The sequence below is a fragment of the Mustela lutreola genome, chromosome 11 (assembly GCF_030435805.1).
Source record: "Mustela lutreola isolate mMusLut2 chromosome 11, mMusLut2.pri, whole genome shotgun sequence".
NCBI lineage: Eukaryota > Metazoa > Chordata > Mammalia > Carnivora > Mustelidae > Mustela > Mustela lutreola.
This window is the reverse complement of record NC_081300.1, coordinates 68,716,675-68,842,520: the sequence shown is the minus strand read 5'-3', so window position 1 is coordinate 68,842,520 and position 125,846 is coordinate 68,716,675. Positions and strand designations below refer to the sequence as shown.

At 45.3% G+C, this 125,846-nt stretch overlaps 3 protein-coding genes across 6 annotated transcripts; 2 read left to right on the top strand and 1 right to left on the bottom strand.

Moving 5' to 3' along the window:
• The first annotated feature begins 5,042 nt into the window (after window positions 1–5,042).
• Window positions 5,043–44,792, top strand: RNF185 (ring finger protein 185). Of its 2 annotated transcripts, XM_059139329.1 has the most exons (8): window positions 5,043–5,192; window positions 29,234–29,284; window positions 31,762–31,982; window positions 34,621–34,639; window positions 35,820–35,932; window positions 37,345–37,399; window positions 40,696–40,813; window positions 42,323–44,792. In XM_059139329.1, exons 3-8 carry the CDS (start codon window positions 31,807–31,809, stop codon window positions 42,418–42,420), a joined length of 579 nt encoding a protein of 192 aa, XP_058995312.1. In that variant the 5' UTR covers window positions 5,043–5,192; window positions 29,234–29,284; window positions 31,762–31,806; the 3' UTR covers window positions 42,421–44,792. The 2 variants fall into 2 exon arrangements, with proteins under 2 accessions (XP_058995312.1, XP_058995313.1); XM_059139330.1 differs by lacking the exon at window positions 29,234–29,284 and having other exon boundaries at window positions 5,054–5,192.
• Window positions 44,793–48,874: 4,082 nt separating this feature from the next.
• On the top strand, window positions 48,875–110,846 carry LIMK2 (LIM domain kinase 2). Of its 3 annotated transcripts, none has more exons than XM_059140663.1 (16): window positions 48,875–49,052; window positions 62,129–62,228; window positions 93,631–93,766; window positions 94,423–94,532; window positions 95,106–95,294; window positions 96,498–96,603; window positions 96,965–97,161; window positions 99,023–99,209; window positions 100,041–100,127; window positions 101,029–101,160; window positions 101,318–101,374; window positions 103,567–103,632; window positions 104,555–104,729; window positions 105,460–105,515; window positions 106,531–106,688; window positions 109,013–110,846. In XM_059140663.1, exons 1-16 carry the CDS (start codon window positions 49,037–49,039, stop codon window positions 109,155–109,157), a joined length of 1,917 nt encoding a protein of 638 aa, XP_058996646.1. In that variant the 5' UTR covers window positions 48,875–49,036; the 3' UTR covers window positions 109,158–110,846. The 3 variants fall into 3 exon arrangements, with proteins under 3 accessions (XP_058996646.1, XP_058996645.1, XP_058996647.1); XM_059140662.1 differs by lacking the exon at window positions 48,875–49,052 and adding an exon at window positions 61,933–62,032; XM_059140664.1 differs by lacking the exons at window positions 48,875–49,052; window positions 62,129–62,228 and adding an exon at window positions 83,399–83,838.
• A 1,106-nt stretch (window positions 110,847–111,952) lies between these two features.
• PIK3IP1 (phosphoinositide-3-kinase interacting protein 1) lies at window positions 111,953–123,666 on the bottom strand. Its single transcript, XM_059140665.1, has 6 exons — window positions 123,426–123,666; window positions 122,356–122,472; window positions 122,140–122,259; window positions 120,989–121,189; window positions 120,814–120,892; window positions 111,953–113,608 (listed from the first exon to the last, which is right to left on the bottom strand). Exons 1-6 carry the CDS (start codon window positions 123,508–123,510, stop codon window positions 113,404–113,406), a joined length of 807 nt encoding a protein of 268 aa, XP_058996648.1. The 5' UTR covers window positions 123,511–123,666; the 3' UTR covers window positions 111,953–113,403.
• Window positions 123,667–125,846: the final 2,180 nt, after the last annotated feature.

Below are 125,846 nucleotides of genomic sequence, written 5' to 3'. Positions count from 1 at the left end.
ACTCCACAGTCCTAGGATCTTCCCATTCTCATGTAGGGGCTAAGGGCATCTCCTCTACCTAGGATTGCTAGATTAGGAAAAAAATAAAAGTCACCAATTTAAATCTGAATTTATGATAAACAACAAAAAAATTTTAGTGTAAGTGTGACCCATGTGTTGTTGATGTGAAATTCAGACTTACCTGGATATCATGTATTTTATTTGAGCTAACTTCTAGCTCATCTTCCAGGACTCTGAAACATGCAATCTGGCTCTACTTCCTGGTGGGATGTTGACCACATTTTTTTTTATCTCTCTTAGCTTTAGTTTTCTCTTCTGTAAAATGGTCAATAATTCTTTCCCTAATGACCTATTAAGAGGATTCACTGAGAAAAAATATTTTAAAAGGACTCCCCATAAAGCCTGGCACATAGTGGGCCCTAAGTGAACATTCTACCTTTTCTTCCTAGGCTTCTGGAGGTGGAAGGCAGAGATGGGCTGCCCAGTGAGGGCCCCTCCTCCCTACACTGCCCAGGGCTTGGACCCCAGGATTTCTTAGTGCCTTCAGATTTTCCTCTCCTTCACTAGTTTTCCCCTTCGTTGGTTTTCTAGACTTGGTTTCCACACCTCATGTTTTGGGAACATTCCAGAATACTCTGGAAAGAGCCTATCTCCCTGGAATAAGGTGTTCCTGATCTGGATCCCAGAAGATTCTAGAATACAACTCTGACACCACCTCATGGCCATGTCCCTAAACAAATAATGCTATCCAGACCCAAACCTAGGAAGCCAACAGGTCACCATCAGGGCAGAGTCCTAGGTCAGGCTCCAACAGGAAGCAGAAGAAACAGACCCTAAGCTGTCCTGGGGCACAAGGCTTAATGGCAGGGGTGCAATGAGCTTTATCTTAACCTTAGGACCCAGGCACAGAACAAAAGAAACCTAAGGCCCAGGCGCTTAGTAACATGCCCGAGGACATACAGCAAGGATTTGCACATTTGCCGTGGGTTGGGTAACTAGGTCATGTTCCTAACCTGCCAGCCTCCTTGGTTTAAGGGTTGGGGTTGAGGAGGATTAGGGGATGATTTCTCTGGCCTTTTCTCCCTTCTGTCTGCACACATGGTCTTCCTCTCTGAGCTTCCTGTACCCATGAGGGGAGGCCGACTCCAGCCTAGGGTGAAGGGTGAGGGTGGGGGTGGGCCAGGCCCAGGGAATATTCTCCCCCATGTCAGGTGAGGAGATTAGAGTAAAAAGTGATGCCATCCACCAGAGTTGGGCTGGTTCCTAGGATCCTGGAATATTTTCCACCTGCATTGAACAGAAGAGAAAACGGAGGCTCAGAGAAGGGCAAGGGCCTGTGAGCCTCAACTGATCCAAGAAGCCAGAAGGTCTACCAGACTTCTTGCCTCTCCTCAACTGGAAGATACACATCTGAGGCCTCAAGTCCTTAATCATAGCTTTCTCATCCCCAATTACTTCAATTACTTGCGTTTTCCCACTATTCAACCTTCCCGGCCCTTCAAACTCCTTGACTGATATTCCTGCTCCCTCTGAGGCTCTGCAGGGGCCTCTTACTTGTTTTGGGCTCCTCATCTCCACCCTCTCCTCTGTACCCTGGAGAAGATCTGAATGCCTCTGCATAGATTCCAACCACGCATGCCCCAGCCCTTTCCTTCCTCTCCAGCCCCATCCCTCCTTCCATCCCTTCATAGACCCTACTCTCAGGCCCAGGGTAGTGAAGCAACATTTCAACAAGTGCTAGTTTTGTAGGCGGATTCCAATCTTGAGTGTGAGTTTTACCAGCTGTGTGGCACTGGGCATGTTGCTTAACTTCTCTGGGTCTCTAGATCCTCGTATGTAGTAATACTTGCTTCATGATTCAGGGGTGAGGATTAAATTGCATAAAACCCTTAGCACAGTGTGTAGCACCTTAATAAACATTCAAACTATTAGCTGCCAGCATTAGTATTAATTTTAGTACTAATATCAGAAGAGGAAGGGGAGGGGAAGGAAGGGGGCAGGAGAAAGGTTAGAGCTGTTAAAATGAGAGTCCTTGGGATGCTCAGAGCAAGCAGAAGAAGAAATCGGAGCATTTCTATTTATTTTAATCTTTCCCACTGGAATGAATATTTTTTATTCATTATAATTTGTTGTAAGCATTAAATCATATTAAATCCAGGCTGGGTTATAGGAGAATACATGCAAACATCACCAACAGTGTGTTTTTGTGGTCTATAAGTGCCTTAGTGTGGTAAAACAGAGAAGATATTACTTGATATATTTTTTAAACTGAAGTGCTTCCAAGTTTGGTAGTTTCAATTCTGCTATTTCTTGAGAATGTCTTTAATAACAAGAACATGAAGAAATAAACAGTGCTGGTTCCCTAATATTAAAGTTTCAGGAATGTGGTTATTGCTTTCCAGAAGAGACCATGAGAATGACCTTATTTCTGACAAAGGAAAAGTTGAACTCCTGCCTTTGGTCTGCCTGATGAAACCAGCAAAAACATCAAAGGAGAATGTAATTGACAACTTTGTCTTAATTGAAGCTGATGCTCCCATGTTGTTTTATAATGATGGTACTCTGGCTTTTTCAAAGGAATTAGCTCAAGCAGGAATTTTTTTTTAAGTATACAGAGCTCATTCAGTGCTAAGCCTGTTCTACATACTCAAAATAATCTTCTGAAGAAATAAATTTCCCCATTAAATGAATGAGGAGATAGAGGTTTCTGTAAGTGAAACGGCTCATCTAAATTCATATAGTTGGTGAGCATGGGAATTTTCAATGCCCTCCAGTCAAAGACCACCAGGAACATACCTGTGGTTGGATAGGTTGGTTTTATTACTTGTTATCACAAAGTGGACGATGCAAAACACAAGGTATGATGGGATATCTCAGTAACAGAAGGTTGGAAAGGACATTTAGGATTTGGGCTTGGATTAAGTAATTTGGGGGAGGGTGTATGTTCAACAGGAGAACACCAAGGCCTACCAGTATGTGCCAGGCCAGCTCCTGGATACTAGGGACTGCTTTTATTTTTCTCAGAGCCTGAACCCAGATCCAGGTTTGTGTGGTTGAAAACATTTCCTGTGTTACTCTCTGTTCATAGAAACCTGAAAAGAAGACAAGCAGACAAAGAATTTCATCTATGAGTTTATTTCATCTACTACCTTCACCACCTACTCTGACTCAACCTCTCCTATAGTCCTTGGGATAATTGCAGACAGTTAATAAATATTTGTTGAATTAATGAAATAATGAAAATGTCAAAAACTCCAGAGAACAACTATCTGGGTGCAAATTGCATCTTCACCACCTATCAGTATGTAATTTGGAAATTCTTTAAAAAGATTTTATCTATTATTTGTCAGAGAGAGAGCACAAGCAGGGGGAGCAGCAGGCAGAGGGAGAAGCAGGCTTCCCACTGAGCAAGGAGCCTGATGCAAGACTCGATCCCAGGACTCTGGGATCACCACCCAAGCTGAAAGCAGAGACTTAAGCAACTGAGCCACCCAGGCATCCCTGGAAATTTTTAATTAAATGATAACATTGTGTAAACTTTAAAAAGTTTTCCTTTACCCATTTGTAAAATGGAGAAAACCACCAAAGCCATTCAAAGGACTGCTGTGAGGGTCAAATAAACTATTGTGTGGAGTGTGCTTAGTTAGAGCTCAGCAAATGTTAACTATTGTTATTTTCAGGATAAGTAGTCTGTTAGTTTTGTGATCATGTGTTCAATATTTTTCCCACAAGGCATGAAAACAAAGATCTTGTCTTGTCTCTTATCGCCAGTCCCTAATACAAACAAATGTTTGATAGATAAATAAGTAAATTGGCTAAAACCCAGGAACTCCCGCATTTAGGCGATAATTTTAGTAACTTAAATAAAAGTTGCAAAAAGTATATAAGGAACTCCCATGTACCCTTTACCTAGATTCACTACTCTTTAATATTTCACCTCATTTGCTTAATCATGCCTCCCCACATACATGCAATTTTCTCTGAGTAATCCAAAATTAAGTTGTGCCCTTTTAGCTCCAAAATACTTCGGTGAGTATTTCCCAAGAACAAGGGCATTCTCTTAACAAAGCCACAATAGAGTGATCAAATTTAGAAAATTTAACATTGATACAATAGACATTAGGAACTAGTCCACAATCCATATTCAAATTTGTCACTTATCCCAATATTGTACATCACACCTATTCTGCTTCCCATTCCCCCTCTAGAATGCAATTTAGAATCACACACCACATTTTGTTGTCATGCCTCTTTAATCTCTTTTAAATCAGGATAGCTCCTCAGCCTATCTCTGACTTTCATAATACTGACAGTTATTTTGTGGAGTGCCCTCGATTTGGGATTATTTCATGTTTCCATGTGAGAGATGGGTTATACATTTTTGATAGAAATATCACAGAAAAGATGTTGTGTCCTTATCAGTGCGTCTTATTGGAAGGACCATGATCTTTACTTGACCTATAATTCGGATCACTTTGATTCACTTGCTCGAGGTTATACCTCTGTAAAATTACCATTTTCATTTCGTAATCAATAAATAATTTATGGGAGACACTTTTAATGTGTAATTACCCTATTCCTCTAGTTCTACCATTCATTATTGTTTTTCTAACTCCATCAGTTTTGTTAGTTGGGATTCTACTAAAAGGAGGGGTTTTCCCTTCTCCTTATCTATTTACTTCTTTATTTATATCAGCACAGACTCGTGGGTTACCATTTTATTTCATTAGTTACACTCTGTCACTATCATCATGTATTTTGATGCTCAGATTGCCCCTAATTGGTCAGTGGTATCTCTCCTTCAAGTTAGTTCCTGTGTCTTTTAACACGTTCTCATCATTCTGATTCCCATCATCCTTACATTTCGGTTCAACACGATGTTCCAAGCTTAGCTGGTACTTTCCCTGCCCTGACTCAGGCTCTTTGAAAAAGCTGCCTACCAGCCCCTGTTTCTCCGCTTTCTGCCCTCAGGCGGAACCTTAGGGCCCCTGACCTGGGCGGGAGACCCGCGCAGCGGACCAACCTTTTCCGGTTATGGCCGGAAGTCCTCGGAGAGGGGCGGCTTTGTGTCAGGTGACCGGAGTCTGCGTCGGAGTCATCGCAGTTCTTACCCGACAGCCTGAAGGGACAGAGTGGCAGGGACGGACGGATAAGCTGGGTTGGCTTCAGCGGTGTTCGCTGAACAGAGGCAGGTACGTGATGGGCTCGGGTGGTAGTTTAGCGGCTGTCGAAGTTGAGGGACGCGGGCAGGGTTTCTGCCTTACTTCTGCCTTAACCGGGCCCACAGGCTGAGACACCTGGCCCGGCGGCGCAGAGACAACAACCCCCGCTCTGCTTGGGACCCTCGCCCCAGAAAAGAGGTGCAGTCGGGGTTGTGGTCTTTTATCCTGTGGTTATAGTTTTGGGAAACTGAGGCCCCGAGAAGGAAAAAGACAGCCACGAGCTCTCCTTTCCGGGCAGGAACTCACTCTAACTCACTTTCTGTCCCCGGCTCGAGACAGCCTTCTCAGGTGGATGTGCTTTAAATGATTTTGCACAGTTGGGCTTGGGAGTGAGAGAGCCGAGAGACTTCGCGGCATACAGCCAGTTGTGCGTTATGGGCCCAATCCATTCCCTTTGTTGCGCCTCCGTTTCCTCGTTTGTAAAACAGGGCAGTGTGCCTAAAATATGGTTCTTATACTGGTCTGTTTTGAAATGTCTCGAGGTGCATGCTTTCAGCGCCGTTCTCAAATAAGACTTCTGATTTAGAATCTGGGTCGGAACCTGGGAACGTTTTGAACATAACACCTCGGGGGTCCTGTACACACTGATGTTTGAAGGGCACTGATTTGAAGTGCTTTCCTGCTGTGAGTACTAGATATCCGTATTCTTTGCTTTGAGGAAGCTGGAGCCGTCTCTGGATCTTTGAAAGAATTGGGATGTTTAGCCCAGAAAAGAAGAGTGGAAGGAAACTGTCTTTAAAAACGGAGAACAGTTGTTATGGTGAAGAGGGCTTCACTTTTTATCTTTGGGGTTGAAAGTGGCAGAGCTCAGACCAGTAGGCGGATTCTCTTGGTTTAATTGAAGAACTTAATGCTGGTCAGAGGTGACCAGCAATGGAATGGATTGGCTCCAAAAGTAATGAGCTTGCGGTTAAAGGAGGTATATAGATATTAGATGGAGGTCCTTTCCAACCTGAAATGTCTGATTCTAAGTAACTCTTTCAACCTTTCTGGTGCTGACTGATATTTTCTGCCCTCTTTTCTTGACACCTTCATCCCCCCCCCCCCCCCCCGAGCCAGCCTACATTTTCTAGAAGTAAGGCCAGTGGTCTGATTTAATGTAATCTATCCCCATCTTTTTTTTTTTTTTTAATTTAATTTTTTTAAAGATTTTATTTATTTATTTGACAGACAGAGATCACAAGTAGGCAGAGAGGCAGGCAGAGAGAGAGAGGGGGAAGCAGGCTCTCCGCTGAGCAGAGAGCCCAATGTGGGGCTCGATCCCAGGACCCTGGTATCATGACCTGAGCTGAAGGCAGAGGCTTTAACCCACTGAGCCACCCAGGTGCCCCTTAATTTTATTTTTTAAAAGATTTTATTTATTTATTTGACAGACAGAGATCACAAGTAGGCAGAGAGGCAGGCAGGCAGAGAGAGGAGGAAGCAGGCTCTCTGCTGAGCAGAGAGCCCGATGTGGGGCTCTATCCCGGGAGTCTGGGATCATGACCCAAGCTGAAGGCAGAGGTTTTAACCCACTGAGCCACCCAGGTGCCCCTGCACCATTTTTTTTTTTTTTCAGGGACTTTGGAATGGCCCATCTGATAAGGGCTCCTTAAGTGTTGTTGAATAACTAAGGAGGTACCCCACCCCATTGGTTTGTAGCTTATGTTCTTAGAGTAACTTGGAAATGCTGTTAAAGACTTTGTGTTTGAGGGCGCCTGAGTGGCTGAGTCAGTCAAGCATCTGCCTTGGGCTCAGGTCTTGATCCTAGGCTCCTGGGATCAAGTCCCGCATTGGGCTCCTTGCTCAGCGGGGAGTCTACTTCTTCTGCCCTCTGCTCATGATCTCTCTTTCTCTTTCAAATAAATAAAATCTTTAAAAAGAGAGAGAGAGAGACTGTGTTTGATTGGGAGAAGCCAGTGAACTCTTTGGATCACAGAATTGAGGAACCTTTGTCGAGAAGGGCCCCTCAGGGTTGTTCAGGCCAGCCTTTCCTGCCCGGATCATAAATCCCTCTTTAATCCTCTCTCCACCAATGTATTATATAGCTCTTATATCTAATGAGAGAATTTTTGCAATCTGTCGGCTAACTTTTCATCCAGCATTTAAAACCAGTCATCCTAGGGATTTGCCTTGCCTGCCAGTTCATCCTCCCTAATGTATAATCTACAGGTAATGCTTCTAGCATATCTTTAGTTTTCTTTTCTTTTTTAGATCTTACTTCTTTATTTGAGAGAGGGAGAGCAGGACCTGTGGGGGTGAGGAACAGTGCAGAGGGACACTCTGTGCACTGAGTGCAGAGCCCCAGGGCTCATGCTTGGACCCTGAGATCATGACCTGAGCTGACCAAGCCCCCCATGCACCACTAGATCATCTTTAGTTTTCTTTTTCTTTTCTTTTACTTTTTTAAAAATTTTATTTATTTACTTGGAGAGAGTGTGTGCGAGCGAGCTTGGGCACACAAGCAGGCAGAATGGCAGCCAGAGGCAGAGAGAGAAGCAGGCCCCCTGCCGAGCAAGGAGCCCGATGTGGGACTCGGGATCATGATCTGAGCCGAAGGCAGTGGCTTAACCAACTGAGCCACCCAGGCATCCCTGTCTTTAGTTTTCTAATTGAATGTTGAAGTTCCTAAAAGCAGGTCACGTTTTCAAAACCTGAAGAATATATAGAGTGCCCTATGGAGCAAAGATTCCATATTATGACCCAGTTCTGCTTACATTCTATCCCCCTCCCAAAAAATAGATTGTGTTTGCGCTAAGGCTTCCTGCTTGTGTTTACCTTCCTGCTTTGTTTGTGTTTCCTAGGATTAAAAACAAAATTGTGAAATGCTTATTCAGATAATATCCAGGTGCTGGTTTAAAATGGTCATAATTCGGGGCGCCTGGGTGGCTCAGTGGGTTAGGCTGCTGCCTTCGGCTCAGGTCATGATCTCAGGGTCCTGGGATCGAGTCCCGCATCGGGCTCTCTGCTCAGCGGGGAGCCTGCTTCCTCCTCTCTCTCTGCCTGCCTCTCTGCCTACTTGTGATCTCTCTCTGTCAAATAAATAAATAAAATCTTTAAAAAAAAATAAAAAAAAAATAAAATGATCATAATTTGGTGATATCTTTAATACTTACTAATCTGAAATTTTTCTTTTAAAAAAGTACCTGAATCAGCATTTCCAAAGTGTGTTCTTCAGGCCGCTACTCGGAAGTGATGCTTCTGAAAAAAAGTGTTCCATAGTAAAAAGAAGTTTGGAAAATGCTGTATATCATTATCTTTTCTTGGAACTTCTCGGCATATAATACCACATTAAATATAGTGAGATGTCCTATAATAAAGAAGCATACCTAATTTTGTTTAACCTAGCGTTGCCAGACTTAATTGTTGTGCATGCAACACTTCTTTTTTAATTGAAGCACACATTGGCAAATTCTTTTTTTTTTTTTTTTTTAAATTTATTTAAGTAGTCTCTACACCTAACATGGGGCTTGAACACATGACCCTGAGATCAAGAGTCTCATGCTTTTCTGGACTGGACCCACCCTGGTGCTTCTTAGAAGGCAAATTCTCATTTGGAGAGTCTGCAGTTTATGGTATGCAGGCCAAATCTGGCTTTATTGCCTGTTTTTGCATGGCATGTGAGCTAGGGATGGATTTTATATTTTTAAATGGTGGGGAATAGATCCAAAAAAGAATAATGTTTTGTGATATGTGAAAATTACAGGAAAATTAAAACTATAAATAAGATTTTATTGGAATACAGCCACACCCATTAATTTACATATCATCTTTGGCGGAAGAGTTGAGTGGTTGCCCCGAAGACCATATGGTTTACAGTCTAAAGTATTTATGGTATGGCATTTTACAGAAAGAATTTAACAGCCCCGACTTGCATTGTGTACATTTTCTAAATTTTTTACCATGTACATTTTTTAACTCTTTGACTTTTTTACATTTTTAACTTTTTTACATTTTTAAACTTTTGTATAATTTATTTTATTTTGAAATAATTTTAGACTTACAAAAATAATATACAAACTTCCTGTATATTTTTCACCCAGCTTTCCCTCATGTTAACATTTTACATAGCCATGTTAAAATTATCTAAATAAGTAATTTAACATTAATACAGTACTACTAACTAATCTGTAGACTTTATTCAGATTTAGCCATTGTATTTTTTCTTTTCCAGGGTCCAGCCCACTTTCCCACATTGCATTTAGTTGTCAAGTCTCCTGAGTCTCTAGTGATCTGAGACAGTTCCTCAAGTCTTTTTCGTTCTTTTTTTTTTTTTTTTTTTAATGTATAAAGATTTTACTTACTTATTGTAAGAGAAGTCACAAGTAGGCAGAGAGGCAGACAGAGGGGGAGGGGGTAGCAGGCTCCCCGCTGACCAGAGAGCCTGATGCAGGACTCAATCCGAGGACCCTGAGATCATGACCTGAGCTGAAGGCGGAGGCTTAATCCATTGAGCCACCCAGGCACTCCTCCTCAAGTCTTTTTTGTCTTTCATAACTGTAAACTTTATTTTTTTAAGCTTTTATTTATTTGTTTGAGAGAGAGAGAAAGTGTAAATGTGGGGGAGGGGCAGAGGGAGAAGCAGGCTCCCCACTGGGCAGGGAGCCCCATGGGTTGGGGGTGGGGAACTCAATCCCAGAATCCTGAGATCATGACCTGCATGACCTGAGCTGACGGCAGAGGTTTTTGTTTCTGTTTTTTTTTTTTTTAAAGATTTTATTTATTTATTTATTTGACAGAGATTACAAGTAGACAGAGGCAGGCAGAGAGAGAGGAAGGGAAGCAGGCTCCCTGCTGAGCCGAGAGCCTGATGCAGGGTTCTATCTCAGCTGAGCTGAAGGCAGAGGCTTTAGCCCACTGGGCCACCCAGGCGCCCCTTTTGATTTTTTTAAAAAACAGAATTCACATATTGTAAAATTTACCATTTAAAGAGTACAATTCAGTAGTTTTTAGTATGTTCACAAGGTTGTATAATCATCACCACTATTTTAATCCCAGACCATTTTCGTGTCCCCCCAAAGAAAACCTGCACATGTTTGCAGTCACTCCTTGATCCCCCGTCTTCCATCCCCTGGCAGTCACTAATATGGATTCATATAGTATGTGCCCTTTTTACAATGTGGGTCTTTTTGTGTCTGGCTTCTTTCATTAAGCATATGTTTTCACTAGGTTCATCCATGTTGTGGCCTGTATTGGTACTTCATTATATTTGATGAATAATATTTCATTGTATGGTTACAGCACATTTTGTTTATCCATTCATCAATTGATTGACATTTAGATTGTTTCTGCCCTTTGGTTATTATGACTAATGCTTTGGTGAACATTCATGTGCACATTTTTGTTTGAACATATTTTCAGTCCTCCTAGATGTGTCTCCTTAGGAGTGGAATTTGCTGGGTCATATGGCAACTCAATGTTTAACTTTTTGAAGAACTGCCAAACTGTTTTCCACAGCAGCTGCACCATTTTACATTCCTATTAGCAATATGTGAGGGTTCCATTTTCTCCACATCCTCTTCAACACTTGTTATTGTCTCTTTTTGTGGTTATTATTATAGCCACCCTGGTGGTTGCAAAGTGGCATCTAATTGTAGTTTTTATTTTCATTTCCCTAATGACTGATGATGTTGAACATCTTTTCATGTGCATATTGGCCATCTGTGTGTCTTTGGAGAAATGTCTATTCAGATCCTTTGTCTGTTTTGTAATTGAGTTATTTGTTACCACGCACAGTTTTGCATGTAAATATTAAAAGAGTTTGCAGATTGCCTGAAGCCCTTGAAGTAACTGAGAGTGAGCTGAACTGCAGAATCTGGGGCAATGCCAGTAACTCCCTGATCTGAATGAGGTTGGATTTGGACATGCTGAAGTGCATGTAATTGTCCCTTTGAAACTGCTGACCATTCAGAGCTTCTCTCAGCTCCAACCACTACTGATCATGCACAGGTGGCATGGCCATTGTCAGGTAAAAGGGGTACTACAGTATTATTTGAAATGTGATAAGACCACTAGGAGGTCCTGACATCTGAGAGCTACTCTGGTGGTTGTCTGGTCACAGTCAAGGAGTAGAGGAGTCAGTGGTGGTTTGGAATACTCCAGACTTGTGATATTGGGCACCTGCGTGGGGTGGCAGAGCTACCAGTGCACTATGCCTCTTTTGACTCCAGAGCATTTGGCTATACCCAGACCATCTTACACATATAATTAAAAAATAAAACAGGGGCACCTGGATGGCTCAGTTGGGTAAGCATCCAACTCTTGATTTTGCCTTAGGTCATGATCTCAGGGTTGTGAGATCAAGCCCTGCATCTGACTCTGCATTGTGTGTGGAACCTCTCCCTTGAGGTTAAGCATCTACCTTTAGCTCAGATCATGATCTCTGGGTCCTGGGATCAAGTGTCACGTCGCTCCCTGTTTGGTGGGGAATCTGCTGCTTCCATTCCCTCTGCCCCTCTCCACCTCTTCCCAATTTGTGCTCTCTGCTCTTTCTCATGCTCTCTAAAATAAATAAATAAAAAGAAATTTAAAAAAAAAAGAAATTTTATCTGTCCCTCTCCTTCTGCCCCTCCCCCTCTCTTTAAAAGAAAGTTTTTACAAAGAAAAGAGACACTTTAATTTTCAATGTTTCTAATGTTTTAAGTTACAGTAAACTAAATGAGTATTGATTATTACTTTTTCACTTCACTAAGCATGTGTACCAATAGTAAGAGTGTTTTTAATGTGATAAAATTTTAAAAATCCACAGATAATTTTGATTTTCCCATTGATTATTATGACCATTTTTCATAGTATCAGCTTGCATTTTTATTGTTCTGCTTTACTGTACCAAACAAGGGTTGTCTGCATTTTCCTCCAGCATTTTATTTGTTGGTAGAATTCGTGTCCTTAATAAAAAAATGTCCAAAATGCAGAATCTTTACATTTAACTAAGAGGAATTATTCAGTTTGACTAATGTACACCATTCCCCTTTTACTTCAGACTTATAACAGATAAAGAGCATTTCTAGCATTAGGGGCCTTGAAACTCTCTGACAGTTAAATAAAATCTTAAAAAAAAGAAAGAAAGAAAGAAAAAGGATAGGTTTCCTTTTCCAAAGATTAGAAGGACTGGGGGATGAGGAATGAGATATGATAATCCTCACAATTAGAAACCAAATAGAGGCATATTCCTGAGAACGATTAATTGAGTAATTCACTCATTTAATAAGTATTTTAATAAAGTATGTAGAAATTAAGATGGGAGACATTACAGTATAGAAAACACAGATTTTTCTTATTGATTTAGAAATAAGAAAAGATTTAGCCAAATACCAAACTTTAAAGATGTAAGGAAAAAGGTATATTTTGGGGAGCAAATACCTTGAACAGGTGAGAGGAAATGTAATCCATGGTATGAGTGGGTAGTTTAGCCTTAGTTAAGAGCAGAGATAGTTCATGCATGGTAGTAAAGAGAGAAAAAAGAATATAAGACTACAGATAGAGCCAAGTCGTCCTGTTTGGAAGTAGAAAGATAAGGCAGCTCTCTTGTTTTTAGTTTTTTTCAGGGAAATAATAAGGATGGTCATTAGTGAAGGTGAAGAGAAAGTAAGGGTTGTTTATAACTGAAGGAGTAAAAAGTTACGAAACAGCCATCACAGACTTATAAATTACATTGACTCAAAATATGGTGAAAGGATTGCTAAAAATTGCAAGGGGTTTGGGGTGCCTGGGTGGCTCAGTTAGTTGTTGGGTGTCTACCTTCTGCTCAGGTTCCTTGCTCAGCGGGAAGCCTGTTTCTTCCTCTCCCACTCCCCTTGTATTCCCCCTCTCGCTGTCTCTCTATTAAATAAATAAATAAAATCTTAAAAAAAAAATTGCAGGGGGTCTTGAGGTCATAAATTCAAGGTAAGTTGATCAGAAAATCTCCTTCTTGTAGGCCTATTCAATTCTTTTAATATATCAGTAAATAGGAAGGCATTATTTTACTGGTTTACATTTTTTAAAGTAAGTCCTTTATGGAAACTAAGGGGGGAAAGGAAATTATGGAGGTATGCATATGGGGAAAAGGATGGACCATGAGATCTAAATAAGATTAAAAGGAAGAAAGCACTTGAAGAGCCTTAATGTGCAGTAGAAAGAGGGTAAAGTTAGTGAACCAGCCATCCCAGGTATTTGAAGTCTTATCTAACTGAACAGTTAAGAAGGAATTTGCTAGAATTTGGGAAGTGGTGGTCAGATGATGAGACTACTGAAATACATGTTTTAGTAGTCCAGTAATAGTTAATGACGAATTTTAGAGCCTGGCCACAGACAGGGGTTGGTGAAGTTGAGCAGAAAACAAGATATTAATGAAAAGCTTAAAGAAGCAAGTGGCTGGATCAGGTACCAGGCAGGTTATCTCTGGAGATATTGAACATACTCTTAAAAATAATGGGAAATGTGGTGGAGAGAAGTGCAGTTAGGCAGATGCTAAAATAGAGAAATTAAAGGACATGACCAGCTCAGTCAAAGGAAATATGCGCACTGATTAGATTAGACTTGGTAATCAGTTACACTGATAATCTATTCACAATAAGTTCTATTTAATACTTTCTTCTTTGAAATGAGTGTGTGTGTGTGTGTGTCTGTACTATAAATTACACTGTTCTGTGAGGAGTTTGTAGAGAGGTACCTTTGCACGTGTAAGGGGGGTCCACTGACCATCATTAAATTTTTCTTTGTTCACTGATCAACCTAGGGTTGGAACTATGTTGTAAAGAAGTCAGAGCTGTTTAATGAGAAATTAGGGCTAAATGAAGTACAGAGGTTTCTTTCAACCTAAATAAATTCTCCACAGTTAACTCTGGTTTTTACTAAGCCCTTTCCCCCTATTAATTGGTATCACAGTACCTTTAAAAGGACACATAACTTTGGAACTTGTTTTTTGAAATAGTTAGGAAGTTCTAAGTGGAAACTATTTTGGGTGAGAGGCACAAAACAGTAATTTTAATTGTGAAGGTAATACATGTTCATACTGGGAAATACAGAAAAGCTTACCTCTCTTCCTACCCACATTGTTTCTGAAAAGAGCCTTTATTAAGTTGCTTAAATTTCCTTGTTTCTCCCCCAGTGTGTACATTTTTAATGGTTAGAACCATTCAGTGCACATAGTTCTATAGCTTGCTTTTTCTTGTTAGCATTTTTTAAAGATTTTTTATTTTTAAGCAATCTCCACACCCAAGGTGGGGCTGGAGCCCACACCCTGAGATCAAGAGTCATACACTCTAAGGAAGGACTGAGCCACACAGAGGCCCCTCGTGTTAGCATTTTAATGCTGATGTCTCTGTGCTTTTGCCAGTCTTTTTTGTAAGCATTACTTCTGATATATACACTTAGCCATTCGGTTATTCAGTAAATTAATAAGTATTGCTTGGGTATATAGAACAATGACTCAGCATGTTCTTAGTGAGGAGAATTCTGGTTTCTTTCTAATAAGGAGCACAGATTCTTTTAAAAACTTTTATTGTGATAAAATATACATAACAGAATTTACCATTTAACCATTTTTAGGTGTACTATTTGGTAGCATTAAGTATATTCACAGTGTGTGCAACCATCACCACTATGTGTTTTCAAAGCTTTATCATTACACCAAACAGAAACTCTATACCCATTAAACAGTAACTTCCCATTCCCCCTTCATCCTAGCTCCTGGTAACCTCTGATCCACTTTTTATCTCTATGAATTTGTCTATTGTAGATCTTCTCTTTTTTTAAAATTAAGACAGCATTCACCCATTTTTATTGTTGTTGTTGTTTTTTTAGTTTTTAAGTAGGCTCCACACCTATCATGAGTTCAAGAGTCACACACACTGGGGCACCTGGGTGGCTCAGTCGTTAAGCTTCTGCCTTCGGCTCAGGTCATGATCCCACCGTCCTGGGATCAAGCCCTACATTGGGGGTCCCTGCTTAGCGGGAAGCCTGCTTCCCCTCTCCCACTCCCCCTGCTTGTGTTCCCTCTCTTGCTGTGTCTCTCTCTGTCAAATAAATAAATAAAATCCTAAAAAAAAAAAAAAAAAGACATACACACAACCAGCTGAGCCAGCCAGGAACTCCTGTTGTAGATGTTTTCTGTTAATGGAATCATAAAATAAATGACACTTTGTGGAAACATAGGATCTTTTTTCCAATTTTTTTATTGTAGTAAAATACACATAATAAAATTTATCATCTTAACCATTTTTAAGTGTATAGGTTAGTGGTATTAGGTACATTCATACTGTCGTGCAGCCATTACCACCATCCATCTCCAGAACTCTTCATTTTGCAAAACTGAAACTCTTGTACCCATTAAACAGTTAACTCAAGGGTTCCTGGGTCACTTAGTGGGTTAAAGCCTCTACCTTTGGCTCAGGTCATGATCCCAGGGTCCTGGGATCGAGTCCCCGCATCAGGCTCTCTGCTCAGCAGGGAGCCTGCTTGCCCCTCTCTCTCTCTGCCTGCCTCTCTGCCTGCCTGTGATCTCTGTCTGTCAAATAAATAAAATCTTTAAACAGACAGTAACTCACCATTCCCTCCTTTCCCATACTTCTGGCAACCACAGTTCTACTTTCTGTCTCCGTGATTTTGACTCTTCTAAGTACCTCATATGACTGGAATCCTACAGTATTTGTCTTTTTCACCTAGTTTATTTCACTTAGCATAATGTCCCCAAGGGTCATCCATGTTGTGGTATGTGTTAGAATTTTCTTCCTTTTTAAGACTGAATACTCCATGGTATGCATGTATCACATTTTGTTTATCCATTTATTTATTTGTGGCTGTATATTTGGGTTATTTCCATGTTTTAGCTGTTGTAAATAATGGAAATATTAATGTGGGTGTACAGATATTTCTTTAAGACCCTGCTTTCAGTTTTTATGGCTATATACCCAGAAACAGAATTGCTGGATCATATGGTAATTCTATTTTTAATTTTTTGAGGAATAGCCATAGTGTTTTCCACGGCAGCTGTGCCATTTGACTTTCCTACCAAAAGTACAAAAGTACACTAAGGTTCCAGTTTCTCCACCTCCTCAGCAACACTTGTTACTTTCTGTTTTTTGTTTCTTTATTTTGTTTTTATAGTAGCCATGTTAATGGGTATAAGGTGGTATTTTGTAGTTTGGATTTGGATTTTTGTAATTAGTGATGGTGAGCATTTTTTCATGTTGTTTCATGTTGTTTCCACTTGTATCTCTTTGGAGAAATGTCTATAAAGTTCTTTGCCCATTCTTTTTTGTTTTTAAAGATTCTATGTATTTGACAGAGGGAAGCAGGAGAGCAGCAGGCAGAGGGAGAGGGAGAAGGCAGGCTCCCCCCCCCCCAACAGCAGGGAGCCCAATGGTGAATTTGACCCTGGGATCATGACCTGAGCTGAAGGCAGATGCTTAACTGACTGAGCCACCCAAGGTCCCCTCCTTTGCCCATTTTTGAAATGGACTGTTGTTTCATTGTTGTTTAGTTTTGGATTTTTTTTGTTTGTTTTTAAGATTTTATTTTTTTATTTGACAGAGAAAGCACAAGCAGAGGGAGGGGCAGAGGGAGAGGGAGAGGGAGAAGTAGGCTCCTTACTGGCAAGGAGCCCACTGCAGGGCTTCATCCCAGGACCCTGGGATCATGATCCGAGCCAAAGGCAGACGTTTAACTCAGCCACCAGGGTGTCCCAGGTTTTAGGAGTTTTCCATATATGCTGGATATTGATCCCTTAGATACATGATTTGCAAATATTTTCTCCCATTCTGTGAATTGCCTTTTTATTCTGTTTAGTGTCTTTTGATGAACAAAATTTTAAAATTTTCATGAAGTCTAATTTGTCTATTTTTTTCTTTTGTTGCCTTTGCATTTGATGTTTTGTCTAAAAAATTATTCCCAGAAATGTAGTATTTAAAGGAGGGAAGAAGCTACCAAGTGGGTTCTGGCTTAAGAGTCTCTGAAGTGGGGGCGCCTGGGTGGCTCAGTGGGTTAGGCCGCTGCTTTCGGCTCAGGTCATGATCTCAGGGTCCTGGGATCGAGTCCCGTGTCGGGCTCTTTGCTCAGCGGGGAGCCTGCTTCCCTCTCTCTCTCTGCCTGCCTCTCCGTCTTCTTGTGATTTCTCTCTGTCAAATAAATAAATAAAATCTTAAAAAAAAAAAAAGAGTCTCTGAAGTGGTCTGAATTGTCACATAGTACTACCACGGCCCCTACTTTTCTACTCTTCACATCAGCTAGGATGTCATGAGTACATCTCATTGAGCAGTGGCAGGAAAACATGACTGAATGGTGGTCCAAGGACACACAGAGGTCAGAATCAGCAAGCTGTGACTTGTTTCTGTGGAAATGGTCTAGTGGTCTGGCTGGCCATTCCACTCTTGGTGTTAGTCACCGGGTTGATTCCCCTGGTAGTCTCTGTAGCACCTGGTTATTTGATATCCATGCTCCCAGTTGCTCCTCAGAAGTGCTGTGTGGTATAGTCATGGGGGAAGTTTTTAAAGAGGAACAGCTCTCTCAATATGGGAGTGGGTCCTGGGCAAAAGCCCAGGGAAATACTTGTCTTTTCTTAGCACTACCAGCTCTGCAGAGGCATTTTTCAGTGAGATTCTTTTTTTAAAAGGACAGTTATATTATGACTAGACCATAGATTTCTTGAGGGCAGGACCCAGAACTTTGTCTTATTTATTTATTTATTTATTTTTAAAGATTTTATTTATTTATTTGACAGAGAGAGATCACAAGTAGGCAGAGAGGCAGGCAGAGAGAGAGAGGAGGAAACAGGCTCCCTGCTGAGCAGAGAGCCCGATTCGGGACTCGATCCCAGGACCCTGAGATCATGACCTGAGCTGAAGGCAGCGGCTTAACCCACTGAGCCACCCAGGCGCCCTCTAATTTATTTTTATCATTGAGCATAGTCCTTGGCATTCTCCAAATGTTTCCCGAACTGCTCTGACAATTAACATCAAGTGGCTCAGGACACAAACCTGATTTGTAAAAGTCAGTATTATATATTATTCTAAATGGTATCATTTTGGTTTTATTACTTTAAACTGTAGTTGGTTTATCTTACATATGCTCTCTTGATGTTCCTCCTTTGGACCTCCTTTTTTTTTTTTTGGACCTCCTTTTCAAAGGAGAAGTGAGATCATTGTTTTGTCAAGTATGAGCTAGGAGTTCTTAAATTCTTATGAAGTTTTCTCCTTAATTAGTTAAATCTTATCTTTTATTTACTTTTTATACTCTACCTTCAGGATATTTTAGAGCTCTTTAGCTCAGCCTCAGGTAAAATCTGAATTAATGAGATTTTATAGATTCTGTATTAATAAGGATTTACTGACCACATGAAAACAAAGGCAAAACTCTCATTTTGAAAACTTTTCTCAAAAAGAAGGAAGGGCAGACAAAGTTACTCTATGTGTAAGTGAGGACCCTGGCTTAGTGAGTGGCAGAGTTGAGTGTCAGACTAGTTCTGGTTCCAGATTTTTCCTTTCACTGTATTATACTTGAAATCTACAGCCCTTAACTGAGATCTTTCCAATCTGAAGATTTTTTTTTTCTTAAAGATTTTATTTATTTATTTGATAGAGAGAAATCACAAGTAGATGGAGAGGCAGACAGAGAGAGAGAGGGGAAGCAGGCTCCCTGCTGAGCAGAGAGCCCGATTCGGGACTCGATCCCAGGACCCTGAGATCATGACCTGAGCCGAAGGCAGCTGCTTAACCCACTGAGCCACCCAGGTGCCCCTGAAGATTTTTTTTTTAAGATTTTAAAAATTTATTTGACAGACAAGGAGCACAAGTAGGCCGAGAGGCAGGCAGGAGGGAGTGGGGAGGGATGTCTGTTTGAGTTGTATAGTTCTAAGTCTGGCTATCAGATCTATCAACCCACGCACATTTATGAGGTGTTCTTCAGGTTCCTGGCCCTGTGCTGAGTAAGGCACCTGGAAGCTGGGACCAAGGATGGAGACACACAAACAGCTCACTGAAATGTGTTAAGCACATTGGCTTGGGAGTTGGGAAGCTTTGCCTCTGACTGGCTCTGATCAAATGACCTGACTACTCTTAACCCTTAATCTAACACCCCAGGGGATGCTAACAATGGTATGGTAGTACTTACCGCAGAGGTAGGTTATGAAGATTAAATGAGATAATTCATGTAAAGAATGCTGTGTGTTAGCTGACATTATTCATGGTAATAATAAATATTAAAAATGGCTCCTGATTTTAAAACTTTTGGTGAAAATCTGATTTTGCCTGAATCAAATTAAGTGTATCCCATTCTGGATTTTCTCATACACAGTTCTGATGTTGCACCTACTATGCCTTCAAAGAATGATGGCCATTCAGAAAGGGAAGTTGTGACTCATTCATTAAGCAAATTAACCAAGTACCTGCTGATTACATAGCTCTGTGGGGAATATAAAAAAGGATGACTTCTTTTATATTTTGTGAGATCTTTATGTACCTTGTGAGATCTGACAGTGAGGGTAAGATTAATATTTTTCAAGCTCTTAAATCTGCTGGCACTGTGCTAGTGCCTTATTGTTTTATCTCTTTAATTCTTATAAACTGTCCTGGGAGAAAGGTAATAGCCCATTTTACACATAGGAGTAAAATAAAGGCTCAGAAAATAATGTCTAAAGTTAACCAAGTAAGTGGCAGAACTGAGATTTGAACCCAAAGCCGTCAAATTCCTCTGCTATGCTAGTTTTGTTTTTTTGTGTTTTGTTCTTTAAAGATTTTATTTATTTTAGAGAGAATGTGGGCACGTGAGCTCTGGCACAAGCAGGGGTGAGGTGCCCCATAAAGAACATTTTAAGACCGTGATAGAAAGGATGATAAAAGGCAGCTCTCGGATGACCCTTGAAAGTTTTTACCATTGATCATGCAAATCCTGCTTTACCTTTTCCTATGAAACCTGGTAAGCTTTAAGGAAAAGCTCTGAAGGGGTGCCTGGGTGGCTTAGTCAGTTAAGCATCTGCCTTCAGCGAGGGTTGTGATCCCAGGGTCCTGGGATTGAGTCCCACATGGGGCTCCTTGCTCAGTGGGGAGTCTTCTCCCTCTCCCTCTATCCTTCCCCTCCCCCTGGCTCATTCTCTCTCTCACTCTTTCTTTCAAATAAATAAAATCTTTTAAAAAGGGGCGCCTAGGTGGCTCAGCAGGTTAAGCCTCTGCCTTCAACTCAGGTCATGATCTCAGGGTCCTGGGATCAAACCCTGCATCAGGCTCTCTGCTCAGTGGGGAGTCTGCTTCTTGCTCTCTCTCTCTGTCAAATAAATAAATAAAGTCTTAAAAAAAAAAAAAGGAAAAGGATTGAAGTTTAAACCAAATCAAAGAAAAACCCTTTCTATGCAGAAGTACCTGAAGACAATATGAAAAAGTAGGAATAGCTGATCCCAGAGTCCCCACTCAAATATGAAGGGCACAAGGAATCTAAGGCCTTTCTTCTGCTTCAGTCCCAGCCCCTTGCTGCCTTATCATGCCCATATGCGCTCTGGGCTCCAGCCACCCTGAACCCAGCACAGTGCATTGTCCACTTCTCCTGTGTTCTATGTCTCCCCAGCATGCCTTGAAGTCATGCCCTCTATGTGTATTTCTGTCAGCACTCAGCAAGCTTAGGCTGCCTTGTTTACTTATCTGTGTCCCCCTTTAGACTGAAACCCTTTATCTCTGTATCCTGAATGCTTGGCATATAAGATCTTTGGTAAATCTTTAAAGATAGTGTGCCTGAGTGGTTCATCCAGTTAAGCATCTGCCTGCCTTTGGCTCAGGTCATGATCTCGGTCCTGGTTGGGCTCCCTGCTCAGCGAGGAACCTGCTTCTCCCTCTCCCTGTGCTCCTCCCTACAGCTTGTGCTTTCACTTCTATCTCAAATAAATAAATAAAATCTTAAAAAAAAAAATCTTTGAAGATAAGTGAGGGGTTAGTTGAGCAGATAGGGAGGTTAAAGGATGCCATAGAAAAGGAGCAGTGCTGCTCCAAAGAAAAGAGGCCAATCTCAGCTTCCTCTCTTCTTTCGGACGTGGAAGGTCATTCATGCCCATGCTCCTGTATTTGAGGGCCAGACCTCTCTTTAGGGACCTATCTAAACCACATCCAGACTCTAAAATTTTAGAGCCTGGTTTCTGTGTGTTCCAAGTTCCAATCAACTTACTTAGATTTCTTCCTACTCCAGTCTTCTGTGAGTGTGATGTAGACATTTTCAGAATGCAGTTCTCATCTCTGCCTACACGTGGTCCAGCAGCAGCCTAATGAGCAACACAGATGGGCTCGGGCAAGCTACAGTTCCTGGTAGAAGGCTTCCACGTGAGGGCACGTGAACAAGCATGTGTCCACAGGAACAAGAACTCTTCTGGGTATCCTCTGAGATCGTGCTAGTCATTTATCACCCAAATTTATAATCTTCATCACTAGGATTAACTTAGATACCTCGGCATACGCTGGTCCAAGAATTCTTAGAGTTTAAAGGCACTAAGAAGGCAGATTTTGAATACCTGCAGTTCTCTAGAACCTGAGAACTGAATACAAGGATGCTATGAAGAGATTTCTTTATGAGGTCAAGTTCCTCAGGGTTTCCTGAAGGGATATGCAACTTTTGTGTTCTCCTCCTTGCTCAGTTCCTGTGAGGTAGACCAAGCCAGCTCTGGGAAGGTAATAGGAGTGAGGATGCTGGGTCAGCCAATATCAGCTGGAAGCCGATATCAGCTTCCAGGCTCTGCATTCCTAAGGGATCATTAAGTATTGCAAACTGCTTTAGTCCCAGTACCACTTGTGCCAACCTGAACATCTCAAATTTAGGAATGTCTTTTGAAACTAAGTATGAATTTGTTTTTTCTTTTCTTTTTTCTTTTATTTATTTATTTATTTATTCATTCATTTGACACAGAGAGATCACAAGTAGGCAGAGAGGCAGGCAGAGAGAGAGAGAGAGAGAGAGAAGCAGGCTCCCTGCTGAGCAGAGAGCCTGATTCGGGGCTCAATCCCAGGACCCTGGGATCATGACCCGAGCCGAAGGCAGAGGCTTTAACCCACTCAGCCACCCAGGCGCCCCAATGAATTTGTTTAAGGATCAGTTCTGTCTTAGATGGACCAGAAGTGCTGACTGGTCTGAGAATCTCAGCTGACTTGTCTGTCTCCCATCCCCCAAGTTTATCTGACCTCTTTGTACTGTAGCTGGGGTTTGTACATTTGTACATTTTGAAGGACAGGCCCAGAGGTCGCTGTCCCTCCCAAACTCTGTGTTGTGTCATATTGCTTTGTGCTTTTGGTAGAGTTTAGAAGCTGGGTTTCCAAAACTTCATCAAAGAATTACCTGATGTGAAAGGTAGGAGCACTTATTTGAAAATACAGATTCTTGGGCACTGTCCAGATCCAAATCCTATTTAAATCACTGAGTGGGGGCTTCTGGGTGGCTCAGTCGGTTAAAGCCTCTGCCTTAGGCTCAGGTCACGATCTCAGGGTCCTGGGATCGAGCCCCACGTCAGGCTCTCTGCTCAGCGGGGAGCCTGCTTCCTCCTCTCTCTCTGCCTGCCTTTCTGCCTACTTGTGATCTCAGTCTGTCAAATAAATAAATAAAATTTAAAAAAAGAAAATCAGTGAGGGGTCTAGGAGCCAGATTTCTTTCTTTCTTCTTTTTCTTTTTCTTTTTTAGATTGATTTTATTTATTTGAGAAAGAGAGACCACAAGTAGGCAGAGAGGCAGGCAGAGAGAGAGAGAGAGAAGCAGGCTCCCCGCCAAGCAGAGAGAGCCCGATGCGGGACTTGATCCCAGGACCCTGAGATCATGACCTGAGCCGAAGGCAGCTGCTTAACCCACTGAACCACCCAGGTACCCCTAGGAGCCAGATTTCTGAGAGGGTGCCTTGTTTAGGAAAACAGGCAAGTTTGATGGAGCCCCTGGATAAGAATTCTTATAATTATCCATGTGTCTTCTTTAGCTCTTATTCCAGATTCCAGAGCCTCAGCTTGGCTGTGGTCTTTGTGACTTCCCTCCACACACAGAGCTGGTAGCCCCAAGCCTTAAATGTAGTTGGTGCTAGACATACATTGATTGAATGCATGAATGTATGAGTCACACTCACTCAAAAGTTAAAGCATTGTGCAATAAACTTGACAGAAAACAAAGACCAGTTATTTAATTTTGTAAAGCTACATGGTAAAGCATAACATGTAAAAGTGAAAAGAGTGCCAGTGTTGTGTTGGAAAGTCTGAATTTGGCGCTGGGTGGTGGCCTGGCCTTGGGCAGGTCCTCTAACCTCCCTGGCCTGATAGCCTGTTCTATAAAGTGGAGTGACAATCAGAGTGGAAATAGATGTGAATGTGCTTGAAAAGCAGAAAGTAGATTCAGATCAGGAGTGAAGAATTGTCCTGAGCAGGATTGTTGTGTGGTCAGGTTGAAGTTCATAGTCTCTACCAGGACCAGGAGAAAGTTTTAGTAGAATGGCAGCTCAGGCATGCTCAGGACCTGCTTCCCTTTATTCTGTGCACTTCCTGAGCCAACCAGGGTCCTCTGGCCTCTAGCCACTGTCCCACTTCTGCTGGGTACAGGAGGATGTGGTCACATTCTCTCGTTCTGGCAGTGTTTAGTAGCTAGCCCCCGGGGAAGGTTGCTCATCTCTGCCATACTGCCTTGGCGTGGTAAAGTTCCTTTACATGAGGGTAGGGAGGAGGTGAGGAGAAAAGGCTCCATGGGTAGGTGCACAGCTCTAGGGCCCATGATGTGTTGCAGAGAGAGGTTTGTGAGCAGCCAGGCTGTTAATCAAAACCAGTCACACGTGCCCACACGCACTCACTTCGCAAACATTTGAGTGCCTTCTAGGAGGAGGCTTTAGAGCCTGAGTAGGGACCACGTGGTCAGTCTACTAAGAATTAGAATGAGAGTTAATGTGGTCTGCTCGAAGTTGAAATGTGCAGGCCTCTCCAGTGTCTAACCTGCTGTAAGCCTGCTGCTATCTGCAAACTAATCTGTCCTGTTACTGTCCCCTGACCATTCCCACCCTCACACCTGCCTTGATCCTGACTGTCCCCTTAAGCCTTCTGTCCCTTAGGATTATGAGCCATGCAGAGCCTTGTTGGGTGCAGTGGGGGGGTAATGAACCAGGATAAGGGGTGTCTGTGTACATCTGCCCAGTAGCAGTGGCCCCCTCCTACCTTGGTGGACCCTCTGGTGTCACTGAGGGTCTTGGTGACCCCCTGGGTCACTGTATTATCTCATAGGGCCACCTTTGCAGCCCTGTAGAAAGCATGACACCCTCACTTTTCAGGTGAGAAAAGAGATTGTAGTCATCAAGGTATCTACTCAGAGTGGTTGATTTCCAGAATTTGGGGAAAATTGGAACACTGAGAAATGTTTTTGATTTTTACTTTTTTTTTTTTTTAAAGATTTCATTTATTGGAGAGAAAGAGAGTGCATACAGCTGTACATGCACACCTGAAATGGGTAGGGGCAAAGGGAGAGGTAGAAGCAGATGCCCTGCTGAGCAGAGAGCCTGTGGCAGCTCAGGGCTCCATTCCAGGACTCTAGGGTCATGACCTGAGCCAAAGGCAGATGCTTAGCTGACTAAGCCACCCAGGCCCCCCAGAGGTTGTTGTTTTTGTTTTTGTTTTCAAATGCACGATTGCTCTTGTTTTTGTCTGATTTAATAATAATACATGTAAAAATGTCAGTTTTGTAAATGCGGAGGACTAAGAAAATATGTCACTACCTCTAAGACCCCACCAATACAGATAGTCACTATAAACAGTTTTTTTTTTTTTTTTTTTTTTTTTTTTTTTTTTTTTTTTTAATTATGAACACTTTTAGATGCTTTATTTAGATGGTAAAGCTTCAATAAGGATGCTCAGGAAATTAAGGATTTCATAATAAATATTTTCAAGTTAATGATAAGGATCATGTCTCCTAAAATTCCTTTTAAAAGAATCTACTATGTGCTACAGAACAATAAAAATCATCTACATTTTCCTTGGTTCTTCAGGATCTTATAATTTCTCATTTTTTTTTAATTTTTTATTTTTTATAAACATATATTTTTTATATACATATATTTTTATCCCCAGGTCTGTGAATCACCGGGTTTACACACTTCACAGCACTCACCAAATCACATACCCTCCCCAATGTCCATAATCCCACCCCCTTCTCCCCAACCCCCTCCCCCCGGCAACCCTCAGTTTGTTTTGTGAGATTAAGAGTCACTTATGGTTTGTCTCCCTCCCAATCCCATCTTGTTTCATTTATTCTTCTACCCACTTAAGCCTCCATGTTGCATCACCACTTCCTCATATCAGGGAGATCATATGATAGTTGTCTTTCTCTGCTTGACTTATTTCGCTAAGCATGATACGCTCTAGTTCCATCCACGTTGTTGCAAATGGCAAGATTTCATTTCTTTTGATGGCTGCATAGTATTCCATTGTGTATATATACCACATCTTCTTGATCCATTCATCTGTTGATGGACATCTAGGTTCTTTCCATAGTTTGGCTATTGTGGACATTGCTGCTATAAACATTCGGGTGCATGTGTCCCTTTGGATCACTACATTTGTATCTTTAGGGTAAATACCCAATAGTGCAATTGCTGGGTCATAGGGCAGTTCTATTTTCAACATTTTGAGGAACCTCCATGCTGTTTTCCAGAGTGGCTGCACCAGCTTGCATTCCCACCAACAGTGTAGGAGGGTTCCCCTTTCTTCGCATCCTCGCCAGCATCTGTCATTTCCTGACTTGTTGATTTTAGCCATATAAACAGTTTTAAAACAGGTGTGTTTCGGCAGGGATGTCCACTATCACCACTGCTATTCAACATAATACTAGAAGTCCTAGCCTCAGCAATCAGACAACAGAAAGAAAGAAAAGGCATTGAATCGACAAAGAAGTCATCAAACTCTCACTCTTTGCAGATGATATGATACTTTATGTGGAAAACTTAAAAGACTGCACTCCAAAACTGCTAGAACTCATACCAGAATTCAGTAAAGTGTTAGGATATAAACGCACAGAAATCAGTTGCATTTCTATACACCAACAGCAAGAGAGAAGAAAGAGAAATTGAGTCAATCCCATTTACAATTGCACCCAAAACCATAAGATACCTAGGAACAAACCTAACCAAGGAGGCAAAGAATCTACATCTGTACTCAGAAAACTATAAAGTACTCATGAAGGAAATTGAGGAAGACACAAAGAAATGGAAAAATGTTCCATGCTTATGGATTGGAAGAACAAATACTGTGGAAATGTCTATGCTACCTAAAGCAGTCTACACATTTAATGCAATCCCTATCAAAATACCATCAATTTTTTTTCAAAAAAATGGAACAAATAATCCTAAAATTTATATGGAACCAGAAAAGACCCCGAATAGCCAGAGGAATGTTGAAAAAGAAACCCAAAGTTAGTGGCATCACAATTCTAGACTTCAAGCTATATTACAAAAGCTGTAGTCATCAAGACAGTGTGGTACTGGCACAAAAACAGACACATATATCAGTGGAATAGAATAGAGAGCCCAGAAATAGACCCTCCACTCTATGGTCAACTAATCTTCGATAAAACAGGAAAGAATGTCCAATGGAAGAAAGACAGTCTCTTCAACAAATGGTGTTGAAAAAATTGAACAGCCTCATGCAGAAGGATGAAACTGGACCATTTCCTTACACTACACACAAAAATAGACTCAAAATGGATGAAAGACCTCAACATGAGACAGGAATGCATCAACATCCTTGAGAACACAGGCAGCAACCTCTTCACCCTCAGCTGCAGCAACTTCTTCCTAGAAACATCGCCAAAGGCAAGGGAAGCAAGGGCAAAATGAACTATTGGGACTTCATCAAATCAAAAGCTGTTGCAGAGCAAAGGAAACAGTCAACAAAACAAAAGACTACTGACAGAATGGGAGAAGATACTCGCAAATGACATACCAGATAAAGGACTAGTATCCAAATCTATAAAGAACTTACCTAATTCAACACCCGAAGAACAAATAATCCAATCAAGAAATGGGCAAAGGACATGAACAGACATTTCTGCAAAGAAGACATCCAGATAGCCAACAGACACATGAAAAAGTGCTCCACATCACTCAGCATCAGGGAAATACAAATCAAAACCACAATGAGATAACCACCTCACACGAGTCAGAATGGCTAAAATTAACAAGCCAGGAAACAACAGATGCTGGCGAGGATGCAGAGAAAGGGGAACCCTCCTACACTGTTGGAGGGTATGCAAGCTGGTATAGCCACTCTGGAAAACAGCATGGAGGTTCCTCAAAAAGTTGAAAATAGAGCTACCCTACGACCCAACAATCGCACTTTTGGGTATTTACCCTAAAGCTACAAATGTAGTGATCCAAAGGGGCATATGCACCCAAATATTTATAGCAGCAATGTCCACAATAGCCAAACTATGGAAAGAACCTAGATGTCCATCAACAGATGAATGGATAAAGAAGATGTGATACACACACACACACACACACACACACACACACACACTGGAATACTATGCAGCCATCAAAAGAAATGAAATCTTGAATTTGCAACAATGTGGATGGAACTAGAGGGTATTATGCTGAGCGAAGTAAGTCAATCAGAGAAAGACAAGTATAATATGATCTCCCTTGATATGAGGAATTTGAGAGGCAGAGTGGGGAGTTTGGGTGTTAGGGAAGGAAAAAATGAAACAAGATGGGATCAGGAGGAAGACATACCATAAGAAACTCTTAATCTCATGAAACAAACAGGGTTGCTGCAGGGAGGAGGTGTGTGGAGAGGGTGGTTGGGTTATGGACATTGGGGCGGGTATGTGATATGGTGAGTGCTGTGAAGTGTAAGCCTAACGGTTCACAGACCTGTACCCCTGGGGCCAATAATACATTATATGTTAATAAAAACAATAATTAAAATTGTCGCCTGGGTGGCTCAAGGGGTTGAGCCTCTGCTTTCGGCTCGGGTCATGGTTTTGGGGTCCTGGGATCGGGCCTCACATCGGGCTCTCTGCTCGGCGGGGAGCCTGCTTCCCCCTCTCTCCACCTGCCTCTCTGCTTACTTGTGATACCTCTCTCTCTCTCTGTCAAATACATAAATAAATAATCTTTAAAAAGTAATAATAATTTAAAAACAAAGAAAAGGGAAAAAAACAAAAAACCAGGTGTGTTTTCCCACATTTTAAAAGACATTTTCTAATATTTATATTTCATTATTTTAACTAATTAATATTATACATACATTTTACAGTTTTTTTAAGCATTCTTATAAAAGTAATAACCTGCTTGTCATAAAACATTAAAACAGGATGAGAATATAAAATTCGAAGTTCCGCATTCCCTAATCCCAGAAATAATTGTTGATAGTTTAGTGTGTGCCTTCTAGACGTTTTCTTTGCCTCTGTGTGTGTGTGTGTGTGTGTGTATGTGTGTGTATCTATATATGTGTATATCCTTTTATATATTTGTATTTTACCCAAATAAGTTTAGACACATACTTTTATGCATCCTCACCTGTTTTTTTTTAAATTCCTTTTATTGTGGAAATGTACAAGCACACACAAAAATAAGCTAATGGGATAAGCCCCCATTCATCATTTAGTTCCAACAGCCTCCACCTTCCCTGTTCTTAGTCTTTTCTCTCCATTTTCACTTCTCCCCCTGGAGTACTTTAAAGCAAATCCCAGACATCATTCCTTCATAAATATTTAAGTATATATTTCTTGGGGTGCCTAGTGGCTCAGTTGGTTAACCGTTTGTCTTTGGCTCAAGCCATGATGCTGGGGTCCTGGGATGGAGCCCCGCATTGGGCTCCCTGCTCAGTAGGGAGCCTGCTTCTCTCTCTCCCTCTGCCTCTACTTCCTGCTTGTGCGCTCTCTCGCTCTCTCTCTCAAGTAATAAATAAAATCTTTTTTAAAAAAATATTTCTAGCAGGTGAGTATTTTTTAAATTATGCAATACCATTGTCATACTCAATAAAATTAATACTCAATAAAATTAATTTCTCAAGATAACTAATACCCAGACTAAATCTAATTTGAACAATTATCTCACAAGTGTCTTTTTACAGGTGGTTGTTTTGAACCTGGTTCCGGTGAGATCCACACACTTTCAGTGGTCGGTATGTCTCAAGTCTCAATTTAGAACTCCACATCCTACTATTTAGTTTTTAAGAACTTGGATTATTTGTATTGGAGATTGTCTTCTGGAGTTGTTAAACATGTCCTTCTATGCCCCATATTTTCTGTAAATGGGTAATTTATTTTGGAGACATCATTAGAGTCCATGGTTTTTTTGGTTTTTTTAAAAAGATTTTATTTATTTATTTGACAGGGATCACAAGTAGGCAGAGAGGCAGGCGGGGGGTGGGGGAGAGGCTCCCTACTGAGCAGAGAGCCCGACGTGGAGCACCATCCTAGGACCCTGAGATCATGACCTGAGCCAAAGGCAGAGGCCTTAAACTGCTGAGCACCCAGGTGCCCCTAGAGTCCATGTTTTAAGAGTGCTTTATTGTTGGTGATATGTACTTCCTATTGCATCACATCAGGAGACTGTCATTAAGATTGATCAGTGAACCTGACTTTATGATTGTCTTTCCACTTCTTTTTTTTTTTTTTAAAGATTTTATTTATTTATTTGTCATAAAACAGAGAAATTACAAGTACACTGAGAGGCAGGCAGAGAGAGAGAGAGAGAAGGAAGCAGGCTCCCTGCTGAGCAGAGAGCCTGATGCGGGACTCGATCCCAGGACCCTGAGATCATGACCTGAGCCGAAGGCAGTGGCTTAACCCACTGAGCCACCCAGGCGCCCCTGTCTTTCCACTTCTGTATGCACAGTCCTTAATGTTAAAGGTTTTATTTATTTATTTGAGAGAGAGTAAGAGAGAGAGATCATGGGCAGCAGGGAAAGGTGGAGGGAGAAGCAGATTCTCTACTGAACAGGGAGCCTGATGAGGAACTTGATCCTGGGACCCTGGGACCCTGGGATCATGACCTGAGCTGAAGACAGATGATTAACTGACGGAGCCACCCAGGTACCCACACAGTTCTTGATTTTAAAAGATAAACATATTTTAAAGAAGCTCACACAGGTCAGGACTTGAGCTGCAATGACATGTGAAGGCCTTAACATGTCCCTCAGAAGCAGCCTCTATCCTAAGAAGAAGAGAACAGTTGTATGTGGAAAGGAAGAAGCACTGGGTCAGGGAGAAGGTCTTGGAGCTGAGGCCAGTGAGGCACTGGTGCTGCCAGCAGCCAGCTGCCCTTCAGGGACATTATGTAAAATGATGTAACTGAGTGAAAAAGTGGCAGTGAGCCGGTCTCCTCTCCCTGCCCAAGTCACAGAGGTGCTGTGGTGGTGAGGGATGCTCGTGAGTCCAGAGTTCTGAGTTGGTGGTGTGTAGGAAGGCTTGCTTGTTGGTCTGAGAAGACTGGCTTTTTGGTCCTTCACATCTCCAAACTTTGGAAGCTGACATCAGAGCGGTCTTTTGACACTCCAGTGGTGAGTCCCACACTTACGGTAGGGGCTGCCACTTTGGAAAGAGTGGATGAGATGACCTGGAGTAGCACAGTATCAGAGCTAGAAGGAGACAACTAGGAGACAGTTTACAGATGAGGAAACTGTGGCCCACAGAGGAGAAGGGAGGTTCTTAAAACATCTGCCAAGCTGGAGGCTTAGCTGAAGCCAGCATCCAAGCTGGTGGTTCTCTGGCTGTGATAACCAGCCAGCACTTCCTGCTTAGAATTTCTAAGATGGTGGGGGTGGTCCGACCAAGCTCTTCACAGATTCTTAATCTGCACCCAGAATTTCTGGGTGTCCTTGGTGTTGGTCTTGTCTACATTCTTGTTCAGTTCCTGGCGCGTTCTTTGATTTGGAGGCAGTCTTGAACAGCGGTCCCTTTCTCTCAGCGTTTGGTGGCCAGCTTGATCTGTGGCAGTGCAGTAGTTTGAATACAGACTGGAGGTCATGAGTTCCCGGTCTCAGCTCCACATTAGTCAGTTAGAGGAGAGGTCTTGGGCTGCAGTTTCCTGAAGAAACTGGACCAGATCAAGTTTGCCTAAAGCATTATATGAATTGCCACATGGTTCTGTGTGAGGATAAACAGCTTTTCTGTCATTATGTATTTGTATTTATTTTTCACTTACAGTAACTAATAACTGGTTTTTTATGTATAGCAGTGACATAAGCCTTCTGGTCTAAGCAGATTCACCCGCCAGTATAGAGGCAGTCCAAAGTTAGAGGACAGTCTGTGAACATTTAGTTTTATTGAGCACATATTACCTGGGTTGGTTATCCTGGGAGAATGTAAAGACATGTGAGAAAAGGTTTCATTTCCTTTGGAGAGCCATCTGCATGGAGGATGTTCTGTTTTCATGCAGTATGTTTTGCGTGGTACTTTCTAGGCTATTCATGAAAGTTTTTGAGTCATTGTTCTCTGGGTAGTGCCCCATGAGTATCATCCTCTGCAGCCTCTGCAGAGTGTGTGTAAAGGTTCAGTCATCTGAACTTCTGGAGTTGAGAGAAGATTAGGGTATTGCCATGGAAACTGGGGAGAGTGGTATGCAGAAATGAATAATCAAGGCCTCTCTGCCTTTCAGGATTTTCCTGGGGAGAATCTTCAGTCAGTTTGCCGACAGCCAAGGATGGCGAGCAAGGGGCCCTCGGCCTCTGCCTCCCCTGAGAACTCCAGTGCAGGGGGGCCCAGCGGTAGCAGCAATGGTGCTGGCGAGAGTGGAGGGCAGGACAGCACCTTCGAGTGCAACATCTGCCTGGACACAGCCAAGGATGCTGTCATCAGCCTGTGTGGCCACCTCTTCTGGTCAGTGCCCCTGCCACCACCCACAGAAGACACATGGCCATGTTTAGAAAACCTGTGGTTTGGGCAGCTTTGGAACAGGAGGTTTCCCACTCACTTTGGGCCTCCTGATACGATCAGGTCCAAGAAGCAGAAGCCCTGGGTTCTTATCCCAGTTCTGCTGCTGATAAGCTGAGTGATCTTGGGCAAATCCTGTCCCCACTCTGGACTCTGTACCCCCACCTCTAACGTGAAAATACTTACCAGTTAGTGAGCAATTACGAAGTGCCACTTGCTGTGCTGAGCGAAGAGGCAGTATGTACAGTGGTTATACTGTGGTATACCATTCAGCAAGGACAGTGGAGCCAGACTTCCTTGTTCTGAATCCTGACTCTGCCACTACGGTCCTGGATGACCTTGGGCAAGGTGCTTACATACACTCATTTTACAGGGTTGTCAGTGAGCAATCAAATGACTCAAAATACATAAAAAGCTTAGAAGAGCACATAGCACACACTGCATGCTGTGTGTTAGCAATGATCCTAATAATTGTTGCTATATTTTATGTATATCAAAATGAAGTGGGAGGGTTAGTTTCATTCTGGCCTCCATCATAGGAGTCCCTCATGGATCTGAGGTTCTGGGTAAATGTTGTGATTTTATTCTCCCTTAATTTTGAGCTGGACCTTGAAGGGTGAATTGGGCTAAGTGGAGGGGTAAGAATGGCAGATAAGACAAAGAGAACATGCCCCCCAAGGCAGACATTTTCTAGGGTAGACATATGCACTTTTGGGTATGAGATTTCAAGACCCTGAGACTGCTGTGTACCTCAGATAGCACCTTGGATGGGGGACTGGGAAGTGTTAGGGAACAAGAGTGGTTAAGAGAGGGTTGGGCCAGATTCTCAAACCCAGATTTGATTGATTAGGACATAAAGCTGTGGGATATTTTTGAGCAGGAAAGTGGTGTGAAGAAAGAGTCATTTAAGTATTATTTAAGGTAGTTTAAGATAAAGAGATAACTTTATTGAATTAACAGAATGGGGCATATTTTGTTCTGGCAGCTCTTGCCCTAATCATTAAGTTTTATGCAGAAACCGTTGTTTCCTAGAAATTGAAGATTCTCTGGGGCAGTATAAAACCAGGAATTGAAACAAGTGACAAAATTAAGAATAAATCAACGTACCATTAGAAAGAATAGACTCTAAGATGAAACAGATGCTTCCTGTCAGAGTGGTTTATCCCTGGGCAAATCTGCAATCCTCTTTCTACCTCAGTATCCTCTTCTGTAAAATGGAATTAATTACACTTTGTCTTAGGTTAATATGACCCTCCAATGACATTAACAAATGGAAAGCTAATCAGCCATATCCTGGCACTCAATAGTTGCTTAATAAATTGAAGCGATCACCATCTTTGTTATAATTTTGAACTTTCCGTTAGAGGAAAGTCACCTCCACTTCTCCCCCATAGACTTCAAGGGAAGTTGCCAGTGGAGGGGATCTGTGATTTTGGGTGCATTGGGCTCAGTTTGGAATGACATTGCAAGGTTAATGTAGGAGTCAGATGTCAGGTGTGTCTGTTACATTCAGGGAGATTGCATGTCTGGATGGTGGGGCTCTGTGGGTCAGGAACTGGGAAAGGAATTAACCTCTGAGTCCAACAAATTTTACTCAGCTAAAGGAGTCGTGTTTTATGAGGGACAGAAACCGTGCCCACATTTTCCACTGTCCTGGCACACAGGAGGTGTGCAGTGGATATCTGTTAGTTGGATGAATAAACCAAGAGAGTAAAAATGAAAAATCTAGAGTTAGAGTAACTTTTCCTTCAATTCTGTAAATATCTTTTTTTGCACCCAATGCTGGGTGATAGAAGGGACAATAAGCTGAAAGTTAGGAGACTTTTTAGTCCTGGTGCCACAGGCAAGTTGTTTCTTGTTTCTGAATTTGGTTTCCTCTTTTGAAAAATGAGAGACTGGGCAGCTGTTCATGGTAATACAACTCATTAAGCTGTGAAAGGTAGCCCTTTCTGCCAAGAAGCATCCCCGTTTTCATTATTTAAAGATTTTTTTAATAGTAAACTTGAACTTTTAAACAACTTCCTGCCAGCAGAGCACTCAAGGTTGAGGACAGCCTGAAGATTCTCTTAAACCAGATCTAGAGTCACACATTGTGAGTCTTAGGTTAGGAACCCACTGAAACGGAGTCTAAAATACGGTGTGTTTGTGTGTGTATGTGCACGTGCGTGTGTGCGTGCACTGTGTGTATGAGAATGCCTCATGAATTTTTCTGCATAGAGGGTCTTTAGCCTATATTGGATTCCTTCAGAGGTCACAATCCCTCAGAGATTGACTTGTAGAGAAGCTGAGTCTGGGATGGTCTGGGACCTGGGGGTCCTTTACAAGTAAGATCCCAGAGGTAGAGACTGGGGTCTTGTCTCTCTGTTGCCTGATTTTTCCTGTGATTTTAGACCATGCTTTTCTGATTTCTGGTACTAGTGATTCCCCACAGACACTCAGGGAGGTTGTAGTGCTCCATAGTTCCACCCTGTGTTCCCATTTTTTCTGCTCCCACCGTTGGTGTTTTTTCTAATGAAAGCATTTTGCTTCCTTTACCCCCATTCTCTTTCTCCTTGATGACTGGTTGCCCTGGGGACTCTGGCAGTTGGCCGTGTTTACATCAGGTAAGATACATTTCACTTTACTTTGTCTTTCATCAGCTATGGTTGCACAAGACACCCCTAATCTCAGGAGACTACTGTCAGAAGCTGCAATCTCCCATTTGTGGACTCATTTGCTTGTTTTACCCCCCTCAACCTTCATTATACACCTGCCCACTGACAGATACTTGCTGAAAACAAGGGGTCAGTATAGTACCTGGGATGGTCCTGATTCTGTTATCGATGGTTTTTGTGTCCTTAGCAGGCCACCTCTCTGGCTCACAGTTCCCTATCTATAGATAGCTTGGATTTGATAGTATGTGTGGTTTTTATTTTTGAGATTCTGCCTCTACAAAAAGAACCTCCTAGAATATCGACTATTCCCCCTACCTGTAAAGGCCTTGAAAATGTTAGGAAGGAAGAAATTTTTTTGGTCTCAACAGAGAGTTTTTGTGTGAGGGGGGAAAAAGTCTGTTTTCTCAGCTCTACATTATTAGGAAAACCAGTCAGTTAAGTATTCACCAAGACCCAGGCACATGCTCGGTGAGACAGAGCAGGGCTTGGCATTCACAGCTGGCTGTGAATAATCACTGTGAGCTGACTGTCTCCACGGTTGTTGGCAAAAGAGCACCACACTAGTAGGTGGCTTAGGCATGTAGGGGGAGGACAGAAGTTCCAGAGCTCTAGAGTCTCAGAATTGAGGTGGGAGAAAGAAGTAAAGGAAGGAAGAGAGAGGTTCCCACTACGTTTAGGGCTATGCATTCTGATCTCCAGCAGAACCTAATAAATTTATAAATTTATCTGCTGGAAATTTATAAAAAGCACATAACATAAGTTTTGAAGCTTTCAACAGTAGGATAAAGGAAGTGGGATATAAAATCATTAAATGCTGCTTTCTCCTTGACCCCTCGACACAGCTCTAGGCTTGAGTTCCTTCCTGCTGTGTTGCAGGGAGCCCCTAGAAGTAATGAAGCATGAGGAAGCCTGTTTAATTATGAGGTATTTAAAAGCAATTTTTATTTTACCGCTAGTAAATATTTATTGAGTGCCAGGAGCAGGAATCAGAGAATGGGGTTCCTTGAAGTGTTCCGTGCTGGTGTCAGTGTTTCCAGTTTGAGGCCCCTGACCCATGTTGTTTCGCTGTCTGTGATTGCTCTGTAGTGGGCTTAAACACCATTCGTGCATTTTTCTCTCCTGTTTGCAGTGGTTGGAGACCAGACCTAACAGACAAGTGTGTCCAGTTTGCAAAGCCGGCATCAGCCGAGATAAAGTGATCCCGCTCTATGGCAGGGGCAGCACTGGGCAGCAGGACCCCAGGTGAGGCCTTGGGGCACCTCTCACACCTACTCCTCCCTTTGGATATGAATTTACTTCCATTTAGCACCTTCTCACTCCACCTTCTACTTAGTGCTTACAGACCCTCAGTTTTGAGGCAATTGGGATCCAGATGGGAGTTCATCAGGAAGGGAGGGAAGCCAAGTTGCTCCTCACTGGGCTATAATATGAATATCCACTGAGTGTCTGCCAGCAAGCAGGCAATGTGCTAGGCAGTGCACAAGATAGCACAGTTTTAAGTATGCAAAGTGCTGTGAAGGAGCAGCTTGGGAAGCAGGGTGTCTAGCAGGAGAGTCTGCAAGGAGGGGGGTTGCTGCAGCAGTGATATATAAAGTACAGAGGGAAAGGGGACAGGAGGTCTGGGAGGCTTTGTGGAGTTTGGGGTGTGGATGGGTCTGTCATTCTACGAGAGCCCTGTCATGCTGAGAGCACTTCATGGTCTGTCATACGCGTGCACACGCTCACACACCCCCAGACTCTCCCAGCAGTGTCTCATACTGTCTCTTACTACCCCACCCCCAGCATACCCTGTATCCACATATACTGGACTTCTCTTAAAGGAACTTAGCCTTTCACATTCATGAGCCTTCGTAATTGTTTTCCCTCTCTCTCTTCTGCCCTCCCCAGTCCTGCTCAACACCCTCCTTGGTCCATCTTCAAGGAGCAGTCCTGAAGTTACCTCCTCCTTGAAGTGGTCCTTCTTCCTCACATCAGTTGCTCTCAGCCGTGCTTCCATCCTATGTGGTTGAGATCTCTGTTCAAGAAGTCCCTTCCCATGCTGTATTGTGATTGATTGTGGCCCCCTTTAAACCATAAACACCTCAAGAGTAGAGTCCATCACAGTCTTAGTATTGGTAGTGTCCTGCCTAGTGCCTCACGGCTAACAAGCCCTCAGTCCAGTATGTTGAGGATGAGTGATAGAAGAGGCTAAGACCCAGAGGCAAAAAGCAAAGTGTATAGAGTGCTTACCAAGGAATAGTGGGAAGTAAAGCTGAAGTTAATAGGGGCAGATAGAGAGATCCTGAATCTCAGCCCTCTATGCTGACAGGCCATTCCTGTTTCAGTTTGGATTTGGGATTTTTAACATTGGTGACCTCTTTATTACACAGGTCCAGGGAAGGTGTCTGGCTAGCACTCAACCAGTCTGGGTCAGGCTCCTGTGAGAGGAGTAGGCTCTAGTGCAACATGATGAACATCTTAGAATAAGCAGATTTTTTTCTCTGCTTTTCTGTATAGTTGGCAAAACAGTCGCAAGTAGAATGAAGGTTAGGATTTAGTTTAATTTGGTATAAGTTCCTGTGCTGCGCATAGTGGACCTGACCCTGAGCTCCCACCCCACTCAGAGCCGCTGAAAGCATTTTATAATTATTTATTTTACGATGTTTCTGTTTCAGAGAGAAGACCCCTCCCCGTCCTCAAGGACAGAGGCCAGAGCCAGAGAACAGAGGGGTGAGGAACATTCTAGGAGAAGCTTCTAGAAATGAGCTTATGGCTTAAGAAGTTTCCATCTTGGACCTATACTTTTTCTCCTTGATTATAAAAGTAATGGAAAAATTGAAATAAACACAAAGGAAAGGAGAGGGAATAAACTTACAATCACACCATCCAGAGATAACTACAGGAAATATTTTGGTCTATTTTTTTCTATTGTTCTATACTTATATATACACACATGTAAATTTTATAGATCTGTTTATGTGCACGTATTTTATAGTGGGTATACATATGGGTATACATACATTTTTGTTTATTTTTAACAATACTTAGCTCCTGTTTCGTAGCTCTTTTTAAAAATTTCATTCATTCTATATTAAGTGCCTTCAGGATGCTGGGCATTATTCTAGGCACTGGTGATACATCAGTGAACATAGCAAAGATTCCTGGCCTTACCAATTTATATCACAGAGAGGGAGACTTTTTTAATGACATTATCTTGAGATTTTACATGCCAGGCTGTTTAGTGTTGAGTTGTATGAACTTAACATTATTTGATCCTTTGTTGGACATTTAACTGTTTTCTTTTTTCATTTTAAAAATACTCTGATGAACTTATAGATACATTTTTGAGGTTCATGGTTTTTTTACTAGGATAAATTCTTAGAAAAATCACTAGCTCAAAAATGCTAATTTAAGTCAGATGTTAGTATTAAAATTTTCTTTTTTTTTTTAAGATTTTATTTATTTGACAGACAGAGATCACAAGTAGGCAGAGAAGCAGGCAGAGGAAGAGGAGGAAGCAGGCTCCCTGCTGAGCAGAGAGCCCCATGCGGGGCTTGATCCCAGGACCCTGGGATCATGACCTGAGCCAAAGGCAGAGGCTTTAACCCACTGAGCCACCCAGGCGCCCTAATATTAAAATTTTCTTGTTAAAATATTGAAGAAATTGGGGCACTTGGGTGGCTCAGTGGATTAAGCCTCTGCCTTCAGCTTGGGTCGTGATCTTGGGGTCCTGGGATCGAGCCCCGCGTCGGGCTCTCTGCTTGGTGGGGAGCCTGCTTTCCCCTCCCTCTCTGCCTGCCTCTCTGCCTACTTGTGATCTCTGTCTGTCAAATAAATAAATAAAATCTTCAAAAAATAAAATAAAATATTGAAGAAATTATAAAAGCAGAATATTTATCCACACTAACAAGTATATTTTCATTTCTCCAGATTAAAATATTAAAATTTTGGAGGGAAAATACCTATCTGTATCTTGTCTACATCCCTACATATTGTCCTGAGGATTCTTAAGACGATAGTGTTCAGTTTTGTCTGCCAGTGTGGTCACAAGAGTTTTTCATTTCCCCATAAGAATTAAGAGCATGGGGTTTTTGGACCATATGGACAGGTTTTTTGGGACAGAGATCACAAGTAGGCAAAGAGGAAGGCAGTGGGTGGGGAAGCAGGCTCCCTGCTGAGCAGAGAGCCAAGTGTGGGGCTCCATCCCAGGACCCTGAGATCATGACTTGATCCGAAGGCAGAGGCTTAACCCACTGAGCCACCCAGGTGCCCCAGGATCATATTGACAGTTGACAGTTTTTTATCTAAACACTATTGACATATTGACAGTTTTTGGTGTAAACGCTACCCCCTGACTACCAGGTGACATCACTTTAACTTTCACAGACTCTGTTTCTCAACAGAGAGCATCAGCTCCTAACCTCAGGAAGCCAGAGGTCCTAGTGCATAGCTATAACACATACAAGTACCTGCAGGCACTAGTGATGCTTTTTGCCTACATTTTCCCAGGAACATAAACTCCGCATATGTGAGGGCTTGTGGAATTGTGTGGAGGTTGCTAAAAGGGAGGCCAGAGGGTCAGTCCTCGGGATTACTCTCAGTGAAGTGGTAGTTCGTGATGAAACAGTTGCACCTTCCTGGGTAAGGCAGCCTTGGTCCCAGGAGCCCTCAAACTCAACCATGCTGGGTCTGAGTAGGAGGCATCTGCACTGAGGAGATGGAAAACTGGTTGTTTTTCTTCTGTCTAGGCTTACCCTCTTGTTATATCTGTTACTAGGCTTTATGTAGGTAGTGCTGCCCAGCAAGATGTTTGGAGCTGGATGCCAAGCTGCTTGGTATGGGATAGGGAACAGCCACTTTCCTGACTTGCAGAGGACTCATCAGTGAAAGCCAACCAGCTCTTTGTGGAGCACGGTTAACCCAATGCATTTTCTACTTATTATTTTTTAATCATTTGCTCTAAATATCTACTTAGGGATGTGGGGGAGGAGAGAAGATTTAATAAGATGTGCACAGTAATTAAGAGCATGGGTTTTCAGATCATATTGACCTAGTTTCTGGTCTAAACTCTACCCCCTCCACTATCTGCAACCTTGGTCAAGATAGAAAATGGGTTACTTTTTCACAGTGTTAGAATTCCTACTAAGTCTTTTCATATGAAAGATGATGTGGTATAGGGGAAAGTTGAGGGTGGGAGAAGGAGGGGGAAAGCTGAGGATGATACACCATGAAGATGGTGAATAAGGAGATCTTTGACTTTTTACGTCAATTATTCTTCTCATGTGTAAGTTTCTTATAACAAGCATATGTATGAAAATAATCAGAAAAAAATTGTCTTGTGTTTTTTAAATTCTTAAAAATATTAAAACTGAGGGAAAGTACCTATTTATATCTTGTTCCCATACCTGCATGTTGGCATGTACTTGTGACCATAGTGTTCAGTTTTGTCTGGTAGCTTGGTCACAGGAGTTTTTCTGTGTTGTCGCATAGTCAGCATGATGGTCTTTAGAGAGTGTGTATCAAGATTTTGATCATGACCTCCATTGTTGGTTAATTAGGGTTCCACTTTTTTTTGCTATTATCAGCAATGTGCCGCTTGTTCCGATGTTCCCTTGTAATTAGGTATAGGGGTTGTTGCCAGTTTTGCTCGTTATATTTCTCATATATATGCAATATATATATATATATATAAGATGTATGTTATTAAAACATGTAGAAAATTTTATTGACTAGGGTGGGCTTCTGGGAAAAAACATGGTGCTCTAAGAACCCTAACTTGCACCAGCAGATTGTTTTACTTTGGACCAGAGCCAGTCCTTTCTGGCATTCACAATTCCTTAGCTGGACCCCTTGCAGGCCAGGAGGGCAGAGGGCCCACCAGGGTTCCTCTGCCTTGCAGTCTAAATGGAAGGAAAAAATATCTCCCTTGGAAACAGGTGGCAGAGGGTAGGGAGGAGAGGCAGGTGCCACCTGTGGGTGACATGTTTGACAGGTTGCTTGTTCTGAATTGCATTTCTTCCATACAGGGATTTCAAGGTTTTGGATTTGGAGATGGTGGCTTCCAGATGTCTTTTGGAATTGGGGCATTTCCTTTTGGGATATTTGCCACAGCATTTAACATAAATGATGGGCGGCCTCCTCCAGGTGAGACCCTATTTCCTTGATAATTCTGCTTGAAGGCTATTTGGAATTCATTAATATGCAGATTATAGATAACTGTCACTGCTTGGTCAGTCAGCCTTTTCAAAATGTGAACTCTTTTCAGATTACTGGTAGTCATGATAATGTATATTGCCTACTTAGGCATGTTCAAAGTGCTTGTCATCACAAATGCAGGGGATCCTCACCATAAGCCTGTGGGATGAGTGTTTGTTTAGCTCTGTTTTACAATCAGAAAATGTTCAGTATGTTTCCCAAGACCTACTCTGTGCCTATAAGATGAAAAGAATAAAATGATACCTAGGATACCTAATTAAAGACCCAGGATACCTAGCTAAAGAAAAGCCTAGCCCTGTGCATGTCCCATTTAGGGACAGAAAGGAGTGAGGCAACCCACCAGGATTCAAGGCCTTTCTATTCTCTGGTATCTCTGTCCAGCTTCCCTCAGGATACATGTGGGGCTTGGGACCAGCCCCCTTTCTCCCTTTCTAGGTCTGTTATCTGCTACTGCCTTTCTCTCCAGCCAGTTTAAAGGTGCCAGCTGCACCTTGCCAGCAGCAAGGTGGGTGTTCTGTATTTTGTCTTAATCTGGCACTTGTGCCAAGATCCTTACCATGGAGTCTGCAGAGGTGCTGAGGTCATTTGAGCTCTACTTGCACTCATTGGAACCTCCTGTGTGCTGGGCACAGTGTGTGGTGTAGAAGGGATCAGTGTGTGGTTCCTGGTCAGGAGCTTAGGCTCTTATGGACTGAAACCTATTTCTGGGTCATCCCAGGAATTTTCCTCACCCCCTATCCTGGTGCTTGGCACATTGCAGGCAATGAGTACAAGTCTTTGTTGACTGACACCCTGCATGAATCATCAGAGCACCTACCTGGGGAATAGTACAGCCCCAAGAGATCTTGGAATGCCCTTCTTTACCTCCTCTACCTCAAAGATTTCTCCTTCATTTATGCATTTTCTCAAAGGAGATGCCAAAGGGCAGGATGTGCTCTTCCCTGAATGAGGGACAGGGCACTATGGAGGCAGCAAGAACCCTTGGCAGCTTGCTTCCCTTCTTGCTTCAGGGTTCACCCTGGGTTCCTTAGGTAAAGAGAGTTCTACAGTCGGCTGGACTCTGGATCTCTTTATCTCCTTGCCACGATTACAGTTTTCCTTTGTCATATTTGATAAAACTTTCCCATTCTGGATATAGATTTCTTACTCTCCTTTCCCCAATGTCTGGACAGCTACCTAGGAGCTTTTCTCAAAGCAGGGAGGAGTGGAAGCCTAGCTCTGCCCCTAGTTTGCTGTGTGATAGGCAAGACAAGTCACTGCTTCCCTCTGGGGCTCTACTTCCTCTCCTCTGGAAAAGGAAGACACACTGTGTGGGGCTCTCTGCAGTTCTGCTATAAGGAGATGAAGATTGATGCTCTCAACTTCTGGCCCAGTTGGGCAGCACTGTGCACAGCTGCAGCATTCTGACAGCCTCTCTTTTCCCTCCTGTCTCTGCAGCTGTCCCTGGAACACCCCAGTATGTGGATGAGCAGTTCCTGTCACGCCTCTTCCTGTTTGTGGCCCTAGTGATCATGTTCTGGCTCCTGATTGCCTAGCTCCCAGCCTACATCCATGGCAGGGCCTCTGGACTGGTGACATGCCACACCCACTCTTGATGTTTGGCTTCCTGGCTAATCCTGACCCCTGGAATCGGTGGTGTCAGTAACACATCAAGGAGTTTTGCTTCTCCATCAGAGCTTAGGGACTCAAGACCAGTTGTCAAGGACTTTAGAGTATGGCCACTGCTGTAAACACCCTGCTATAACCTCAGTCCTTGGCATTGAATCATGTCTCATGAGTTACACCCTCAAGTCCTGTTCCAGCCAGCTCAGCAGGTCCTGACTCTGCACAAGGAAGAGGCAGGAAGAGAGAAACTGTCAGTATAATTTCACCTGAGTTTGATACTAGGAAAACAAAGGGGTGAACCAAATAGAAACTTTGTTTCATCTCTTTAAATACCCCTTGGTAAGTGGCCTCCCAAAATCAGTGGACTCCTCATATAGAGGTTTTCCCCCATATCCCAGTGCTGCTCTACCCTGTCTCCTCCTCCTGAGCAGAAATGCAAGAAATTGCTGTTCTGTGACGATCATAATTGCAGCAGCTAATTAATTAGCTGCTAACTAATTAGAATTAATCAGAGATCCAAAGATCTTGCGTTGGCTCTGAGCCATGCTCAATCTCTTTGGCTCCAGAGAGTGGCTTGAATGACCTCCTGGTTTCTTGGAGTAGATTATCCCCAGAGACATGTGGCTTCAGTCACAGATTTCCCATCATCTTTCCCTCCCAAAGTATGCACATCTGCCAGAGGACCCACAGTGGAGACTACTGCTGAAGCTGGGACTGACTGCTGCACATTAGGGAAGACCTGCCAGTGGGACTCTGGTGGGATTTGGAGCTCTGCTGCAGGAACAGCTGAACAAGCAGCCCTGTCCCCAAGGCTACAGAAACTCTGGGTGCATCCAGTGGAATGCTTTGTCAAGTCAGCTCAGCTGCATGTTGAAGACCATCTTCCCAGAAGCCAGATTGTCCTTTATGAAGAGGCAGGAGTGGGGAGACCCACATGTAACCCTGGTTTGGGTGGATACCCCTGAAAACTCCTTGCGTGTGTGCTAAAGCCAGAGAAGCATGGAACTGCAGAGCAGGCAACTCCTGATGATTTCTAAAGCCAAGCAGCAGGGCTTAGAGAATCTTGGCATGATGATACGGTGTGGTCTTCCCCAGGAAATTTCCAGGGGGAATCATCTTCCCAAGCCCTTGACTTGTTTTTTTTCCATTTCATAAACTTTTTCCTCAGAATCTGATTGAGGGAGTGATTCCAGGCAGGAGGACAGTCTAATTGTAGAATGGTTCACACTCTGGTCAGACCTCTTCCTAGAAATCCAGTCTCTTCCAGGAGAGTCCAGAGATGGAGGGAAATGGACAGCCTTTGGAGGTCTCTCTATCACTTTTCCATCCGCACTGCTCCTAGCTCACCTGCAGCCATAGCCAACAAGTGGTAGAAAGCCCCACCTAATGGTTTTTTCCAGATGTGGCTCTGCATAGCATGTGGAAACCAAGACCTTAAGGAAGATGAGAGAGGTCCTACTGTCCTCTCCACAGGCCCCACCCCTTCCCCTCTGTACCTGTCAGTACCAGATTTCAGTGTTTAATCAGACAAAATGTAAGTATTGAATAGGTGGTTGGTTTGCCAAATTCATTTGGTAGGACTAAGCCACCAGCTTTAGTGTCCCTGATGGATTTTAAACCTTGGGACACCCACTCATGAGTGGTTTTTTTGCCTCTTTAATCACCTCCTGGAAATCCCCAAAGTTGGGAAAGTTGCGGGGAGGGGGATGTCCTGAATTCTCAGCACAAGTGAATTGGTGGGATCGCTCAGTGTGGTAGCCCCACCTAGTGGTGAGAGAGAGAGGACTTCCGTCAGATGGGCTCAACCAGAAATGGGTTTCCAGAAAGAAGAAAAGTTTAAAAAGAAGGGTTGTGGATAGGAAGAGAAATCACTTGGACTCTAACAAAGTAGTAAGCCCAGGAGAACTCCACCAGCAAAGGCATCCCAGGAACCTGTAAGCAAAGCCAGGTTTGTCATGTGCCCTTTGATTTTGAACTTTCTAGGTCCCCACTCAGCTTCTATTGGGAGCTAGGGCAGGAGAGCCAACTTGGGACTGCTGGCCCAGCCCCAACAGGAAACCCCCTTCCCACCACCCCTCTGCAGGTTCACCACGTTGCCCCTCTACCAAGGCAGTTTTCCTTTCTTTTGTGTGTTGTCTATGTTCTTGGCCTCCACCCCCTTCTGCCACCTTTGTGGATTAGGACCAGGTCCCACCCACAGTCAGAGAATGATGCCATGTACAGTGGCACACCCTAACCAGTCACTAATTTTCACTGTTGTGAAAGTGATTTGATTTAGAATTAAACAAATGGTTTTACATTACTGTGAGTTGTGGACTTGTCTGGGTAAGGGCAGGTGGGGTGGGGCATGAATGGAATGGGGAGTAGTCACACTGGTCCGGCCTCTGAGAAACAACCCTGCATACGTGAGAATGTCACATTGAGGAGCAAAGGCTCAGGTAGCCATCAACAATTAGAGATGAGAAGTGCTTCATACACAGCCCTGCCCAAGGTGTGACCCATCTGACGGTCCTGGTCCTGACAAGTGTATGGAATTCCTAAGCTTGCAGGCTACCATGATGGAGCTTAGCTTGTGGAGAGTCAGAACCTTGAGGACAATGACAGGTTATTCAGTGTCTGTATCTCCACATGTTCTGCAAGGGGGCAGATGGGCCCCTGGCCACCTAGAACAGTGGCTGTGCAGTTTCCTGAGGTTCCTCAGTAGCACAGATGAGATGGAAAATAGTGAGGTTACAAACCTGGCCTAGCCTCAGGCTCCCCAGAACACCAGAGCTGTAGGTCATCCCTCTGAAAATGTCTCTTTTCTCCTTCTCTTCCACTTTGACCTAAGAGTTAGCAAGTTGAGTAGCACCAAGATTTGGTAGAAAATGCAAAGGTGAGGGATTTCCAAGAACTTCTGAGCCCAATAAGGAATGGAAAACAAAACCTACACTGAAGTAGAACAGGACAGTTAAGCCTCTATGTACCAATGACCCAACCCCAATAATCAACTTGTGTCCAATCCTGTTTCATCACCACCCTCACACTGCTTCCTCTCTCCTGCCTGGACTATTTTGAAGGGAATCCTAGTCCTATGCCATCTATTAGATATTTTATTTTTTCATTAAGTATTTTAAATATGCATCTCAGTGGTAAGGATTTTTTAAAAACATAACCAAAATACTATTTAATGTACCTTAAAAAAATTAACAATAATTCCTAAATGTCATCATATATCTAATCATTGCTCAAGTCTTCCTAGTTGTCTCAACTTTTTTTTTTTTAAGATTTTATTTATTTACTTGACAGAGCTCGTAAGTAGGCAGAGAGGCAGGCAGAGAGAGGGGGAAGCAGGTTCCCTGCTGAGCAGAGAGCCCGATGCGGGGCTCAATCCCAGGACTCTGGGATCATGACCTGAGCCGAAGGCAGAGGCTTTATCCCACTGAGCCACCCAGGCACCCCTGTCTCAACATTTTTGTTCAGTTTGCTTGCACTGAGATCCAAATCAGATCCATACCCTGGTATCAGATTTCTCTTCAGTCTCTCTTACAGCCATACGTTCCCTCTTTTCTTTTTTCTTGGTAGTTTATCTGCAAAAGAAACCAGTTCATTTGTCCTGTTGATTTTTCCCACAGCTTCAGTGTTTTGCTACATGTATCACTGTGGTGTTAAGAAGCTCCTCCTCCTTTTATATTTCCTATAAATTGCTTGTTAGATCCAGAAGTTTGACCAGATTCAGACTTGTTTTTTGGTACAACTGTGTCATAAATGGTAGTGTATACTTCTTGTTGCATCATTTCAGGAGGCACATAATGCCTGGTGGTCCTTCTTTGTGATGTTAACAGCCTGTCCTGATCATTGTCTAAAAACAGTACTGTCCAACAGAATTTTCTGCCATGATGGAGATGTTCTCTATCTGCATTGTCCAACACAGTAACCACTAGGCATACATAGCAAGCACATGAAACATGGACAGTGGACTGAGGAACTTAATTTTCAGTTCTATTTCATTTTAACTTACATAGCCCCTTGTGGCTAATGGGGCTATCAGTGTGGATTTTTATTAATTTACAGGGTTTGTAAAATGACATAATTCAAAATAATGTGTTAAGCATTTAGAGACGAGTGCATTTCTGGGTAGAATAGGGCAATAAAATTACAGAGAACATGGAGGGGTTATAGGATTGGCAGAGTGGTACAAGGGCAGAATGTATTCAGGAAAAAGAGTTCTGGAGTAAAGACAGTAGGGAGAGAAGGCTGCAAAGTGAGATGTAGTTCACTCATGAGGGTCTGGTTTGGCCTTTATTTTGTTGGCAACAAGGAGCTATTGAAGGTTTTTGAGAGGCAGAGTCTGAACCTTAAGGTGGTTTTCAGTGTCCAGGTTTCTCATTTCTATAGGTCCAAAGAGTTGACTGTGAATCAGTCAGCAGGCTCTGGCCTCAGGGACTGACTAAACTATGGTCAGGTAATCAACCTGAACAGGTGACTTGAGCACTAGAAAACCCCATCTTCTCCCTACACAGGGCTTTTCTGTCCTCCAGAAGTTCCCCTGAAGTTCACAAGTGATTTGGGACTATTCTTTGGATCTATATTGGAATGCTATCTCTTGGTTGTACCATTTCTATAGATTACTTTCTTTCTTTATATTTCAATTTGTGTTTCTCAAAAAATACCTAAACTTACTTGGAGGGAACTAGGGGGAGTTGGTTATCCCTGCACTCACTGTTAGGGAACACCTGGAGGCTGGAGGTGGGAAGGAAGTGGAATGAGAGAGGAGGGAGTAGAGACAGACCTGACTGTGTTGCTATGGGGCAAAGGAAAGGGGGCAAACAGGGGTCTTGGTCTCAAGGCTGTCAGTGCCCGTGAGCCTGGCAACACAGCATGACTTTTTTGCACGTATAGGATAAATAGAATCCCTGCTTTCTTTATGCTAGCTACAGGTGGCTTGTCACCTGTCACTTTAATTCAACACACAATCCTGTGGCTGTTATAATCCAGAGATTTCCTCAAACTGTAAAAACCAACCACTGGAGGTTCCCAGGAATTAAAGGAACTCAGGCACATCCCCTCCTCAGCACTTTCTCCCCCTCAGCACTTTCTCCACACTCTGGACTTCAGGAGCCACCTGCCACACCCAGAGGAGAACCAACTGACCTGCATCCAGTTTGGATTGTAGAGGGCAGCAAGAAAGAGAATGGTGCTCACCTTTGCTTACTCAAGTGCTGGAATCAGATACAGCAGGATTGAACTTTGTCCTTGGTAGGACATGATCCATTTCCTTGAGCCCCATCCCTGCCTCTTCCTGGTTATTTGGACACTTTTCCCATGACCTAAATCCAATTAGAGGAAATGACAGCTGCCAAACATCCAGTACCAGAGAATTAGATGGGAGGGACTGCAGGTCCAGCTGATGTAGTCCATCCTTTGTCACGTGGAAGACCTCAGTTCCTTACTAAGCCCAATGAAGGGAAGTGGTTCTCAAGATCCCTCAGCCAGCTAACAGCTGCCAGGAACCAGTCTTCTGTTCTAACTCCTTTTCCACTGCTCTCTCCTCCACAAAGAGGAGCCAGCAGGGCAAATCCACTCCACAAGTGTTTCCTTTTGTCTACATGGCTTAAAAAATTTCCAAATGTTATTAACATTTAAAAAGTGGGAAAATTCACCTAAATACCTGGAGTTTTGACTTATCTTGAAAAACTGGAAGATCTGGTATGCTGGATTCATTTATATACCTATTTGGCTTCAAGAAGGATCTGCCCCTGGAATGCTGGTTGCACCACTTTCGTTCCATCTTTGACCTAGAGATTGTCTACTGGGTGCCAGTTTACTCATAGTGGTGCAGATAAGTGTCTTCTCTGAGCTGGAAGCTTCTAAGAAAAGTCCACCCTCAGACTCCTAAGTTTTGTGGGCTATCTTATCCATATTCATTTTTTTTAGTTTTTTTATTTTTAAGCCATCTCTACACCCAACGTGGGGTTTCAAATTTACAACCTTGAGATCAAGAGTCACATGCTCTACTGACTCAGCCAGTCAGGCATCCCTTCATACATATTCTTGATCCCAAACACTCTACTGGAAAGAGCTTTTGCCTGGGAGTTTGGAGACCTGGGTTCCTATCTCACTTTTGCTTCTAATGAGCTGAGCCATTTCAAGGCAGTTAAACTTGTTCCCTCAGGTCCTAGCCTGCCCGCATCTGTAAAATGGACTAAAGGTCCTCTGATGAGACCACCAGGGAGTCCTGAGGACTCTCCTGAGGAGCCAGCTCAGGGCCTTTGACAACCACCTTTACCAGCTCCCGCCGGTCGCAGTAGGAGGCGTCAGGGTCCCTATAGAGCCCGAGCCAGGGGGCGGGGCCTGGCCCCGGGGGCGGGGCGGGGTGGGGCGGGGCGGGGTGTCGGCGGGCGGACCCCGGTGCCAGGTGCGGTTTGGTCCTCCCCGGGCGCCGTAGGCGATGCATCCCGCTTGCGCCCGGGGCTGAGTTCCTCCGGCGCCTGAAGCGGCTGGCTGCGGGATCGGAGAGGAGCGGCTGCGGTCCCCGCCACTTCCCCATTTCCGCGTCCCGGGACCATGGCCGCGCAGGCGGGTAAGGAAGGGCCTCCCCGTCCTGTCCCGCCGTTATCTCGGAAGCCCGGGCCCAAAACGCCTGAAGGGAGCTGGCAGCCTCGGGGGTTTCGGGCTGAGTGGACTCCCGTGGGTTCCCGCTCCTTAGCAGAATTGGGGGGAATGAGCATAACACTCCGCGAAGAGGTTGTGGGGCTTCGAGAATTGGAGGACCGGAGACAGAAGGCTCCAAGGAGCAGGGGGGTTGCGAGGCTCCCTGAGAGTTGAGGTCTCTGAAGGAAAAGATGCTGGCTCTGTCAGGGGGCCAGCTTTTCTTGTGGTGACCACAAGCCCTCAAATTAAAACTCTAAGAAAGCTGAGGGTCTGGGTTCCCTTGGCGTGAGGGATATGTGGAATATGGGGAGGGCGGGATCTTCAGGGTTCGGGGCAGTTATAAGAGGATCGAGAGTTACCCTGGTTTCTGCGTTTTCTGTGGAAAATGGTGGATAGTATGACTTCTCTGACCGGATCCAAGGCTTCTCGCGGATATCTTGGTGCCTGTGACCCCTGGTCCTTTGCCACAACCCGGAGCGTGGGCTCCCTTGGCGTTTAGGAAACGGATTAGAGGTTAGAGAGAGTTTGAAGCATTATTCCGTAGGGTTCTGGGGCCTCCATGGGAACTGGGTCCTCCTTTGGCCTCTCTGAGACAAGAGAGAAATGTGGCCAAACCACTCTTGGAAGGAAGAGTTGTCCAGAGGTGAATGGTCGCTTTAGAGTTAGGTTAGCCAGGCCTGCAGTCCCTTCCCAGTCACCTCACACACCACCCTACAGCTTCCTGCCCTTCTGCCCTGTCTTCCCTACACCAGGACTTTCTGTTGGCTATGTTTCCCAGCCACCTGTGTGGGTGGCCTAGCCTCTAGGTTGACCAGGGTCAGCGTCCAGAAGATTTCTAGAGGTGGCAGGAGGGAATGGTGGAGGAGGGAGGCTGCCTTGGATATCTGCCCCCACTTCCTGGCTTTCAGCTTGTGGACAGTCACTTCCTCCATCCTGAATACAAGGACCAGGCCACCAGTGGGTCACTTCCTCACCATGGAAGCATGGGATTTTTCTTCTCATTCTTGATAATAGGCTTCTGGAGCAAGAGGGCTGGGGTATAAATATCCCCTGTCCCTTTCTCTGATTTTTTTAGCTTCCAGAGTTCTCCAACTCAAATGATTTCCAGTGACTTTTCTAACCTCTGTGTACATTCCCTGTTTTGAACCTTGATTCACAGAAACTTGTAAAAGATTCTAGAGGGTGATAGTGTTTATTAGATGCTCTGAGTGAACCAAAAGCTTTCTAGAGGTATTAAAGTGTCTAGGTGCATTAATTTAGACATTTGTCCATGAAAATATTTGTTGGATACTTCTATGCCATGCACTTAACCAAGTGCTGAGTAGAATAATGGGCTATAATGGACTATATATACTACTATAAAGTAGTATAATGGACACAGTCCTTGCCTTTGTGATGGTTACAGTTCTAGAAACAGATAGTAAATAATTGAGGTAACAATGGAAATAAATGCTATAATAATTGAGAGAAACAATGGAGGTAAATGTTGTAAGAGTAAGGGATTGGAGAGTGAATAAAGCAAATTTATGCTGGTCCTTGAGGATAAGTAGAAAGTAGTCCAACAAAGAAAGGGCAGAGAGGGCGCCTGGGTGGCTCAGTGGGTTAAGCCTTCGGCTCAGGTCATGATCTCAGGGTCCTGGGATTAAGTCCCTCATTGGGCTCTCTGCTCAGCAGGGAGTCTGCTTCCTCTCTCTCTCTGCCTGCCTCTCTACCTACTTGTGATCTCTCTCTGTCAAATAAATAAATAAAATCTTAAAAAAAAAAAAAAAAAGGGCAGAGAACATTCCAAGTAGACGTAACAGCATAAAAAGGTGCCTTTGAGGAGTTGAGAGTAGGCCAATATGACTTTTTTTTTTAAATGTGTGGGGAGACTCAGGCTCAGAAATGACTTGTTCAAGGTTCTGTAGCCAAATAAATGGCAGTGGTCAGAGTTCATATTTTCCAACTTCAAATTCAGTGCTTTGTCCTCTCACAAACACCAGAATCCTTTATTATCACAAACACCAGAATGACGTTGTCCCGTGGAGTCAGAGAAGGAAGTGGGGCTTAAACTTTTACTTGTTCTGTCTAAACTGTTCCAAGAATACTCAGATTCCTCTGTAACAGGAGAATCAACAACAAAGAAACCAAATATTTACTGAGTACCTGTGATGTCTAAGGCATTGAACTGGGCCATGTTTTACCTTTATAAATTTTAACAGATGCTAGAGCCAGGAGAGACTTGAGATAATGTAACTCTCCTTGTTTTACATGTGAAGAAACCCAGGGAGAAAAATGGATTTGTCAAGGGTCACTCAATTAATGGTAGAGACAGGGCTAACCTAGGATTTCTCCTCCAGTGCTCTTTCTGATACTCTAGCTGCTTGAGGTAAAGAGCCTGGCACATAAAAAGTCCGTAATAAATATTTGTGGAAATGAATAATATGTGGTTTGTCCCTTTCACTATCTCTCTCTCTGTCAAATTAAATATCTTAAAGAAAGAAAGAAAGAAAGCCTATATGTGATAACATTATAGAATTTCAAAGGTAGGGGAGAACACTATTCATATATCTATCCCAACAAATATATATTGAATTCTTACTATATGCCAAGCATTTCTAGGCCCTGGTGGAACCAGCAAGAAACTAAACAGACCAAATCCCTTCCTTAATGGAGAGTATGTTCTGTTGGGAGAGATAGACAATATGTAAATATATGAATATTAAACATCAGTGATAAAAGCTCCAAAGAGAAAGAAAGTAGGATAAAGTCATAGGGATAGTGGGAGGTCAGGGAAGACTCCCTGGTTAATGACATCTAAGTGAGAAATGAAGCAAGGGAGTGAGCTATTTGGATCTCTGTGGGAGGAACGTTTTCGGCAGAGGGAATAAAAGGAAATGAGGCATGGCCCTGAGCCAGGAATGTGCTTGGCATGTTTGAAGAAAAGCAAGATATCCAGGGTGGCTACCAGATCTGGTCAGGAAATGCTGACCAAAATTTGAGGTAAAATTTGTGAAGTTTTAGGTAGATTAAAAGTGGTGTGGAGGGTGGAGTGGGGTATGATATCCTGGTAGGGAAGAAACTGGAAGTAGGATGCATAGCTGGGCAAGTTTCAAGGTTTTCACAAGGGAGAGTGAATTGATATGTATGGTAGAGGCCAGAATGCACAAATGGGGAAATTATAGAAAGTGAAAGATAAAGCTGAGTTTAATGCTGTGCAGAGTTTAATGCTAGACTTGCGAAATTTGTAGAGACCATAGGTTTAGAGGGTGGGAGAGTCATGATGTATTTTATTTTTAGACTGTATATCTGACATTGGTGGGCATGATGGATTGGACAAGGCTGAGGAAGGCATTAATCTGGAGGTGGGTACAGTGAGCCCTGAGCTTAGGTGTTAGTGACAGGAATGAGGAAGAAGGCACAGACCAATCCGAATGTTTATAGCAGTAATGTCCACAATAGCCAAACTATGGAAAGAACCTAGATATCCATCAACAGATGAATGGATAAAGAGGATGTGGTATATACACACAATGGAATACTATGCAGCCATCAAAAGAAATGAAATCTTGCCATTTTGGACAGTGTGGATGGAACTAGAGCGTATCATGCTTAGCGAAATAAGTCAAGCGGAGAAAGACAACTATCATATGATCTCCCTGATATTGAGGAAGTGGTGATGCAACACGGGGGCTTAAGCGGGTAGGAGAAGAATAAATGGAACAAGATGGGATTGGGAGGGAGACAAACCATAAGTGACTTTTTTTTTTTTTTAAGATTTTATTTATTTATTTGACAGAGAGAGATCACAAGTAGGCACAGAGGCAGACAGAGAGAGAGAGAGAGAGAAGGGGAAGCAGGCTCCCTGTTGAGCAGAGAGCCCGACTCGGGGCTCGATCCCAGGACCCTGGGATCATGACCCGAGCCGAAGGCAGAGGCTTAACCCACTGAGCCACCCAGGGGCCCCACCATAAGTGACTCTTAATCTCATAAAACAAACTGAGGGTTGCTGGGAGGAGGGGGGTTGGGAGAAGGGGGGTGGGGTTATGGACATTGGGGAGGGTATGTGCTTTGGTGAGTGCTGTGAAGCGTGTAAACCTGGCGATTCACAGACCTGTACCCCTGGGGATAAAAATATATTATATGTTTATAAAAAATTAAAAATTAAAAGAAAAAAGAAGGCACAGACCATAGGAATTACCTCATGTTGGGCAGGACAGGGTGATTTGGATACCATGGATATGGGATGGAGGGAGCAACACAGAGTCCAAGAGGACCACAAAGTTTTAAAGCTAAAAAGAAACCCATCATGTTCAAAGGGCTCTGTTAGGTTTACAATGTCTTCTGGAGACTGAGCTTATTACCATTGCAGAGCTGGCTTTTGGTCAGTGCAAACCTGGAAAGGGCTAGGGTTCAGGGGCATATTAGGAAGGGGTGCTGTATCACTTTGGCGTTTCAGTGAGAGGACCTGGAGCTCTAGGATTCTTTTACAAGCCTGTCAACCTTCTCATTCTTAACCTTTGTTTATATAGTAAAAAGAATTAGACTCTTTTGACCTATTAATATATACCCAGCAGGAGCTAGAACATGAAACCATCGCCTAGTTTTATTAGAGTGAGTATTCCTTGAGCATCTACCTTGGCATTTTATCGTCAAGTCTTTCTGCCTATAATTTCTTTATTCTAGGAAAGAAAATCTAAAATATAGTTAAACATATAGACTTTGGAGTTAGTAGACCTGGGTCTAAACCCAGCTCTAACACTTGTTAGTTGAGCTTTTCAGCTTCATCTTCATAAAATGGGAATAGTAATAGTCCTTCAGTATGAGTCTTCATCTTACAGATCTTTATATTCTATTAATTCATGCTCGCATATGCTTAGGACACCATTGTCCAGTTATAAGGACTCGAAAGTAGTTGGTTTTTTCACCATATCATTGACAATGGGTAGTGAACTGCTGTTTGGGAACATATTAATTGGTTAACCAGTTCTCTGATAAGAAAATGCCTTCTCCCAGATAAGAAAATGCCTATTCATTCACAGTTAAGGAGACTTATGGCTGGAAAGGAGAACCTGAGCGCTAGAAAGCCACAGGAACCATCTGTCTCATTTGTTTCTCTACCAAGTGTCTTATTACTCTACCAAGTTTGCGCTGCTCTCAGCACCTAGTTTGTCCCTCTCTGACATGTGTTATTTCTGTACACATCCTTGTCTCTTACACTCCATGACTACTCACCAAGGGCCCCAGAAGTTCATGACCTAGTCTTTGTCTTGCACACGGGCACGTAGAAAACGTTTGTTGAATTTGTTTTGAAAACATTTCCTACAGATCTTAGAGGTTAGTGTAATTCAACTCAACCCTTTCCCTAGCCAACTCTCTAGATATACATGAAGGAAAAAAAGAAAAGCTTTCAGTTGCCAACTAAGTGCCAGGCACCGCAGGAGGTATTTTCACAACCATTAAGTTATTTCTCTTCATCTTCTTGGTAATCCTGTAAGGTAGGTGGTTATCCTCTTTTTAAAGATTAAGGGACAAGTTCAGAGAGGTTTAATAATTTGCCCAAGGACACAGAACCAGGTTTCAAACCTAGGTCTAGCTCCTGCTCTTCTTCTTGACCCTTACAAAGTTTTCCTAATAAAATAAAAGGCAGATGGAAACAACAGCAAGAATGAAACCTTCTGAGATGTCTGTGTTTGTGTCTTGTCTGTGTGTGTACACGTGTGTGTGTGTGTGTGTGTGTGTGTGTGTGTGTCTTAAGCCAAAAAATGAGAGTCCCCCAGTTTGGTGTCACCACCTCAGAGCAAGAAGGAATAATTTGATCCCTCCTCTTATGAAGGAGAAATATAAGATTTGGAGAAGTCCAGAAGCTCCTTTAAAAATCATCTAATCCTTGCTGGGGGTTGAGGGGTGGGGGGGTAGGAAGTGAGTGGTGGGGTTATGGACATTGGGGAAGGTTTGTGCTATGGTGAGTGCTGTGAAGTGTGTAAACCTGGCGATTCACAGACCTGTACCCCTGGGACTAATAATACACTATATGTTAATAAAAAAAAATCATCTAATCTTTTTTTCCATGGACACTTGGTAATAGTTGGTAAGCTAGTGAGGAGGAAAACCTTTGGGATATAAAGAAGAGTATCTAGAGGAATGTTAATCATACTGTAAGTCTTGTTGGTACTCACTTCATTAAGGTGTGATCTTTTCCCTTTTGGTTGATCCCTACCAGTTGCTGCCCTGCCCCTCTGCTTCCTGCTTTATCCTGGGACAAGTGGGATTTATACACCTGACCTGCCAGTTCCCAGGGAGCACAGCAGTTACCATAAAAGTTGTTTGTGCTGCACTGAACTGGCTGGGTTTTGTTCCTAGTTCTCATTGTCTAGTGGAACATGAGAAGCATCAAAGATTTTTCTCAAATGAAAGGATTGGGTCTGTGCATGTTGGTTCAGGCTAGGCTTTATGGTCTCATGAGCTTTCAGTACCTGGAATTTTCTCATCACTTTGAAGTCTGAAAAGGGCTAATTTACAGAAATCCATTTCTTAGACCAAGATTAAGGTGAACGTTAGTGTCTTGTGAGAAATGCGCTGGCACTGAGCTGGGGTACCAGGCTGAGCCCTTCCACTGAATAACTGTGTAGTCTTAAGCAAGTCCTAACTTGTCTGAGGCTGCATATGATAATAAAAATGCAACTGGTCTGGTAGTTTCAGAACTTGGATTTGAGCCCCTCCTGGACCAGTTTTCTGATGGTTAGGCAAATCAAATTTCCTTCTTCAAATCCATTTTTTTTTTCCAGAAAAATAGAAAGACTGGACTAGAGTAGATGATTTTTAAGGGCCCTTCTAGCCTTACCTTCCTGTCATCCTACTGCAGAAATTATTTGAGGGCCACATCACCAATTATTAAGGCAGGAGAGAGAAGTGTGTATAAGCTGAATATATGTATGTATTTTTTAACTATATTTTATGCCAGGACTCAAAAGATCCTGAAGATAAGAACTTTAGTAATGAGCAATTTATTGTAATTCTTACCCTCTTTGCATTGTATACATATAACTTCTTAAAAGCAACAAATTGCAATAAAAACTGTGGAATCATTTTCTGATTATTAAACTCCTAATAAGGGCCCCTTATTGTTTTGAGGCTGCTGGGGACATTTAATTTGTCAAACTCCTTTTCTGGCCTCTGACAATCAGTAGGCATGGTTGATATGAGAAGTAAATACTGTAGAAGTAGAGGGTGAAGGTCCTGGTGCAATGAGGTATTTTCCTAGATGAAATATTTTCCAGGTAGACTGGACTCTGGATTGGTCTTTCACTGGGCCTCATAGTAATCTCCAAGACTTTGTATTATTATATTTCTCTTGCATTCCTTAGAATAAAGGTCATAAAAGGGTTGGGGTACCTGACTGGTTCAGTTGGGGGAGGATGCAGGTCTTGATCTTAGAGTTTGAGCCCCATGTTGGGTGTAGAGCCTACTTAAAAAAAAAAAAAAAAAAAAACGAAGTTGTAAGAGAGTTAAGATCATCAGCTTTCAGGGCTGTAGAGAGTTGAAGAAGCCAAGAGTTTTCTTTTAAAGAGTATCTGGGCTTGAGAAGCTGAAGGCTTTGGGTGAATATTCTTGCTCAGGTACTTTTTTGTGTTTGTTTGTTTAAGATTTTATTTATTTACTTGACAGACAGAGATCACAAGTAGGCAGAGAGGCAGGCAGAGAGGGGGAAGCAGACTCCTTGCTGAGCAGAGAGCCTGATGCGGTACTCGATTCCAGGACCCTGAGATCATGACCTGAGCCGAAGGCAGAGGCTTAAACCCCCTGAGCCACCCAGGCGCCCCTCTTGCTCGGGTACGTAACTGAAAAACAGTGTGAATGCTCAACAGAAAAGCTGAGGCCTGTGCATCTACCTGTGACTTTACCCATAGGTAATTATCCTGAGAGTCTGAATCCTTATTCAATGGAATCATTCCTCTGACTATTGAAGTTTATCTTTGGAAATTACCTTTAGAGTTGGCAGTTGGTCCAGCTTTTCGGTTGGATTTGCCACACAAAGGAGTGTGTGTTCTGCATCAGGTTTTATGCTAGGCTCAGGAGATTTGAAGATGGTCAAAATGCAGCCTTTGTCCCTTAGATCTAGGAGTGGGGATGGAGAACAGAGAGAGGGAGGGAATGAAACATAATGAAACATAATGAACTATAATCACAAAACAAACGATATAAAGCAGGTATAGACAAAGTGAAAAAAGTCCCCCTCTGGGGGACCATCAAAGAAGGATAGAAGTTTGATTAAGGAAAGAGACAGTAAAGTATCTTAAACACCCAAAAGCTTGAGATGTGAATGTTAGTATGCAAGAACATCAATGTGTGTAGCAGAAACAGAAAATAGATCAAGATGTGATTAGTGGGGTGCCTGGGTGGTGGCCTCTGCCTTGGGTTCAGGTCATGGTCTCAGGGTCCTGTTATCGAGGCCCGCATCAGGCTCTCTGCTCAGCAGGGAGCCTGCTTCCCCTTCTCTCTTTGCCTGCCTCTCTGTCTACTTGTGATCTCTCTCTCTGTCACATAAATAAATAAAATCTTAAAAAAAAAAAAAGATGTGATTAGAGCATCCCTTTGTAACAGATGTGAGAAATAAAGGTTCTTTGGAGCCACGTTGTAGAGGGCCATTCATTCCTTTAATATTATACTACTCCCTTCTCTCATACCCACCTGGTTCCACCTTCCAAATGTCTCTCCAGTCCTTCTCTGTCCTTCACCACAGCCTGGGTTCAGGTCTTTCACTTCTTTTCCCTGTCTACAGCACAGTCTTAGCTGGCTCACCCAGACTTCCCAGTGTCTACAGAAGAAAGGCTCAACTATTTCATATGGCACTCCTGTTCTAGAGTCTATCCTATCCCATCTCTCAGAAGATGTGCACTTTCTGTTATCTCTATCACTACTCCCTTCTCCACTGGCTCCTTCTGGTTATCATTTATATTAGTTCAAGTCTTTCCCATTAAAAAAAAAAAAATCTGGGGCGCCTGGGTTACTCAGTGGCTCAGGTCATGATCTCAGGGTCCTGGAATTGAGTCCTGCATTGGGCTCTCTGCTCGGCAGGGAGCCTGCTTCCTTCTCTCTCTCTCTCTCTCTCTGCCTGCCTCTCTGCCTACTTGTGATCTCTGTCAAATAAATAAATAAAATCTTTTAAAAAAAAATCTGGACCCTGTTTTCTGCTTGAGCTACCACATCTCTCCCCTTCACAGCTGCACATTTTAAAAAGCTATCTATACATCACTGCCCTCATTTCCTCACTTCCCATTTACTGCAATCTGACTTCCGCCCCCACCATTTCTCTGAAACTGTCTCACTGAGGGTCAAAGTAACCACTTATTGCTAAATTGAATGGACACACTTTAGTCATTCTTTCAGCAAATATTTAGTCCATGCCAAGTATGTGTCGTGTTGGGAAAGAGCAGCAAATGAGAAAGAGATTTAACCTAGATATATATTTTTTAAAAGATTTTACCTGTTCTTTTGACAGAGAGAACACAAGAAGGGGAAGTGACAGGCAGAGAGAGAGGGAGAAGCAGGCTCCTCACTGAGCAGACAGCTTGAGGTGGAGCTCAATCCCAGGACCCTGGGAGCATGACCTAAGCCAAAGGCAGTCTGGAGTTATATCCCTAGAGCTTAGCACAGAGAAGGTGCTAAATAAGTGTTGGTGGATGGCTTTGGGTTTCTCAAGACAAGAAAGGGCAGGTTCTGGAGGGTGTGTCAATAACAAGTTATCTTAAATATCCTCATAGTGGAAAGTCCTGATTATTTTTGAATTTTGTAAATAGCCAGAAGTCATTCAGGTCCAAGATGCTGTATTGTTGAGTAAGTAGTCAAGTTAGAGACCATTCCTTTGGGTTAAAAAATAAAAATTAGAAACAAGATGTGGCTTAAAATAATGAGATTTGCTGGGGATAGAACAAAATAGTTCACAAACTGAACTAAAAACCCTTCCCTTTAAGAGTTACAAAAACGTTTCAAACCTGTACCTCTATAACTTGGAAGATTCATTTGGACGTCTGTCTTCATTGAAAACCTTCTTATAGGGGTGCCTGGGTGGCTCAGTTCTTAAGCATTTGCCTTCGGCTCAGGTCATGATCCCAGGGTCCTGGGATCGAGTCCCAGATCGGGCTCCCTTCTCAGCAGGGGAGTCTACTTCTCCCTCTCCTTCTGCCCGTCCCCATTCCACTTGTGTTCTCTCTCACTGGCTCTGTGCACTATTTATCTCTCTCTCTCTCTCTCTCTCTCTCAAATAAATAAATAATTTTAAAAAGAAAAGAAAACCTTACAAATTTATTGCTTGTGCACTCACTATCCATAACCTAATTTGAGTAAGTCTCTCAGACTTTGTACGTTTGAGTTTGTGAGGATAGTAGTGCATTCTCTGGGTCACTGCCACCCAAAAAAACAAAAAGGCCCCTCTTGAGAGTCTGAGAATTTTTAGATTCATGTGGTGATGGGCATATATGTCTTACCGCTGTGGAACTGGAGGAGAGGAACTGGTGGGTCAAGGTTTTAAAGCCTTTTGCCAGCTTGTTTGTATCCTGACTGTCCCAGAATGCTGCTGAGCAATCTTGAAGTGTCTGGAGCTGTGCATTGTCTATTCATGACCCCTATGCCTGTGAAACAGGGTTCAGTGACTGTCTGTCACCGTGCCTGTGGCAGTCTGGAGTTACCCAGAGAGAACAAAGCTGCATACAGGGAGCATAAAAGGGAGTTTTGTAACAACCTTGTCCTGCTTTCTAGGGCTGAGTCAGGTACCACAGCTTGATCTCAGCTGCCTTCTTTATTTCAAGAAGTTGGTATCTGAGCCACAGCAGGGATATTGTGTTTTGTCCTTTTTGGAGGGACATGGATTCACTCTGTGTTACTGCACATGCTAACCTCTCAGCCTACACAGCTCTTCCCCATCTTTACTCGGCCTCAGGCAAATCTTCTCCATCCTTCAAGGTTTAGCTCAAGTATTAGCTTCCCTTACAAAGACTTTCTTGACTTTGCTAAGTGGAATGAGCAGGAATCAACATGGTAGAGTGAGTGGAAAGAACATGACTTTAGTATGAGCTGGGCCCGAGTTGGAATGCTGGATCTGCTGCTTGGCCTGACACCCCCTAGCCCTGGGTTTCAAGTCTCCCACCCCTAGAATAAATTTAATACCTGTTTCACAGGATTGATTTGAGAATTAAATGAGATTGGGTCTCTGAAAGCACCTGGCACAAGCCTTTGGTATATAGGAAGTGTTCATTAAATGTTCTTTTCCTTCTATACCCATAACTTCTTTCTCCAAACTAAAATAGCACTTTGCTTCTAACTCTGCAGTAAGATGTAAGGGAAAAATTACAGTGTGGGAGAAGGATTCCTTTTCAGTGGATTTGCTCCTTGAAGATCAGAGATGATGTTATCCAGGAGTCTCCAACATAGAGCTTGGAGAGGAACCATGGGTCCAGTAAGAGGACCCATGATGTTGGTTGAATGAATGAGCTCCTGGACTCAGTGATGGAATATCTATACAACCAGGGCTTTTGAGGAATAGGAAAAGGCAATAACATGTTTAACCCAGAGAAGTTTTTCTGGGTGCTGACTGGGAATAGTCACAGGAAGGCCTGACCCTGAAAAGAAAGAGGCCTTGTTCATTTTATCTACTCAGAGCTATAATAAGCAAGGGCTGAAATTCTAGGAAAAGGCAGGTTTTGTTTCTGTGAAAAAAAGGAACAATCAGAACATTTCTAGAAGATGGAATGAGACTCACCTTTTTAAAAAAATTAACATATAATGTATTATTTGCTTCAGGGGTACAGGCCTGTGAATCTTCAGTCTTACACAGTTCACAGCACTCACCATAGCACATACCCTCCCCAATGTCCATAACCCAGCCACCCTATCCCTTTCCCCCAGCCCCAGAAACCCTCAGTTTGTTGCATGAGATTAAGAGTCTGTTATGGTTTGTCTCCCTCTCTGGTCCCATCTTTTTTTTTTCACACTCCCTTCCCCCCCACGACGCCCCGCCCTGCCTCTCAAACTCAAATTCCTCATATCAGAGAGATCATATGGTAATTGTCTTTCTCTGATTGACTTATTTCACTTAGCATAATATCCTCTAGTTCCTTCCACATCGTTGTAAACGGCAAGATTTCATTTTTTTTTTTAAGATTTATTTATTTATTTGACAGAGAGAGATCACGAGTAGACAGAGAGGCAGGCGCAGAGAGAGAGAGAGAGAGAGATAGAGAAGCAGGCTCCCTGCTGAGCAGAGACCCCCGATGCGGGACTTGATCCCAGGACCCCGAGATCATGACCTGAGCCGAAGGCAGCGGCTTAACCCACTGAGCCACCCAGGTGCCCAAGATTTCATCTTTTGATGGCTGCATAGTATTCCTCTGTGTGTGTGTGTGTGTGTGTACACCACATTTTCTTTAATCGTTCAACTGTTGGTGGACATCTAGGTTCTTTCCATAGTTTGGCTATTGTGGACATTGCTGCTATAAACATTCAGGTGCACATGCCCCTTCGGATCACTATATTTGTATCTTTAGGGTAAATAACCAGTAGTGCGATTGCTGGGTCATAGGGTAGCTCTATTTTCAACTTTTTGAGGAACCTCCATGCTGTTTTCCAGAGTGGCTACACCAGCTTGCATTCCCACCAACAGTGTAAGAAGGTTCTCCTTTCTCTGCATCCTTGCCAGCATCTGTCATTTCCTGACTTGTTAATTTTAGCCTTTCTGACTGGTGTGAGGTAGCATCTCTTTTGATTTCTATTTCCCTGATGCTAAGTGATGTTGAGCGCTTTTTCATGTGACTCAGCTTTTAAGGCCATGAATTCCTGTCCCTGGGGAGATGAGCAGGCTGGATAAGTGCTTCCCAGAGAACTTGTGGAGGGGGAAATTATGCATTTATCAGAGCACTGGCCAGCCCTTTCATTGTAAGTCCATTAACTCAGTTTTACTCTGCATGATAAGAATCCCGTCCTGTACCTCCTGCTACTTTGGGCCTCTAAACTCCCTGGTTTTGTGTGCAGGTGAAGATACCTGGAAGTGTCGGGGCTGTGGGGACCATGTCTCTCCAAGCCAGCGGCGGTACAGGACTGTCAACGAAGCCTGGCACAGCTCTTGCTTCCGGTAAGTGGGTCTGTCCTCCTGTCTTTGCCAGTGTACTACAGGCCAGCCACTATTTCATGTTCTAGAAAAGACAAAAACACGTTTCTGACTTGAGAGTTCCCATTTTGGTGTGGGTTGAGGGGAGAGGGAGGAACGTGCCAAGGAAGAGCATGTGAGCAAATGTTTGGTGTGAAAGTGAAAGAGTCACAAATGGGCTGGGTACAGCTAGAAGTAGGGTGAAGTGGTGGGAACAGCCTCTCCAAGGTGTCCCAGCACCACCCTCACTTTACAGATGAGGAAACTGAGACCCAGAAAGAATGAGTTTCCCACAGCTACCCTACTCATTATGCAGGTGCCTCAAGGGTTGTTTTTAGTGCAATTGGCAGAGTCAGCCCTCCACTGCAGGATGCCTCCCTACTTTCCTGCTTTTTGTTATTTAATTTTATTTTAGCTCTTAGATTATTGTTTGAAGGCATCTCTGTTTCTTAAAAATAACAACAGAGACTTTAAAGTTGTATTTGTTCCTGTTGTCTGAGACTTTGTTTTCTCATCAGGAAAACAGGATGTTAAAAATTTATCTCATAGACTTGTTGAGATCGAATGAAATCATATATGCAAAGGGCCCAGCTCATGGTAGGCACCCACTGAATGGTTATTTCTTTCCCCTGTGAGACTGGAATCTTCAAGAGTGGGAGCCTGTCTGCATTCTCCAGAACATAAAACAGTGCCTGGCCTACAGTCATTCCACACTGGAGGCTGGGTGGGCATGTGTGCCCCTGTGGTCTGAAGTGGTAGGGCTGTTGCTCATATCTTTAGATGGGACAGACTGTAGACAGGCACCAAGTGCTGTAGATTCCAGCTCCCACACACAGCTCATGTTACAAAGCATCCCCCATGCTGATATCAAGTAATGTAATTGACCTTTAAGCACTTGCCTCCACCCAGGAACGGTGTGGGGGATTTGGCCTGGAGAGCTCTGGCCTCTGGAAGAGTTGGAGAGGAACTGCATTTTTCTGCCCTTTCAGCTCAAACTCTGGGCTCTCCAGTCTTCTCTGTGGATCTAATTGCTTTGATTCTTCCTTTTACCCTCAGGGAAGTTGATTCTTAGTAAGGGCTGGAGCAAAAATGTCAGAAATATAAGGGACCAACAGATAAAGCCTTTGACTTGCCCTTTCATTTAGAGCTGAAGCGAATCCTAATGAGTTTCTAGTCCAGGGCTCACGTTGGCACCTAACCCATATAGTCATATTTATTCCTGCTCTTTTCCTATTTGTGTTAACATTTTCTTTTTCTTTTCTTTCTTTCTTTCTTTTTATTTATTTATTTATTTGAGAGAATGGGAGAGAAAGAGAGAGCATGAGAAACGGGAGGGTCAGAGGGAGAAGCAGACTCCCTGCTGAGCAGGGAGCTGGGGACTCCAGGATCATAACCTGAGCCGAAGGCAGTCGCTTAACCAACTGAGCCACCCAGGCACCCTGTGTTAATATTTTCTATCCAAAATAACCAGAATAGGATAGAACAAGTTAATTTTGGGGATTTCTGAACACCAAAGAAATTCAGAACCAGAAGGGACCATCTATTGTGTGATATAACCCTTCATATCACAGTTGAGAGGCCTGAAACCAACAAGACAAAAAGAGTTACAAAGACAGGTCATGGATGACCAGAGTTGACCTTAGAACTGAAGTCAGGGTGCCTGGGTGGCTCACTTGTTAAGCATCTGCCTTCAGCTCAGGTCATGATAGATCAGGTCCTGGGATTGAGCCTGCATGGGGCTCCCTGCTCAGTGGGGAGCCTGCTTCTCCCTCTCCCGCTCCCCCTGCTTGTGTTCCCTCTCTGTCTCTCACTGTCAAATAAATAAATAAAATCTTTTTTAAAAAAAGAAAAAAGAACTGAAGTCTTAGGTCCAATTAGAGGCTAGTTTGTTAGGGAACATGTGTGTGTGTGTGTGTGTGTGTGTGTGTGTGTGTCAGAGTGGGGGGTAGAGAGGAAAACATATACGCACATACATGTTCAGAAAAAAGTAAGGTACGTGATACTGGTGGATGAGTGCAGCTTCTGGAATGAGACTGTCTGGTTTCAAATCCTGGCTTTGCAATTTATTAACTGTCCTTGGGTGACTGCCTTGAGCATCAGGCACCTCATCTATAAAATGGAGATACATACTCATCCCACAGGCTGTCAGGGAGGATTAAATGTGATAATCTATATAAAGTGCTCAGCATAGCATCTGACACATAGAACTCCTATAATATTCAGTAGCTGTCACTTTATATTATATTTTGAGTGTGTCTGTGTACACCTAAGTGCATGCATTTATTTCTCTTAATACATACCCATTGGTCTTCTAATGTGGAGCCTCAGAGATTGAGGTTAACTTTGAACTACCCTGGCACAGTTACACCAAAGATCATGCCTGTGGGGAAGTAGAGCATCTGGGGTAGGTCTCCTAGTTACATCTTTGTCTCAAGGACAGGGTTTCTCTAATCCAGCTCTATTGAAGGAGTGCATTTCCTGACTCCTGAGCTTTCCCACAAAAATTGGATGACATGAAGTCCTCAGACAGAGCCTGGTAATTTGCCTTGGGGAGACAGGCTGCTTTGGAGCCAAATGACTTTTGCCCAGATTGGAGAAAGATCTACAGGGCTGGGAACACTGTATCTGACCCCAGAAATAACCTGGTTATAAGGATCATGAGGCATCAGCTGAATGTCTTTTAAATTCTCTGATAAATTCAGTGTCTAGGCACAGTGTCCTGCTTTTAGCAGGACCTTCTTCCCTGCATGGTACCTAAAGAAATTCATTTTTCATGTCTCCCTTCCAGCCTCGCTCTTACGCAGTTGAGTTAGTTACAATAAAGGAAATGACTTTTCTTTTCCCCTTCCCCCACACCTTTGTTTTTCTAGTTACAGGGCGGAGCTGGGTATTCAATGGAGAAATTGCTGGGGTTTGGCCCAAACTCTCCTCCCTTCACCTTCTCCTTATATTACCCCATCCCTCTCATCCATAGCGTTCCATAATTCTGCCTCTGATAAGCTTCCGCCAGATTCTCAGGTGCCTGGGACAATAGGAAGTCACTGAAGGCTGGAACCTGGGACTGTACAGCAGAGGCCAGCTGACAACCTCCTGGAAGTAGCGTAGTCTGGTGCAGTTGGGCACCTGGCCAGGATCCTTCTGATCCTGGATGCTTGTCTGAGTAGCCCTCCTGCCTCTTCTCCACAGCTTTCCCAACAGGCCTATTTGGACTCTTAAGTACCTCTGACCTGAGCAGTGCCACTGGTTCTACCATTGGGGCCATTCTCTCAGAAGCTCTCTGGAACTGGTTTTCCTCTCCATGAAGGAGGCCAGGAGGCCAGGAAGGCAACCAGACTTCATATTCTTTGTAGCTGAGGTTAAAGTATAGAGCTGGCATGTTTTTAATGGTGACTTGGCATGTTGGAAAACCAAAGAAACTTGACAAGTTTTCTGATGATTGTCCTTTAACCCTCATCAAAAGTGCTTAGCCAACGAGGAGGGGTTGTGGAAAAAGGGAAAACTGCCTCTATTAATTCATCTTTATCACCCTTACCTGAGACTCTCTAGCTTGACCTGGTTCCTAAGGACATTATCAGAGGGAAAATACTGAAGTATTTTCCATACTTAAGGCTCCTGGGAACATTTCAGGCCTCTTTTCATGGGATCATGAGCACAGACTCTTTGAGCTTTCTCTTTTTGAGAAGTGATTTCTAATGCCTATGCTCTGGAAAAGGAATAATACAAATATAAAGCTGTCGTCATTTTATTGGGCAACAGACCATTTCTGCTAAATTTGTGACTTCAGGATAGGTGAAAATGAGCAGCCAGAGACTGTGGTGTAATGGGCTGGTGACAATAGGATAGCTTCTGTGATGCTGAAAGCCATGCTCATTTTCTTTTTTTTTTTTTTTTTAAGATTTTATTTATTTATTTGACAGAGAGAGATCACAGTAGGCAGAGAGGCAGGCAGAGAGAGAGGAAGGGAAGCAGGCTCCTGCTGAGCAGAGAGCCCGATGCGGGACTCGATCTCAGGACCCTGAGATCATGACCTGAGCCGAAGGCAGCGGCTTAACCCACTGAGCCACCCAGGCGCCCCGCCATGCTCATTTTCTTAACCCGCACCCCAACCTCAACAAACATAGTACATCATAATTATAGTAAGGCTACCGTTTATTGAGTGTTTACTGTGTACCAGACACTGTCCTAAGCATTTCACATTTGTATCATCTAACTTAATTTTTTTTTTTTTTTAAGATTTATTTATTTCAGAGAGAGAGATAGCGGTGGGGGGGGTGGCAGAGGAGAGGGAGAGGGAGAAGCTCAGCAGGGAACCTGATGTGGGGCACCATCTCACAACCCATGAGATCATGACCTGAACCAAAACCAAGAGTCAGATACTTAACCAACTGAGCCACCCAGGCGCCCCATCTAACTTAGTTTTTTTTGTTGTTGTTTCTTAAAGATTTTTTTAAATTTATGTATTTGACAGACAGAGATCACAAGTAGGCAGAGAGGCAGGCAGAGAGAGAGGGGGAAGCAGGCTCCCCGCTGAGCAGAGAGCCCCATGCGGGGCTGGATCCCAGGACCCCGAGATCATGACCTGAGCCAAAGGCAGGGGCTTTAACCCACTGAGCCACCCAGGCACCCCATAACTTAATTCTTATAACAATGTAATAACTATAGTACTGGTCATACCTATTTTACGAATAGAGAAATGAAGTTTACTTGCTCACAGTCACAGAGCTAGTAAGTAGCATAGCTGAGATTTGAATCCAGGCATTCTAACTCCTTGCTTACAAGAGTCTCTGCATTCCTGAATATGGTCATGTCATTTAACCTCGTGAAGCTCAGTTTCCTCTTTTGTAGCTTCAGAATAAAATACACTCACCCTGCCTGTCAAACACTGGTGGTGTCAGATAACACTGAAGGGTATTGGTTCAAAAGCTTTAAGAACTCTCAAGTGTCAAATAAACGTGCTGTTAGGTTTCTCCTGGGTCCCTGGCTCCTGGCATGGGAGTTCATGGAGCAACCCTGCCCTCTGCTGTTGTAATTTTGATGTTGCTCCTGCATTTATGGACCCAAGACTTTGATTTTAGTTTCCTTATTTGTCTAGTTTATCTCTAAGGAAACAGCCAGCCAGCAACTCATTAAGGCTGGCAGTTAAACAGGGGACTGGTGCGTGCCTGACAGAGGACAAACACCTGGGCCTTCCTCTGCCCACAAGAGGGAGTCCAGCATGAACACAGAGTGGGACTCCTAGCATATAGCAGCAGTATGTGACCTTCAACATGCCTTGATACTGCTCTGTTCCTTGGGAAGAGAGAATGAAGATCCCAAAGAAGCCCTACAGCTACTGTCTGGGGCAGGGATGAAGAGGAGTAGAGTGGAGCCAGGGATGGATGACAGACATTTATTAAGCATTGTATTGGGAGTTTTACTTAGATTATCTGATTCAACCCTTACAATAACCCTACAACCCCATTTTACACAAAACAAGGTCCAGAAAGGTAGAACTTGCTCAGGGTCTCACACATTTGAACTCAGGTCTCCCTGGCTCTGAAGAGGGTCCTCTTAGCACTGGGACGCCCCAGAAGGAATAGTAGACTTGGAGTCAGAGAAGCTGGATTTGAATCTTGGCTGAGCCAGGCTGGCGGTGTAACTGTGGGCAAGTTCCTTTGTCATTGTGAGCTTTAGTTTCTCATCTATAAGATGTGGTAAAAGTAGGGTTACCTGGGTGGCTCAGTCAGTTAAGTGTTTGCCTTTGGCTTAGGTCATGCTCCCAAGGTCCTGGGATCGAGTTCCATAGGGGGCTCCCTGCTCATCGGAGAACCTGCTTCTCCCTTTCCCTCTGCCTGCCACTCCCCCTGCTTGTGCTCTCTCTGTCTCTGTCAAATAAATAAATAAATAAATTTTTAAAGTAAAAAAAAAAGATGTGGTAAAGGTAATCCACCTCATGAAGAAGTTGTGAGGATCAAAGAGGTGATGGATAAGTAAGCACTCTGAAAACTGGAGGATGGTATGTTGTAAAGGGTTTGCAGCCAGCCACACATGGCAACTTTGGGCTGCTTACATTTGCAGTTCACTTATAATTTTGAGCATCATTTGCTATATTAAAGTTACCAAATTAGATGATGTTGGGGATACAGATTTAACATAGTGGCCTCGTCTCATAACTGACTCCCTCAGATTCCCTCAGACAGCTAAAGTCATAATATGGAGCATTTCTAATAATGGGCTCTAGTCTGGCTTCCATTCTCATTCCCCTGAAACAGCGTTCCCTTGGTAAGTTTCCAGGGGACAGTCACATTGGTCCATTCATTGGCTGCTGTTCAGGCTTCATATTATATGACCTCCCAAATTGCACTAGAGGTTGTAGAGACAAGTAAATGAGTTTGGAGTCAGCCTGCTTGGGTTTTCGTCCTAGTTTATCTTGAGTCAGCTGACTTTGAGTTTCTTTGCCAGTTTTCTCACCTAGAAAAGGGGAAGAGAAATGCTTCCTGCCTCAAAAGGTTGTGCTGATTGAATTTGATCATGTATTCAGAGCCCTTCACACAGTACCTGGCCGTATTGGGATTTAATAGATGTTAGCATTTATTATTATTGTCTTTGTCACTCTTGAAATTCTTGGCCTCCATGAAATTCCATACTGTCCTGCTTTCCACCCCCATGCACATTCTTCTGGTCATTCCAGTTTGCTTATCCTCTCTCTGGCTCTGAAATGTTACTGTTTCTCTAGGCACATTCTGTTTCTCCCCAGGCAATCTCACTCACACCTATGGCTTCTGTTGTCCTCCACATTCTGATGACCCCAAAATTCATATCTGAATTTCGTTCAGAACCGTTTCGGTCTGAACCGTTCCACTGGGCTCTAGTCTTGTTTGTCTTGCTGTCAACTTCCCCTGCCCATTTGAGTGTTTTCCAGACATCTCAGACACAGCTAGACTTTTCATCTTCTCCCAAAACTGGCTTGTCTTCAATATAACCCATCCTGTTTAATGGCACAACCATCCATCCCTCTGCCTAAGTCAGAACCTGGAAGTGCTTCTTGATAGCTCTTCTCTCTTACCCATATCCACACCTGTCAGGTTTTTTGTCCACATTTTATATATATATATATATATATATATATATATATATATGTTTATATTTAAGATTATTTATTTATTTATTTGACAGAGATCACAAGCAGGCAGAGAGGCTGGCAGAGAGGGGGGTGGCAGGCTCCCCACTGAGCAGAGAGCCCGATTTGGGGCTCGATCTCAATCCCAGGACCCTGGGATCATGACCCGAGCTGAAGGCAGAGGCCTTAACCCACTGAGCCACCCAGGCACCCCTCCAGATTATATTTTGAATGCATCCAGGTCTTTCCATTTCTCCTACCACCACCCTTTTCAGGCTACCATCATGTCTCACCTGGATAACTGCAATAGCCTTCTAACTGTGCAGTCACTCACACTACGCAATCCATTCTCCACAAAGTGGCCAGAGTGAATGACTTTAAAAAAAAAAAATGTTTTTTTCACACTGCTTTCTCCCCATCCTTATATATCTCCATGACTTGGTAGCACTCTTGGATAAAGACCAGTCCTTAATGTGGCCTACAAAGCCCCTTGTGGTCTGGCCTCTCCCTACAACTTTCTGCTCTCTCTATTCCAGTCTCACTGCTTTCCTTCACAGGGCCCAGAATACACTCTGCTTCCTTCTGACAGGCCCTTGTTCCTGCTTTTCTCTCTGTGTGGAAAGCCCTCACTCCCTTTTGGCCTAATTAACTCCTCCTCAACCTTCAGATCTTTACTTGGATGTCTCAGGGAGATAGTAACAGAATAGGTCATGGCCCCTCTTCTATGCTTTCACAGACCTTCCGTTTAAAGCTTTTTTTGTGGTTTTAACTTTACATTTATTCATTTGATCATCTCCTTAATGATATCCTGAGACTTCTAATATTCTATAAGTGTAACAACCTAGTCATGGACCATGAGACATTTTGCCCCCCATTGTGTCACCACTGAGCACATCATTGGTATGGGGGAGATATTTGTCATATGAATTGCCAGGGGTGGCCAAGAGATATGGTGTAAGTGAGTCTTTTCCCTGCCCTTCTCCATATCCTTCCCTTAGCAGCCACTGTGGCTGCAGTTACTGTAAGTGGCAGAGAGGAGTAGGTTCCAGAGATTGGGTTGTTCTGGAAAATTGCCTGCAAGTGTCCAGGCGAGAAGTTAAAGCTTTGTCTTCTTCCCCTAAAGGAGATAAGGATGACCCAGAGTGATACTTCTCTGTAGGTACCGGCCAGACAGGAACAAACACTGGAGAGAAAAGCAGTAGAGGGAAGAATGAGTTCAACTACGGTAGATGAAACAAATTTGAATTGAAATCTGACAAATTTCATAAGTAAGATTGTTTGTTTAGTGGGGGAGAGAGGGATAGAGAGAGAGAATCTTATGCAGTCTCTATACTCAACGCAGAGCCCAACACGGGGCTTAATCCCACAACCCTGAAATTATGACCTGAGCCCAAATCAAGAGCCATATGCTTACCTGACTGAGCCATCCAGGTGCCACTATATTTTAATTTACTAGGGAGAGAGAGAGAATGAGGAAAGTGCATGGTGGGAGGAGGGGCAGATGGAGAGAGAGTCTTAAGCAGACTCCATGGTGAGACTGGAGCCCAACATGAGGCTGTCTCAGGACCCCAATATCAGAACCTGAGCTGAAACCAAGAGTCAGACATTTAAATTACTGTGCCACCCAGGTACCCCCATTTATTTGTTTTTTAATATTTTATTTATTTATTTATTTATTTTTAAAGATTTTATTTATTTACTTGAGAGAGAGACAGTGAGAGCGAGCATGAGCGAGGGGAAGGTCAGAGAGAGAAGCAGACTCCCCATGGAGCTGGGAGCCCGATGCGGGACTCAGTCCCAGGACTCCAGGATCATGACCTGAGCCGAAGGCAGTCGTCCAACCAACTGAGCCACCCAGGCGTCCCTTATTTATTTATTTTAAGTATTTTATTTATTGGAATGAGAGAAAGCATAAGCAGTGGGGAGGAACAGAGATAGAGAAGCGGACTCCACAAAGCAGGGAGCCTGATGTGGGGCTTATCCCAGGACCCCAAGATTATGACCTGAGCGAAGGCAGACACTTTACTAACTGAGCCACCCAGGTGCCCCTGTTCTTTATATATTTTAGAAATCTTTGAAGGATAGCATTAGCTAAAGATATACATAAGTAGAGTGTGGAAAAAATGGAATACTTACAAATTATCTTTTACTTATGGGTAATTTTTGGTAGGGAGTGGGTTAATAGGTTGGTGATTCTCCAAGAAGTTAGAAATGAAATTTGTCCTCTGGAGGTTAAATACTTAGAGCTACACGTAATAGGAGTGTCATGTGGTCGTTAAGAGCACAGACTCTAGAACCAGATTGCTTGGGTTCAGATCCTGATTCTGTCATATTTATTAGTTGTACACGCTGGACAAGTTACTTACCCTTCTGTGCTTCATTTCTTCATCTATCTTTTTTTAAGATTTTATTTATTTATTCAGCAAAAAGAGAGAGTGAGAGAGGGAACAGAAGCAGGGGGAGTGGGAGAGGGAGAAGCAAGCTTCCCGCTGAGCAGGGAGCCCAACGCAGGTCTCAATCCCAGGACACGGGAACATGACCTGAGCCAAAGGCAGCTGCTTAACTACTGAGTCACCCATGTGCCCAAATTTCTTCATTTATAATATGGAGATACTAACCTTTTGCCTAGTTCCTAATGTTATAATGGAGGGGTAAATGAAGGAAGTCCTGTGTAGTATTAGGTAGGAATAGGGCCTCACAAGGAGTGAGCACTCATGAGTGTTAGCCATTTACTAGCTACTAGGGAGCCACATGTCTCTCAGAACTGAATAATATGTGAATCGGTGATTGTTAAGTGTCTGAAGAAGTAATGCTATTTTTTCCATTAAAAATTGTGGAGGAGCCTGGGTGGCTCAGTTGGTTAAGCCTCTGCCTTTGGCTAGGTTCATGATCCTGGGGTCCTGGGATCAAGTCCCACATTGGAATCCCAGCTCAGTGGGGAGCCTGCTTCTCCCTCTCTCTCTGCCCCTCCCCCTGCTCATGTTCTCTCTCTTACGCTCTGTCTCAAATAAATAAATAAATAAATAATGTTTTTTAAAAATGAGTTAAAATCCAGTGAAGTATTCAGTGACCAGATTTGGTCACCAGAAGGGGGTTCTTTAGTGTAAACAGAGTTGGTTGGGCTGACTCACTAGTGCCAGAATGAAATTTCCCTCTGTGGCTGCTCATGTCCCTTTAAGTCCATGCTCATAGAACAACCTTCTGATGCCTAATTCAGCTTCTTGTACTTCTTGATAACGGGAAGGGTCTGGAGGTGGTAACTGTAAGATGATATAGGTGTTCTAATTTCAAGTGTGAATTCATAAATGGACCATGGAATTGATAAATGGTTAGAGCCATCCTAGAATGTCTTCACCTCTCTCGGTACCTGTTTCTGGACCTCAGAGGCCAAAAATGAAGCCTGAATTAGGGTCATTCACCAAGGTAATGGTAGCCTTGGAAAGGTCCCTGGGTGATCAGCCAGTCAACCTTTTTCTGACCACAACCCTTCCCTGTGTCTTCAGTATTGGCCTACTGTTGTGGAATTTTTTTTTTTTTTTAACCTAAATCCTTCCTTTTACAGAGGAAGAAATTGAAGCCCAGAAAGGTTTAATGGCTTGCCTCAGATCACATAGCAAGTCTATTTTTAGCCAGGTCAAATTATCAGGTCTTCTCTTTCAGGCCAGGGTTCTTTTCCTGGCATCACCTGGAGATTTATTAAGGTATCCAAAGCATTTATTTTCCAGTGCAGCCAGGAGAAGAATGTCTATGTAAACACAGTTTTGGACACTGAATGTTGGACATTAAGTTGTATCACAGAGCAACAGTAGATGATTATCTATAAGGGGTCACAACCTCATTCTTAAGTGCTTGTAGCCCATACAGGCAAATTTCAGCTGATAAAATGACCAGCTCAGTCTCTACTGTTGGTTGAGGATGAAGCCATAGTTTGCTGTTTGTGAACACTAACTGGCCAGCAACTTCAAGTGAGCATATCTGCAGCCAGTGTAGACTTGAGACATTCAAGGAGACAAACTGACCACTAAAGACCAGCACTGTCTTTGGTGTTTTAGGCTTTATGTTCCATTTATTGTGAACCTCTGGTTGCGTCAACACCTCTGATAACTCTTCACTGCCTGTGGGTGACTTTTTTACCTGACAGACCTACATCTTAGTGATCTGCCCTAGCCCTCTCCCACCATCTCAGCCTCCCCTCTGGTCACCTTTCACATGTGCCCTGCTCTGCAGCTTAGGAACCATACTGTGTTACGCCTCAGTGCATTTGCACATGTTGTTCCACCAGGCTGGAATACCTCTTGTCTGCCTGGTAATCAGCCTTTAGATTCAACTGATACATCTTGTCCCCTGTGGAAGAGCCTCACCAAATCCAGTGAACCTTCCCCACCAAACAGAGGAGCCTTTCTCCTTTGTTATTCTCATACCTCTGTTATAGTTCTGTTCGTATTTATTTACACATCTAACATCACTCCAGGTCTGGAGCCATATCTAGTTCGTCTTTGTATCCCAGAGCTTAGCAGAGGGCCCAGAGCGTAGTGGGTACTCAGTGTTTGTTAGGCAAATGATGTTTTTGTCAAATGACCACCTTTCTCTTTGGACATATGGATAAGCCCTTTCGGTATGCATCATCACCATCTCTTTGCTCTGCAGTTTTCGCCTAAGCAAGAGCTTTCCTTCTGAAGTGAGAGTATGGAGACATAGCAGACCTCTGCCTATAAATGTCATTACAAAGCCTAAAACCATCAAAGCTCAAGGGATGGCATGGCTTCTGTACCGTGGCAGCTAATTTGCCTTGTATTTTTCCCCCAAAGGCTAATAGAATCCCGTTTCCCTTGGGCAGTACTAGAGGGGTGCTAACAAATGCTCTTTCTCCACATTCATCATTATTACCAGGAAAAACTTCCCAAGTACCTCAAACCAGATTTGAGGACAGTTTTCTTCTCTCTGTCAGTCATCTTCTGTTCATACCTTCCTGAGACTGCTCTGTAGTGATCCTGCTTAGATCGGAGGGTGCTCAACTGGACCCCCCTCAATATTACTGACTCTTACAGTGGCATCAGCTGTTTTTGAAATTGGCTGATGTCAGCCCTTGTGATTTGTTTCAGTTCCAAAAGTGGCCTTGCATGAGATGATCCTATATGCTGGAGCCATCTTTTCCCACCGTACCCTGAATACCACATAATGTCACTGAAAAAAAAAAGAGAGGCAGCTACTGTGGGGTTACAAATGAGTAAGAACAATACCAGGAAGGTGAAAGTCTGCAGTGAGCCAAGGCTTTACAAAATGTCAGCCTCCAAACATTTTTTTTTTTTTTTTTTAATTTTATTTTTTTTTTTATTTTTTTTTTTTTAAAGATTTTATTTATTTATTTGACAGAGAGAAATCACAAGTAGACGGAGAGGCAGGCAGAGAGAGAGAGAGAGGGAAGCAGGCTCCCTGCCGAGCAGAGAGCCCGATGCGGGACTCGATCCCAGGAGCCTGAGATCATGACCTGAGCCGAAGGCAGCGGCCCAACCCACTGAGCCACCCAGGCGCCCCAAACATTTGTTTTTTAAGCTCAGTCCACAATAAGAAGGTGAACAACCTATCTGAATCGTTTCCTCATTTATAGCCAGGGGTAATAATGACCTATCCTGCTTGCCTCTCAAGGTTAATGTGAGAGAAGAGTAAAATCAAATGGAAGAGCCTATAGGAAAGAGTAAAGTAGTGGATTCAGTCTTCAGTGTGCATCAGAAACACTGGGTCTTGTTTAAAATGTGGATTCTTGGGCTCAGTCTAAGCAGTTCTTACTATAGGCTTCAGGTAAGGCTTTGGAGTCTTCACTGTCAACAAATTGCCCCCAGGAGTCTGATGCTGCTATTCTCTCAACTACATTTCAGAAATAGCCTGCAACTCAAAATAGCAAGTGTAAAATAAGTTATTTGAGGCAACTTTACTGTCTTGGATCTGGAATCCAAGGACTTGGGTTAAATCCCAGCTCTGCCAATTCCTAGACCCATGACCTCAAATCACAGCCTTCTCTGTGAACTTAGTTCTTCATATGTAAAAAGGAGATGGCAACCTCAACTTCACAAAGTTTTGAGAATTAAATGAAAGCATATATGAGCAAGCCTATCTCAGTGCCTAACTCATGGAACTTAAGTCAGTGTTTTGCACAGTGTCCACAACTTCTGGAATGTGGTGTCATGTTAACAAACACCCAGCAAAAGATAATCCTTGGCATCCGTCTTAAGTGTCATGGAAATCTGGATAGAACCTTAGAGATTTAGTCCAGTCCTTTGATTTACAGCTCATCAACTTGAAACTAGGAAGGGAGGATGGGAAGCCCAAGATGCATGAGGGTACCCAATCACATGAAATGTGTTTAGTTTTTAGACAGAAAATTATTTCTCACTATACTGAAAAAAAAAAGAAAGAAAGAAAAAGAAAAATCTCTGTGACATAGTAGCGGAACCACTATTTGTAACTTTTTGGAGAAACCTGGTAGAATGGGCACAGTACCCAAGTATAATGATTATTTGACCCACACCTGCCATGTACCAGGGTTCTATTAAAATAAAATGGAAATGGCTAACTGGCTCAGTCTTCAAAAAGGAGAAAAAAAGAGGTCCTGGAAAAAGCAAACTCATAATCCTTTTGACTTGACTCCCTCATCAAATCCTAATGGAATTCTGTGGAATTCTGCAGATGATAAACTAGGTGGACAGGAGCACTTAGAAAAGAGCCGATCACAAGGATTCAGTCAGAAACACTGACTAAGTTCATGAATTCAGTGAATAAGGCATGACTTCATGTTTTCACTGGGTTGAAAGTCATGAGATCCTCTCTTGACTGCCCCAAGGCTTTTGTTAAACTCTTTCATGATCCTGACAGTAAGAATATGGGCAGGAGACCTAGAAAAATCAGATGCAGGAATTCAACACACCCAGCAGTTTGGGGCTCTATACTGGAGAGGTGGGATTCCTAAACACCTTGCTAGGTAGGGCTCATGTTGAGGAAAAGGCATGGGATTTGAGGTCAGCAGGCAGCTTTTAATCTCAGTCTTGCACTTCCCAGCAGTATCCTTGGATGGATCACCTAACATCTCTGGGCTTCCCTTACCCGGTCTGTGCTATAGGTAGTCCTCATGAGGCTGTTTAGATGGTGAGTATAAAAACCCTCTGTAAACTGAAAATGCATTATAAACATTAGTTAACATTGTCATTCTTTACTACTGTAGTTGCTCATAAGGGGGTTCCTGAGTCATATGTTTCGTAGTGGATGCAGGGTGAGCCTGGTATGGGCCTTGTGTAGTTTGACCTGACACTAGACAGATACAGGCTCAGAGCCCTTCCTGCGTGTGGTGCTTAGGGACACATCATAGGAACTTTTCCCAGAGGAGATTGAGTGCTCTGGTGAAGTTAGACATGGAAAAAGGAGGAGACAGCCACCAGCCTGAAGATGGAGGAGACTTTGGGAGGAGCTAAGACAGCAAAGGCTTGGGCAAGCCTATGTCCCTGGGTCAGGAAGTGGAATGGGGCAGGAGGTGGCCAGAGCCGTGACCCTGCTGGTGAAGCTGAAGAAAGAACCCAGGAGGGGCGCCTGGGTGGCTCAGTCAGTAAAGCGTCTGACTCTTGATTTCAGCTCAGGGCATGATCTCAGGGATGTGGGATCAGGCTTCTTATCAGTGGGGAGTCTGGTTCTCTCCCTCTTCTTCTCCCTCTCCCCCTCCCCCCCCACTCTTGTGCATGTACTCCCTCTCTCTCTCTCTCTCTCTCAAATAAATAAATAAATAAATCTTTTTTTAAAAAAAAGAAAAAGAAATAGCCCCAGGAGTCTTCAGTGCAGTGCACCCAGGCAGGCTTTGTCTTTGGACAAGAGCACTAGGAAAAAAGTGTAAGGAGGTGTTTGTTCTAAATCTTGGGACTTCTTTTAGTTGTTATCCATTTATCTTTTTTTTTTTTTTTTTAAGATTTTATTTATTTATTTATTTGACAGGGAGAGAGAGACAGTGAGAGAGGGAGCACAAGCAGGGGGAGTTGGGGAGAGAGAAGCAGGCTTCCCACTGAGCAGGGAGCCTAATGCAGGACTGGACCCCATGACCCCTGGACCATGATCCAAGCCAAAGGCAGACACTCAACGACTGAGCCAGGCGCCCCTCCACTTATCATTTTATTTATTTTTTTGGGGGGGGAGATTTTATTTATTTATTTAACAGAGAGAGATCACAAGCAGGCAGAGAGAAGGAAGCAGGTTCCCCGCCGAGCAGAGAGCCCGACACGGGGCTCGATCCCAGGGCCTGAGATCATGATCTGAGCCGAAGGCAAAGACTTTAACCCACTGAGCCACCCAGGCACCCCCCACTTATCATTTTAAAAAGCAGCACTTAAGTGTAAGAAAATAATGCGAACAGTATCAACATGGTAGAAAAGCAATGCTGTTTTTATCCCTGCTTATAGATGTCTCACTACTTGAGAGGAGAAACTGATAACCAAGTAGTGGGGTCTTCCAGATGTTCTTTAAGGATTGTGCACATAGAGTTTTTTGTTTTTTTTTAAAGATTTTACTTACTTATTTGACAGACAGAGATCATAAGCAGGCAGAGAGGCAGGCAGAGAGAGAGAGAGAGGAGGAAGCAGGCTCCCTGCTGAGCAGAGAGCCTGATGTGGGGCTCTATCCCAGGACCCTGGGATCATGACTGGAGCTGAAGACAGAGGCTTTAACCCACTGAGCCCCTGCACATAGTTTTTAAATAATGGAATTATAGTGTACACTCTCTCTGACACTTGGATTTTTTATGTAACACCTTACTTCATTATTTTTAACAGCTGCATAATATTCTATATATTCTATAGTGTGCTTATGTAATTATATTTAGCTCACTCCTATTTTTTTTTTTTTTAAGATTTTCTTTATTTGACAGAGAGAGGGAGAGAGAGAGCACAAGCAGGGTGAGCGGGAGAGGGAGAAGAATGAGGGGCTCAATCCCAGGACCCTGAGATCATGGTCTCAGATAAAGGTAGATGCTTAACTGACTGAACCACCCAGGTGTCCCGAGCCCACTCCTAGTAATAGACACACAACTGTTCCTAGTCTTTTAGTATTAAACAGTGCTGGATATGTTCTAGCTCATCTGTAGGAATATTTCTCTGGACAAAATTTCTTTCTTTTTTTTTTTTTTTTAAAGATTTTATTTATTCATTTGACAGAGATCACAAGCAGGCAGAGAGGCAGGTAGAGAGAGAGGAGGAAGCAGGCTCCCCGCTGAGCAGAGAGCCCGATGCGGGGCTGGATCCCAGGACCCTGAGATCATGACCCGAGCCGAAGGCAGAGGCTTAACCCACTGAGCCACCCAGGCGCCCCCAAAATTTCTTTTTTAAGATTTTATTTATTTGAGAGAGAGAGTGTGCACACAAGTAGAGGCAGGGGCAGGCAGAGGGAGAAGCAGGCTTCCGGCTTAGCAGGGACCCTGATGACACAAGGGGTGGGTGTAGAGAGGGGTACCTCAGTCCCAGGACTCTGGGATCAGTGACCTGAGCAGAAGGCAGATGCTTAACTGATCCAGGCACCCCTTCTGGGCAAAATTTCTATCAGTGGAATTTCCAGGACTCCTGTTTTAGAAAGATGACTGCTATAGTCATGTTGAAAGAGAGGAGGAGGGGCACCTGGGTGGATCAGTGGGCTAAAGCCTCTGCCTTCGGCTCAGGTCATGATCCCAGGGTCCTGGGATGAAGCCCCAAGTCGGGCTCTCTGCTCAGCAGGGAGCCTGCTTCTCTTCCTCTCTCTCTCTGCCTGACTCTCTGCCTACTTGTGATCTCTGTCAAATAAATTAATAAAATCTTTAAAAAAAAAAAAAAAGAGAGGAGAGGAGCAGAGACTGATGGTCAGAAAATGGGGGTGGCAATGCTCACCTTTCAAGGTTCAGAAGCTATAGAGTCCCCAGAAGCTCCCTTCCTTGGATGGAGTCCTCCCAACCAATAGAGGGCCCCACACAAACACAGTTTCTTGGGCTTCAGATGATCTAACCAGAGCTACCTTCTGAGGGGAGGTCCCCATGATTCATTCATTCACCACTCCTCAGCAGAGTGCTCACTTGGGTCTCCCAGCCTTGAAGGCTATTGCCTTCAGCCTCTTGCATCCCATTTGGTTCTGAAGCATCAGTTTGCTGGGCTCCTCATCAGGTTTCCAACTTATGAAATGTGCTGGAGATTAGTACCTCTCCTGCCATCTTGTCCTGTCCGTAACTGCCAGTTCAAGGATCCTTGCAGTTGCCTCTGTCATCTGTAACTGCCGAATCCTCTGCCAGATGCTGTAGAAGGGACCTAGAAGAGCAGCTTTCCACCCAGGGCCAGTATCCAAAGGCAGGCGGGGGAAGTATAGTCTCCACTGTGACCTTTCACCTCCCAGTTCTGGTGGTGTAGGCCTTTGAAGTTTGCCTTGAGGAACCACGCACTTGAGTCTGAGCAGCCAACAGCTTATCACATCTGGTGATCAGTCCTTCAGTGGTTCCTCCTGAAGTCTGGATTTATGGAGGTCAGATGGATTCCACCTAGGAGGGGCTTCCGCTCATGACGTGGGGAGACAGCTGCCCCTCTTTGAGGGGGAGTCAGTTTTCATAGCATTGAGAAGCCCTCACACTAGTTCCACACACACCCGCCCACCCACCCACCGAGTCCTTTGTAAGCAGAGTTGGGGGGGAATAGAGAACGCCTGCAGCCTCCTGTTCGCATTCCTAGACACCGACTCACTGCGCCCGCCGCCGCTGGAATAGCAGAGCTGTGTGAAATGTCAAGAGGAGTTATGCTCATGGGCTTCCTGGCCCCAGTCTCTTTGTGGCTTGCATTTTCTTCCATCTGCACTCTGTTCATCAGATGGAAATCAGAGGGTGCAATTAGAAGATAATTTGCTAGTTCCAGACTTAATTTGGGGCCCCCTTCTGGCCTGATCAAATTACAAGGGAACATAATAGATTTTTGGTGCGAAATAGTTGGCTCTGTCACTGGGAGAAAGAGCTCCCAGCTTTCCAGCTGGACAGGCCTTTTGGTATCCTTTGTGTTGTTTATCCTTTCCACCCTGCCTGACCTCCTCTGCTGCTCCTGTGTGGCCCCCAGGTTGGGATCCCAATCACCTCAGAGCTGGCTCAAGAGCTTTAAACTTAATTTCAGACCCAAGGAAAACAGGGAGCCCTCTGGAACCTCATAGGGTTGACAAATGTTGAAGCCGGAAGCTATTTAGAGACATATTACCAAGGCCCAGACAGAGGCTGCAACTTGCTGAAGGCCACATAGCTAGCCCATAGTGATAGTAACAATAGTCTTAATGATATTAGCAGCTAACATTTATCAACCCTTAATGTATTCCAGACTCTGTGCCAAGGGCTTACACACACTGCATTGTCGCATTCAAACCCAGACAGTCTGGCTCCCGGCCCAGACTGGGCTCCAGCATAGCGATGGTGGAGCTTAGTATAGAAACTGTGGTTCGAATCCTGGCTTGTTCTTTCACTTATACTACTGGGTAGCCTGATACAAGCAATTTAGACTCTGTACTTCAGTTCCTCCCTCTGTAAAAACGGAGAAAGAGTTGGAGAGGAGAAGGGAGTTGGGGGAAATCGGAGGGGGAGACAAACCATGAGAGACTGTGGGCTCTGAGAAACAAGCTAAGGGTTTTGGAGGAGGGGAGGGGAGTGGGAGGTTGGGTGAGCATGGTGGTGGGTATTAAGGAGGGCTTGTATTGCATGGAGCACTGGGTGTGGTGCATAAACAATGAATGTTGGAACACTGGGAAATAAAGCAAATTAAAAAAAAATAGGGAGAAAGTATAGCACTAACTAGCGTGGGTTAAAATTCATTTTTATGTGTGAGTGCTGTGAGCAGTGCTTGGTGTAGAGTGAGCGCCTGTCCAGTGCTTACTCCCTGCTGGCTGCCTCTGGGTCTGGAGTGTGGTGACTGTGTGCTAGTAGATAGATGTGGCTGAGCTCTGCACACATGCCAAAAGCTGGTCTTCAGTATTAGGGGCAGTTAGCAGAGTGGTTGAGTGCCTTGGCTACAGAGTGGAGGATGGCAAACTATAGCCCATTGCCTGGTTTTGTTTGGCCTGTGATTTTTACATTTTTTAATGACGGCGGGAGGGGAGAAAAAGAATGTTTCATGGCACATGAAAATTCCATGAAATTCAATTTTCATTGTCCACAAATAAAGGCTTATTGGGAAATAGCCATGTTCATTTGTTTATATGATGATTCTGTATTTGTGTAGGCCTGCAAAGCCTAAAATTTGTCTCTGGCCCTTTAGGGGAAAAGTGTCTTGACCCCTGATCTACAATCACACTGACTAGGTTTGAAACCCGGCTGTACCACTTATTAGCGCTTTGTCTTCAGGTTATTGATATAACCCTTCCAAACCTCAGTTTCCTCATCTGTTAAGTGGGGATGATAATATCTACCCCGTATATTAGCAGTTTAAGTATGATAGATAACAAGTGGAGAGCACTTAACACAGAGTCTGGAACATACTAAGTGTTTAATAAATGGTATCTTATAATAGAGTTTAAACACAATCTTTCTTATCACATTCATTGTTACCTGTGTGCCCAATCAATAGAGGAATGGGGAAATGTTCCCTTGTAACCCAGCCACCACCTTTGCCATAGATTTTCCTGTCATGGTGACAGGGTGACTTCAGTAGAGAGGAATGTGTGCCTGGTGAGAGAGAGCTGCTGTTACTCCCTCAAGTCCAACAGTGAGGTTTGGACGTGTCCCACTCCAGCAACCTTGCTTTCTCCCTCACAGTCCTGTAGGCAGAGGGATAAGGGGCTTTCCCAATGGTGAGCTCCCGTTTGGTCATCCCCTCAGCTGTTACTCTTCTGCCAGGCCACCCTCCAGATACCAAGGCACATCATCCCCCCAGACGCTTGTCCTCCATCATGCCCCATTTTTCAGTTTGAGAAGCCTGGTTGCCATGGCACAGTAGAAGCACCACCACTGCCCCCTGGGGCCAATGGATGGCATTCTAGCAATGAAAGAAAAAAATGAGAGAGGTAACAGGTGACCTGGGCTCCAGTTCCTGTGCTGTTTCCATCTTGAAGAAAGGCTTTGAGGGAGATATTTCTCCTTAAAGAGTTAGAATGAGCTCTGGGCTGAGAGCTCTGGCTATGGAGCTCTCTTAGGGACCTACATTTAAATCCCAGCCCTCGGGCGCCTGGGTGGCTTGGTCGGTAGGGCATCTGCCTTCCACTCAGGTCGTGATCCTCCGGTCCTGGGATTAAGCCCTGCCTCGGGCTCCCTGCTCATAGGGAGCTTGCTTCTCCATCTCCCTCTGTCCCCCCACTCACTCTCTATATCAAATGAAAAAATCTTTAAATCCCAGCCCTGCTACTGAATAATATTTTGGCCTTGGGTTAGTTAGCTAATCTCTCTGAACCTTGCTTTCCTTGTTAATGGAGATAATTCTCATCTTGGAGAAATAAGAGAGTGCCTTACAGGGCTTGCCACTTTGAGAAACATCAGGTGTCAGTTAACACTCTAGGTCTCCTTTCCTCATGCTTAGCACAGCTCTGCCCAGAAGTGGAGTGGCAACCCGCATTGGCTAGCTCTGGGGGCTGTCCCCAGGCCAGTCAGAGGAAAGGGATAAATGGAAATGGGGACCTAGCGCCAGGACCCAGTAGATACCAGCCCCGAGCACAGAACCTAGAGGGCAGCTCTCTAGACCTGGCTCTCTAGTCTCTAGACCTGCCTCCCCTACCCAAGATACCCCCCTCCCCGGCTTTGGGGGGGGGGGCGTGGCTTGGCCTGGAATTGGTCTCCTATGCTTTCCTTCATCTCCGAGCAGAACTGACTATCCTTTGGGCGGCTCCTCAAGCTAGGGACACTCGGAGGCAGATGGGCTCTTTTTCTCTCCCTGCCCTTCCCCAGCTCAGGGATGGACGCTCAGCCAGTCCTGGTTATTGTCTGCGGCGCTAGCCTGCAGCCTCCCTCCAGCCCAGCTCCACCCCTTGTCTGCAAGGTCTATTTCCTAATAGCTGCTCCAACCACACACCTCGGTTCCGCGAGGAGCCCCTCCTCTTCCTCCCTCCCTCCCTCCCTCATCAGGGGAGGGACTGAAGAAGCTAACTTGACAGCCGCGCTTCTTTCTTAGCTAGTCACCGGCCCGGCCGGAGAATCCCTCTGTGTGTATAGCCTCTGCAGAGAGGTGTTTTCTCCCGGAGTCCCGAGGGTCTGCTGGAGCTTCCGAGAACTGGGGAGGAGCCGTCCCAGTCATGACCCCCTGCGGGAATCTGCTGGAGGGCAAGTGGCCTGGAGTCCTCACGCCCCTCCGGCTTCTCCGGAGGGAGAGGTGAGCCCTGGGCAGCCCGCCCACAGCCAGAGGTGCTGGGAGCCCTGGGCCTGTCATGGTGGCCGTCCGCAGCCAGCCTGAGGCACTCCCAGACGGGTTTGCAGCTGAGCTTGTTTATCTGGTGTGGGAAGAAGATGGGGAGTTACTTGTCCATCCCGGCTTACTTCACCTCCAGAGACCCCTTTCGGTGAGTTGGGCTCTGAGTCTCCTTCTCCATCTCCTCTTCCTGGTCCCTGGTCCTGAGGGGAGGGCCGAGGTCTCCCTGAACCTGCTTCTCAGATTTCACTTGTCCCTTCACCATTGGTACTATCAGGCAGAAGCTTGCAGAAGCTCTTCCCAAGCAGAGTAGGCCTGGTGAAGGCTTCCACCATGTTCTACAAATGGTGAGGTGGGGGATATGCCCAGACGGAAGCTCCTGGGGAACTCCGGCTCTCCTTCCTTCCCAGGCACACCTGGAAAAGCCTCCAGAAGATGCCGGTGACCCTGCCTGTTCTTACTGCTTCCGGGGGAAGAGCACAAATAGGGTGTTTTCTTCCAGCTTTCACCTGCAGGCCGTACTGTCTGCCAGGAATTTGTCCGAACAAACAGGATAGGCAGGTTTTGTCAAACAGCATGGAAGAAGCTGGCAAGGCCTGGGTGTGGGCAGCCTGGTACATAGTAGGTACTCTATAAACGTTTTTTCTGTTAATGGAAGGCACCTTTGCCTCTGGCTCTGAGGGCTTCTAAGCTCCCAGATGAGTACAGTTGCTAGGGAAAGGCCTGGGCAGGTGCTTCCAAGACTGGGGCAATTGGTTTTGGAGTGTTCTGAGCTTCTGCCTACCCCCGCCCAACACCCACCCCATGCAGGCCAGGTCCCCAAGCCTGAGACCTCTGTGGGCCTTTTTTGGCAGGGCTTCTCGAGGGAGATGTGGAAACTTTCTACTTCTGACCTGCCTTTCTTTGCTTCTGCCCCACCCTACCTCCAACAGAAACTCCCCAGGGGGTTTCTGGCCCTTAGGGTCCCTCCTGAATGGAGCCATTCCTGGCCAGGGTGGGGCTTGTTTTCATTCTTTGGGAGCAGCCTGTTGTTCCAAGGGCTGCCTCCCCCTCACCAGTGGTCCTGGTCGACCTCTCCCTTTTGGCTTCCTCAGCTCAGCTCCATGCCCAAACCTCGCTGCCAGGATACTAGTCAGGTGGCCATGCCCTGAGCAGAAAAGCAGAACACCATGTGGTTTTCCGGAATTACTGGACCCTGGTAGAGTGGTGGGAAGCCTTTGGATTTTGGGGGAGGGGGAAGGGAACCAGTCCTCAGTGCTGAGTCTTCCAGGCATTCTGCTAGGCACTTTTTTTTTTTAAGATTTTATTTTTTTATTTGATGGAGACACAGTGAGAGAAGGAACACAAGCAGGAGCAGTGGGAGAGGGAGAAGTAGGCTTTCCACCGAGCAGGGAGCCCAGTGTAGGGCTCCATTCCAGGACACTGGGATCATGACCTGAGTTAAAGACAGACTCTTAACGACTAAACCACCCAGGCGCTCCCCCCACCCCCGCCCTCGCTAGGCACTTTATCCTTTGATTCTCTCAAAGCCTGTTGGAACTATGTATCCCCATTTTACAGAAGAGGCAACCACTTTCAACAGAATTAACATGTGGGGGGATCTCTGGTCATCTTTTCCCGTCTTCCTGAGTTTGATTCATCCTTCAGGAGGCTGCATCATCCTCTGTTCACACTTCCTGCAAGGGCAAGTCTCAGATTTGCTTTTCTCTTCCAGCAGAAAGAGTCCAAAAAGGGCCCCCATAGTTTGCCTGGCGCATTGAAGGGATGGCAAAAATTCTTTTCTGAAGAGCAAATGGGAATTGATCTTGAGTTGAGGAGTAGGTTTTACCATGTGGAATCAAGATGCCAAGTGTTTGAAGTAGCCACTAGTTTAGACCAGGGCCTCATTAATCCTTTTACTCTTAATCCTGGAAAGGCAGCTTGGGGGAGGGGTGGTTCCCTTAGGAGCAAGGAATGCCGTGCCCCTTTTAATCTCTGGGAACTGGACACAACTCAGGAGCTAGAGCAGATAATGAACTCTCGACCTGGACCTTTTGAGGGTCATGCCACCAATGCCGCCCAGGTCTGCCTGTTCCTTGTCTTGCTCTCTCCATGCCTTGGGGAACTGACTACCTTCTCTCTGCTCCAGTTCTTATTTGCCCAGCTGGAGTCAGGGGTGTACTGATGCACTTTAGCCCCCCACAACCTCCCCCAAATGAGAGGCCACATTCCTGGAGCCACTTCTGAAGAGATAGCCAGCATGCAGGGCCCTGTGCCCCATAGGAGGGATCACCCAGACCTGCTCTCCCAGGTATCATTCTAATCAATCACCACTGTCACTGGTCAGAAAACTGCTCCCACTATCTGCCTCCTCGGTTATTACAGGGCATCCTCAAGGACTCCTCACTGACCAGGGGCCAGTCCCCTCCCTGGGCCTCAGTTTCCTCTGCTGCAGGGCATAGGGGTTGGACTTCCTGGGCTCCTGAACACAACCCTTGACAGATTCTGTGAAACAAATTAAGTCCTTGACCCCAAGTATCTGGGGGAGTTCAAAGTCCACAGGAGTTCTAGTACTGTGGTTGTAGGAAAGTGACGCAACCAAATTCCATGGGGACATGATCAGGCGTGACAATGCACAAGGGAGGGATGAGGGAGCAGGGAACGAAGAATGTAATTAATGTACCCTGTACCACCCTGCCTGACAGACTGCACTCAGCAGAGTGCATGGTCTTCTCTGCCATTGCCCCTAGTGAAAGGGGGGAGATACAATTATAGGTGTGCTCCCAAGTAAGAAAACGCTCAAATTGGAATTTATAGGAGAGGTAAATTAAGCAGTGACTTTTTGTCTGATATGTTTAAAGGACTTTTTTCTTAGAGAATTTCACTTAATGTCCAACACTGACTTAATGGATTTGATTTACACATTGTCTCTTGAAGAAAACAAGTACATCTTTGTATTCTAAAGCAACCCCTGGTTTTTCTGTTGTTTTTGCAACCCATGTTTGTTTGTTTGTTTTTAAAGATTTTATGTATTTGACAGAGATCACAAGTAGGCAGAGAGGCAGGCAGAGAGAGAGGGGGAGGCAGGCTCCCTGCTGAGCAGAGCCTGATGCGGGGCTTGATCCCAGGACCCTGGGATCATGACCTGAGCTGAAGGCAGAGGCTTTAACCCACTGAGCCACCCGGGTACCCCTGCAACCCATGTTTAAAGGGAAAAATTATTTTTAACTCTGTCCAGCTTAGCAGTAACATTGGCAGCTGCGTTAGGTCCTTTAGGACTCTTTATCTGGAAAGTGAAGGACTCAGATCAGTTGAGTGATTCCTGTAAGTCCGCAACTCATGTGGCTCCTCAGAGACACACAAGCTTTTTTCCACTTTTTCCTTATCATGAAGGCTTTACCCTGAAGTGTGACTACATGCATTACTTGAGTCTACAGGTTTCCTGGCTTTGGGTTGGAAATGAATCAACACACTCTGGTAACGCTTATTTCTTGCAGATCAGAGGCTTATGTGTTTGGTTAATTTTTTTTAAACTGGATAACAACATACTCCATAATAATTACAGCTTCATTGACAGCCTGTTTCAGTCTACAGATTCTGCAGGAAGAGGAGTGATAAAGAGATTTTCAGTGGTAGGGGACTGAGTTCTGATGGTCCAGTGTCACTAGGCCCCTGTTACATCTGCCCTTCTGTGCCTGGGGGAGAGTTGGCATCTCTGGTCACAGTACCCTCAGGCTGTGGCAGAGACACCTGCCCATTTTCCCTTTTTAGCCCAGTCAGAGCTCAGAGGCAAGGGGCTAGAAACAGCTGCTCTCCAACAGTCTGTTCCTCCAGGAGGCTAAGGATGAGCATCCAACCAGGCCTTTACCAGGACATGGAAGGGCTTGTTCTTTAACCTTTGCAAATACACTGGAATAGTGGCTGCTTCAACCACATAAGGTTGAAAATTTAACCTGTAAACATTTGGTCTGAAGAATGTGCATGTGAGTGAGGGCTGGGCTGATGATGTCTTACTTGGCTTCTCCCAGCACAGCACCTTGCCTGTTTGGTCTTGCACATTCTAGATGCACAGTAACTATTTCCCAATTGATAGGAATTGATAATAATCAATTGCTTTCTAACTGGTTTGATAAATAATTCATTTTATGACATTCTCTACTCACAGAAATCTGTTTGGTTCTGGGCCTAGGTACAGATCCATACTGCTTAGGCACAGAGGGAAAGAAGTCTGTTTGCCTTTGCCCTTGTTCTTAAATTAAAGAGGGGAGGGAGGGAAATGAACATTTACTGGACACCTGCCTGGGATCATTCTAGGCATTTGTACGTAATTCTCATAAACTCATGAGGCTTTGTCATCACCAGTGCACAAATGAGAAGACTAAGGCCCAGAGTCATGAAATAACTGGCTTGAGGTGACACAGATAGTAAATGGCAAAGGAGGAATGTAGACCCAGGTCTTGAGTTACTTGTGAGAATCTCAACCTGATTATCTTTTTTTTTTTTTTTTTTTTAAAAACTGTGTGTTCCCTGCTGACTCAAAAGTCCGGAGTTTGGGATCCCTGGCTGGATTGGTTGGTGGAACATGTGACTCTTGATCTTGAGGTTGTGGATTCAAGCCCCACATTGGGTATAGCGATTACTTAAAAATAAAATCATTAGGAGCACCTGGGTGGCTCAGTGGGCAAAGCATCTGACTCTTGATTTCGGCTCAGGTCATGATCTCAAGGTCCTGGGATTGAGCATGGGTCAGGCTCCCATGCTCAACAGGGATCTGCTTCAGATTCTCTCCTTCTCCCTTTGTTCCCCTACCCCACCCTACAACCTGCTCACCTGCTTGATCTCTGTCTAAAATAAGTAAATAAAAAAAATTTTTTTTAAATAAAAATCTTTAAAAAAAAGAAATAAAGAAAGTCCTTAGTTTGGATCTGAACTGCCCACTGAACTAACCCCCAAGTTTTAGTTCACTTGGTGGCTACCCAGGCCCATTTTAATGCTGTGGGAGAGGAATTTTGGAGGTTGCCCTCAGTGCATGTGGACCTCTCTGTGATCTCTCCTGGCTGGAGGGTTTCGGGTCTCTTCACTCTGGTTGTTTGGGAGAGGGTGTTGACCAATGCCTCAGACCTTGATTTATAGCTCCACTACTTCTAAGCTGGATGCCCTTGGGCAACCCACAGCTAGGGCAGATTTTGACTTTCACTTGAAACTTTAAAAAAAAAAAAATTGAAAGCTGGAAAAGAAAAAGCCTTGGCTTTGGAAAATATATTGTGACCATGGCCTCCAAGAATCTGAGGGGGGATATTTTGGAGTAGCTTCTTAAATTTTCAGAGTGTATTTTAGATTCTTAAAAAGGCAGAGACTGCTGGGGAACACACAGCTGTGGACTAAAGGAAGGAGAGAATCATTGTGCCATTTAACATTCAGCACTTGGATTTAAAGAAAAACCTCATTATGTGTTAATCCCCAAAAGGACTTGAGCTCTCAGGGCTCCAGACTACCTTATTTTCACAGATGCAAATCCTGAGGCCCAGCTTAGTGAATGTGCTGCATTACTCTGGTGATGTAGTCTAGTAGAAATGGCTTCATGGCCAAGTATACACAGGTTAAAACTCCAGCTCCATCAGTATGTATTAGGTGAATTTGCAGAAGTGATTTGACTCTGCTTTTCAGTCTCTGGTCTTAGAATAGGGATAATCCTGTCACCTTGTAGGATGCGATCAAGACTAGAGATGGTGGGGGCTCCTGGGTGGCTCAGTGGGTTAAGCCGCTGCTCAGGTGGTGATCTCAGGGTCCTGGGATCGAGTCCCGAATCGGGCTCTCTGCTCAGCAGGGAGTCTGCCTCCTCCTGTCTCTCTCTCTGCCTGCCTCTCTGCCTACTTGTGATCTCTCTCTGTCAAATAAATAAATAAAATCTTTAAAAAAAAAAAAAAAAAAAGACTAGAGATGGTGGAAGTAAGGCACCTCCTACAGTGCCCAGAATACGGTTGGCATTCAAGTAACAGGTAATAGTAACTCTCCTTAATTTCTAAACTAGGACTCTAAGTCTGCCACTCCAGTGACCTAAGAAGCAGTTGTGACAAAACAGCTTAGGGATCCACAGCCAGCCCTCCTATCAGCTGCTCAGCTTCCTGTTCTTCAGACACCTCTGACAGCCAACTTTGACTATATAGCTGGCCATACCCTCCAAAGGCATTTCTTGACAACAGATGTGTGCATTGGTAATGTCATTCTCCAGGCAGGTGTTCTTCCCAGAAGCCTGGCGTGGCTCTGTCCGGCGTGTCTGCACTCGTTTCTCTCCCCACTCTCCTGGGCCTGGCCAGGGCTACTCGCAACAAACAAAAGCAGGATATTGGCAGTGGAAAGGAGGACATGTTCTGGTACTCCTGTGCCCTGCAGCACACATACCATTGAGAGGGTGTAACAGGGCCCAGGCCTGCAGTTAGGTGCAAATACATGTGCACCAGCTTTTCTCCACTGCAGACAGCAGAAGCGCAAGACCTGGTGACCGTGAGTCACAGAACGCTTGTGCTCCCATCTAGACTGCCTGTTCTTGCCACTCCCACCATTTTCAGTTTGGAAACATCTGCCAAGGGCTTACTCTGCTAGGCCCTTTGTTAGGTGCTGAATCTACCAGCAGCAAATGGGACTGCTCCTGTCCTCAAGGAGCTCACAATCCAGTGAAGGAGAGACTGGTACCTAAGAGCTTCAAGTCAGAAGCTGGGAGGCAAGAAGGAAGCCCCTGCTTCTAGTGCTGGCCATTTGCTAGGCTTCTCGCAGTCATTCAGAACTGGATTAAATGTCCTCACTGCTACCCTAAAAGTAGATGGTATCGTCATTTCACAGATGAGAAGTGAAGCCGCCAGCCCAACATCAGTTAGGTGGTAATTGGTGATTCTGAGATTTGAACCTTGGATCATTTAGGGAAAGACCTGATATGCACAGGATTAAGGGAAATGAGGTATAATTACCTCATTTTTCAGATGGGGAAACTATGCAGAGAGAGAAAGGGCCTTGTCCAAGGGCAAGTAGCTCGGACAGGTAGCTCCCAAGAACTTGAACCAGACCTCATTCTTCCCTCATTCAGAGCTCATCTTGCATGCCTTTTACACTGAAAGGAATTTGAACTGCTTGCCCAGAACAGGGTCTTCCTCCACCACCTCCAATAATTCATAATTCTGATTATACACCATTCTAGGTACTGCATACCCATACTCTTCATGCTGTACCCAGCTCTCAAGTCCTTGAAGTTCAGCATCCAAAGAACAAGAGGAAATGCTATAGGATTGGAATGACTGATGGCAGATGCCATCGGAGTTGAGCACCAAGAGGGAACTGGACACTCCTTAAAGAGAAATTCTCAGGGTCCTGCTTCTCTAGACCTCTCTTGCTTGGTTGCTTTCCACAGCTGCTTTAGTGCCTTCCTGTCTCCCTCCTCTACCCGGAAGTAGTAGCACCCATTGTGACTTCTCACCTTTCATTGTAAAGTTTTGTTTAGACTTTCTCTTCCCTAACTCATTATAAGCTCTTGGAAAGTGGAGTAGGGAAATTTGTACCTCTATCTTTTATATCTACAGTGCTTGCCAAGTTACTGTAATAGTATACTTGCTTTGCTCTTCACAGTTTGCAAAAGGCTTTCCTCATATATTAGCTCGCTTGATCTTCACAGTGCTCTTTGTACTAAGATGCTGTTGGTCACATTTTGTCAAGGAGGAAAAGCAAATGAGAAGTCCAGAGCTACCCAGCTAGTAGAGGAAGTGGCAAATAATGTTAGTGGCTAGCATAATTATCATCTGCTCTTAGCAGTTAACACTTCCTGAGTTCCTCCTGGACTTAGCCTTTTATACAAACATCTGTATAGTTCGATACGTGTTATTTCATTTTCACAGTAGTCCATTTCACAGATGAGGAAACTGGGTCAAAGAAATCAGGTAACTTCCCCAAGATGACATGAGTTGGCAGGGTCAGGATTCACACTAAGAGGTGGCTCCATCCTGCCTCTTAGAAAGAAGGATGTGGCTAGGGTGGGTGGTATAAAGTCTTGACAGCAAGAGTAGATTCTTCACTGGAAAGATAACATGGGCTCAGCGGGCCAGGAAGCACTTAGCTCTGGGTCCTGGGAGGCTCAGAAATGAGGAGGAGCTTATCTTATGTAGACTTGGCCTGTGAACACACCCAACCTGGCTGAGGGATGGAGCTTTACAACCAGGTAACTTGGAGGAGAAAGGACCTGTGGATCTAACGTGTCTCACACAGTGCTAATGGAATTTTGCCCCAGTTATTTTATTTTGAAAATTTTCAATTATATAGAAGAGTTGAAAGAATAGTTCAAAGAATACCCATGTATCCTTCACCTAGATTTGTTAACCTCAAGCCCTTTTTTCTTTAAGTATGTACACACAGACATGCACACACACACACACAATATATATTTAATTTTTGCTGAACTATGAAAAACTAGGTTGTGGGTAACTTTCACCCTTACTCTAACAATGCTTCTTCTAAAAATTTTTCTATATAACCAAAGTATCATTACAGCACCTGAGAAAGTAATTTCACAATATAATCTTTTTTTTTTTTTTAAGATTTTATTTATTTATTTGACAGATCACAAGCAGGCAGAGAGGCAGGCAGAGAGAGAGAGTGGAGGAAGCAGGCTCCCCGCCGAGCAGAGAGCCCGATGCGGGGCTCAACCCCAGGACCCCAGGATCATGACCCGAGCCAAAGGCAGAGGCTCCAACCCACTGAGCCACTCAGGTGCCCCTCACAATATAATCTAATGTACAGCCCAAATTCAAATTTCCTTAGTTGTTCCAAAAATGTCACTCATGGCTGTTTTGTTTTTCAGTCCAGAATTGAATCCTAGGTTTGTGTTGCACTTGGTTACTGCGTCTCTAGGCTTTTTTAATCCCTGTACCTTTATTCCTTTACAACATTAACTTTTTGGAAGAGTCAAGACCAGTAGTCTTAAAAAATGACCCACATTCTGGATTTGCGTGATTGTTTCTTAATGCTTAACATAATTTTTTCACAAGAGTGTTACATCAGTAATAGTGGTGATGGTGGGTAGGTTTTTTAAAAAGAGGTGATTTGAGCTTTTTTGGTTCATCAAGATACCTGTGTAGACTAGAGGTTTTTAACTGGGGCCATGACTTGGTTTCAGTCCTTGACACACATACACATACACACACACCACACACACAGCCCATACCTAAATAATATGCATATTTTCAGGGCGCCTGTGTGGCTCGGTGGGTTAAGCCTCTGCCTTCCGCTCAGGTCATGATCTCAGGGTCCTGGGATCGAGCCCCACATCGGGTTCTCTGCTCAGTGGGGAGCCTGCTTCTCCCTCTCTGCCTGCCTCTCTGTCTACTTGTGATCTTTCTCTCTTTGTGTCAAATAAATGGATAAGATCTTTTTTAAAATACGCACATTTTCCTTGTGTGTGCCTTTTTCTGAGAGAGGCTTCTTGACCTTTGTTAGATTCTCTAAGGGCTTGGGACGCCTGGGTGGCTCAGTTGGTTAAGCAGCTGCCTTCGGCTCAGGTCATGATCCCAGGGTCCTGGGATCGAGTCCCACATCGGGCTCCTTGCCCTCCGCAGGGAGCCTGCTTCTCCCTCTGACTCTGCCTGCCATTCTGTCTGCCTGTGCTCGCTCTCGCTCACTCTCTCTCTGACAAATAAATAAATAAAATCTTTAAAAAAAAAAAAAAAAATATTCTCTAAGGGCTTGAAGACCCAAAAAGGTTAATGTCTGCTAGGTGAAGCAGGCAATACAGAACTGGTTTCTGGGATCATCTTCACTCTGAATCAACTTCCTTTGAGGGGCTAGCAGTAAACCGTAACTTACCCCCATCTGGCTTTGGATCAAAGAGAGGTCTGTCGGTTTGTTGTTAAACCTGGGAGCTAGAGACAGCCTATATAGCCTGGCTCCAAGGATCCAGAAGAATTTCTTGCCTCCTGCCTTTCAGGTGTTCAGAATGCCAGGATTCCCTCACCAACTGGTACTATGAGAAGGATGGGAAGCTTTATTGCCACAAGGACTACTGGGGGAAGTTCGGGGAGTTCTGCCATGGATGCTCTCTGCTGATGACAGGACCTGTCATGGTGAGTGAGTCCCTCTTGGTCATTAGAGTCCATTGACGGCACCTCTGGTTCCCCATGGCCTTTGATCTAGTCTTCCATCAGCCAAGCCCTCCCCTTTTATTTTTTCAGTCATTTAACAAATGTTTGTTGAATACCAGTTAAGTGCCAGGTAAGATCTTTCCCTTAAAAACTGAAGAGTCTGATTTTGGGTGTGGGTTGGTGGGCAGGGAGGAAACACAATACAGTGCGGTGAAGACCTCAGAAGAGAGCATTACAGGTTGAGGAGGATACACTCACGTCGTGTGTAGAGAATCAGAAAAGGAGACCCTGGAGTGGGACGCTAGAGAGAAGTTCCACCTTCCCTACCTGCTCCAGAAAAGGGCTTTAAGCCTAATCACAGATTTGCCAACCCTGTGTTGGAGGAACTGTCCCTCTCTAGTGGGGATGATGACTTCTGGCGACTTGCTTTCATGAATTAGACCAAAACATTTTGTAATCTCAGAAATGACAGGGAGGCACCAATCTGACTTGTCCTCTGGAAGCTCCTAGGGCAAGGAGTGCAAAGGTGGATTGTGACTGGAACCTGTACATCCTTGACTGAAGGTCACCTCAGCTACCCCTACCCTCCAGTGGTGATGTCTGTCATCTTGTCTACCCTTCTCCCTGTCTGCTAACAGGTGGCTGGGGAGTTCAAGTACCACCCAGAGTGCTTTGCCTGTATGAGCTGCAAGGTGATCATTGAGGATGGGGATGCATACGCCCTGGTGCAGCATGCCACTCTCTACTGGTAAGGTGGTGTCCATCCTCCCCCTGCAAGAGTGGCCAAGAGAGAGAAAGAGGTGGCAGTGTGAATTGGGCAGAAACAGCGAGCATATCACAGCACTGGATTCCTATCATTCCAATGCCTGTAACCACCTCTGTAAGCAAGACAGTTAACATCTCTCTGCCCTCTGTCCTCAACCTGCTGTGAGAATAATGAGACTTGGCCCTGGAGTCCTCCCGAAGGAAGAATGGCTGGGAAGATGCTCTCAGAGAAGGATCCCAGAAAGTTAAAGGCAAAAGCCCCTTAAAATTCACTTGGTCCAATTGCCTCAATTGACAAAGAAGTCAGGCTGAGGCCCTAAGAGGGGAAGGGGGCTTGGTTCTCACTGTGAGTCAGAAGCAGAGCGAAGAGAACCCAGGTCATTGCACCCACATTCCTAGGCTACCCTAGAGACCCTGGGCTCCTCATTCTGAGCAGACAAGGATGGTAATAGTGGGAATGTGGGTACTATTGCTTGAAGCCACATGATGCAGTAGTTGTTGGGGGCTTCCAGGTGGGGCTCCAGGATCTTAACCCCCTTTATATTCCTCTTCCCAGTGGGAAGTGCCATAATGAGGTGGTTCTGGCACCCATGTTTGAGAGGCTCTCCACTGAGTCTGTTCAGGACCAGCTGCCCTACTCCGTCACACACATCTCCATGCCAGCCACCACTGAGGGCAGACGGGGCTTCTCCGTGTCCGTGGAAAGGGCCTGCTCCAACTACGCCACCACTGTGCAAGTCAAAGAGTGAGTACTTTGAGGACCTCTAGAGCAGGACTTGTTACACAGAGCCCTTATATGGAGTTCCAGGGGTGCAGAGTTCCTTTTACCCCCATCTCATATCTTTCTCCTGGAGCTCGCTATGCTGTAACCCCACCTGGGTCTTGGCACATACTCTTCCCTCTGACTCGATTGCTTCCCACCAGATACCAATGCCAGAACGGCTCACCTTTCACATGTCAAGTTTCAGATCATGTTTATTCTTTGAAATTATCTGGCTTGAGTATGTGTATTAGTTTATCATCTGTCCTCCTGATGAGTTCCTTCTGGAACTTAGTCTTGTTCAGTATTGCATGCCCAGGGCCTAGAGCGGTGCCTGGCATGTAGTACATGTTCATTGATGATTGTTTTGTTGGTTGAGTAAATGGAGGAAGGAAGAGAAAAAAGTTAAGACTTCATCCTAGGTCCAGACCAGAGACCAGATAGGGAAAGAGTCTGTGTTTGTCTCATACCATTAATGAGGCACCTGTGGCTGCCAACCCTGTAAATAGTGATTGTGTGTTTACTGTGTGCTGAGCACCAGGTGCTTGCAGTATAGGTGAGAGGTACGAGGGTTGGGGGAGTCATCAGGAAGTGAGATCTGCACTCAGACCTCATTAGATGAAGAGGGGAAGCCATTGTGTTCAGTGCAGAGGTGGGAGTCTGTGATTGTGTCTAGTGTAGATTGGGTGGTTGGGAATAGGCAGAAAAGGGGCTATTAAGACATATAAGGATTGTGAAAACTGAGGAGGTCTTTTGAGGGATAAGCAACAAGGTGAAGCAACCCAGTTAGTGTTCTAAAAGGATTGCTGGGATGGGTGCTGAATGGGTGCTGGATGGGAGAGGCACAAGCCTGGTATTGTAAGACCATTTAGGAGGCTATTGAAAGATCAGGTGAGAGGTGTTGGTAACTATGGTGATGAAGTGAAGACAGGGTTTTTGAAGACAGAGAGGGTTGGGGGACTCCAGGTAGAGAAGATGCCATCCAAGTGTCTGGCTTAGGCCACTGGGTGAGTGGGGGTGCCCTTCACTGAGGGCACCCTGTAAAGGGCATTGCATTTCTCCTGTGAGTGGTTTGAATCTTGAGGGCTGGGAGGAGCCTGGGGCGTGTTGAGCCTTCCTGCAGAAGTGAAATTGGTCAGATACATTTTTAGGATGTCTTCGTCCTGCCTCAACTCTTGTCTGGCCCAGGGTCAACCGGATGCACATCAGTCCCAACAACCGCAACGCCATCCACCCTGGGGATCGTATCCTGGAGATCAATGGGACCCCTGTCCGCACACTCCGAGTGGAAGAGGTACAATGTGTGTCTTGTCTGTCACATGAGGATAGGACATGGAACAGACCCTCTGGGACATCATGCTATGGCCTTTGCCTTTCTCCACCCCCAGTCTCTCTCTTGTTTTGCCACAGAGTTTGTGACCACTGGTGACCTCCTCTGTCAGGCTGACACATTCCCAGGACAGCAGGGATGGCCTGACAGATGAGATATCTGACAGTATGCCAGAGACAGGGCAGTGGGGGGCTCCTGGCAGCTGGAGGCCACCATTAGCAAGTTGAACATTGGCCATAATGTGCTTGGATCATCTGGGCTGACGGTGGGTAGCCTGGGTTGCGACAGCCTGTGGGAGCCAACCTTACACTGCTCTTGGCTACAGGTAGAGGATGCGATTAACCAGACAAGCCAGACACTTCAGCTCTTGATTGAACATGATCCTGTCTCCCAGCGCCTGGATCAGCTGCGGCTGGATGCACGACTCTCTCCCCACATGCAGAATGCTGCACACTCCCATACCCTCAGCACCCTGGACACCAAGGAGAATCTTGAAGGGACACTCAGGAGACGCTCCCTGAGGTGCTGCCTCCTATCCTGATTCCATGCTGACCCATGCTTATCCCTCAGATGAGGTTGAGCTGGCTTTGGGAGGCTGGCAGGGTTAGGAAGGGAAACCGCTGGCCAGGGACAGGCCATGAGGATTGTGCTGACCCAGCTTCCCCCATGGGAGTCACAGTTTATAGCCAGGGCCTGTGTGTGATCTGACCCACTGTCTGCCAGGTTTCCTTAGAAACCAGAGAATCAGGCCCTATCCACTGAACTCCTGAGCTGAACAGGAAGCACCAGTGCTGGCTCCTAAAGGAACAGCAAAGGGAGGCATGGGGCTCAGAGACTGGAGTAGGGGCACAGGGAGGATTAATAAGTATAAATAAGAACACTGAAAACTATAAAGCAAGAGATGAATGCAAGCTGTTTTAGATTTGAGGGACCAACAGTTAAAACCCAAGTTGTCCAGGTGCAACAGGAGGGAGCACTCGCCCTGGATGCAGGTGCCAAGTAGGGAGACTGAAAGAACAGGAGTTAGACGCAGCAGCTCTCTAGATAGACACACCCATACCATGCCTTTGAGCTGAGCTCCCTCCCTTCACAAATCACTTCATCTCTCGAGCTTCTGTTTCTGCATCTATGAAGTGGGATTGTAAGACAAAGATGGCTGTCTCACCAATTACATAAGGATTCAGTGTGGAAAGGGATACAAAGTAGCACAGTGCCAGCAAAGGGTCAGCACTAAGTGAGGTGTTGTTGGTATCATTGAGTCAAGTTCTCTATCCGCCCTCCTGATCAAACAGACTGAATCACTCAGGGCACTTGCCTGGCATCTGTTGAAAACAGGGCCCTCTCCACAGGTTGCTGGCATAAACTTCAGGCTGCCCTCTTGGCCTCGGCACAAGTGAGCTGGTAGAGTAGTGCGCCCGAGGGCAGAGAAGCCTTGAGCACATGGGTGCAGCCAGAGAGCTGCTTAGATACCATTGTGGGAGAGAGGGCAGCTCAACTTACGTGCTTCTGTGGGCGTGGTTGGTGGGCGGCAAAGAGTAGAGCAAGGGCTAAGAAGCCTGTGGACAGTCCTTTCTCAGAGCCCAAGTGAGACAGGATGTATGGGAGACAAGTTTTCAGGGTTGCAATTCACCTGCAGTGACTTCAGCCTTCTTGTCCATCCTTCAAGAAGTCAGTAACAGTTACCAACCATTACTGTTATGGACTGCTCTTAAAAATGTAAATACAGTGGCTCTGTTGCTGTAAGAATCATACATGCTCATTATTTTAGAATTTGGGAAATGAAGACAGGTAGAAAGATGAGCAAAATAGCCAGAATCCCATGTCGTTTTTTTGGATGGTGGTAGGCTCTAACCCATTTAGCACTTTGATTCAAGCAGACATGGGAAGTGGATTGCCACCTTACAGCGCTGTCACATGTTGAGCGCTATAAACTAGTAACAGTCATTTCAGGTGAGTACTCAGGGTTCCCGCTTTTTAAAAATTTTATTTATTTATTAATTTATTTATTTGACAGAGAAATCACAAGTAGGCGAACAGGCAGAGAGAGGGGAAGCAGGCTTCCCACTGAGCAGAGAGCCCAATGCGGGGCTCGATCCCAGGACCCTGAGATCATAACCCAAGCTGAAGCAGAGGTTTAACCCACTGAGCCACTCAGGTACCCCAAGGGTTCCTGCTTTGATACTTAAATAAACTGCCGATGTTTGCAGCCCCAAAATGGCACATCTGTCTGACCTAAGAGTTCCTTCCCCTCATCATAGCACCAGAACTACAGACATTGGGATTGGTAGGATAGTAGGGTGGCCTTGAGGTTTCTACTTAAGGGTTTTACTGGCAGGTCTCTGAGGATCACCCTAGCCCTATCCTCATCTTTCTTCATTTTTAGGCGCAGTAACAGCATCTCCAAGTCCCCTGGCCCCAGCTCCCCAAAGGAGCCCCTGCTCTTTAGCCGTGACATCAGCCGCTCAGAATCCCTCCGCTGTTCCAGCAGTAACTCACAGCAGATCTTCCGGCCATGTGACCTGATCCACGGGGAGGTCCTGGGGAAAGGCTTCTTTGGGCAGGCCATCAAGGTGAGCACAGGCAGCTGCTCTGCTCTTCTACCCCCAACCTCTCTCTCTCTTTCAGGGAGTTCTTATCACATGCTCTCACTCCACACCCTACAGGACACCAGGCCCCTTTCCTGGCTGCAGGTGATGGTGTGAGGGCTACACTCTGGCCCTCCCAGGCCACCTAAAGGCAGCGTTGCTGTCACAGTGAGCTTGGTGGACCTGGAGACCCAGGTTGGGATGAATTGTGCCCATGGTTCTGCCACCTCCAGTCAGCGGGTGTTTTTAGGTACCCTGAGGCCTCAGTGCTGGGCATATTGCAGGAAGCACACGGGGGAGTGGCTCTTGCCTCTCTGATGAACAGTCTTGGGGACTAACCTCTCTCTCTTTCTCTCCTCCTCCTCCTCTGCTGAGAGCTGGGAGGGGGGGTCAGGTAAGCTGTGTGTCTCAGCTTTTAGGGCCTTGGGGCTGGAGAGTTCACCCTGACCCACCCAGCTCCCTGGTGCATGTCTGTGGCACTGACCCTCCTGTCCCTAGACTTCTTTTCGTCCAAGGGATTCACTCCTGTGTCAGATGACCAGAGCCCCTGCTTGGCTTGGCAGTGTCCCCTACTGCCTCCTACACTTCCCTTTTCTGCATTCTCGCCTCCCCTCTGTGCATGCCCACCTCTCCAAGGAAAAGGGTATGCTTCCCTCTGAGGCCCCTGTTACCTCATGCTGTGTCTTCTACAGATGAACTCTGTCAGTCTGATCTGGCTCAGTGTGTCTTCCAGGGGATGGGATGCCCAGTTGCATATATTTCCACACAGTTCACCAGGACTCTGTGCCAGTAATAGTTGCCCTCCTTTGTAACTAGGTAACACACAAAGCAACTGGCAAAGTGATGGTCATGAAGGAGTTAATTCGGTGTGATGAGGAAACACAGAAGACTTTCCTGACTGAGGTAAGAGGATGGGGTGGTGGGAAGTAGGAGTTCCGGTGTCACTGTTGGAAGAGGGAAAGATCTTAATAAACAAGAGTTTCAGAGGAAACTTTTTTATTTTAAGATTTTATTATTTATTTGACAGAAAGACAGCGAGAATAGGAACACAAGCAGGGGGAGTAGAAGAGGGAGAAGCAGGCTTCCTGCTGAGCAGAGAGCCTGATGCAGGACTCTATCCCAGGACCCTGGGATCATGACCTGAGCTAAAGGCAGACTCTTAATAGACTCTTAATGACTGAGCCATCCAGGTTCCCTGGGAGAAAACTTACTTTAGAATCACTTTCCTAAAAGTAGAGGAGAAAAGAGCTCTAGAAGACGGGGTAATTATCTCTTCAGTGAGCATTTACTAATGACTGCATGATCTGGTTACAAAGGATACAGTAACAAATGGGAGGTTCAGAGGCGCTTACAGCTAGTGGGGGTGATGGACATGAAAACAGACCAGTCTAGGACAACTAGGAGTTACACTCACCACCTGAACACCTTGCTAAGGGAGCCTGGAGTGGGGTCTCCCAGAGAACTGCCATCCCTGGAGTTTTTACACAGTTTTACCACCCTTCCCAAGTTGTTCTATTCCTTTGGTTGGCATTCCTTTGGTCTGGCCATTGCCCTCCAGGCCTTTGTTTTACTCTCAAACCCTCCCATTCCAGTTCCCCCCAAATAAAATTCCTAGAAAAGCAGGATCCCAAGGGTGAGGCCTCTGAGGCATCCCTATCCATGTGGAAGTATTCTATCCTATCACATAAGACTGGAGGTAGGAGACCCAGGTGACACTTGTCAGACTGACTCCCTGGAGGGAAGGCGATAAGGAAGACATAGGAGGAAGTAACCATCCACCCTCCTTGGCCTCTACCACCCCCAGGTGAAGGTGATGCGAAGCCTAGACCACCCCAATGTGCTCAAGTTCATTGGTGTGCTATACAAGGACAAGAAGCTGAACTTGCTGACAGAGTACATTGAGGGGGGCACGCTGAAGGACTTTCTGCGCAGTGTGGTAAGCAAACCACCCTCACAGCTTTGCTTACAAAGGGTCATGCTGGGCAGGACTGGGCATAGGCAGGGTTCAGTGGCAGACCACGTTTACCTGTGGGGCCTGGATTCCAAATGGGACAGGGCCCCACAGCCTCTGATGGCATTCCTCCATCCCATAGGACCCGTTTCCCTGGCAGCAGAAGGTCCAATTTGCCAAAGGCATCGCCTCTGGAATGGTGAGTTCTGCCAACAACTGCCAAGGGTGGGAGTGAGGGGCAAGGCAGGCTGGGGAGTCAGAATAGCTGCAGGGATTACAGGCAGGGGCCGGAAGTCAGAGCCCCCAGCCTGGGCAGCTTGTGTGGGCTGGGTCAGTCAGCAGCTGTTTAATGAGCTGCTCTCAGTGCCTGTGAAATTGTCCCCAGTTGCCTTCTCTTCACTCACAACCTGCTCTCAACGAGTTCTAAATCTTCAAGGCAAACAGGGCATGGGTAAGGCAAATTAGTAGTGGCCAGCTGCTGTGGGAACTTGGCGCAGGTAGAGAACCTCATGGCCTATGAAATCAGAGAGGGGGATATATGTTCTAGTTAAGCCTGAAAGATGGATCAGAATTAGATAAAAGTTCCTCTTGGCAGAGAGGCCCCAAGGTGAGGTGATGACAGCAGCACAGACCTGGGAGGAGGGAGGAGGAAATAGTGTTTCACCTGGGAAAGGAGACCAGTTATGGTAGTAATACCAGTGACTGTTGCTCAGTGCTTCCTATATGCCACACACTGAGCTGAGGGAGTAACATGTATGTATGTGTTCCTCATGACAACCCCAGTTTCCAGATGAGAAGCTGATGCTAGAAAGGGACGGACAGAGCAAGGAGATTAGGCTCGTCAGTCTGACCTCCACGCCTGAGATTTTAATCACTGCTCTTCATGTGGGGTCCATGAAGACTGTTAGTCTGGAGATACATGAAGATCCCTGTGTTTCAGACTACAGAGTCTGGATTTTATTTAGGAAGCCAAAAAGACAGGTGTAAAAGATACTTAAGAAAGTTTTGTGAGCAGAGCTGCGATTTTTTTATTTTATTTTATTTTAATATGAGTCCGGTGTAGTCAGTAGGTAGTCAAGTTAGGAGAACCGAAGGCAGGGAGACCAGGGCTGGGGCTAGTGAAACATTCCTGGTTTCTGAGTTAAGGTATGGCTGTGGGGATGGGAGACTGGGAGGCAGGGTGCAGAGAGACTAGTTGGCAGCAAGGGAGCAGAGGTAGGGGGAGGAGAAGTTGGGGTGGCTTGAAGTACCTAGAAGAATGGGGGTCATTTACCAGATGTTTGCTGGGGCAGTTTGCTGGAGACTAAACCAAACAGCCTGCTCTCCTGTGTTCCCCCAGGAAAGAGATGTTGGGGAAACAGGCTTGGGAAGAGCTAGTGTTGGCTGAGGCAGATGTGTGGTTAGTAGAAAGATCTTGAGCTGTACCTTTTCTCCCTTTCTCAATGACTTCTCTTGGGTTAGTAGGGGTCAGCATGTGTAGAGAAGGTGGCTTTGAGGAGGCTGGAAGGAAAGTGTGGGCACATTAAGAGTCTCAGGAGTAGGTATCATGGGAGAAGTGCAGACAGCCTTTGGAGAAAGGACAGGCAGGCAGGTCACAAGAGCTACAACATTCAGGAAGTGCTCCCTGGGTATGGGATCAGAGCCAGGAACCTCTGGGATGGAAGCAGTATTGTAAGGGACTGGAAGGGGTGGTGTAGGTGGCTCCTTCCACATTCTATGGGGACGGGAAGAGAAAGAAAAGGAAGTGGCTGCAGAGTAACAAGAGCCAGGAGTGGAGGCCTGGATGTTGTGGGGGCCGGGAGTGGAATAGCAGAGATTTGCATGAAAACATTGGGGTAGGAAGAGGAAGAAGTTAAAGTGTAGACAGGGAAGAGCAAGGAGCGTGCTGAGACTCAGGGAAGGAGAATGTTAGGAATACAGAACCAGCTAACCAAGGGGAAGTCACTGCTTCCCCTATGACAGGCTGGAAGGATCCAGGGCAGCTGAAGCCAGAGATTGGGGTGAGGATGGCAGTGAGGGGGCCTAGGAGCAGTGCATCTGAGGGCACTCACTTCAGGTGGTTAGAGGGGCTGGGAGCATGCAGGAGCCAGGGCCCATAGAGTTGGGGACTTTAGGAGGGAGCTGTGAGGGTCTAGAGCAGCCACTGGGTTGGGGTCAGTGAACAAAGGATGGTCAGAAGGTGGTAGCAGGAAGAGAGAGGAAGCCCAGGCAGCCTTTGGCTTTCTCTTGGTGTTGGAACAAGGGAGTGACTACAGGAGGCCTTCGCCCTAGGGTCCAGGTTGGGTTCTGAAGCTGAGTAGGGATGGCCTGGGAGAAGAGCAGCCCCCAGTTGCGGTGTCTGCAACTGCTTCAATTACTGGCCATTGGCCTCAGCTGGTACTTCTGTTCCAGGCCTATTTGCACTCCATGTGTATCATCCACCGGGATCTGAACTCCCACAACTGCCTTATCAAGCTGGTATGTCCCACCACCCTGAGTCTCCCTGGGGCCAGCCCTCTTGCCGTGTCACAGAGGAGACTTACTGTCCCCTTGTGCTTTGACCTAAATTGTCACCTAGGGCTCCTGTCTTGCCCTTCCTGCTGCACCTGATGCTCTCCTCTGTCTTCTGGGGCTCTCAAATAGATGCCAACACAGTTATACCTCCTCCCAGTAGCAGGCTTTGAAATCCTTTGGTCAGAAGGAGTTCCAGAAGTTCCTTAATTGTATATAATGCCCTGTTGTTTTTCCTGGTTCCACCCCATGGTAGTTCTGTAATGCAGCTCCCTACACACCCTGTTCTATAGCTGTGGCACCTCGAAGCCTCACTCTGAAGCCACAGAAGCTGGTAAATATACAGGGGCCAGTTTGAGGCCAGCATTTTTCCCCACCACCCATCAGCTCTGGTTGTTAGCAAGTCTTTTCTCCTGTTAGCTTGCAGTCTAGTTCCCTGGGTGTCCAGTAACTGGCCCTGGCTAGATGTCCGTCTGGGTCCATACTAAATAATCTTGACCCTTTTCTGCATGACTGCCTTGGAGCTATTTGAAGAACTTATCTCCCCCCAAGTTCCCCCACTGACTTCTCCACCTTACCTTTTTCTGTCTTATCCCGGTTCTAGCCAGGCCTTAAATCTGTTGGGGAACAACAGATTTCTGCCCCTGAGTTCCACTTTCCAGATCCCAGAGCCTTACCCCTCCAGGCTCCAGGATATCTGCTGTGAACACCCCAAGGTCTGGGGAATCTGTTACACAGATGCAGATTGTTAGAAAACAAATAACTAAGCCTTGTCAGCGAGAGAGATCTTTAGCTGTGACTCCCCTTTACTACATACCTTTTCTCCCTTTCTCAATGACTTCTCTTGGGAATGTCCTCACCAAGCCCTTACCTGGCCTTGTCCTACCAGGACAAGACCGTGGTGGTGGCAGACTTTGGGCTGTCACGGCTCATAGTTGAGGAGAGGAAAAAGCCCCCAGTGGAGAAGGCCACCACCAAGAAACGCACCTTGCGTAAGAATGACCGCAAGAAGCGCTATACAGTGGTGGGAAACCCCTACTGGATGGCCCCTGAGATGCTGAATGGTGAGTCCTGACACTGGACAATGGAGGGGAGTTTGGGGTCCACATCTTGGATCAGAGTCTTGGGTGTTCAGGGGAGGCCTGTGAAGTATAAGGCCAGGAACCCACAGCTGATAGCTAGATGATTTATCCCTTGCCAGACTGGATCTCATTATCTCCTTTCTCCCTGATCTCCTGGACCTAGGGTGAGATCCGACTGACTTTTGTGCCCTAGGGGTAGCTGAGAACTCAGGGTGTTGATTGCCAGAGAATTTGCCTTTTCAAAAGAAAAGCTCCCTGCTGAGAGCTGAAGTATGGTGCCCCCTTGTGGACAATGTTCAAACCAACCAGAGATTTCTGGGGCTGGAATTCTTGAACTGAACCGGGGTGTGAGGCCTCAGAAATGGCCTGATTCAACAGTTTTATGGAGTCGGAGGCCGAGAGAAGTTCAGTGGCTTGCACAGGAACATACAACTAGCTAATGACAGAGTGCAGGTCAACCCCGATCCAGTTCTCTTTCACTGTCCCATGCAGTTTCATTTTGGGCAGTGTGTTTTATAAGACTCTGAGGCAGCCCACGCAGGGCTGAGGAAAGACAATATTCAGAGGGCACTTTGTCCTGAACAGCCTTTACGGCATCCCAGCGGAGCCTGTTCTAGCCCTGGTTCTTGGCTGTGGCCTGGTTTTGCCCCAGACTCAGTACAGAATGGGTAAGAGACTAAACCTAACAGCCTGCTCTCCTGTGTTCCCCCAGGAAAGAGCTATGATGAGACGGTGGATGTCTTCTCTTTTGGGATCGTTCTCTGCGAGGTGAGTTCAGCCAGCACAGAGGCCAGGCCTGTGGCAGCAGGCCTAGTAGTTCTGCCCTGCCTTAGTACTGGGACTACTGCGCCTCATGATGAGCATTTCCACCATAAAATCCGCACAAGTGGTGTAGGGTTGTACAGTTTATCACACATCTCTTGACACACTGGAATCCTTGGTCCCATGAGAAGGATTGGGCAGGGTTTTTTCAGGTGAGGAGACAGGCTCAGAAAGGGGCAGGGACTTGCTCTTAGTCCCACAGCCAGTAAGGGGCAGATGAGAGGGTCCTTACAGTTGTCCGACTAGCTCTTGGTCCAGATGTAACCTTTCCCTTTGGTCTCCCTTCCCTGGGTCCTAGTAGTGCCTTGGTCCTCAGCCCCACAAGTGGAAGTAGCCACTGCAACAAGTGCCAGCCTGTCTAGCACAGTACTGAGCACTAGGGGTGGACACAGTGAGTCTTGGAAAGATCGCTGCCATTAGGAGCTTAGCTCAGTGTGTCTGGAAACAGCCAAGCACGTATGTTCAGAGTCTTCTGTAATTCCTACAAATGGTGAGAGGAGACAAGGGACAGTTGGAATAATGAAGGAGGGTTTTTTAAAAAAGTATTCTCTTTAATAGAAGTCAGTTGAACATTTATTGTGTGCAAAGCACAAGGCTGCCACTGAAAGGTTGCAGACGTGAATCTGACCCAGGACCTTACTTCCCAGAGCCTGAACTCTGACAGGGGACATAGACATGAGGGGACAAAGCAGGACAGAGTGGGATGTATGTAACTGCCTCTCCAATTTGAAACCTCTTGCTTCTACTACAATGAAGCCTCTTCTAAACCCTCCTCAGTAACCAGATTCTGAGTTGAGAGAAGAGTCTGAATTAGTGACAATTGGGCATGGGGGACAGTTCTCTAATCTTGGTTTTTATCTCCCTCTTCTACCCATCCTTCCTGTCCATACACTAGTATCCCACTCCCCTGTGACCGCACCCACCACGGTCCATTCCTGACCAGCCATCTTCTCATCTGCAGATCATCGGGCAGGTGTATGCAGATCCTGACTGCCTGCCCCGAACACTGGACTTTGGCCTCAACGTAAAGCTCTTCTGGGAGAAGTTTGTCCCCACAGACTGCCCCCCAGCCTTCTTCCCCCTGGCTGCCATCTGCTGCAAACTGGAGCCTGAGAGCAGGTTGGTATCCTGCCCCTTTCTGCCAGCTCACATAGACCTGGGATGGTTGCCCCAGCCTTGGCCATCCCCAAGCCCTTGCCAGGTGCAGAGGTGGCAAAAGCCTTGAGCTCAAGGATGCGGCCGTCAACCGCTGAAGCCGCCCTAACACCTCTGACATGCCCAGTGGGGTGGTGAGGGGGACAAGGGCATAGCCATGAGTGACCTAGATATAACACAGACACAGCCATGAAAACAAATTGGAACAGAAGAAAATTCACAGAATAAGTGTTTTTCATCTGTGTCCAAATACATACAGTTATACTCTCAAATAAAGAAAAGTTTTATATTTTGCCCTGCATTTTCCACTACCCAGTCTTCCTGTTTATCATTTTTTTTTTGACTACGTGAACTTCAGTTCAAGAGACTGTCCGAACATATTATAATATACATAATGTAGATACTCGGGGTTTTTTTCAGTTTTTCCTTATAATAGGTAGTACTGCAGTGAATGTCTTTATGCATTCAGCTAATCATTTCCTTTAAAGAAAACATTTTTTTTTTTTTAAAGATTTTTATTTATTTATTTATTTGATTGAGAGAGATCACAAGTAGGTGGAGAGGCAGGCAGAGCGAGAGGGGGAAGCAGGTTCCCCGCTAAGCAGAGATCCCGATGCGGGGCTCGATCCCAGGACCCTGAGATCATGACCTGAGCCAAAGGCAGAGGCCTAAACCACTGAGCCACCCAGGCGCCCCTAAAGAAAAATTTTTAAATGACCTTTATTCATCTCAGGTAATGGTTTTCATTATTGTCAGCACTACCCCAGTTCTTTCCAAGTTTCTGCATTACACAACTAAAATCTATGCCTTTTTTTCCCTGCTCTCAAAAACCCTTTCTTTTAAACAATTTCAAGGGGCACCTGGCTGGCTCAGTGAGTGAACCATCTAATTCTTTACTTAGGGTTATGAGTTCGAGCCCACTTTGGGCATAGAGATTATTTAAATAAGTAAATCTTCAAAAAAAATTCCTATATCGGGACGCCTGGGTGGCTCAGTTGGTTAAGCAGCTGCCTTCGGCTCAGGTCATGATCCCAGCGTCCTGGGATCAAGTCCCACATCGGGCTCTTTGCTCAGCAGGGAGCCTGCTTCTCCCTCTGCCTCTGCCTGCCATTCTGTCTGCCTGTGCTCTCTCTCTTCCCCTCTCTCTCTCTGATAAATAAATTTAAAAAAAATTAAAAAAAAAATTCCTATATGACTAAAATACATAGCACAGAAAGTACACATTTTCTGTGATTATATAACTGTCATGCCCCTCAGCTCTCCTCACTCTCCTGTTCCATCCCCTCAAGATAACCAGTTGGTACATAGCCTTAATTTTAAAATAGTTTCCAAAGGCCCATGTTAGAGTTGGAATTTGCTGGTGAGAGGTTCTGCATTTTGTTCCCCTCATGGGCCAAAGGACTGCAGTCCTTCAATAATAATACCAGAGTAAGAGCATGAGGAGAAAATGTGAAGCTACATAGTATTTGTTTGCTAACATTCCTTCCTAATCATTTTAATCGTCCATGTTTAATTCACTCAAATAACACTGAGTGCCTACCCTAGCTCGACATGGTCCTGTCCTCCTGGAACTCACATTCTCACGAGGAGAGATTATAAGCAATAGGTAGAATATCCTTCACTGAATATTAGGAAGTGACAAATGGTATGGAAAAAAGAGCAGAACTGAAGAAAGAGGGATGTGTAGAGTATGAATTGTAATTTTATATACGGTGGTGAGAGTGGGCCTTGCTGAGAAGGTGACAAGATGGTTAAACAAAAACATGGAGGAGGTGGAGGAGTAAGCCTGAGCTGGCTTAGGGTTCCAGGCCAGCTAAGCTGTTTCCACAGCACTGGGAGCCTGCTGTTTGTTTTCCCTTGGGAAGAGCTGCTGAGTATGAAACGTCCCTTCCTAAGCCGATCCATTGATGTGGAAACAGTCTGAGGACTAGAAAGAATCTTTAAAAAGGCACTTAGTCCAATTCCATCTTTGATGATTGCATTTCCTCCAAGATATGAGATGAGCTTTTTTCGCCCTGGACTTTCTTTTTTTAAGCTACCCCTTGTAGCAAGGCCAGCCTTGTCGCAGTGCTATCGCTCATCTTCACAGCAGCCCTACACAGTAGCTGTCAAGTTATGTAACTTCCCCGCTTCCTGCAGAGGCACAAGGTTAAGGGGTTTGCCCAAGGTCACACAACTAGGAAGTGGTTGAGCTGCAGGCCTTACACAGTATCCTGTGGCCCTGCCCTTGTCTCACCTGCCTCCAACTCACCCCTCCTCTTTTTTTTTTTTTTTTTTTTTTTAAATAGACCAGCATTCTCAAAACTGGAGGACTCCTTTGAGGCTCTCTGCCTGTACCTGGGAGAGCTGGGCATCCCGCTGCCTGCAGAGCTGGAAGAGCTGGACCACACTGTGAGCATGCAGTACGGCCTGACCCGGGACTCACCCACCTAGCCCTGGCCCAGCCCCCTGCAGGGGGGCGTTCTGCATCCACCATTGCCCCCTCTGCACCCCATCCCTGCTGTGGGCAGGGTCACCCAGGCTTCCTGTGGATTGGCGGCTTGTTTAGAAACAGAACAAGCCCTCCCTACTACCTCCCCAGGAGGCAAGCGGGTGCAGCACCAGGAAAACACATCAAGGTTTGGGGGCCTGGTTACTGTCTGTAGATCAACACTCGTCTGAAAGCTGTGAAGAAGAAAAAGAAAAAAAAAAAGCAAAAAAAAAAAAAAAAAGCATGGCCCATGGGCCAGGAGGAATCTGTTACTTGGGACCACTTGGGACCTCCCTGGCATTGGGATTCCAGGAGGCTCTTCCTTACACTAATCAGCATGACCTGGACCTGCTGGGCAGGATTCCAGGGTGAACCTGCCTGTGGGCTCTGAAGTCTCTAGTCCAGCTGAGTACAGGAGGACTTCAAGTGGGAGTGTGGACAAGAGAAAGGCTGGTGGCCAGGCGGCTGTCCAAGGATGTGAAATGACAGTGGTGCTACCCCTCCCCTTCCACTCTGTGTCCCATCCACCCACCCTCTGGGATAGGGTTTGAGGCGTCAGGTTTTGAAGAGTCCCTTCATTTGTGGTGGAACTGGCCAGAAGTCAGGGGAAGGGCTAGAGTGCTCATCTCCCAGGCCTAGGGGCCACATCAGTGTGAGGGGGAGCTTCTTCCTCACGCTGTCAAACTATACTGCTAGAGGCTAGCTGAGAGCTCCTGGGCCTCTCTACCTGCAACAAGCACTCACTCACAAATGCAGCAAGAGACAGGGGCCTGGAGAGAAAGGGGACCTGCCCTTTAGAAAGCCCATACTCTGGCTGCTGTCATTCATTCCCTGGTGGGCACCTCAGTGCCCAGAACCATTAGCTTAGTCCTGGGTGGGTTCTGGAGGATTGTGTGGCTTGCCACAGGCCCAGCATATGAGCCAAGAGAATGGCTGTCTCAGCAATCTCAGCCCTTCCCTTGTGGCAGCCATTGCTCCCCCTTCACCATGCCTGGTCCAGGCAGCAACTTGGGCAGGAAGAGGTGGTGGCAGAGTGGAGCTGGGATGCTGGGGAAGGTTGCTCCCTGAGCTGGGCTTTCTGGCTTCTACCTCCCTTGTTGGTTGTCCCAGCTCACTAGCTCCTTGTAGCTCCTGGCTGCAGCTTCCTGGCACAGCTATGGGCACTCAAAAGCGCTGGAGGCATGCTCTACATTGGCTCCCAGAACTTCAGGGACCCTTAAAAATTTGCCGCCTCCTGTGTGTCTGTGAGCTTGCACCATATTTAACAAATTGGGAATGGGTTTGGGATATTATTGCAATGTGTGGTGGTTGTGTTTTTTGGGGAGATAGGGGGAGATCAGGGGAGGGGGGAGTGATCCAGGAGAGTGGTTGATGGTAATACTGTTTTTGTTGCTTTATCTGTTGGGTGATATGTGAAAATACTGTACATAGACCTGATAAGTTGTGGGATTAGATGTCCTCTTTGGACAGAGTTTACCTGCTTTATAGACCATACTTATGTGTGGAGTGTGCAAGCTTGCTGTAGGGTTGAGTCCTGGCTCTGAGCAACCCTAAGTCAGCTGGTTGTATCTCAGCTGTCCCCAGCAAGCATGGGAATGGTGGGCCCATGGTGGGCCATTGAGCAGACCAAATAAATTAAGCAGTTAACATAAGTGATGTTACTGAGAATGAAAAATTGACTTGGGGCCTGACTCAGCAGGAGAATACACGTGGGGGTGGGGTGGTCTGCTGGCCACTTTCAAGGCCCCTGCTTGACTCCCCACAACGCGGGGACTTCTCATGCCTCACCCCACCTCCAACTCCCATTTATATAGACACCAATCTGCTCCAAGGAACAAGGCAACCCAGTCCTTCGTTTGGGGACAGCACTTCCACCCTCTGATGCACGTATACTCCTATAAACCTGGATATCCTCTCTGCAGGGCTGGGTGCCACCTTCGTAAAGGGAAGAAATGAATGCAAGTCACCTCCACCCCTTTTGTTTCCCTTCAGTTGATTGAGAGAAGACCTGCCTTGCTTCTGCATATGGGAGATATGGAGCACTGGACAGGATAATATCTGGCCAGTAGGATCCTGGCACAGTATAAATCCATATAACCCGAAGGTGATTTCTCACAAAGCTTGGGGAGTTCAATTTAAGGACAGAACCTGGTTTCTGGCTAAACTGATAATCTAGGGTATCCCTTGTTTGTAGAAGTATAAGCAATGTCTAGGCATGGACAGAGATCACCCTGGGTGTTCCAAGACGTAGAGAACATGTTGCTGAAATCTCATGCTGAAAGTCCAACAACTTCTATTGGTAGCTTCTTCTGGAGCCCTAGGAGTTAACCCCACAGGGGCCTTCCTCTAAGCTAAAGCTGCTCCCTGCAGCCCAAGGACCATCCCCCTCTTTGGCTGCTGCAGCACCACCATCCAATACTTCTGTCTCCAGCCCCTGCTAAGGGCTGCCTGGATGTTCATTTTAATTAACTCCACCTTGGGAAGAATGCTGAGGTGGGAGATTTGCAGTGACCAAAATCACCTGTGGGGAAGCCAGCATACCCATCTTTTCCTACAGCTTCAAACTGAATGATTCCTACTGATGACAGAACGCAGGGGCAGCAGTTACCCACCACTCAGTTGCCGCCTCCCTGTTACAGGGCCAGGGTTAATGATAGACATACAGCACTTGCCACACAGATGTGGACAAGGTAACCAAAACCCAGCCACCTTATAAGAGGAGTGTCCTGGCACCCCATGAAAACTTGGCAATACAGAGTTCTGGGGGTTTTTTTGTTTGTTTTTTAATTTATACAAGTCAAATGCAGAGCAATTTCCTGCACTGTATATGCAGGTATCAGAATGAGGTATATAAAACATGTACACAGAGAAAATGCTTTTATAGAAAAGTAGAAACCAGTAATGTACTGTTCTCTTCAGCATCACTAACACCGAGGGACCCATGAGGCCTAGGTCCCCTCAGCAAACCACTCCCAGAAATAGTCTGCTGAAGAGAATGGTCCCTACTGACCCTCCTCTCCATGTGGGGCTTTGGGAAGGAAGCACTGGATAGGGAGCACTGCTAAGGCCTCCAAGTGTGACATCAGGGCTTGGAGGCCCTGCTGAGCCATTGGCTCAGGGCAGCACAGTGCTGTGGAGAAATGTTACTCTCCTCTTGGCCATGCCAGCAGCTTGCTCTATGACCTTGAGCATTACTTTCCCTCTATGGGCCCCTGTGTCCAAAGACTTGAGGAACCCTAAGGTCCCTTCCAATGGTTCTGATTGTTTAGGAGTTAGGGGTTGTGACCCTAGCTCTACTACCCCAGAGGAATGCACTGGCCTAGTGGCCAGAGAGCCACCTGCAAACTTTGAGCTTAGTTTCTGAGTTAAGAAGCAGAAGCAGCTCACAATGCCCCACAGTGTAATTCCCATAGGTTAGTTAGCTGTTGTCTTACCCCTGAAAAATGAAGAGGTCATTATCCACCCTGAACAGAGACTGTCTAGGGTACCCCAGGTCCCCCTCAGGTCCTGTGGCTTAAAGCAGCCGCGGATCCTTTTCTGCCCTCTTCCCAAGTGGAATGTTCAATGTGATTCTGAATCCCTTCCCTTCTTTTTGAAATAGAGTCCCTGGGCCTGGGGCCAGCCCACGGTTATCAAGGCACATCACCACCAACAAGCTGGAGCACCCCCAGGAGCCCCCAGCCTAGATCCCGTTCTCAACCCACAGTTTTGACTTCTCGGAGGTCAGTTGGGAGTTACATCCCAACTATTTTAAAAACTAAATATATTTTTTAAATACTACCTCTTGACCCACTTGACCTGAACTATGGATAACAGTATGCGCCACTCAAGCCCACAGAGAATAAATGGAAGGGCGGAGACTGAGGCCATCTTAGATAATAAAGCACAGAGGAGCCTGGGGGAGCTCCTTGTCTGTCCCTGGTTCAGTTCCAGGGCACAGGCAATGTTTGGAAGCCCTTGTCAGCAGCACTGCTGTGTGGGCTGCTGCTGTCTCCATCCATAGGCAAAATCCTGCTCCAAGGGATGGAGGAGGAACACTGGTAAGACCCTGCCTAGCACAACACCTGCTTCTGTTTTAGAACTTAAAAAAAAAAAAAAAAGGTTGGGGGTCGGTTTTAACCACAACAGAAAGTGTAGTTCCTCCCAACTGTAGGAGGGTAGGCTGTCCTGTACCAGTATCTGCCTGGGTTCCTGTCCATTACTGGTGGCTCAGGCCCCAGGAGTGCCCGCCTGACCCATGAGGGGAGCGCTGCCCTCCTGAAGGTCCACTGGAGTCTGGTTGGTGTGGACCACAATAGTCTTCTCATCCACGATCTCACAGGTAGGGTTGGTGAAAGCAGACAAGGGCAGGGTAATTCGCTGCATCTCCCTCTCACACACCTGCTGGTCATGCTGCTCTTTCAGGTCCTTCCCCCTGGCAGGAAAAGAAAGAAGCATTCAGGCTGTGCCTCCCGAGTGGCTTTGCTCATTAAACAGCATTGCTGCACCCAGGAAGAGGCAAGGGCTAAGCATAGTCAGAGCAAATCGGTGGCTGATATCTGAGATTTCCATTCTGCCACACTGCCTTAACAAGAAGCTCCTACACCTGTGGTCTCTGCTTCCTCATCTGTAAAACTGGTGTATAGTAGCATGAACCTCAAACAGCTGCAGACAGGCTCAGTGAAGATAGTGTAGAGGGGAGAGACTGAAAGCAAGATACAGTTTTGTTCTTTTGGCCAAAGGCTCCAAGAGACCCAGAGAACCATCTCAGTGAACCATCTCAGTCCTAACTCATAGAGTTGTGCAGAAAACTAACCTATTCCAAGACAGCTCTCTTATTCTAAAGTTCAAGGAAGATGTGAGCACTGGCTGGAAACAAGGACTGTCCCCAGCCCATGCAGGGGGCAAAAGGGACTAAAGGCTGTTCAGGTCAATAGGAAACAATGAAACAGTGACTATCGGATCCCTCCATGTTCACACACCTTTGAATTCTCATGGTGCTCAGTGACCCAATCAGACCATGGCATTGCCCATTTTATTCAAATGGGAGTGCTCACTCCATGCTAAGAACTTTGTGTACATTATCTCACTTCATTCTTGGCTGAACCCCAACAATTAGGTCTTATCATTCATTTTAGAGATGAAGAAGTAGTTCAAAGAAGTGAAGGAACTCTCCAGTAACCTAATGGGCTCAAACCCAAGTCCGTTCGACTCCAGCTGATACTCAGGGAAGTTCTGATCTAATCAGGGTCATCCCAAAGAAATGGTGGCACAGGGACTCAAACCTAGTCTTCTGGCTGCACACGTAGGGTCCTTCCCACTGGCCTGGACCATGCCTGTTCCAGGCCAAAGAATTTGGTGAGTGCCTAGCACACTACACACCAGAACCAATACTCAGGACCCAAATCAGCATACTCTGAAGTCACAACTAGACACATGGGCTCAACTGTCAGAGGAAATCTTCCTAGAAGGAGCCCACCCCAAAAAGGCTTTGAAACAGGCAGCTGATGGATGACCTCAGGGAGAGCAGATGGATTACACATCCATCATATGAGGTACAATGACAAGTTTCTAGAGACTGAGGGATATTGAGAAAACAGCAGGACCGGGAGGGGGTGGAGTCTGCACAGGTGCCTCAGAACTATCTGTAAATCAACCCATTCTATTGCATTCTAATACCAGCTCAGCCTTGGCTGAGTGACACCTGGCAAAACACTTAGCCTTGCTGAGCCTTGGTTTCTTCATCTGTGATATGGGACAATATCTGTCTCAAAATAAGATAATGAAAGAGAATGCATTCTGAAAACAGCAGAACTTCTGTAAAACTCACAGAGGAGGTTATTATGATTTGCCCTAAATATGAGTGACTCACCAAGCCATGTTATCTTAATCTGTTTCCCAAGGAAACTCCTACTGACCAGCCAAGGCAATTATTGTTTATGTGACCTCAGCAGCTCCCCTTCTTTCTGGACCTTAATTTTATCATTTGCAAAACAAGGACTTGGACTTGATAACTTTCAGGGTCCCTGACATGTAAGATTCCTCACATGAGATGTGCTCTGATTGCCTATTTTTTCATTGTAAGGTCACAGAAGGCAAATTTGTGAGCTCATCTCCCTGAGTCACCCTGGGTGACTGAGTATCTGCATATGCAAGCCTGAGGCACTTACCCCATCCTCATCATTAGCCTCTGACTGGATACCACCAACTCCTGCAGCAAAATAATTCCCAGAGCACCCCGAAAGGAAATGGAGGGACATGGGAAGATGGCTGTCTGGCCCAAGTGTATGCCCACTCAGCTTAAGATTCACTTTGCCCTCTGCTCATCAATTACAGCTGCCACCACAGAAGGAAATACCTCCTTCCATAATAAAACAAAAAGCCAGATTCTTCAAGGTTGCCCAAGTAAGGAAAAACTTGGAAGGTCTGGATTTAATTTTATTAAGGGAACCCCAAGCCAGTAGAAGGCCAAAAGGCAATTAACAAAAGCAGAGGAGTGGGGCGCCTGGGTGGCTCAGTGGGTTGAGCCGCTGCCTTCGGCTCGGGTCATGATCTCAGGGGTCCTGGGATCGAGTCCCGCATCGGGCTCTCTGCTCAGCGGAGAGCCTGCTTCCTCCTCTCTCTCTCTGCCCGCCTCTCTGCCTACTTGTGATCTCTGTCAAATAAATAAATAAAATCTTTAAAAAAAAAAAAAAAAAAAAAAAGCAGAGGAGTATGCAAGTGTCCTTTGCTGAGGCCTGAATTTCAGAATCTAAGGGGCTGGAGGAAGAAGGAAAGTGAGAACTCATACATCCAGTACCTAGTAAGGTGCCAGGAAATGACCTTCCCATTATCCAAGATGAAAAGAGCTACCTACGCACCTACTGGATGCCATGTACTTTACATAGTAAAATTGGTGTACTTCCACACCAATTTTGCAAGATAATATTATCCACATTTTATAGATAAAGAAACTAAGGCTTTGGAGTTGTCCTGCTTTCCTCAGCTACCTTCTTTACCAAACACCTGGCTGTGGCCAGCTATTGATAATGGTCAGGCTGCATCATAAGTCTTTAGAGGACAATATATCAATTCATACTAATGGAGGAGAACAGGACTGGAGGAACAGCCAAGGGTAAAGGAAGGAGGTACTGGGATTTATCTGGATTATAGTCTCATTCATTTAGAAGCCTCAAAACACACCCAACCCAACAGGCCTCCTGTTAATGGTGCTTAGGAGTCTGAGATGCAGAGCCTGTCCCTAGCTCCTGTCAAGATCCAAGAGAGACCACCAGGCCTGCTGTATTGACCATCAAGCAGCTCAGTCCCTTCCTACTGCCTTGGTGGGGGGGAGGGGGTGGGCAGCCAGGCTGTTGTCTGGCAGCCAAGAAGGAACAAAAGGCTTATTCACTGACTCAGCTCCTCTCCTAAGGGGGTGGAGTAGTGTTGACTTACAGTTTTTCCCTTGCCTTTTTATCAGAAAATAAACGCTCCCTGCTCCCTCCGGATAGCACAGAAACCGCTCTTGGGGCAGGGACAGGGAGCTGCAGACTGGCTGGCTGAACCCTGTAGCCTAGACAACCATGACAAAGACCCAACAGGCTGAGCCTTCACCCACCCCCACCTGCGGCCCTACTCCCCTGAGAGGAAGCCTGCTTCCTGCTTGTCCTTCCCAGCCAGGGGAAAGCTCCATCCCATTAGCCTCCTGGTCCTTTGCAAAGTTCAAGGGTTATAGTAATTCTATGACTACAATAGAGCTATGTTCAGGAGCTCGGCTGGCCAGAGTCAGCTGGCGTGAATGCAGCTGCTGCCTGCCTCTGACTCCTCTTTGGGGTGATGGAAACACCCCAGACTTCCTTCATGCAACATAGGTTTCTTCCAATTATTCTTTCACTATTTTCCCAGTTGGAAGCAGTGCTGTGCCATACTGCTGCTCAGGAAAAGTTCCTCAAAGTAGCTAAATCTATGCACACAAACTCTATGCCCAACTACACTGTCTAATTTCATCCTCACAACAAACCAAATGGTATCTATTAGGATCCCTGTTTCAGAGATAGGAAGGCAGGTGCAAAGAGGTTAAATCATTTATTTAAGCAAATAGCAGAGCTGGGATTTGAACCCAGTACTGTCCGTAGCCACCAGCAAGTAATATTGTCTTTTTAGGAAACATTAGAACTCAGAGGATCATCACATCTGACCTCCTGCCTTTACACTTTTTACAGATGAGGAAACTCTGAGGAAACCAGAGAAGGTAAATTACTTGTCCAGTGTCGCACCCAGAATAGGCAGCAGTTCCAAAACTACATCATGGTTCTTTTGACTTCTAGACCCAGCTGTTTTTTCAGTTTCCATTTTTCCTACTATACTTTGCAATTTCAAAGCAAATTTGCATGACGCTGCTGAGACTTGCTGGGCTTTGGGGAGATACTGATAATCCTTGGACACATCTTAACTGGCTATGTAGCTTAGACATGGCACTTAACTCTTCTGGGTCTCAGCAGCTTAATGTAAAACGGTGTAAAAAGTGAGCCTTGTGGGGTGCCTGGGTGGCTCAGAGGGTTGAGCCTCTGCCTTTAGCTCAGGTCATGGTCTCAGGGTCCTGGGATGGAGCCCCGCGTTGGGCTCTCTGCTTGACGGGGAGCCTGCTTCCCCCTCTCTCTCTGCCTGCCTCTCTGCCTACTTGTGATCTCTCTGTGTGTGTTAAATAAATAAAAATCTTAAAAAAAAAAAAAGTGAGACTTGTAAGTATGATCATGAGGCCTGAAATAGATCATCAGAGAACATTCAGTAAGGTTCTATTTATTTAGAAAGCATGCAATAAATGCTGGCCGCTATTATGATTATCTAACCTAACTGGTGTTCTGCTTATATTTAATACTTATGATAATCTTGGGTGGGTGGGTATGGGTGTATGGAGGGGGATATATCCCCATTCAACAATCAAGAAACTGAAGTTTAGAGGAACAGCAGAACCTACACTCAACAGCTCTTTCCAGGACACACTGTTCTCTGACTTTGGAGAGAGATGGGAGCTGAGAGCTTGCTCTAGCCCACATGTGGTTTCCTGTTACAGTCTGTTCTCAGGGCACTTTTGCTGAGGAAAGGGGTGGTCCGGTGGTTAGTGACAGGGAGTCTGGTGACTTGGTGCCTTGCCCTGAGTTTACAGGAAAGTAAATTCTAGGCCTCAGGGCAGTCCTGTGACAACCTAGAGAGCAAATTTAGAAGAAAAAAAGGCCTGGATTCCTTACTGGGCATGAGAGCTGAGCTCAGAATGAAGAACATTTAGTCAGTTCAAGCACCTGGAAACTGTCACAAGATTGGAGAAGAGCCAACTGCTATCCAATGGCTGAGGAAGGAGGAAATATTTCAAGGACTCAACTCAGCCAACAAGTTTGGGTCTGATTATGAACTGCAGGCCAGGGCTACCACATCATTTTCTCTAACTTGCTAAAATGAACAAGCAGGTGTCCCTGGACCTTCCTGTTAACCATTCCACTAAGGGCAATAGCCTCAGAACAGAAGTCAGGAGAGCCTCTTACGTCAATACTTGATTCTCTCTGAACCCCTGCTTCCTAAATCATAGAAAACTAGAGAAGGAACCAGGGCTCAGAGAGTGCTAGTACAAGACTCACATTTTACAGAAAAGAAAAAACAGCTATCACTTACTGACGACTTACTATGTGCTACACGTTGAGCTAAGCTCTGCAGTAGGAAACGGAAGCAACTTGTCCAAAATCACACAGATAGTTTGTGGCAAGACTTAAGACTTGGCTCCACCAAATGCTAGGTGTGTGACCTCATGCAAGGTACATAACCTCTCTTGTCTGTTTCCCAATGTGTAAACTGGGGATAATAACAGCATTTGCCTCATAAAGGTGATTGTAAGAACTGAGTTAAAGCATGCAAATTGCTTGAAGCAGGGCCTGGCATATGGCAAATGTTCACTTTTGCCACTATTGTTAGCCAACACTTCCCCTTCTTCATCTGTAAAATGAGGAGGGTAACTATACAGTCCCTAAGGACACGCTAGGTTTATTTAATGCTGGGTGACCCACCAGGGCTGTAAGCTCAGTCATAGCTCTTACCACTAGAAAATGCAGGCTACCATGTCACTTCCCTTTCAGAAAGCCTTCTCAGACCACAGAAGAGAAATATCAAAAGCACTCAGGGCTAGAAGTCAAACCTCCTGATATTGCCCAGACTGGCAAATAATTTTCCTAATGCTGTAAAAATGAATGCAACTCTGACTTATCACCATGCACCCACTATGGACTTTGAGAGCCTTTTCCATAGGATATTTTAGAGAGCCTCTCAAAATGAGCATTTCTCCTCCTGTTGTTTCAGCCACAGGTCAGGTCCCTGAGTTTCCCAGGAACCTCTCTGGCTTTCTCATATCTGGTGATGAATAGCAAACAGGTTCTATGTCCTCCAACTCATTTTTTTCCTCCTGTTCTGAAGGAGATCCCACTTAGGGTCCAGGATATTCAAGCCCCAACTGCAAAAGGAATGGCTAGGAACCTTTTCTAGTATGATTTTATTTTATTTTTACGTATTTTTAAAATGGGGAGGGGGCGCCTGGGTGGCTCAGTGGGTTAAGCCGCTGCCTTCGGCTCAGGTCATGATCTCAGGGTCCTGGGATCGAGTCCCGCATCGGGCTCTCTGCTCAGCAGGGAGCCTGCTTCCTCCTCTCTCTCTCTCTGCCTGCCTCTCTGCCTGCTTGTGATCTCTCTCTGTCAAATAAATAAATAAAAAATCTAAAAAAAATAAATAAATAAATAAATAAAATAAAATGGGGAGGGGTGGAAGGAATCTTAACAAGCTCCACACCCAGTGCGATGGAGCCCAACATAGAGCTCAATCTCACAACCCTGAGATCATGACCTGAGCTGAAATCAAGTTGGAGGCTTAACCAACTGAGCCGCCCAGGTGCCCCTCTGGTAGAATTTTGTCACAGAAAGAAAGAAATCAACCTCTGGGACCCTACAATGAGTGTTCAGCCTGATTTCTGCAGCACCACTCACTTCATACCAGGCATTTGGGTTAGACAGTAGAGAATCTGGTATCAAAAGAGCTGGGTTTGGGGACGCCTGGGTGGCTCAGTTGGTTAAGCAGCTGCCTTCGGCTCAGGTCATGATCCCAGCGTCCTGGGGTCGAGTCCCACATCGGGCTCCTTGCTCCGCAGGGAGCCTGCTTCTCCGTCTGACTCTGCCTTCCACTCTGTCTGCCTGTGCTCGCTCTCACTTGCTCTGACAAATAAATAAAATCTTAAAAAAAAAAAATAAAAAAAAATAATAAAATAAAATCATTTAAAAAAAAAAAAAAAAAAAAAAGAGCTGGGTTTGAATCTTGGTTCTGCCACTCCCAGGCACTGCAACCGTGAACAAGTCAATTCACCTCTCTGATGAAAGCTTTCTCATCTATAAAGTGGGAAACCAGAGCTCCTACCTAACAAGGCTTTTTGGTGAGGAGTAGAGGCCCCCAAGGAAAAGGTTTGTCCAAGGTCATCTGCTAAAGACTAGAACCAAGTCTATACATCTTAAGCTAGTTTTCCTCTTTCAAACTTCACGTCCTTTTTGGGCATGTATGCCACAAAGAAGGTGGATTTGGCTTTATTCACCTTCTTCCCCTCCTCTCAGAGAGCCCAGAAGAGAAGCTACTGACCTCTTGTAGGTATAGCCCAAGACGATGCCAGCTCCAATGGCAATGATGATCACCATCATGGTAATGCCCAGCACATAGCCTGCCAAGGAGAGGGCACAAGGTCCCATTAGCTTCACCCCAGACGATCAGAAAATATTTCTTGACGATTGGCACAGGAGAGTTGGGACAATCATACCGAGGGTTCCCAGGTCTTTTTTCTCCTTGGAGTTCACCCGCACCCGCTGGCTGATCCCAATCACTGGCTGCACGGCTGCTGCCTCACTCCGGGCAGGCAGGGCGTTGGCAGGAGCGAACAACTGCACCTCCTCTCCACTTGGCACTTCAGACGCCTCCTCAGTTTCTGTTGTGGAGGTTGGAGGGGACAGGGAAGTGGTCTCTGCAGGTGAAGTGTAAAATATGTCTCATTAGAGTGGCCTGAGTGAATTTCACACCTGAAACTGGCCTGGAGTGTTGGGGGATGTAAGGGGAAAGGATTTCACCTTAGGATGCCTACACACACTGAAATCCATCCTTGCCCCAGGGGCGAGATCAGGTCTGAGGGGGCCACAGTACAGTTGGGACAAGGCAAATGTGAGAGAAAGGACTAAGAAAGAGCCTCTCTTTCTTTAATCTTTGTTCAAATCCTTGCCGTCTTTCAAGGCCCGGCTCAGTTTGCCGTCTTCTCAAAGGGGTCTCCCTCTGCGCTAGGAAACAATCCACGAATCCACATTGTTTACCAATCACTATGTTATATGCGTTACACATCCCATTTAATCTAATTTCAGAGAACGGTCTAGCCGCCTCAGGAGCAACCAGCCTTCGCTCTGGAATCTAAGAAACTTCAGATTCAAATCTGGACCCTGCCATGTCCTTCCATATGTCGCTGAACTTCTCTGAGGCTCAGATCCCCGCAAACACCTTCTTTCCAGCGGCGTTGCGAGTAGAGCGCCTAACACACAGCAGACGCTCCACAAAGGACCACTACACACTGAGAGACTCGCCAAGGGTGTGGGGCTGGGAGTTAAGCCCGGTGAGCTCCCGGAGGCTGCGCACCCAGGAGGGAGAGCACGGCCAAGAGGTGGGGCCTCGCCTCCCACGGTTGTTTACAAGGCGCTCGCGGAGGATGAGCTCACTCCGAGAGGCGGCAGCGGCCAATGGGCTTTAGGCCCTGAGGCCTGGAGACAGCCCTGGCCAATCGGACGGCGCGGGGGCGGGGCGGGGCGGGGCCGGCCGGCGACGCGCGGACGCACGTGCGCGGCGGGTGTAACGGCCGCTCCCAGGCCTTCCAGGGCGTGGGGGTTTCGGGGGTCCCCGGGGTCCCCAGGTCCTCGGAGTCCGGACGGGTACCTGGGCAGCGCAGGTCCTCGCAAGGCCGCTTCTCGGGAGCACCGGCGTTGCCGCTGACGTAGCACCAGGGCCCTAGCGGGTCCTGGTCCGGATTCCGGCAGTAGCTGTGGTTGCCGGCGTCTGGGAGGGTAGAGAAGGCGCCATGAGACGGGGCCAGAACCCAGACCGCGCCCGCCGCCCGCCGCCGCCCGCCCGCCACCCCCGGCGGACACTCACCCCACTCGGGGGCAGACGCCAGGCCGCTCTGCGCCTGCAGCCAGTTGAGGCAGCGCACGCCCGGTGCTGGGGAGGGCTGGTCCGCCCGGTACAGGTGGCCGTTGTCCCAGAAGCAGTCTGTGAGGAAGAGGAGCCCCACCAGACACTGAGTGACCGGCAGTGGAGCCGGGCCTACCCTGCCTGGGCGACCACATGCCCGGCTGGGCCTCCCTGACCTCATGTGGAAAACCCCTGCTGCCTTGATTGATGGGTTGTTGTGAGTCCCGAAAAAGAAGGAAGAGAAAGCGCATCTAAAGCGCCTCTTTGGTGCCCGGCCCTCACTCAGCGGTCAGAGCATGTTAGCTTTGCTTTGCTTTTTGAAAGGCGGAAAGCACTGCACAAGTGCAAGGGGTTGTTATTCTGGAACTTGTGGCCACTTTGGAGGAGTGTGCAGGAGAGGCTTGGGTTCGAGTACCTTTCTGGAGATGTTGGGAGTTTTGAGTCGGTGGGTGGCCGGACCTGAAATTGATCCCTGTGTTGTAATTCCACATTACATAAACTGGGGTATTCCTTTCACCGATATGGCCACACTAGCACTGGCAACACTCCCTCCCAGGAGAATTCTACAAAAGCCTTGATTCAGTCAGGCAAAAGAGAGCCTCAAACTGGAGGGAACCTACCTCATCGCTGCTTGGATGTGACTCCAAACTCCCACTCCCCCCAGCAGGAGAGCATGGGGAAGGCGGGCCTGTGCCCTAACCTTACCATGAAAAGAGCAGGACTTAGGGAGTAGGGGAGATGAATCCCAAACTCCATGCGTTCATGAGCCACAGGCAAGGAGAAGGAGAGAAAGTGGCTACTTGCTTTTGTTCTTAATGGCAAATATGGAGCTGCAAACCCTGACAGGGAAAGGAGGAAAAAGAAGAGCAAAAAAAAAAAAGGGGGGGTGGAGAAGTCTTCTTGGAATAAGAGAAACCAGCTAAAAGCTTCATTTCCAGTGATCTTCCTGTCTAGCCTGGCCATGCTTGGGAAACTGCTTTACCCTTTCTACTTCATTAAGTTGCTGCAGGAAGGAAAGATTGTAATCTCACCTCCAGATCCATAGGCTTCTGCTAGGAGCATGTTGCTGATGAGGAATGTTTGCACCCAGGCCAAGAGCATCCTCACCTCCTTCATCTTGCGGGTGATTGACCAACCAGTGTCCAACCGGGGTCGCCTTGGCCTCGGCTCTGCCTCCCAGTCCCAGCCTTGCAGTGAGACCTGCCCTTGTTTTGCTCTTCTGGTAAACAGCCTCTCTTTAGAACTGGGAGCTTCCCAGCTAGCTTGCTGCAGCGAGGTGTTTTTCGGCTGAAAGGCGCCCCCTGGGTCCTAAGCCTCCTATGCCATGCAAGATCACTAAGCCCAGAAAGGAACTCCACCCAGACAAGAGAGGGGCAGAGTTCAGGTTGTACTTAGCAGAGGATCAATTTGAGACCTATAACTACTGCATCCCCAGGGCTTTTCATCTCTTCTGTTTCCATTTGTGTGAGTACAGAAAGAGTAACTCTGTCAAAAGGCTTTGTTGTGGGGAAGAAGGTTTGAAATTATAGTCACAAAGGCAGAACAACTTAGGACATGCTAACTACACAAGCAGGAGGAACTTAAGACCACATAGGGCTCAAATAAGAGAATCCAGGTGGAAGGAACACTTTTTATCCATTTCTGAAAAAAGAAAAAGGGCCTTTGTGGCTTATACATCTTTATGAACACTGACTTTTTTTTTTTTAACAGTATAACTTTGCCAAGATCAGATCAGTCACTTTACATTGCTTATATTTGGGTTTGGGGGGGGGGGGGTCATGTATAGTAGGAACACAGAAGGGGTCTCTTTAGTTGAAAACACATGTTATACAAACATTGGGACATTCGCTCGGCTGTATTTAATAGTGTACCTTTTCTACAGCCCTGAATTCATATAGAGGAAGTTAAGTCAAATGTTTGACTTTTTTCATCCACCCTGTGGGAAGTCCATTCGCAGTGATTTATATCCATCATTAAACCTCACCACATTCATATGACTTAGGCCTTTTGGAGTTAGGCAGAAGGGTCCTCTTCCTGTTTGGCTGACAGTTTGAGTTCCCAGGCAGTCTCAGTAAATGGAGAGACAGAGCAGAGTGATTCTCCCAAGACTATGTTGTGACTCAGGCAAATCTCAAAATAGAAATAGGAAACTGTTTCGATCTGAGGGCTTATATCTTTACAGCATAACTTAGGCAGTATTTTAGGGAGAAGGAAAAAAAGTTCGCTAACTTTCAAAAGCTTTATCAAGGAAGAAAGCTAATGTCAATCCAACCAATCTGAAGTAAATTTGAATTTACTACAGTCAGATTTCAGATATGGAAAGGACAGAGATAAATTTAATTTACTTTTACAGAAGTTTGCTGACTATGTTTGATTCCCTCAGAACATTTAATAAGACATGTTGCTTTGTTTTTACAGTCGTGCTTCTGTTTCCCCACACAAGCTTCTGATTTTCTGACTCCTGACTTGACCTATGCTGAATATTACACAGAATCTATAAACTTACTCACATATACATACACACAGGTATGCCAAAATTTTAGGATTTAATTCTAATATATTATTCAGGGGTCTTTTAAAAACACTTAAAAATTTTGTAATTTTTTTGAGAACTTACTACATACTAGATACAGTTCCAGATACTGAGAACATATCTGTGAACAAAATACTTGAAACCTCAGCCCTTACGGAGCTTGTATTCTAGTTGGGAAGGATAAGTGATAAATACGTAAAGTGTCAGGTGGTCTTAAGTGTCATGAAAAACAAAGTGAAATGGTCAGGGAGAGAATAACAGGGTGTATTTCATTTGCTAAAGAAAGCTTACATTATTTTTCAGGGAATCTGTAGGATATTTCTATAGGCAGAAGGCTGGAGGAGAAGGGCTCTTTGCACGATTTTCCTTGAGGATCCTAAATCCTCTTACATCATTGCAAGAGAAGTATAATGTACATCCTGTTTCATCATAAAATATATAGGCTTGAGAAAATGAAAATGAAGTTTTTAATTTCAGAGTAGCAGGGGGTTCTTTTGGATTGATTCCTCAGCATCTAATCTATTGCCTGTGTATGCAGTGAGTGTTCAGTTACCTGATGAAATGCTCTGCAGACTCTGAAGGGTTACTTCTGCCAGATTATAACACTCTCCCCTCTGATTATAATAGAGACAGGCTATACACAGGCCGGCACTTGTACCATTTTCAGATGATCTATTGAGCCCATGTAGGGGTGCCAGTATTTCTTCCTCAGGATCTCAAACTGCATTACCTGTTGCTGTTATCTAAGGTTTCTATTCAGAAAACTGCTATCTTCAGTAACTTACCTTGATATACAGAGAAACCATATTTTGTGCCATGTGTCTTATCAGGAACAGCACTACCTAGAAACGATATAAGACAGGCTAGAGGAGATTTTTTTCAGCTTAGTCATCTCTGCTTTTTCTCGCCGGTAAGACAT

What these genes read in the sequence shown, in the direction of transcription:
- RNF185 (XM_059139329.1), top strand. Translation starts at nt 31,807, where the DNA reads ATGGCGAGCAAGGGGCCCTCGGCCTCTGCCTCCCCTGAGAACTCCAGT. An exon ending in CAGAGCCAGAGAACAGAGGG is followed by an intron (nt 37,400 to 40,695) that starts GTGAGGAACATT and finishes TCTTCCATACAG; the next exon opens with GGATTTCAAGGTTTTGGATT. An exon ending in TGATGGGCGGCCTCCTCCAG is followed by an intron (nt 40,814 to 42,322) that starts GTGAGACCCTAT and finishes CTGTCTCTGCAG; the next exon opens with CTGTCCCTGGAACACCCCAG.
- LIMK2 (XM_059140662.1), top strand. Translation starts at nt 61,948, where the DNA reads ATGAGCAGGCTGGATAAGTGCTTCCCAGAGAACTTGTGGAGGGGGAAA. An exon ending in CACTGGCCAGCCCTTTCATT is followed by an intron (nt 62,033 to 62,128) that starts GTAAGTCCATTA and finishes TTTTGTGTGCAG; the next exon opens with GTGAAGATACCTGGAAGTGT. An exon ending in TGGCACAGCTCTTGCTTCCG is followed by an intron (nt 62,229 to 93,630) that starts GTAAGTGGGTCT and finishes CCTGCCTTTCAG; the next exon opens with GTGTTCAGAATGCCAGGATT.
- PIK3IP1 (XM_059140665.1), bottom strand. Translation starts at nt 123,510, where the DNA reads ATGAAGGAGGTGAGGATGCTCTTGGCCTGGGTGCAAACATTCCTCATC. An exon ending in GGCGTCTGCCCCCGAGTGGG is followed by an intron (nt 122,260 to 122,355) that starts GTGAGTGTCCGC and finishes CTACCCTCCCAG; the next exon opens with ACGCCGGCAACCACAGCTAC. An exon ending in TTGGGCTATACCTACAAGAG is followed by an intron (nt 113,609 to 120,813) that starts GTCAGTAGCTTC and finishes TTTTCCTGCCAG; the next exon opens with GGGGAAGGACCTGAAAGAGC.